At 33.4% G+C, this 115,712-nt stretch overlaps 4 protein-coding genes, 2 long non-coding RNA genes and 2 other non-coding genes across 18 annotated transcripts; 3 read left to right on the top strand and 5 right to left on the bottom strand.

Annotated features, from left to right (window-relative positions):
• The first annotated feature begins 3,841 nt into the window (after positions 1 to 3,841).
• Positions 3,842 to 17,617, top strand: LOC128156443 (uncharacterized). 2 transcript variants are annotated; one of them, XR_008239722.1, is made up of 4 exons: positions 3,842 to 4,080; positions 14,100 to 14,160; positions 15,822 to 15,944; positions 16,319 to 17,617. It is a non-coding gene; the product is annotated as an uncharacterized LOC128156443 (long non-coding RNA). The 2 variants fall into 2 exon arrangements; XR_008239721.1 differs by lacking the exon at positions 16,319 to 17,617 and having other exon boundaries at positions 15,822 to 16,309.
• A 275-nt stretch (positions 17,618 to 17,892) lies between these two features.
• On the bottom strand, positions 17,893 to 19,648 carry LOC128156513 (GS homeobox 1-like). Its single transcript, XM_052818684.1, has 2 exons — positions 19,116 to 19,648; positions 17,893 to 18,878 (listed from the first exon to the last, which is right to left on the bottom strand). Exons 1-2 carry the CDS (start codon positions 19,558 to 19,560, stop codon positions 18,490 to 18,492), a joined length of 834 nt encoding a protein of 277 aa, XP_052674644.1. The 5' UTR covers positions 19,561 to 19,648; the 3' UTR covers positions 17,893 to 18,489.
• Positions 19,649 to 31,041: 11,393 nt separating this feature from the next.
• On the bottom strand, positions 31,042 to 31,527 carry LOC128192162 (uncharacterized). The gene is made up of 2 exons (XR_008244517.1): positions 31,331 to 31,527; positions 31,042 to 31,209 (listed from the first exon to the last, which is right to left on the bottom strand). It is a non-coding gene; the product is annotated as an uncharacterized LOC128192162 (long non-coding RNA).
• A 7,183-nt stretch (positions 31,528 to 38,710) lies between these two features.
• Positions 38,711 to 65,907, top strand: LOC128155992 (glutamate receptor ionotropic, kainate 3-like). Of its 5 annotated transcripts, none has more exons than XM_052817936.1 (14): positions 38,711 to 39,386; positions 50,832 to 50,966; positions 54,160 to 54,405; positions 54,749 to 54,772; positions 56,561 to 56,739; positions 56,873 to 56,926; positions 57,774 to 57,992; positions 58,182 to 58,202; positions 58,744 to 58,848; positions 59,715 to 59,846; positions 60,290 to 60,508; positions 60,591 to 61,414; positions 63,052 to 63,241; positions 63,767 to 65,907. In XM_052817936.1, the coding sequence occupies exons 1-14, from the start codon at positions 39,311 to 39,313 to the stop codon at positions 63,929 to 63,931; spliced, it is 2,589 nt and encodes an 862-aa protein (XP_052673896.1). In that variant the 5' UTR covers positions 38,711 to 39,310; the 3' UTR covers positions 63,932 to 65,907. The 5 variants fall into 5 exon arrangements, with proteins under 5 accessions (XP_052673896.1, XP_052673894.1, XP_052673898.1 ...); XM_052817934.1 differs by having other exon boundaries at positions 59,700 to 59,846; XM_052817938.1 differs by lacking the exon at positions 54,749 to 54,772 and having other exon boundaries at positions 59,700 to 59,846.
• A 19,343-nt stretch (positions 65,908 to 85,250) lies between these two features.
• On the top strand, positions 85,251 to 96,609 carry LOC128155490 (glutamate receptor 4-like). 4 transcript variants are annotated; one of them, XM_052817210.1, is made up of 13 exons: positions 85,251 to 85,620; positions 86,585 to 86,710; positions 86,839 to 87,075; positions 88,280 to 88,470; positions 88,685 to 88,738; positions 88,897 to 89,130; positions 89,491 to 89,595; positions 89,872 to 89,925; positions 91,382 to 91,507; positions 91,710 to 91,913; positions 92,006 to 92,835; positions 93,052 to 93,229; positions 93,655 to 95,775. In XM_052817210.1, the coding sequence occupies exons 1-13, from the start codon at positions 85,533 to 85,535 to the stop codon at positions 93,742 to 93,744; spliced, it is 2,517 nt and encodes an 838-aa protein (XP_052673170.1). In that variant the 5' UTR covers positions 85,251 to 85,532; the 3' UTR covers positions 93,745 to 95,775. The 4 variants fall into 4 exon arrangements, with proteins under 4 accessions (XP_052673170.1, XP_052673172.1, XP_052673174.1 ...); XM_052817212.1 differs by lacking the exon at positions 89,872 to 89,925 and adding an exon at positions 90,575 to 90,598 and having other exon boundaries at positions 85,252 to 85,620; XM_052817213.1 differs by lacking the exon at positions 93,655 to 95,775 and adding an exon at positions 96,331 to 96,609 and having other exon boundaries at positions 85,255 to 85,620.
• A 3,133-nt stretch (positions 96,610 to 99,742) lies between these two features.
• On the bottom strand, positions 99,743 to 115,109 carry LOC128156593 (glutamate receptor ionotropic, kainate 2-like). 3 transcript variants are annotated; one of them, XM_052818780.1, is made up of 12 exons: positions 114,763 to 115,109; positions 114,024 to 114,609; positions 108,840 to 108,962; positions 108,433 to 108,684; positions 107,718 to 107,902; positions 107,561 to 107,614; positions 106,984 to 107,202; positions 106,690 to 106,794; positions 106,262 to 106,405; positions 105,620 to 105,823; positions 102,257 to 103,077; positions 99,743 to 101,382 (listed from the first exon to the last, which is right to left on the bottom strand). In XM_052818780.1, the coding sequence occupies exons 2-12, from the start codon at positions 114,097 to 114,099 to the stop codon at positions 101,181 to 101,183; spliced, it is 2,385 nt and encodes a 794-aa protein (XP_052674740.1). In that variant the 5' UTR covers positions 114,100 to 114,609; positions 114,763 to 115,109; the 3' UTR covers positions 99,743 to 101,180. The 3 variants fall into 3 exon arrangements, with proteins under 3 accessions (XP_052674740.1, XP_052674742.1, XP_052674741.1); XM_052818782.1 differs by having other exon boundaries at positions 114,024 to 114,550; XM_052818781.1 differs by having other exon boundaries at positions 114,767 to 115,109.
• Trnaq-uug (transfer RNA glutamine (anticodon UUG)) lies at positions 103,466 to 103,537 on the bottom strand. The gene has a single exon. It is a non-coding gene; the product is annotated as a tRNA-Gln (tRNA).
• Trnaq-uug (transfer RNA glutamine (anticodon UUG)) lies at positions 104,377 to 104,448 on the bottom strand. Its single transcript has one exon. It is a non-coding gene; the product is annotated as a tRNA-Gln (tRNA).
• Positions 115,110 to 115,712: the final 603 nt, after the last annotated feature.

Genomic DNA, 115,712 nt, shown 5'->3' with positions numbered 1-115,712 from the left:
AAAAAAAGTATAGGGGTTAAAGATATTATTATTATTTCGAAAAATTTCCACAATGATACCAGGATAAAATTAGTTTTCGTACAAAAATATCACTACTGAACAGACTAAAATTAAATGTAACTCCATCTAAGAAATAAAGCATTCATTTTCTCACTTGTAATAATGATAAATGTATTCTTCAAATGATTGTTTCTATCGCTCTTTCATTGCTCTTCAATCCGTGTCAAACTTGTGTCTTAGGGTCAGAAGCGGTTCTATTGCTTGAGTAATTACGGTTTCTTTTTTTTTTTTTTAACTCATCAGGCATGTTACAGTATTAAAAAAGAGCAATAGTAATGCAATTACCATCTATGAAATAATACGTGAAATGAAACAAAATCATACAATAATTTACTACACACTAATATGAAGGGTGATTAGCAACTGTTACATACAACCATCTTCCAAATTGACTTGTTTTAATTTGATTAACACAATTGATATTTTGGCAGATAAAAAATTACTTGCACTTGTCGAAGATACTGTTTTTATTGCACATTAATAATTAGAATTTATCAACTCTGAACTTTTATAAGGTATGAAAATAATATTAAGCGGCAACGATCACTTAGCATTTTTAATTATCGTTTTATATTTTTTTTAATGAAAAAATCGTTATGTACATGTGCTGTTGTTTAGTTTGGGAATAAATTATATATATAACTGCTGCCTTTGTAACAAGGCAAAACATTTTCAAGATTTAATATCGATGTCAACAACGCTTAGAGTGTAATTTGTGTTGGTCGTTGGGGCCCCTTAAGCTCCCGAAATCCTTCTGGCGACAAAATCATCCTTATGGACAGCTTCATTGACTAGCCTGGGACTCAAAGGATATACCAGTTGACAATTTTATTTAAAAGACACTTCAATAAATTATTTTCTCCTTAAAATTGTGGGTCTATCCTTTGCCCTCTTGGAGAGACATCGTCTCTCTCTCTCTCTCTCTCTCTCTCTCTCTCTCTCTCTCTCTCTCTCTCTCTCTCTACGTATTTTGGTGTATATGTATGTGTTGGTGTCAAAATAGCCAAGATAATGGTACAAACGACATGAGTCATTTATAACAAGGATTCCATACAGAGAAATGTTCACCTACCTAACCAATTATCTTATCGTCACGAACGGAGAAAGTACTCCTAAAAAACTTCCCATTACCGAACTATATATATATACCCACTGTATACACTCAAAGAACAAAGTCTGTATATTGGTTGATGTTTCAATTCGAGATCTTTCTTTGCAGAAAAGAATTTGAGTTCAACACTTTTTAAACTGTCAATAAAAATACGACATCGATCAAATCTTTAAATAATTACAAGGTGTATGCGAGAATTTAAAACGTTTCAAGATAAATGTGAGAATCCAAACCACAATGTGGTTTATAGCTACATAATGCCAAAAGAATAGACAACAAACCACAAATTTGTCTTTGCATGTTGACTTGATTTATGTATGTAATTACTGTTTTTTCAAGGAGTATCCAAATCTTGGATTTGGAAAATGTTTTATTGATATCACTGATGATGATATTTCTGAATACATCGACACGTATATATATACGTTCTTAAACTTTAATCACAGAATGGTTTAAATTGTCATAGACAACTAAAAGTTGCTATTAATTTATTGAGTTGATCTTGTGTGTAATCTTCAAATTTGTTACAAAAAAAAAAAAGAGCGTAGTTATTCAGCACGGATGTCTCAAAGAGGTCCTGTGAGCCTTAGGCTAATAGTATTATGCATCCGCTTATAAAAAAAGATATAGACCATATAAGAATATTTGGTTTTTATTCACCAGTCTGACATAAGATTTGTTTGAAATAAGGATTTATTACTTTATGCATTCTGGATTCAAAGTGTTTCAGCCTTCATTGAAATGAACTTTATAATACTTCTTTTAACCTTAGAATAGCATGTTACATGTAGGCGCTAGATGCACGACTTTATTGTTGATCTGAGGACAAACTGCATCAATTGCATGCAGCATACTTTGCACCGATATTAACTGTTCCTTGAATTAATAAAGAAACAGGGAATTTTCCCGATAATTTTCGCTTTGATTGTTAAACTTTGATTTACCAACTGTAATCAAATATTTATATATTCTCTCTGATAAAGAGACGATAACTACTTTTTTATAATGAGTGGAATTCATATCAAATTTAAATGAATAGACTATGTAAATAAATGAGCAAATTTAAAAAATGCATATACACGTAGTACATACTCTTTTCTGGTTGATTAATATGTGTCAAACATTTTTTATGAATGTTTAAAACAATATTATTATTATACTTTCATGTTAAATCCTGAAATCTGATTGGTCTAGACGCAGTCGATAATCCGTTCTTTTACCCTCAGCGTTAGCAACACTTGGCTTCGCGTCGGTTGACAATGGTTTTCTCTGGGTGTCAATTTCAACTGTTACCCTCCCAAACATGCACTATTTATATATTGATTATCATTCCTTTTTTCAGATAACTGTTTCATTGACATAAACCGATGACGTGTAAGAAATCGATTGGCTGTTACACGGTGTAGTGTTACTGTTGGCGGGGTTCTATTGGTCATCTTATGTTGCTGTTACATTACGTCATTTGTGGACAACCCTTCATTAGTTGTCACCCCACAGGTCTTTGATCGTGTTGTTCCATTCGGTGTCACCCCCACAGAGATATCGTTACACAGGCAATGTTGTGGTTTTGTCACCATTCAGTAACACCAAGTCGTTTTTTTTACCTTGAATGTTACCTCTACTTAGATCTATTTAAAGCAATGTAAGCTGAAATGTTCGTGTCGAAAATTTTTGTTGTAGAATTGTAACTTACTCCTTAAATAACCAACAAAATAGTTAACAAATTTTTTTAGTCATATTTTTTGGGCAAAGCTATTTAGAGGTTCTAATTGGAGCAAAAATTATATTTATTTTATTGTGGTCCTTTACAAAAATTTGTTTGCTAAATATTTTATCAGAAATCTTTGGGTCTTTATGATAGCCATCTTATTTAAAATAAAGTTACACAGATAATTATCCTATTACCATGTTTTGGTAGCAAAATAAAACTCTCAAAAATATAGCTTATATATTAAGTTAGCATGCAAAACAATTTGATGAAACAGTAATAGGCACATTATAATTAATCTTTTCATCTACGTACATTACTTATCTTCACAAGACACAAAAACTCAACACTCTTAGATTTAAATTTGATATACCTATCGATTGTTTGAAAGGTGATTTGACTTGCAACGAAGGACCCACCCGGAAGAAATCGAAAGCAATTTAGGACAAGGTTTTTAATTCTACAAATGTCTTATGATTACTTGTATCCTAATGTAATATCCACAGATATCATCCATTTTCTCTTAAATGAACATGATATTCTTTCAGTTCTCGAGGTATTTAATAAATTTTTATAATTACTGGATTTTTCCTTGACATCCCCTTAACTATCCCAGCCAATGTTATCATTGGATTAAGGGCCTTGCATGCGGAATGGAAAGTAAATGTGAAATTGATAGAGTTGTAAAAATATCACCAAGATTTATCTAAGGATAAAGAGAGAGACTTAGTCATATTTACAGCTTAGGATGCTAATCCAACAGTTTGTATAGTGTAACGTATAACTGGTAAACACACAAATCCCCGGGGATTTAGTTACCCCGATACACTAACGACCAAAAGAAAGTGAATTAGCACTAATTACATAATTTGTCTTCCCAAACACCGCACTGCAGACGGCGATCGCTTTTCCCGCCAAAATATCTCTTAAAATGTTTAGGTTTGATGTTTCCCTATATATAGGTGATTGTAGCAGTATTAGCTTTGAAGGGGTATAAACAAGGCAATGATTTTTCAAACAATTTAATGTAGATGTCCATACTTGAAAGAACATCTTAAGACTACGATGCATTTGTTTTTCTTTCACAAACCCCGCAGTCTCTCTACGCATCTGTCGTCTGCCACATGTAGATCAACCCCAGCAAAAGTGTTGTTCAGTAATATTTTCACTATAGGGAGAACGATGAATATTTGATGCAAAGGTATGTCTATTCTTTGTAATTTTGAACACGTTTTAAACAAGTAGTTTGTTATTTTTGCTTCATCATAACCCATTTTCCGCACAGTCCCAACAAATCGGGTCAACAGTCATCTAAAGGGGCCGCTGCTAAATGTTGGCCGAAGTCGAATATCGAATTCAATATATTTTCTACATGAAATAATTCTTATAAATATTACAATGGTAAGCAATTAATATACATTTTGTAATTTGATTGAACATATTTAATTATATTCATAAATACGTACTGATGTTTCGAAAGAGATAATGAGTTAGAGCAATATAACCGGTGAGCTTTTTTTATATTAACTTTTCTCCATTTTTTTTTTGGGGGGGGGGGGGGTTAGGGTTGGGAATGGGGTTACAGATCAACAACAGAATCCTCAAATAAGTATGCATTTTCCAAAACCCAAAATAATAAAGAACACATGTATCTAATCAAAATTATTGTGTTGGAACAACACACCAAAACTTAACTATTTTACATAATAAATTTTACGATAATAAAAAACGCTATATTATTTAGTCTTACAAGAACTATGATTAATGTAATATAATCATTTGGACGAAATTATTTTCAGAAGGTTAGATTTTTTTGTAAAACAGTAATTGATATCATTTCATTTCATGTATGAATTTAATTTTTTTTGTGTCATTACATGTATATAATACATTTGATTATGAATCATATCAGCTTACATATTTCCCTGAATAGTACGGTCTTTTGCTACAGTGTTGCTGATATTATTTGCTAAATGTGTATAACTGGAAAATTTTATATGCATTATTGATCACAACATCTTTGAGTTCTGTATTATTTTGTAAATAGTTTATTCTGTACTATACATGTACATTGTGTAGTTTGGTTAAAAATGATATCCATACAGGATGTCGTAAAACTTTTGCATTTTTTGTGAAGGAACCAACAATGAAATATTCCAACGCTAGTTGGCATTGGAAAAAAATCAATTAATTAATTAAATCTTTATATTTTGGCGAAAAATTGAACAGTTTAACAAACATGTTTCTGCGCCGATTGCTGTAGTAATGACATGTTTTATTGCACATATATCCTCTTTGGTTGTCTACTGATCACTTTCTCTGTTGCCATCGCAATCTGTTCTGTAGGAAACTGAAAGTATTCGAACTAGGATAGAACTGATTTGATTAAAATATCTTCAGAAAGTTTAAGGTACATGTTGCATGATGAAAATTCGTAGCTTCGTATGTCTCGATGCTATAGAAAGTTATGTATAAGAAAGACTTTATATAATGATTCATGTATATATTGTATCATGGTGACAAATTACTGTAATAGAATACCATGGTAGGTAAATGTACGAGAACGAAGCATACTTGGTCAAATCAACTGTGGATGATTCACAATTGTTAAATAAGAGACCTTGTTTGCAATTTCAAATTCATTTGACAATCGGACTTCTAACGTATTTAGCGTAAAAGTTGCAAGTTGTTTGCTGATTGATGCCACAACATACAAGTCAGCTGTTGATGTATGTCCGTGTATATTGCTTATTAATTAACCGTTATCGAGAAGTCACCTGATTGCAATGGACACAGTGTTTACTTATTGGAACTTATTTACAAGTCTCTCAAAGATACATAGTTAAGGCAAGCGCCACAGATGATAAAAGTCCTTTTGATTGTTGCCCGTGATGCAAATAAATGACCGTATACATTTTTAATATTTACGCGTGTTGACGTGTAAAAGCGTTTATTTCTAATCCTAGGTGGCGGTCATTTATAAAAGTGACGCATGAGCTTTTAAAAACAACTTTTTCATCTTTATCTTTAGAAAGGGTGTACCCTAAATACTTGTTTAATCAAATTCCTCTCTATCCCGTCAGGATGGAAAGTTGACATTCGGGGTTATCGCAATTTGTTCAAACCGCGTCGCAGAGCGTGTACCCCGTAGAGCGACGCGCTTGCTTTTTTCTTTAATTGGAAGTCTCCGGTGTGGATGTCACATCCTTAGTTTAGCACAGATTAGCAAAGAGCAAATTGACTTAGAGATTATCTTTAATCCTTAAGACAATGCTTAGTGTTAAAGTGAGGTACAAATCTCGGGGCATCACTTTCCAGACAGAGATAATCATATTTCATTCTTTGATATTGAAAATTAGATTCCCGCAAATCTCCATTTAATATCAATCATGTTTTTGCGGGTACGGTACCTCATTTAGCCGGCATCTCTTACATGGCATTAAGAAACACAGAAAAGCATTTCTTTTCTGATACCCCAAAAATAAATGATGTCGGATTCCTAAACCTTTCCATATGGTTGTGATTTAGTTTTCGAAATCTATCCGTAATTTTGGGTAGGTATGACTAAGAATATCATTCGAACGAGGGGATCAGAACCGCATGCCGTTCGCAGGGTAGCGCCGTGAGACGGTCGGAATTATCTCAGCGTTTGATCCCACCAGATCAACCCTTTTGTAGGGGAAGCTTCGGCAAGAAATAGATCGAAGGAACTCTTTTATTAGAAACGATCACGTAGATTGACATGGGATATGCCGGTCTATTTATCTTGCACCTGCTAATATTTCACGTCTTTTTAGCAGGGATTTATATCAAAATATTTTCCATCTAATATTTACTCTTGTTAGGTTTTTATTTGTGTTAGTTAATCTCTTAAACTTAAGATATGTCCAACATGAATCTTGGCGGTTTCTTTGTCATGTATATGGGAAACTTGGGATTTTTGGCAGGAAATAGAATCCCCTAATTGAGCTACGCAAGTGAAACAGTTTACTTTAGAAAAAAATCAATAATATGAAAAAATGGGTGCCTCTGTTTTCATATCAAATGATGCTGGTAGTTGAGAACGCATCCATTTACGATTTGTACCATAAAACTCTCTCTAAAATACTCAATCTTTAACCAATGTTAGTATTTTGTATACTAGTATTTTTTGTATTTCGACCTCATTTTCCCAGCATGATCATGTTTTTGCTTGTTATTTAAACTTCAATTATAGATCTAGACTTAATTTAATGAGATTTTTTGTAAACAGAAAAAACTGTCGCTTACAAACCTTTTCGCTTAACGATTCATTTTATTTTATATCATTAAAAAGGTATCAAAATTTTAGAGATTTTATCTCTAAGATTTTAAAAGAAAAAAAAATTTTTTTTAGTTTTGATAGTATTGATATGTCTATTTTATTTTGGTACTTTTTGTCTTATTAATCCAAAATCAAAGGTAAAATAAAATTAAAAGGATTCATATTAATTATAATTACATATACATACATGTATACGAGGAAATATTCTAATATCGTGTATTACCAAAGTGGGCCTATATATCCGATGATTGAGGCTTCATAAATGTTCAATCTACACATTATGTTTAAATTAGAGCTGTTATTTTCTTGCTTTGATCATGAGGTTTGTCGTTCTGCGCCACCTTTGTCAGTATACCGAGATGGATACCTAGTCAATATATATGTTGGATTAATGAAATCAAATAATTATTTTGTAATATAGTTTTGTTCTTGAAAAATGAACTTCAATTCAATTCAATTCATTTACTTTAATCTCAACACCATTGCACAATGGTACACAGAGATTATAATGATACAATATGTGGTATTTCTTACAAATTAACAATGCATGCGTAAGCGAGAGAGAGAGAGAAAAAAAAACATATACAACTCTGACTCGTTAATACAAATGTGAAATATGGGGGTTCTAACCTAATAGATAACAAGAAATGTGTTTGTAATTGATTCCAACAGATGTAGGAGTAATTAGTGAAGTGATTTAAAAGGAATATTTCGTTATTTAGAATTATAGAAAACTCTTTTTTGACTTAGGATTGGTTAGGAATATAAATACCAGTATATATTAAAAAATCGAAATTCATTTTTTTCTAGTTAAACCTTTAAAGCAAGAACATCTTCAATATATCCAAATTACGTATATACATTTTAAAACAGTATTTAAACAATCTCGAGAGCGAGATTAACATAAGCCTTTTGGCTTGTTTCTCAATCTTCTGTGTACTGTTATTATAATATGTATGATGAAATTCACTAAATAAATATTGTTTAAACTAAACTAAAACAGTATTTTTAATCTGTGTAAATGAATTATTCTGACCCATCAACCCAAGTATAAAAAGTAAAACTAGTTTATAATACACATCTTCTTATACTGATTTTATTTTTTGTACTTATCTATCATTTTATTCTCGAGCATTTGTTTGATATATATTTTAAAAAATAAACAACAGTAAATTTGAAGGTAATCTGAATTGAAAAATACTGCATTCTAGGCGAGAGCTGTTGTGAAGTTTTTACACAAAGAAAGACTACTCGTATTGTACCTGACAATTTTTGTTAAAGTAAAACGCATAGCCCCTATGGTCAGTTTGGTAAAAAAAAAAATTTCAAAAAAGTTTTATATTAAATGCGGTGTTAAGAATTTTAATTTTAATGAAAAATAGTGAATACCGGGTGACAATAATTAAATTCTTTTTAGCTTAAAATGGTGATATCATCAACAATTCTGTCGGGTTAATATCCATGCTTCTTAGTTCTGATTAGAACACTTACTTGAAAACTCAATAACACGCTAAAAACCCACTGGGTTTTTTTAACCTCGGTAGTACTATGACAAAAATATATATCAAAATCTGACTGTCACACATTGTAGCTTGAGTGATTTTACAAAATCACAAAAAATTGTAACGATTGCTTTTTAAAAAATGCAGTTAACACTTATAATTCTGTTTAAAATGTTCCATAACTGCAAATTAATGTACTTTAATATACGAAAAAAAAATTATGATTTTACTTCGTGTAACACAATTGTGTATATCCGACAAACTAAATTAGTAATCTTACTTTAATATATCAATTAAGGTCACTCTTCATTGGAATATTATTCACAACTTTATTCCGATAAAGTCAACGCTTGCAAAACTCCATTAAAAATTTAACTCCAAAAATACTTACCCATATTACTAAAGGTATCAATAATAAAGTCGAACGCGTTTGTATTTCCTTGATTTCTGGAATCAGTATTAAAAAACGCAACCTTATCCTATCCTTTTCTCATAACTCAATAATAAACTTAGATTAACAATAATTACATGATCATAATATTCCTCGTAAATAAAGAAAATTCAAAGAACAAGCAAATATCCATGCGGGTTCTTGACAAATTTTAATGTTATTTAATGTTAGGATAAAACCTTTTCAATGAGACCCGTTAAAGGTCGCCATTAGAAAAAAGCGACTTTGCAGTTGACACGCATAATAAAACAAGCCCGGCACCTAATTTAGAACCAGTCATTTTTTCCCTCGGTCAAATTATCTTTCTTATCAATTAATAACATGTTATGATGCCGTATTCTCCGTTGGCACGCGCATGAATATTTGATTATAAATCAGGGTCTTCCCTGCGTTTGATTTGCCCTTTTAACCTGGTAGTTAACATTGTCAAAAGTCATGTTTTCGCCGTTTTATTTTCTTTTGTTGTGCAGATGAGGTACAGGGGGAGGGGCCTTAGTCGCGTGACCAGGTCCTGTTTTTTGTAAGGAATTTGATGATCCCCTTGTTGGTTTTCGTCGCGGGCTAAGCGACCTGGTGCTGGTAGAACTCTGAGGAGATGGCTATTTGATTGTACCTTCTTAGAAGGAGATGACTTCTTTTTCTAAACATTCCTATTTATCATTCTGGAATCTGCCCTATTATTGCTACAAATAAGAGCACATTTAAAAGACATATTTCTTCATTTTTTATTCGCAAATATTAATCAGAGGACATTCTAAAGATACTGGTGCCTCCATGATGTGCCAAACGGTACTTTAACTACGATTCTATTTTTTTCTTTTTTATAACTCTTGATTGATTTACGTCGATGTCATTATTTTTGTTATCAACAAAGATTAATGTGAGAATTAATCTATCAACTTGAATAAATATTAATTTTTTTAATATAAACTAGGATTTTCGTACCACATACATTTACTAGTTTAACTTTTTGATCCGTCAAATGGTGTACGTGTAGATGTAAGTTTGAACCAAAACAAAGTAACTTGTGAAAAATGTCAATTATTGAGAGAGAGAGAGAGAGAGAGAGAGAGAGAGAGAGAGAGAGAGAGAGAGAGAGAGAGAGAGAGAGAGAGAGAGAGAGAGAGATATCATCATCATCACTGTATGCTTCCGAATTTCGATTCACTTATTATTACACTAAAATAACCCTCAAAAGAAATATTACAGATTTACATTATTACTATTTTTTTTATTATGGATGAAAAATCTTTATGAACTTAGGTATTTTTTGGACCGAGGCAGTAATATGCATAATGCATTAACACGTACTAAGTTCACGTATTCTACTAAGTTAACCTATTCTGAAAACCCTGACAAATGGTATCGTTAACCTTGATCCTCTCAAAGAAAAGTGTCCTTCAAATCAAATTACCTCTCGATAAAAAGAAGAAAGAGAGATAGATGCACACTGTGTTGACAGGTAGAACCAGGTATGTTAATCAAGGTAAAATGAGTTCATGAAACCCGATATGATTGGAGGATCAATTTCACATCTATTTGTAACAAGTGCCCCTTTGTAAATAAAGAACCCGAGAGTATCCAACGCGTCTCAAATTAAATAATGGGGCCCAGCGTCGACTAACTCTGACGCTAAAGGGGCGTGGCTGTGGGTGTCTGCAACTGGGGGATATTAAAATGATCACATCCCCAATAGGGGATCCATGCAGGTGTGAGCTCGGGGGGACAATAGAACATGACAGGAGAAGTATGCAAGAGACCTCTCTACTTCAAAGGTTTTCAAAAATGTCCATGAATTTTATATTTCATGTACAAACAAACATTAATTTTTTTATGAGTGGTACACGAATTCAATGTAAATTAAACTTTCTTTAAATCTTATTATCTTTTTGGGTTTTTTTTTCAATTTTTTAAAATTTGAATTTTTGAGGTTTTTTTTAGATTTTGCTATTATATTGAATTGAATTTTATTTTCTCCTTTTTATTTGTGATTTCTGTGTGAAATTTTATTTAAAGTTGATAATAAATACAAAACCGTTATATTTAGAAATATTTATCCACACGATTTAAAAATACCAAACATTGCAATAAAAAATAACAGTTCAGCAGATGCTGGCAGGTCTTTATCAAAGCGGCAAAAAACACGATTTAAAAACATTGACATCGTAACCCCAAATCAAATATTCACAAATCAAATGGGTTAAAATGGAATTCAATTTTTAAAAGGCTTCCATTTCTCTTGCGAAACCTTGACGAGATAGAATAGAAATGTAATGAATGTATAAGCAGTAAATAACCTTCAATTGATGAGGGGTGACTTTTGAGCGGGTACAAATACCAGGATTGTTCGTAATAAATTCACCGAAATGAGCTAATCTTGTAGATTTCCCCTTACAAATGAGCACCCAGAAATAAAATTTATGTCGACGCGTCTTTATCTGGTGCCATTTTGTGAGAGATTGTTACTCCTCCGACTGATTTTAAAATAGGTATAAAGATTAATTCGAGTAATGAAATCTCTTTCCGATCGACATCTCTTAATTTCTGTCATCCCTAAAATTTCTGAGGAAGAAAAAAAAAAACCGAGCGTGTCACTGTAAATGCCATGTCTTGCTGCGCATGTCTTTACCGTAGTCCAAAAACATAAAATTCTATTGAGTTTTTCTGAAACGAAATAACATTTATTTGTATGTATGAAAAAAAGAATGCATTTTTATTTCGATATAATTATTAAGACAAGTGTCACTATGGTCTCAAGAAAATTAGTTTGGTTCTTGGTTTGTTTAAAACTTATTGAAGACGCATGCTAGAGGGTTTACGATTTTATGTACAAGTCTTAAGATGAAAAGGATTTTATTAAGACACGGTTGTTTAACCTAATCTAATTTTATCATCCCGTTTTTATTTTCCTTGAGTTTTGTAGAATTGCTTATTTCAGTTAACAAGATATCTGATTGAATATTCTCCATGAAATTAAACAATGATGTTTGAAAAATGTTACTCTACTAAAAATGATAAATTAATTCATGCCATTAACATGTTACTTTAATTTCAAGATATTCTGATCGTTCACACAAAGGAGAAAAGAGAAAGTACTGTTTTTTAGTTTTATAACCGATAAAATTTGTTTAAAAAAACGTGCAAAAATACATGTACTAGTTCCATTTGTTCAGGATTGATAAAGGATGCTCAAATTTTAGTTTTTAATATTCAGCTCAAGTAGCTGTTTATAATATGTGATAATATTCATAATGATTTATCGTCAACATTTAAAAAAAGTACGAGATATTGAAACATGTATATTGTCTTTTCAAGTGTTACTTTATCGCCATTGTCAACCCTTATTTCCATATGAATGGGGAAGAAATGCATGCTGTGACGTTTTGCAGGGAAAAGCTTATCCGAAAAAAAGAAGCCTTGAATTTTTTTTACTGTGCATTACTTACAAATATTACATAGGTTGTGGTTTTATTTGATGCGCATATGAATGTATTAGGTCATATTCATCATTGGAATTCTCTATTGATAAATATTTAGAAAGAATTGTTGGTCTTTTAATGCAAGAAAAAACGGAAAATGTTCACAGACCTTATATTTATTTGATGCAAAAACTATTCAAAATATATTCATCAAATGTTTGTAATTATTTATAGCGAAAATATGAATACTTAAAATGCTTGAAAATTATTAATTACATAATTAAGAAAAAACAAATAAATCTTATTTATAAATCTTATTATGAAAACAAATCACACCAATTATCTTATTTAAAATCAAATTTTTGCGCACAAGAATAATTTCTTTTTGTTTCCTTTATTATATATTTAATTATTTAGTAAGATGGTTTGTGAAAATAGTCTTCCTAATTTTTGATTTCTGCTTTTCTGAGATTGAGAATACGTAACATGGTGACATGCTTCTTTCATATTTCCTTTGAACACCAAAGCACGCAGGAGCTCGCATTCATTGCAGATAGTGTATGAATAAACACAAAGCCTAATTTCAATGATAATGGAAGGACCCTACCGGCGGATGTTTACATAGTGCTGCACGGAAGCTTGGGAGTAGAAAAAAATTTGAAATTTTGCCGCCAAAGAAATGCACATCGGTGCATATTATGATATAAAGTCAGAGTTCAGACTATTTGGTCACTTCATTTCCAAAACCTTTTGGGGGGAATTTCATCATTACCTAAGCTTTTCATCGACCCAGAGTAAGGCAGGTGGGCATGCGATTGAATAGGAAAGATTTGGTTTCGTTTCAAGGTGTTGTTAATCGAAAACTTTTTTTAAAAATTTCAAAGTATCAAAAGTTTTTCATTCCATTAGGAAAAGTTACTGACCTTATTTATTTAACATTAACATGCCCACTTGCTACTGTAAGTGAGAAAATAGTTCATTGGAGACTCTATTTTGGTCCCTTTTACCGGGTAGAATAAAACCGGCTTTTTCCAATAACGGGCATTTGCGACCGTAATCTTTTGCAATTAATTAGGGGGGTCTTTGGAGTAATATCCCAGTTTCTGACATGTATCGTACGACCCCAAAAACACAATCATAACTGAAAATCATTGGCATTTGAACACCGACATCTGTTTTATTAAACGAGGGCCTGACAATGGCGCCAAATTGATGACATGAAGCGCTTAAAACATTATAATAATCATAACGTATTTTACGCAATGTTGTTAGACCTCTTCCTCGATTGAGTTAGGAAGCAGGTTGCTGGTAATGAGGATATGAATAATTCATTCTGATAAACTATCGCAGTTTCAACAGGAAAGTCTTTTGAAAGCGAAGAGCGTTGGTCTGCAAAAACAGGCCGACGTGCACAAGTTTATGAAAAGGCTACGAATGGTGCAACATTTGGAGGTGAATTTGGAACACTTGCGCAATCTTACCACGTAATTAAATTATATGTGGGTGCGAGGTGCTGATTTTTAATCTTTTTGATATTTCTTTCAGGGGTTGAGTTGCAGTTATCGAAAGTGAGAGTGTTAGGAACATCTGGTCTTCCTGAAGAACTGTAAGTAGCACTGCAGGTGATTTTTTTGATCTGCAATAAAAGTGAATACAACTGCAGAGGAAAAAATAGCATAGTTTGGTATACACACTTTACTGGTTCTGTAGTCCAATAATGCATGTCAAAATCTAGAACACGTCTTTGAAAATAAAGTATACTAGCCTACAGAACAAGAAGGGGGGATCATTCTGGAGACTACAATTGATCATAATTGACAAACACACCTAATGACATTCGAACGTCGCTACACGTGCTAAAATTCACAAACACAATTCTCCCCTCACGTGTCCTGAAGACAGGTCCCAATTTACACGTAGTATCGTGACTAGGATTCCGTGTACTCTATTTCCAGGGTTCTATAATAGAAAAAAATCAAGAATAATGATAGACACACGGTTACGTCAACTTAATTAAAACACAGTTTAATTGTTGTGCATAGTCGCAAAGATTCTAAGAAATGAAATCAAGATCAAGTTTACCTCCTTTTTTGGGGGATGAAGTTGTATGTGTTACTAATAAGGCGCCATCTGCCGTTGGCTGTTGGAAAATAACATGTTTATTGTTCTTTGTGCAGAGAAAATGTTAAGGTTTCTTTTAAAATTTTTACAAAGACCTTTTCAGTTTGAAATTTGGCGAAAGCATGTTGGTCTTCTTGACATCGGAGAGAAGAAAACAGTTCCCGCCTTCGCAAATGTCCTTGTAATTATTGCGCAACAGCAATTAAATTTTCTGCAAAGGAGAGGAATATATGGTCATAAATTTGATAACGTTCTACATTTCATGCTGCAAGAGATACAGGGGATGTCTTTCATCTTCCTCTGGAAATTGAAATCTGAAACAAACACATGTCTTGATATTTCCCAGGGAAAATGCGCAATTGAAATTGATAATGGCATCTTTTATAACTTTGAGACACAAATTACACCAACATCATTACATCTGCACACTTAAGAAATAATAATTATCTGAGAACAATGCTTTAATATTATCTTTCTCAATTAATTTGTTTTGAAATTTTAGTTTCTCGGCAACCTGTCCATGTGATAAAAGCACGTGCTGTCTTGGAAATGTCGTAAATTCAAAAGTTCCTGCAAGTTTTCTCAACAGAAATTATACCCGCAAAAGGCCCGAAACAAAATGACAAATTTGAGTTTTACACCCTATGAGTAATCGACGAAAATATCCACTTTCCACCGAGGTTTCATTTCAGTGAAAATTCCCTTTGGCTATACCTTCAGAGAGCGCAACACAACCTTTTTTGCAAATTTAAAGCGTTTCCAATTTACAAAGAAACAAACGTCAAGCTAACAAATAAGGGTTTACCCTTTTTAGCAAAAAAAAAGTTGAAAATTGATTTGATTTTCACAATCAAACCATTTTTCTCAAGAAAAATATTTTGACTATGTTTGTTTCCAAATTTTGATTCAAGAAAGTTTTACATGTACATGATCTTTTACAAATGGAAAACCAATTGGTTGCAAAGAACAACTTATGCTGTTAAAAAGGTTATCATTGCATAAAAAATGTGAACAGTTATTGTGTTTTTAAGTAAAATTTAAAAACATAAGATTCGTTATTTGACATATATGATTCATACTACAATGTACCATTGAAATACTTGTTCTCCCACGGTTAGTACTACTTAGCCTTTGCTTCTCTTACAGGAAGCCTAAAGGATTCGGACCATGAATTCAGTGTTAAAGAGTCCGTTCCTCGGTTTAGAGTTTTAAAGTTGTTGCAGATACTATAAGCAACTGCTCAGAAATGCATCTAACTCATGTTTTGCTGTACGTTCTCGAGTGAGGAAAAAATCCAAATGTTTAGAAAAAAATCATGTGTTCAGCGGAAATTACGCGTAGAAAAATTGATATCATATTAGCTCTTATTCAGTTTTCTGTATATTATTGTGCTGCTTTATCATAATATTTTTTTTGTATATTTTTAAAAAAAATCAAACTATTATGAATTATATGGAAAGCTGTCGAAGACAATTTGATATATCGATATAATAAAAGCTTTTTCCCAGTCTGTGGTATATAAATCATTTGCATCATGATACCTTTCTAGTGTTATTTTTCGATTTGAGGCTATCCTACTATAAATCAACCATTTGCAAATTTGCAAAAGAGCATTATTATTTTTTTAAAAATGTATATTTCAGACGATCATAGAACTCTATATAAAGGAGTCATTTGTGGGCAGATATATAATACAGGGACATCTTTATCCAAGAATGCATTTTGAGGTTGAACCAAGTGAACTCTTGACAATACCAAGATGCTTCAATATGGAAATCAAGTCTGGATCAAATAAGCATCCGAAGACCACCATACTGCAGATGAAAATATTAAAGTTAAAAAAGATCTGTTTTTAATATACAAAGAGGTGATCTTTTGTGTCCGTTTAGTGCATTTTTCTGGCAAATTAGCTCCATTTTAATCGTTTCAGGATGATCGACAAGTTCAATATCGATGACCAGCGATGCATTATGGGATTGTGTTGTGATGGACAACGGCCTTTTTGTTGATATGACACCGTCTAATCGCCCAGTGCACAAGGCTAACCGCATGGGGGCACGCTTGAAAACCCATATTATTCAAAACAGTTAACTGGTCAATTTCTTCATTTCTGAGTTATGAAGACACTATGAATAGGGCTTATGGACATTTGAATAACATCAGTTTATTTCATACCTGCATCTCATTATAAACACACGGAACATGGGCTTATTTATGATTGAGCTTAGAGGTTTCAATTGGTTAACAGCTAAAGAACCGATGGACAATCCATCCTTAGCAACAACAAAAAGCTACAGCGGGCATCTTGGAATATAAACCCCCAGTGACCAAATTATATTTTTTTGCACCCTGCAGGAAAGCTCTAATTTTTCAGCTTGACAGATGTTGTATTTTTGTTTTATTTGGAGATCACTGCTTGGTTTCGGTTTGTACGAAACTGCCTTAATGAAGAGATTTCAGAAAAAGGCTGATACTGTCCGCGGTCCAGTTCATATAACTATAAACAGCGGGTCAATTCAAACAGAATAATAAACATTTAATGGCAGTTTATTTGGTTTAATGATGAAGGAAGTTTTTATTTGACGGAGGTTAAAACGACTCCATTTGGCTCTATAGAAAGCTGAAGGCTTGTCGGATTTCATGAAACTCCTTTAAGTACCCTTAACGTAGTTTTGGGGGTCAAGAGAGCAAAACGATAAGAATGGAAACCGAGCGTTGACACCCAGGATAGAAAACGGACCTAAGAAATAAATTTCAATGTTTAACTGTTTTCTCTGTCCCGTCTGTGTTAATTTATTAATTGAACGAAAGAAAACTCTATGCAATGAATTATTTTATTTTTATTTTCTTGTCGACGTTTCTCCATCGGTCTTTTAAAATGTACTCTTAATTAAAACCATACAAGGAAAAAAAATATTAAATAATTTATTGAGCTTTCTAGACTCCCGAAAAATGTATTTTACAGATAATGAAATTATTGTATCATGATTGCAATTGTAAAAAAAAAGGATTTGAAATATGACTTCAAATAAAAATTTGATCAAAAGATAGCATTAAAGAATAAAGAAAATATAGCAAAGTAACAATGATTCTTTTATTTCAATTTCTTGCTTTCTTTTTTAAAATAAATTATAGGAATCAAATTCATGGCAAATTAAAAGGAAAGTATAAATTTCGAAGTTGTTATTTTTTCTTTAAAAATAAAGACAAATAAGGTAATTAAATAGATAAAATTCAGTTTTGTTCGTTGAACTTTTTTTCAATGGAAATTAATTCGAAGTTGACTTAAATGATATGCTAATTTTTCTGACATTTTTGCTATTTCTTTTTTAATGATAAATCTTCATATCTCCAAGGCATACAGCATTGGAATATATATAAAAGCCTTTACGTCGTATTTTCGGAGATTATTCTTAACTTTTGATTAATGTTGACAGATTAGAATTTAGAATTCCACATATGGCCAATCGAAGCCAATCAAATATTTGTAATAAGTTTGATTCATAATTTAGTGTTTTAACATTAAGAATAAATTTTGCATCAATAATTTTTTTTTTACTATTTCATAATCAGAGTAGAATGCGTTTCACCAATTTGGTCTTTTTGCAATTAGTAGTTTTGTGAAGATTATTTACGTTTTCATATTTTACAAACGTTTTTGTTTAACAAAAAAATATATATCAACAATTACATGTAAGTCAAGTTTTAATACGTAATTGAATGAAATATTGCACCCCCTCTACAAATGTTAAATTGCACCGTTTTGAGAACACATAATTTAAGGCTTTTATTGCACATCCTTTAACCAGCTAACCTAAGTGTCGATGTTGAGTTCCGAGTCCTCGGATAGTTCACAGTCCAAATCTTCTTCCGTGACATCACAGTCATGAGTATGTGTGGTTTCAGAGTCTTCAGAATGTTTGTTTAAGCGGCGCTTGTCCAGTTTCGGAGCACACGTTCGGAGACACCGACATTTTTCGTTGGTTTCGTCATGACCTTCTTTCTTAAACTTAACACGGCGGTTCTGGAACCATATTTTGACTTGTTTTTCTGACAAATTCAAGTACGTGGCGATTTCAATCCGTCGGAGTCTAGAGAGGTACATATTGGAGTTGAATTCTCGCTCGAGCTCCAGTAGTTGGGTACTTGTAAACGCCGTCCGGATTCTTTTACTGCTGAGATCTTCGGTAGAGCTACTCACCCCTGAAACACAGAAAAGTGGAAATTACATTTAAAAAAATTTCTCACCAGCCGTTACAAATATAGCAAGGAGATAACTTCACTTATTTTTAATTCCATTTGATAAACTTTCAAGAGCAATCCATTAAATAAATTGTTAAAGTTCTTTTTTTCACGACATTTAAATTCTTTACCGTAAAAGAGTTGTATATCATACAGTTTCCAGTTTTTCCTTTGTGTCCTGCTCTTAACGTAACTTACCTGCAGGAGAAGCTTTAGGTTTTCTTTGCTCCTGTAATCCGGGACTTGTCACCCTGTCCTTGGGTCGTTTAATAGACTTCGTCGTCGTTGTAAGAACTGATATCTGGCTCCGATGGTAAGGATAGTCCACCATCGGCCGCGTCGTCGGACAACTCGTTGTAAAAGAAGGCACCATTCCAGGAACGGAAGCCACACTCTCGGGAACCACCGGGTGGGGAGTGTGGACACAGAGGGGGCAGCAGAAACTTAACATGTCTTGAGGATGCCGCGGGTAGCAGGGAAGGCTTTGAGAGACTTGTGGAAGACGTGCGGTGGAGGTGGGGTGCCTGTGCCCCACCGGTAAGGGCATTCCTAGGGAGTGGTTTGGCACACAGTCACTTTTGGATACCGCAGTGGTTGGGGCATCTTTTACTATCAGGGAATCGACGTAAAAAGACCGTGACATTATTGTCAATGAAATCAATTTGCCATGTAGAGGGGTTTCTATCCGTTAACACTTAAGATGCCATCTCAAGATAGGCGGGTACGCATGAGTGACGATCACGACTTTGGAATGAATAATAAATGCGGGACTCAATATTTATACCCAATCACGTCTTTTGTTACTTCGCTCACGTGGTCATTAACACAGAAATTTCTTCTCGATCAATCACATTTCGAGTTTTCTTCAATCCAATTCAGATGCAAAAAACCTGAGATGTCAATTATTTTTAAATATTAATTTTACGATTCACAAACTCAAAAAACTTTCTTAACGAGGCCTAATGCTTTTCGCTTTATGATTTTATGATGCACAGATAGCCCTCGGCGAGGTCCCTCCCCACGTGCATTGTGTCCGACCTTGGATGTCCGCGTACGCGCGTGCAATGCGCGCGTAATCACCTACCCATAAAATAAAATAAAAGATGAAAATGTCATAAGAAGAACAAGTTTGTGTCATTAATTATCGTTTTCAGTAGTGCAATATTTCTTTGCGATGCAAGTCGTCGTATTGTGCGAAATGACCCATGAAAAAGTAAATTCATTGGAAAGTAATTGGTTCGTTAATTGAAAGTGCAGGCCTCTTTTTGATGGATGAGTAGGAGCCCGTTCTTGCAAGTGATAGGCTGAAAAAAAGTTTTTGTTGTCGTTATTCGTTTGAAATTAAATCGAGTTATTGAATTTATTGAAGTGTGTAAGTAAGTGGGACGATTGCAGATAATCGTGCAATAGGAAGAGCTCTCTCTCTTTTCTTATAAGGGTATCACATAAAAGGGACATCACTCGACACAGGGAAAGGACGGACTTGAAAGGGAGTAATTATGACTATTAAAGATGTCAAAAAAATTTGAAAATTATTTTATGTTTAACAACATTAAAGTTCAAAGCTTGAAAGATGACAGAGGGGTCGTAGCACATGCTCTCTCTCTCTCTCTCTCTCTCTCTCTCTCTCTCTCTCTCTCTCTCTCTCTCTCTCTCTCTCTCGGGATTAAAGTTGTAGTTTACAAGATTATGTGGGTACTTTATGTCCAAACAGGGCATTGGACACGCGACCACCGGACAACTGGAAAATAATGGGACATAAAACTTGATAGAACACGTGCTTTTATGAGAATGCGATTGTTTCTGGATCATCCATTTACCCACTTACCATTGTTTCTCCGTTCTCTCTGCGGCAGTGCTAGGAACTGTCCACAATCGAATCATGATGACTGGCTCCTTGGACCGAGAAACGAAAACGGCAAAAGAAACCACTCCGATAACATTGTATGCTGTTGTTGTTATTTAATTCAAATCTATACGGGTTCATTATTTTCATTTATGTTGTATAATTAAGATGAATATCTGGAATTTCTCTACTATAAATAATTTTACTTATATCTATTTTCACAATGTGATCATTGAAAAATTCATTTTTTTCCACAAAATTAAAATGTCTCTATACAAGAACAATAAGATATTATTTAAGACGATCTATTAGAATCGCCAAACTTGATTTAATAACCCGTATTTACCGGCAATTTAAGTAATCTGCGCTTTGCGCATATTTTTTTTATGTTTCAAAACCACAATTAAATGCCAATAAAACTATTTGCTAAACCTCAAGTGAAAACATTTTATAGCCCTGTATAATATCTTTCAGCGATAAAGATTCAATATTCGCTGATATTATGCAAACTCCGTTTCTTTTTATTTCATTTTTGTTCATTTTTTTATTGCTTGATGTGTTATCATCAGCTTTTACCTTAATACCAGGCCTTACTCCATCAAATTATCAGTTCCGCATATCAAACTGTTTAACAATAAAAACAAGTTGCATGTCCGTATAATTACCTTTTGTAAAAATGGACAATGTATTGCAAGTGTAAATTGACATCTCTCTCGAACATGAAAATGGATTAGCCCTCAAGTCAATCTTTTGTCGCAAACTGCATTAGGATGACAATAAAAGTCCGACCGAAGACGGTCTAGGATTCTTGACTCGCGGACAGGTCAGCGGATAGGGGGATTAGGTCCCTGTATAATTTGCTTATCTATCGCAGGGGCACCGCGGGAGTGGCGATATTAACTTCCCAATTAATGCATAGATAGGGCGATAAGCATCGTCGAGAGGGGAGCAAATACGTTAAATTCCTCGTCCGGGTACAATGGATGCAGATGTCGGGACTAGATTTTATCGTGCGTCTCGGCCCGATCGCTGCGTGGTAAAGGGTCAACTGTTTCTGTATTGTTCCGCGTGATCCTTTACATTAGGGACTACATCGGATCAATCTAATTCAATTTATCGGCGTTTTATATGGCCACTTGATAACCATTCCCACGTTATGTCATAAAGTCGACTTATTTCGCATAAATCTTCATAAATATGAATACAATTTTAATTTTTGACAAAAGTGAACGCAGGAAAAAGCTGGTCCGAAATTTCCATACGTTTTAATGAAATTTCCACTCGGTTAAGGCCGTGTAACTTGTTATAAACGTCCAGATTTTGACAATAAGTTTGTCAGGAAGTGACGACAATGAGATGTAAAGAGGCCATTGTTGTCACATAACCATCTCAGATAGAGGCAGTCATTGGCTGGGCTTAGAAAGACAAGCATTGATAGAAATATGGCACACTAAAGATTTGGAAACCTATAAAGAACCATAAAATTAAAATTCAAAACCATGTGACTTTATCTCGTTACTCGTTAGTGAAGAAAGATAAGAAGGTGATAAATGAAATTATAATGAAGGCCAGAGTTACCAAAAAGGAAACAGATTGGGAAAATACATTAAAATTATATCACATATTCTGTCTCTTTGTGAATGATTTAATAATGTATTTTATATTCAAAATATGAACTGACCGTGAACATTAACACATGTTCAAAGAGAGATAACTCTAGAATTTGAAAGCGACCTGATTTTTGATCAATATCAATTTGTCAAATCCAGACTACTCATCAATTAATTTGCTTATAAAATTCATAAAAATTTATGATTTATTCATTAACAATCATAGCAACTTGATGCATCGAAATTACATGTTACTGTAACATTAATTATTTTATTTTAAGTTGACAATTATAACTATTGGACACTCGGGAGAATAGCTTTAACAGCTAACCAGTTTATTAACCGCACAATTTAATTTACGAAATTTTCTATATCTTGTATTAGGTTAACTTTTTTTAGGAAAATATATTTTAGATTTTAACTTGGATCATATGTATTTAGACTAAACGGGGACGTGATGAAAACCAATGCATAAGCTATCTTAACGTAAAACTTGACCCTTTTAACTCACTAACAATAAAAATAGATATTTTTCGTCTAGTAATGGTCATAGTATAACATGTTTGTGGATGTGGGTGTGGGCTTGTGAAAATATTACAATGGAGTTTTATTTGAAAGCATATCTTTCATTCATAAACTCAAAATCGTCCACGTTGTAAGGATAATGAATGATAAATAAAAGATAATGATAAAAAAGACAATGATTATATAATATATAAATAGTGCCTGTTTGGGACGGTAACTGTTAAAATTGACACCCCGAGAAAACTATTGTCAACCGACGCGAAGCGGAGGTTGACAATGGTTTTCTTGGGGTGTCAATTTCAACAGTTACCCTCCCAAACAGGCACTATTTATTTTATTATACCGAATGTCTTATTTTTAAAGAAAATTTTAAGGATTTTATATAGAAATGAAGTGAATTCTACGGCGAACTGTACGCACATAATTTACGCGCGTGTAACAATTCGTTGTGTTACCCGTTGCCAAGTGTGTTGCTAACGCTGAGGGTAATAGAACGGGTTACCAACTGCGTCTAAACCAATCAGATTTCAGTATCTAACATGAAAGTATAATAAATGTTAATATTTGACATCAGAGCATACAGTACCGATCAGACCCAACCTAACAGAAAGTTAACCCCAACTAAACCCTGGGTTTACTTTCTGGGTTTGCTCTGGGTTTACTAGAGTGGACCCAGAGTAAACCCAAAGTAAACCCAGGGTGGACACAGAGAGTAAACCCCAATCAGAAGTATACCCTGAAAGCAGACGCTACATGTGTATTCGGAATATACAAGGGGCAGGAATCACAGGCAGTAGGATTATAAGATAAAATACAGGTCTGCTTCACACTTCAGTGCGTATAGTTGACTCCAAAAGCAATTCTCGAGTAAACCCAAAGTAAACCCCGAGTGGACCCAAATTTTCAAAAACTATAAACCCAAAGTAAACCCGGGATTTAGTTGGCGTTTACTCTGGTGTTAGGTTGGGTCTGATCGGTACTATATATATCTTTTAATTGAAAGGGGAGGGGGGGGGGCACACACGCACACAAGTAATTATTATACGATTCACTCAATCTTTATTTTCTTGATTCAGTCATAATGATTATAAACACAACATTTTTTTTTATATATTTCAAAAAGACTTTCGAAAATGTTTGTCCGCTGTTAAAGAAAGTAATTCTAGCAAATGTCCATTTAAGGACGTTGTTTACTCAGGATTTGAGTTCTCAAATCAGGATTGTTAAAAAGTTCAATTTCATGAGTAAATTTTGTTCTAAACATAAAAAGTATTTATGAAATGAATTATTATTGACATAACATATGATATTTTTACTATACTGTGGAATTAGGCTTAAACAAAGTTGACTTTTAGCAAAACAGAGGAAATTCAAACTAATTTTTTCAGATTTTGTTTCCACTGAAATATTTTTCGTAGTACTATAATATCAAAAGTTAAGAATTTATTTGTTAGTCAACTTAATTTTGCATATTTTCTGTTGGTTTTATCTAGCTTTTTCGTTTAGATAATCGTATGGCATTAGTCAAAGAGTTTAGCAATTTGTATTAATTAACAATTAAGAAAATCTCAATCATAGTGCAAAATTTTTAGGGATTTTTCTTATTTCAAGAAATATTTAATGGTCATTGACCTACTTTTTTGAAAGTGAAGAACAACAATACCATGTAAGGTCTATAACTGTACACACAATAGATGGTTTTTCATTATCATCAGTGAATATTTTTTTCATTCTGAGTAAAGGTCATCCTTAAAGCACATAAAAAGATTAAGACATGTAATTATAATGTATGCAGCATATAACGCAAACCTATAATCATTGCTTGGACAATATTAAAACGCATTGCATTTTAATGCCACAGGTACATTCTATCAAGGCAAATTTCTTATTTATATGTACATGTAGATATATACAAAGAATTGTAGTGAAAAAAAAAACTTTAAAAAAAACAGGGGGAGTATATTGCTTTTCTAATACAGTATATGTTTAAAATTTTCGACTTCATCCAAAGCTCATAATTATCAGGTAAAATACAGCAAAGTCCCTTTGGCAAGAGAGATAACTCGCAGTGATATCACTTGATTCATTTATGATACTGTATAATGTGCTCCCAGCATCAATATGCCCATCCCGGACTGCCCCCCCCCCCTCCCCCGCCCCATTACCCCCATATCGCCCAGCGTAGCATAACAGAAATGTTTGTAAGGTAACTGTAGTTACTCTTGAAAATTGATAAGTCTAAGGCAAAGATTTAAAAAAAATAACAGTAAATAGTAAACAAATCTATAACAAAAGTAAACACAAGAAAAATATATGTATAACTTTTAAAGAGTCTCCAATCGTTGCTAATACTAAATCGTTACAAAAAGATGAACACGTGCAGTAATAAATGATAAACTGACTGTTTCAATTTCATTTGCAACGAGTTGCGCCTTCCATTTCAATATTCCCAATCAAATCGACCCAGGGTTCAACAAATCAGATTGGTTCATTCGATTTCTCAGCCCAGGCAATTTTCTGACGCTTATATTTGTACGGTGGGATTAGCCACTAATAAAACAGTCTTACGGTCGTTTACCAGATAAACAAGGTCGATATGGAGTTTGTCCGGGATTTCCCCCGCAAGATTACATTCGATTTCTTCATATTAATTTGAAATTTCATCAATATTTAACATTGTATGTAGCAAATCGGGCATGGAAGAACATGTTGATGTAATTGATACACAATTTGAGTTTATTTTAAGAAAAAATATGAGTAAAATAAATAATTTACATGCATCTAAGTACATGTAAATGCTTTTTTCAAAGAGAGAGAGAGAGAGAGAGAGAGAGAGAGAGAGAGAGAGAGAGAGAGATATTCTATTTGTTTTTATACTCAGTTATAATAATAATCTCAACTTTATAAATATATAATCATTTAGTGGAATGTCAGTAGTCCATGTGGGAAGCTCAAAGGAAATTATATATATCTAAATAAAATTGTAAGAATGTAGAACAAACAGGCTAGGACGAATACATCTAATGTATATAAAAAATACCAGGGCATCATTAATGCTTAAGTAAGGAGGTGGGTTTTCCTATTCCCGTGACGTAATTACTTCAATCATTATAGAGCACAGTAAAAAGCACGAACAGAGTCCTTTGTGCAGCCATGTTGTTGGATTTTTTTTTTTTTTTAGTTTTTTTTTTCCATGAACCTAATTGCAGAGTTTCCGGGAACTCTTCATTTTATTGCAGTCGCAGACGTTCCCATAGCGAGTACAAAGTTGAATACTTTCAATCCCCATGCATGCAAGTCTCGTTTTATGAAATTTCAACGTGCACTTGGATTGATGTCTTTTAACAAATATAATGAAACACTTAAAGTTCAGTCATTTACACAACGAGTTTACAAGCATACTTGTTTTTTTTTTACATTCAGACCAATTTGGTGTCGTTTAAAGTACAAATAAAATCAATTATCATGGAGGACATTCGGGTTACACTTAATAAAAGTCGTAAAATGATTTTGCACACCTTTCCCCAGAGTTCTTGGATTGAAAGTGCACTTATAGCTTAGGTTATTCGAGCGTTTGCCTCTGTAACAGTACATTGCATCTTCTGATCTTTATGCTACTTTTATACCAATGAAGTTGCTTTGACAGTGGCGTCGGAAGCAAATTGAAAGTGGAGGGGGGGGGGGGCGGGGTGGGGCTAGACAAATCCTCAGAAATCTTGACAAGCAAAAAAAACAACTAATTCCCAAAATCATGAAAATCCTAATTTGGGGGGGGGGGGGGGGGGGAAGTATACCGATAGTTCCAAAAAAAAATTCTTACCAACCAAAATTTTTTTCTTCCCCAAAATCATGAAATTCCTGACTTCAACTTCTCAATATTTCACGGAAAATTGAGGAACAATTATCTTTGCCGCGAGAAAAAGTGGGGGGAGGGCTGAACCCTTTATGATGTTATGTGCCTAATGGTTAGGTCTAACTTTGCAAAACAAAGTGTGGGAGGCTAAGCCCCCCCCCCCCCCCCATCGGTCCCGACGCCTATGTATGAAGGGGAAAGACCCATGTCTGTGGCCGTATGCATACTGAGCGCGTCTTTGTTTTATGGCTCAAAAACTTTTTAAAATAAACGGTGCCGGGTACCGGCAAAGAACAGCTTAAATCAAAGTACTGAAGTACTGTCGGGAGTTGATTTTATTGATTATTATCAATTTTAAAATTAACGATATGTTTTATTTCCTGGCAAGTAGTTTTTAATCTGTATTTGAATTTCGCACATTTTTATAATATGAATTCTCGAACTTTTCCGACAAGAATTTCGAGAAAACCCCGTATGATACACGTTGTGTAATATTTAAAGATAGAATTAATTCCATCAAACTGTTTATCAGTAATCAAAATGTTTCTAATAATTGTACACGTCTGGATCCAAGCAATATTGAACTCTAGTCTCGTTCAACCAGACGCTCGGCTGTCTCCGTTAATATCCGACAACCAAGAGAGGCTCTCTGCTTCTCCGAGATTTACGGAGACAGCCGAGCGTCTGGTTGAACGAGACTATAATTATTTAACTATGGCGTAGGAATACATGCAGCTACAAAAAAACAATTAAATTGTTCGCACCATATAAAATCTGACTATTTTCAAGGTATTTATAAATACGTTTCTTTTGAGAAACAATGGTACAGCATACAGTACACCGAATTTATCTATTATTTTCAAGATCTACGTCTTGTCAGCGGTGATGATTTGTGCTTAGGTCCAAACACTGTTTCACTTTCGGTTTGCCAGAGTAACTGCATAGAAGAGTTGATTAAAATCAACTCCCAAAAACTGCTGTGGTGTTGCTTCGGTCGAGCAGTATAAATTAAACCACTGCGCTGAACCGCTGTACATGGTGATGTACAGGTATGAAGGTGCATACAAAATCCAAAAAAAAAAAAAAAAAACCCACAAAACTGCCGTCCCGATGTTACTTTAGTGCCGATCGGGAAATGTTCGTAAAGGGTAAAGGATTTGAAACCAGTTCATGAAATATATTGAACTTTTTTTTTTAATTTTATAGCGAACATTCGACTTCCTAAATCACATGTTCTCTTGAATAAAAGTTTCCATTTCCATTCCAGTACACCTGCAGTAGGTGTTGGGCGCAATGAAGAGCCCTTAGACACTGCTTAGAGGTATTGACCGCCGCCGATAAATAAGCCTAAATTTGATTCCTCAATTAAAAGAAAAAAGATTCTAGAGAGACGGTAAATGATAAATCAATCGATCGCCGGATATCCACTGCCCACTCCAGCTCTGATTTTCATTTAGTTGCAGATCTGGACCTGTCCATCTTCCCAACTCTGCTGATGGACGGTGATTTGATAAGATGCACTTTGAAAGAATTTTTGGGAACATTATTGAAATATTTTCTACATCTACAATATCCTTTTCTATAAAAAAGAAGTCACGCACTATAAACGAAATACAAAACACCTTTGGAATATCTAATTTAATAATTAAGCATGTGTTTTATCTTGTATCAGACTGGTCTTGTAGTCTTTGCTGTACAGTTCCTGTTAGGTATTTTTTTCTTCATTTTTAGACGGACCCCGTCTATTAGTTTACTGTCAGCCGAAGTCTCAAACCGGAAGGCACGCGTAGAACACATGAATTGAATCTACGCGCAAGAAAATAGTGCAGAAACTTTTCATGCATTTCAGTAAATATATACTATAAAAACACGCACTAAATCGTTCTTAAGTCCTCTATGTATAAATTGAATTCTATAAAGAAAATAAACAAATAGCTTTATTGATCAAAATATTCTTGCTCGGGTTCAATAGTTGTAGCGATTTGTGGAATGAGTTACGTAACTGAATGCACAACGCCGTCGACGATTCAGTTGGTGGACCAGCTCATTAATCAATAGAAGAGGTTAAAGGTTGAATCGAAAGTAAAGTTGCCAAACGCAATGTGACATTTTTGAAAAGTTGTGAATTCTATTTTAACAACCTATCACCTGAAAAATACCGAACGTCATGCGCGAGCCGAGGTTAAAATCTGGATGGGTTATACACAGATGTCTTACATATTAAATAAGTGTTTCATTGGCTTCGAGTCTACTTGGGGTATGACTGCTGTTCATCTCTAATTTTGTACATAGAAAATAAAAACAAGTCTAAATTTGCCTTCTCGTTCATTGACTCTTTAGTTAATTAAACTGAATTTAAATTTTGAACAATGCATTTTAAGCAAAATCTATAAAGATTACGCATTTTGTGTGACCAATAGATCAAATAATATATACAATCTTATCGATTGAAGAACCAAGTTAAATGTTACTGTTCATGTTGTCCGGCGGTTAATTTGGAATATATTATCTTTTTTTAATGTTATGAGACATAAGTTGACACTTTTTCCTACACTCAATAACGGACAAAACCAGTCATATTCACGATTAAAACGAATTCTTCATCAATATCTTAATGTCTCTCATCAGAAACTCAGCTGATCTTTCTCCCATCGGTAAATATCTCGCACCAATATATTTCTAACGTCAGGTACCTGTGTTTGTAATCGGTATGAATGAGAGTTTTCGGAGTTTTCATAAATCTTGTATAACAGATTTGTGGACTTGTGGATTTTTCCTTAGATCACAAAATTAAATAAATCTAATGGTTTAAATTATCTACCAAAATATAGTTGTTTTAATTTTCCCGGTTAGTTGTAGTTTTTAAATTTTCCCCTTGGGGTCTTATTTTACATAAAATACCGTTGTGTCAATTTTCTACATTTATGAAAAACAGTCCCGGCCGGGAATAAGTAAAAGAACCATATATGATAAGGTCCTAAAATGGCCCCCTAAAATGAACATCATCATTTTACTATCATTCTTTGTTTTCTTAGTACAGATATGTATGTGATGTGTTTACATAATATTCATTTTGGTTCAAGTGCCCACAATTTAGAAATATGACACTGTAAAGACAACCTTTTGCCGTCATTTTTGCATTTTTAGCGTAAAACAGATTGTTTTTCAGCAGTTTTTCCTTCCGAAAACATAGAGCGCATTCTTGAACAAATAAAATATTTTAATCAGAGATGTATCTAGCCAAGACTAATAAGTGACCAAAAAAATTCCTTGTTCAAGCATGCGCTCTATATTTCCCATTCGTAAATAGATAAGAAAAATGTCAATTTTTGGCTGATTTTGATTAAATTATAGATATGGCGTCACTTCTGACGTCATATACTGCCAGTGAGTGCAAGTAAATCAAATAAATAGATGAAAAATATATTTTATATCAAATCCTCTAAGAAATTAGATAACATTTTATTGTACCCGAAACACTTAAAAAATGGCGAATTATGGGGGCCAAATTTAACTCTTATCATATATAGTTCTTTAGACAAAGTATCAGGCAATTGCAAAAAGCCGAATTTTAACATACTTGATTGAAACAACTAATTCAAACTCATAATTTTTGAAACATATTCGAGGAAAACGTGGACACGTTCAAGTCCCTGTCTTTCAGTACTCTCAGTACTTTGATTTTTTTTTTATCAGTTTTCTACTCAAAATGGTAAAACGTTAACGTTATGATTATGAATGAAATCACTTGTTAATACCTGTCGCGAATCCCTGTGTAAGAAACTGTCTCACACTATTGACGTCTTGACGATAAAATTATTGTTTTATTCATTCGTTTGATATAATATCTTGTAGGAAAAAGAAAATGGTAGTCTTCATCATGTTTAACACAAGAACAAGATGTAATATATATAATCTATGAAAGTGTTGCTTTGTTGTTCATAAGGATTTGTACATGGGTGTCATTAATATATTATCACTTCCGGATATTATTGGCATCATTCTCTGAAATAATAAACATTTTTAACTATATTGTACTACCCCATTTTTTTTTATCTTAAGATTCTTGATTTTTGTGGGTTGTTTTTTTTTTTTGGGGGGGGGGGGTTGGGGGTTAGGGGGGATTGTATAATGAAATTAATATTCAGTTATATAAACTGATTGGCTTTACAGCCACTTGTACTTTCTAAATATTTACATAAACTGGCTCCTAACGATATACCAGCTCTGTTCATATACAACAAAAGGGATTCTAGTCCTTTGATTCACGACAAATGTAACTTCAAATAGTTCGACATTTCAAAGACATTGTTTATGTACATGTAATTACTTATGAATAATTTAAAGGTGGATATTCGTTAATATTTTCACCGTGTTGTATCATTGTTCAATCGCGGTATCACACTGTATTGACTCGACTTCTGGAAGTTATCTGGAAACCGCTCACAAATCTTGATGCTAGGAAAATAAAAGTGTTGTGAGACGTCTTAAAGCTATTGGATTATTGCGTAAATCACTGTGCATTAATATTCTACAAGATATGATGGCTATGAGAAATAAAAATGTTACAGAAGCTTACCGGAAAAAATCAGAGGGAAATGTCGTCTGCGTAACTGGTTTTTCGCGGGATATAATTGATAATCAAATTTTGCGCCTCGATCCCGAATGAATCTGTTTATACTGAAAGGAAAAGCAAGGGTAAAATGTTCGTCGTTTCTCTATTTTTTCTTAATTCTTCTTTGGAAATGATTTACGATAGATTTCAATCCATCTGACAGTTAGGATTCCGTGATGCAATGTGGGCGAGTTTGGTAAACAACGGAACAAAGAAAATAGGGAAGCAGCCAAACCCTCCTTCCCAAAAATTATTATAAAAAAAAGTTGTCTTCATGCGAAAGCTATATAACTGCAACACAAAAGTGAAGTACACTGCTAAGTTCATTTGTGCTGTATAACATTCGTGGCTAAGAGATATGCGTCATTTTCTAACAAGTCTGAAGTGTTTTCACGCACTTTGAACCAATTCTTAGGGACGCTGGATGATGTATATATTTCTGCTTGGAACTTAAATCAATATTTCCGAGAAGAAAGGTGACAAATGCTTTTAAAAGACAAAATTCTGCCCCTGAAATCGGTTATTCAATTGTATTTGTCTTTTCTTTCTAGAATGAATGTAAAATTGTAACAAAAAAATGTGTTTGGTCGTAGATGTAAAGACATGGTGACTGAACTCTATATCTCTCAACAACAGTGTGCAAATTTTGATTTTGAAACTTGAATCTTAATGTATTTTTTTTCTTTGCTTTCTACAAATCTATTATAATATACAATAAATAATGTTATATCGGATATATAAGTTAAAAGATAACAATATTTAAAGTACATATATAGTACGCACTTTTCATTAGCTATATGGATCCTTGACATTTTAGAAGTAGGTTCATCCATCAGCATTACTTTGTCCATTACAGATAGTGAGATAAACTTTCGCTTAATCAAAGAGATTGCTTTTCTAAAAGAAATAAACTGCTCTCAATTTTTTGTATAAAGATTTAGGTAAAATCGTGTCTATCCAATGTACTGAATAAAAAACATATGTCACATGTGAATACAGTATTCCATCTTTTAATACTAAAATACAGGGGTTTGCTTCTCTTGGCGTTAAGGTACAATAATGTATACCGGTAGTTGCAAATGCATCTATTCTAATCCACTAGGCAAGTCTCACGTCATCATTGTTATTTGGTTTCAGTTTATATTGAAAAACTAATTCTTTTAAAGCATGCATAATTATTGTTCAAGATTCCAAAATTTTAGTAGCTTTCAAATTATCTTTTCAACACAAAATTGACAAGTGTAAATTCATTTTCATTATAATTTTGAACAAATCCAGCCGTTACACTGGAACCCGTGATACAGGGTTCATGATTGCATGCTTTTGATTTTATAAGTTAATCAGGTTAATCATTCGCTTTGATTGCTAGATTTCAAGGAATATGGGGAAATTTTTAAATAATAAATTCATTCTTTTCATTCTTGGGTTGACAGAGCCGCTCATAGCCCCGAACAAACCTTGTTACAGAGGCCAAGTCGGATTGCAGATAGGAAAAGTTTGCTGTGTGTATCATGATACTATTTTTTTCGCAGATATTTCGCTTTTTGTGAATATTTTTCACATATTTTCCATATGTTGATTTTAACAATGTTGGATAATTTTTATACCATCAGGGCATAGAGGAAGATTGGTCCCTCAACCACCCCTTCCCTTTTCTCCAATCGCCCCCCCCCCCTTTCAACATTCAAATTAGGTCACCATTTTGCGATTCGATAGATATTAACTCATTAACAACGTACTTGTTTGCTTTGAGACATGCTTAATTGTGTCTCTAGGGGATTCGAGAACAGTTATTATTAACCAACGCTTTGCCCATACAATACAAACGTCTTGCGATACTTTGAAATGGTCCTTGGTGCCTCTGGTTAAGGTGAGCTAATGATAAATATAATTACTGAACATGCTGGGTACAATTCTACCTGCCATACAATTATATACGTATAAAATCATTCCACAGGAATATTACACTGCTGTGGTTTCGGGCATGACAGTTGATAGTACCCATTTATTGGTTTTTCTTCCGCTTTTGACATTACAAGAAAGACGAACCAAAATAAGCCTCCAGGAAAAATAAAATAGCCCGAACCTGGAGAGAAAAGACAGTTATTGCAACAAGAGATGACACGGCACGTAAATCAAGGAAGGTCCATTCTAGTTTATAAGTCGGGAACGTTTAATGGGGGACAAGGATCGATATGGATTCCGCAAAAAAAAAAACAAACAAAGGACGGCTGCCTTTTTCTTATTTTTTTTTTTTTGCACAACGTGTAAAACAATAGGAAAGAGCTGCGTAAATACATGGACCACCACGCCATGTCAAGCAACTGTGGGGAGTACGTTCACAACTTGTTGTTTTGATCTAACGAGCTGTTTCCCGCAGGGAAGGAAATGGATTTCTCTGTTGGCCTTTTATTCATACATTGTCAAAATTAATGCGCATTCTCGTATTTCCCTGAATGTCAAAACTTGCAATCATTGCGCATTTGAAAGATGTGTTCAAGCCAAATGGTCCAGGCAGTAACCCGAATTTTCTATCTGGATTTATTTATGATAATAATTCGATTTATTATGAAGTTATCAGATGCATCATTATATATATTTATATAAATAGTGCCTGTTTGGGAGGGTAACAGTTGAAACTTACACCCCCGAGAAAACCATTGCAAACCGACGCAAAGCGTAACTTAAATAGTTTCCGAGGGGTGTCAATTTCAACTGTTACCTTCCCAAACAGGTACAATTTATTTTATTATACTGAATGTCTTAATTCTAAAGAAAACTTACTGCTGGTGTGAATTTTACAGCGAACCGTATGCGCAAAATTTACGCATATGTAACAATTCGTTTTATTAAACTTTCATGAAATCTGATTGGTTTAGACGCAGTTGGTAATCCGTTCTATTACCCTCAGCGTTAGCAACACACTTGGCAACGGGTAACACAACGAATTGTTACATGCGCGTAAATTATGCGCGTACTGTTCGCCGTAGAATTCACTTCATTTCTATATAAAGCAGTAAAATTTTCTCTAAAAAGAAGACATTCGGTATAATAAAATAAATAGTGCCTGTTTGGGAGGGTAACTGTTGAAATTGACACCCTTCGCGTCGGTTGACAATGGTTTTCTCGGGCTGTCAATTTCAACAGTTACCCTCTCAAACAGGCACTATTTATATAGTGTTACCCGTTATCAAATGTTATGCTAACACTGAGGGTAATAGTGCGAATTGTAAACTGGGTCTAAACAATTATAATTCAGTATTTAACATGAAAGTATAATGAAAGTAAATATGGCATATTTCATGTTATTTTTACAATTTTATTGTACTAAACTAAGAAAGACGTAGGCTATTTTACAATATGTTTCTTTTGTAATTTATACGGTAATCTCACTGTCTAATTGATGAAATGTAATACATGAACCAATGGCCATTCTAAGACATAAACACTGTACATACGTCAAAAGATATTTCTTTTCGCAAGAGTTGTTATAAGTATATTTTGTTCATAAACGTTTTAGAAATGAATAGTAATAATGAGCAATTAAAAAGGAGTTGATTAACATAAAAATGTTAATCAGTCTTTAAAAGAATTACAGGCATTAAATCAGAGGTTTTTTCTGTTTTTCAACGTATATTCTCATAAAATATACCTTAAAATTTAACATTTAACTTTTGTCAAAGTCTTTTAATTTAGCCATATCCAAAATTTGAAATGATCGAGATCGTATACTAGTACCATTGTTGACCATGTAACTATGCGCCTATGCGGATATATAAATTCAACGCAGTGAATGAAGAAAGTGATACAATACACTTTCAGCGTGCCGGAACAGGCTCTCTTCGGATAAATCTTGAATTCTGAGACCTTATATATGTAATATTGATAATCCCTTCTTCTGCGGAGTTGCTCGTTCTCTAAATGGCGTCAGATTCGACAGTCTAACAGGAGAAAGTAGACAAAGAAATGCATAATGGGACAAAAAGATTTCGCCATAAATAAGAAGCTGACACACGAGCCGTCAAAGAAGAACATTTCCAAGAGGTTTTGATCAAGTTACATCGATTGCAGAACAGAAACTGTATAGGTCTATGTCTCGAGACAACGAGATGAAGTCTGTTTGTCACTTGATGATTGAGAGGGTGCCAATTTATTTGAATGATTCCACTTTTCAAAAACAATTTTTAAGTATGCTCTTACATTTACTTGCGTAAATCTAAAATTACCAGTAATTACGGAACAAAACGGGTTAAAGATATTTTTTTTTCGTTTTTAAAAGAAATCTTAAAGACATGTACGTTAGAGAGAGAGGCAGACAGACAGACAGACAGATGAACAGACAGAAGGTCAGACGGACGGTCAGACAGACAGAAGAGAGAGAGAGAATTTTAGTGTGATGCATGAATACAAGATTTTAACACTTTCATTAAAAAAAGAATCCATCAAGTTTTTAACGAACCAGCCATCTCCAATTCTTCACAATTCAACCTGATCTGGAAACAATTCTTTAAAAAACCGTACGACAACTAGAGCGTCTTTTTTTTTCTTCCAACAGCTTCGCGTTCAAAATTCCAATTGATCTCAAGTGGTCATTTGGCGTTTAGAGCCTTGCAATCAATGGGGGTGATTAGAAGCAGACAGGCGTTCGACAGATCAGCTTGATCTATGATATAGTTCATTGATAATATCCGTAAGTCGTTATCATTTTCACAAGTTTGTTGTTTTATGCATTAGGCAGTGTAAGAATGGAAGTGTCAGTCCATTACAACTGTTAAACATAACACAACGTCAAGGCATCAATTATTGGAGGAGGCTACAATAAAAATAATAACACGGCACATATTTCATGCATTTTCGTTGTTTGAGATTTCTACTGCTCTAGAAATTTTAAAAATTCATATCTATATTGGGTTTTCTTTTATCTCCCAAGAGGTGGGAAGATTCAAAGAAATTCTATCACAATTGCTAAATTAGAATTGATGGGCATCACAGAAATTGCCGAAAGGGTTAGTGATTGTATAATGTTAGGGGATTACGTATATAGTGGTCCGAGGGCACAGAAATCCGGAATTTGTTTCATGAAAATATAATGTTTTTTTCACATTGTATTGACTTAATTCATTAAGATGTTTGAGAATATGACAATCATATTTTTTACAAAATTATTCACTCACCATTACAATGGCAATCGTGAATTTATAACTTCAGGCCAAATTAATATAAATACCTAATATTGTAAATTTCTTTATGCATTCCTGTTTCAATTCAAAAAATTTGAAAATTACAAAACATTTGAAATAACGACACAATGTAATTTTAATGCGTTGAAATTACATGTAATATATTGAAATTCGCCGCGTGTCAGTTGTTCTTTTGTACATGCAAAACGAAGCCATGGATAATAACAAGATCTCATATATCAAAGTGTGAACGTTAAAACCAAAAAATATACATATATAAAAAAAAAATAAAGAATCAAAACAAAATTTTAAAAAAAACTAAGTTATTCGATGTCGCTCGAAACACTTCTGTGAGTGACAAATGTTTTCATTGTAATGTGTTATCAAATATAAATAAGTAAAATGAGACCGACTGTCGCTGACGACATTGCAATAAGTTAATCATTAATTAGTAAGATTTTATTTCCTACCACCAAACGATTTGACTTTTAATAATTAACCCAGTAATCAAACATCTGTATAAGCCCTGATTTTCAATTGCACACTCTAGTTGTTCTTCACTTCAAAAACTCTTTTTTTCTACTGTCGATCGATTCCAAGGTCAAATGCAAGATACATGCAGGAAGGACATGTAACTAATTTACAACTTCTAAAGGATCTTGATTCCGGAAAATAAGACGGGTTTGATGTGCTAGTCCAATATGGATGAAATGGTGACCCAATACAGGCACACAAAGTCTCTTTGACGCGACGAATGTTCGCACATTAGAAGTTGCGTTACACTGAAGAATTCGTTTTCATTTTTTGCAGCCTAGGAGTCGAATTTCAAGTGAAAATTGTTGTCTCTATTACTCAAAATGCAATAAACAAAATAATAACAGCAGTCAATGTTTTGTTGTTGGTGTTGTTCCAGGGATAAATAGCAAAAGACATCATGTACTTTTGCGTATATTTTGAAAAATTTCCATGAAATATACTTCCATTAGCCCTGGGGATCGCGGATTGCCCACTATTTTCTCTGCTCACTCTAAGAAGTTCCTCTGATTTCGACGCTCATTGTTGCAGTGATGAGAACCCATCCATCAGAAGGATCTGGTCGCTGACTAGAGAACTAATCCGTAATGTGCTTTTTGCATGACATCTTTGTTGCCTTAAAACGCCTTGGAATGCGATTTTTTGCCACAAAGAAACGACTGTGATGTATTCCGCCGTGAACACACACATAGTGATTCCACAATGAAAGGATATTAATGGTAGCAATAAAAAAAGTCCAACTCTATGAGGGCTCATCTGTTGATTTTTCCTTACCTTCAGAAAATCGTAAACCAATGTACGTAACGTCACACTTTTTTTCTTATACACTTCCTCTAGAAACCATATGATATGTATTAAAATAACTGGTGATTTATTCAAATGGTTGATGCTTACTTCAAACAATTTATTTAGATATATGTCACCATATTTTTTTGTTTCTTTGAGGACAACTTTATCATCAGTTTCATACCATGGCTTTGTATTTACATGTAGCAAATTATTTTCATATTTATCGAGGACATTATTACGTACATATACATGTAATAAAAGTATTTGACTTATAGTTCTTACAATGTTTAACCATAGTTCTTAGAAATAATTGAAATGTATATCCGTCTCTTACATACACAGACATAAATAAATTCCCGTTCCTAGAAGATGTTGATAGATGGAACTGTCATAGGATAACAACCGATTTCCTGATATGTCGCGGATTGGTCTTATAATCATAGAGATATCCCCCTAAGTAAACAATAATAACTACTCCCTTTCCTGCAGGCGAGCATCTTTATCGTGGACATGAGTAAACACTCCCCAGCAAAAGTCTGATTATAATTAGTAAATTTGAACAGCAATGTATTTACAGTCCCTAGTTTTGCAGGATGTTAGCTCTCGGCCCTCGCAGATTGATCCGCGTCCACAGGAAAAATGCAAATACAGTAATCTGTTGAAACTTTTTTTTAAACAAAGATTGCTATAGATTTTTGTTACTTAAGGTTTTTTTCTTCAAATTATGATAACTTGTGTCGTATTTACATTTCACGATTTACGGGCCAACGGGGGAGAAATCCCGTGTATGCATCACGTAACAGGGTTATGAATATTAAATGTTAATGTCCATTAGCAAAGTAGAAGTAAATATAAGCGGTCGGAATAAATTACTGATAATTAATACACCCGACATCTGTGAATGGAATCTTCGGAACTGATCGGACCTTTCCGATATCGATCAAGCAACACGAAGGGAACTTTAAGGTTTCTTTATTTACTTCAACGACATATGGTGGTAGCCGCGCTGTACGTATAGCTAGAAACGTCGCCATTACAAATTTATAACAGAGCTACAAGGTGCGCGAAAAATCTGCTCCTCTTCATGGATTGATTTGATGTATTCGGATGGATTTTTGCAAAGCGGATTACTCTCCGTTGCGTACGATTTTTAACCAGATAAAAATGTTTATTCTTTTCTACACTAATCAATTAAACAAAGGGCGAGAGGGAGCATAATTACACAGAACAAATGATTATGTCGTTTGGATAATCTTCAGTGGTTGTTTAGTTCTTGAGTGAGATGGTTTTTTCACTGGACCGTCTGTTTGCCCGATTTTCCTGAAACAACAAGAGAATTTTTTTTTCATGCGGCGCCGGTGCTATTCCCCGGATCCGATGAAATGACTAAGAACCAAGAGTTGCTTCCCTTTGGTTCATTGAACGGTGTCTATATTCAGTGATGTGGATCCGAGGCCTGGTTTTTATTTTCCTTCTGTCACATTTGTCATTGTGCATGAAAACTCAACACAAAGTCGGTAAGTTAGTCCTTTTTTTTCAGTTATAGCAATTTTCAGTGCGATTTTTATGAGACAGTGATCTTGAACTGTGATATTATTTTAGTAATTGCCGGGTTATTTTAATAAATTGCAATATTTGTACACGTCCCTTTGTTGACAATAACGTAAAAGTTGCAGTAATTTATCTTTTGATCTTTTGTTTTAAACCTTATTACGTCTCATTTAGACTACTTATTCGTAATTTCATTCCGATATTTTTCTCTATTTTGCTGACCTACCGCAGGTTATTAAAAGTCATTTTGCGTACCCAAATACGATTAATGATTCAATGTGGTTCACTTGGTCATGATCCATTAAAATGGCACCTGTTGGCTTTAGATTTCGGTTCTTTTTCGGAAAAAGTTAATTTGTAGATCATTTGCCTGTTTTGCATCTCCCTAAACCCCTTCCACCCCAGAAAATGATCTCAAATTTTATTCCATACGACAATTTTTGTTGTCGTGTTGTAAATTTTGTATTTAATGCTACTCGGTGAATTCAGAATTTACAACTTGACTAAACAATCGATTAATTCGAATCCATATTGATTTCAAATTGATGTGCTTAACTAACTGCACGTATTATTTGGCCTACGTTCTTAGCACGATACTTTACCTCCATCCATATTTCAAAATCTTTAATTATCTTTGTATTCTTCACATCATGTTTTCTTTAATAGCTTTATCAGACATATTTTTTGGTAAAACATATGTACTTGCAATAGTTTTAAAAGCATATTTAGTTGCAATTACTATGTACTGAAATATCTTTATAGGATATGCTTGGTTTATTTTTCGTCAATCGGTGGTTAGATTGAAGCTTTCATGTTATTCTCTGTGTGAAATATTAATGATTATAACGTCAGAATGCCTCCCCGTGAGAACAAACTCGTTCTATTGTTATACAATTCTACGAAATATTAAAATCATTCCGATAGGTGTCTTTTTATGGACTATAGAACATGTTTTATTATATATTTAAAATATAACTTTTTAATAAGAGTTATTTTGTTTTTATGAGTGATAAAAATGCAGCAGATTTTTAATATGTCGATTAAGAATATATTACCTTAAACTACGGAAATATTAAAGTATGGAAGTCATTTTGTTTAATTTTTTTTAAAAGCCTGCTGTTTGTTAATTCCTTGTATAGATATTGCAAGGCTTTATGAGAGAGAGAGAGAGAGAGAGAGAGAGAGAGAGAGAGAGAGAGAGAGAGAGAGAGAGAGAGAGCTATGCTATGCTAATAAGCCACTTAACGTTGTTTGCACAGATATTGCTTGAGAATAGATTAAAATTTGTGTCATAAAAAATCCCCAACAGATTACTTATTAAGAGGCACTCTAAAACTCATTTAATCACCTGATGATGTCCCTAACAACGTAACAACGGGACTCGGTTTTCGACCTTAATATTCTTTGATAACTGTTTTACAACTAAAAACTGCGGTTGCTTTCTGCATAGTCCAATAGACTGGTCTAATCAGCGAGCATCAAGCGTTTACTGCTAGCTGCGCAGGGAATCATCGCCGTGGATTTGTTATATGAAACAAGAAAGAATCGACGTCTGTGTAGAGAATGTTCAATCTCCTGGTCTCGAATACTCATCATGTGTTCATTACTTCGTCTTTGAACTCATGCAAGCTTCTATTATCTTTAATTTGGTTTTTCATTACCACACACTTGTGTCTAGTGTGGTAGCCAGTTATGAAACTCGAACTAGATTTGAAAAACAAGCATTTTTATGTCGGTTGACCCCGTGTCTTTAAAATTATTTGATATTTAACATTCATGTGTATTATACCTTTATCACTCAGATAACTTATTTATTTATTTACTAATAATTAGGCAATATGCAAGAAGTTTATAGACTAAATCAACATTTATCGTTTCAACATAGTAAGCCTCTTTTCAGCTTTGATGTTCTTCATCCAAACAAACGATTCTTAAGTGTCCACGCACCTGTATGAACCGAGACAAAATGGTCGTTTGTTTACTTCCGCTGTATTCCGGATCAGATCAAGCTGCTTCCTAAAGCGGCTTTTGTGTTAAAGTGATCCGATATATTGGATGATATCTTTTGTTACAAATCAGTGATGAATTATGATACTTATCCATTTGATTGTTTGTTTAAACGATTAAAATTTTCTGCAGCGTTTTCATCCTCAGTAACTGTTCTTTTCACAATTTGCGGCCCTACTTCAGACTACTTCATTTTACAGCCCAAAATCTTGTATAAATAAACACATGTTCAACTATTGAACGTACAAAAATGAAGTTGTCTTTAAAAAATTGTGATCAATCAATAAAAATATTCATATATCACAAATTGCGTGAATATTAACAGCCTGCACACGTTGCACATAAAGTATTGAATACAATTTTTTTTTTTAGATACGTCTCATGCATATTCTTCTGTTTTGATACATCTAAATGAAACACTTTTGTATTGAAAACTCTATTTGTGATTATATAAATTGATAATTTAAAACAATCCAAGAACATTTTTTGGTCTCTTGATGTCCAATCTTGAGAGGACAAATGTAGGTGAAATGGATTCTGAAGCATTATCCATTGAACTATCGACTGTCATTTCGAGACGATACCTTTGAATTATTAAACGTATTTGTACTATTAGAAAGACCCTCAATCCATCCCCCAGGAAGCATTCTCGATTAATTTCTTGGTAACATCATCCATCCATATTGAACACAAGCAAATAGTGAAGGCATCCTACAGAGAAATATTTGTTTGAGTGTTAAGAATAAATTCATAACTGGGGAGATGGATAAATGAGAGTGGGTATTTTGACAGTCATACCTTTAAGGCCACATGTTGTTAGCTGAAATCCGTAGGTTTCCTGTATTATTGGGGTCAATAGTTTCTGTAGTATTTCAAAATTGACAACACCCCCCCCCCCCCGCCCCCGAAAAAAAATATCTGAAAAAGCTACATGTAATCTATCTTTTTTATCCCAGAGTTGCTCTCAGCATTATTCTTCCGTAAAGACAAGCTTTTTAAGATTTTACTTGATATATAAACTGGGTAGCTTTTTAATTCTCTTGATTCAATTTTCTCTCATTGTGTGCGTAAGTGAGACGATTTATTTTCATAAATAACGACACTTTGTTAAAAATTTAGAGGGACGAACGTCATGCAATTTTTATTACAGTTCTGGCAAGTCATACTCTGACGTAATCAAAAAAGTTGAAACAAGTTTAAAATTAATTTTAGTCAATCAAATATTAAAATGAAACTGAATTATTTTAAAACATGAAAATCCCCCAAGTCTCTTTAATTTAATGACAACGACATCACAAAAGGAGAACTATAGTCATGAGACATGTTGGAAAAATGCAATTTGTTAAGAGATAAATTTTTAGTTGCATGCATGTGCCAAATTTTTTCATATCTTAGGATAATTAAATTTCAATTAAAGTCCGAACAGTAAGTTTCGAGAAAGCTTTCACAAGGCAATAGAATGATAATATATTTGTGTAAAATTTCAGGATGGAATCTCCTATTATTTTCATAGGTGCTTGAGGACAGGACCGACCCCCCCCCCCCCCTTCCATCCCTCCCCTGTCCTCAAGCACCTGTGATTATTTTCCAATTGAAGATAAAATATTATGACACGTACCTTCAATTAAAGTACTGAAGTACTGACGGGAGTTAATTTTATTAGTACATTGTATTTATTCTAAAATCAACGATATATAATTTCGCATAACAAATAGTTTCTTATATAGCCGTATTTGAATAATTAGGTACATTTTTTCTAAAGCTAAAGTGAATTGTCGGGCTTTTCCACAAATCTCCATATAAATTATTTTGTGTAATATTTAAAGATATTCAAACTTTACAATATTGATTTTCCCTTCCGTTCCGCGATCACGCAAGCGCAAAGGGCATCATACATGTATATGTATATTGCAACATGGCATTTAGAATAAGCAAGATCGCTATCTATTCCTTCACACACACACATTGTATGTTTTTCTCTTAAGATACACCCTACCTAATGGTTCGTTACGGTTTGTCAAAATTGTGTAAGGTCAGAGAGTAAAACCCCCTGTATTATGACCTACTATTTTGTTCTCATAATCCAAAGAGGAAATACTTTTTAAAGTTACCATGTCTTTTATCTTAACACATACACTCTTTTTTTTATATCAAAGATAAGCGTTGTTACACCAAAAATATAGTCAAGGCTGGATTGTATACTCAGTTATAATAACATACTTCGCTAAATTTTTACATTTTTTATCAGAAAAATGCGATTTGTTAAAATCTAACGAAACGAACATTACCCCAACAAATTTTGTTGACAAAGATTTTAGCCAGCTTGGATTTCCGGTGAAAAAATAAAAGCTTAAGGATATATAGCGTGACGTACGTTTAGAACAATGCTATGATATGATAATGTATACATTCAGTAACAGTATTTACCCTGGAGACACAGAAGCTGTCACTAGACACTTACAGTCACGGACAGAGTTACACAGGGCAAAACGTCCGGTCAGGCATGCTTCATCATCTGTCGAGGCTTTCGACGGTCAATGATTTTTTTTCCTTTAAGAGGCCATTTACATAATTCCCGTTGTCTAGTAATGAATAAATCGAGAACTAATGTCCGCAGGCCTTGGTGCTGTACGTAGTGGTCAGCTTTTCAGGTTTGGAGTCTGTATGTTCACAGTGCAAAGTGATGAAAAATTATCATCAATATTCATAAGCACTTTAATGAGGCAAGACAGTGGTATTATGCCTTATTCTAAGGAAACCTTTCTTGGCTAAATGGTCATCGAAAGAGGGATAGATTATATTGATATCGACCCCACGTGGAAGGGAGAGATGCACGACAGCTTGGTTTTCTGTTCCCGATTCCCCAACGCCCCCCGTTTCCACTGTGATTATAGTATATTGGATGTTGATGTATCGCAGAGAGCAGAAAATCCTAGAGTCTGTCTATGCCAATATGTTCATCATTTCTGCTGTTGTAAATTGAATCGACAGGGAAGTGGAATAAACGGCGGTAGATTCAATAAAATGTGAGCTATGGATTGCTGGGAATTAATGGCGACATGTTTATTGACATCGAAGAGCTTGTAAAATCTCTCGTATCACAATGGTTGGGGAGAGATACTCTAAATTATTGTATATTGAATGCAAGTGGTTTCTGAAGAATCAAGAGCCCAGTAAATGGAAAAAATTCGTAAATCGTGATTTTACACCCGTACATCTAAATTTTACGATCGATTTTTTATACAAATGTAACAAAACGAAATCTTCTGCAGAATAAATCATTCTTCTGTTTCTTCTAATGTTTTATATACATGTCTGTATCTATTAATGTGCTTCTAAAAGATCAGAAGTAGACATCTTATCTCTTCCATATCCAAAGGATCTCCCCAAGGCCTAGGGTTATCAAGAAAGTCAAACGACATTGTATGCAAGAAAAAAGGGTGTCTTAAGCTTGTTGAATCAACACACTGAAACATTAATATGTATAACAAAATCCCCCTACATATATTGTATCAAAAGTTTATACGAAAACAATAATATGGACAACTATTTGTCATTTTTCAACCACTTGCAAACGCATTTAATTTGATGTAAGTTTGCCACGTGACAAGTCAACAGACACAAGGCTATCATGTGACTGAATAAGGGATATTATAGTTTTACAGCGTTGCTGATTTAAAATACAACTATAAGATTAATGAGTAGAGAGGACCTTCATCGAAATCTCTCCTTTTCATTAGTACACCAGAGCTGGTAATAAGAACAATTTGATATATGATTTAAGAAGTCACATGGAAATACATAAAAGGTTTTTTTTTCATCCTTTATCCATCCATTTTTTTCTGTATGGTTATGAACTCCAATAAAGATGGCTTTTGAGTAGTTGATATACACTTTCCATCTCAGATCAAACTTGGATTATTGGTTCATTAAGATAATCCCCTCTGATGTCTGATAGATGCACAGACGCTGGTCGATAACGACGATTAACTCTTGTGCACTGAGTATGCAAAACTTTACGACTTTAATTCTTTCTGCAAAATAAGAACTTTGAAGCTTGAAGAATAAGCATGATACTTTTTGTACGTTTTTTCTATTGTGAACGCAAAATTGGTGTTATAATGCCGATCTTTTAATATAGCTGTGAAGAATCTTATTATGACAACAAAATATTATGACATTTTTTAAGTTTACTTCTTTCATAATAATGCTACTTCAAGGTATAAGTTTGTCACCCCACCCCCCAAAAAATGCTATACAGTCCACAGAATTATAAAAATTACTGTTGGAACTTGATAATTTATCTAATTATTAGTCCCCTACCGGTTTCACCGGAGGGGACTATAGCTTTGCTCTGCGTCCGTCTGTCCGTCCGTCCGTCTGTCTGTCCCACTTCAGTTTTCCACGCTTTTTTTCTTTATGCATTTGAGGAATAATATGGAACTTGCTGAACAGCTTCAAAATGTCAAACTACAGATCAAGTTTACACTTTTGTAGCGTCTGATTGACATATTTTCGAGAAAATTAATTTTTTATATTCCAATTTTAATGTTCGGGTTCGTTATCGGGTTCGGTGTGTATTGAATAAACGAGGCCAGTATGTAGTCAGTAATAATATCGCAGGTACGTAGCATCGTTTTTGAAAGTGGGGGGGCCAGACCCATCCAAAAAATCTTGACAAGCCAAAAAAAAAAAAGAAAAAAAAAAAAGGTAAATTTAAAGTTACCAAAATTCTTCAAAATCCTAATCCGGGGGGGGGGGGGGGGGGGGGGTAGACTCAACTATGCTTCCAAAAAAATTCTTCCGTACCATAATTTTTTTTCCTCCAAATCATGACATTCCTAATCCGTGGGGGCGGGGGGGGGGGGGTGCGGTTACTTCCATTTCACTACTCATTTCCTTATTTTCATATCAATTTTTTACTAACTTCCAAAAAAGTGGGTGGGCCAACTCCATTATAATTCATTTTTTTATATGTAAATTTTAAAAAATTTGTTGCTGCGAGAAAAAGTGGGGGGGGGGGGGGGGCCAGGCCATGCTACGTGCCTGTATCGTGCGTTACTTGTACCATTCCTTTTCCTGTACCATTTCTTTTATCATTTCTAACAAACAAATAAATTCTGTAAAATAGTGTTAAGCATTGTGTTGTAAATTTAATCGGCATGGTTTTTTTGTATTATTATTACAATCGGGTTCGTTGTCGGGTTGGGCTGTTTAACTGTTTGGTTTGATTCGGGGTACAGAAGACGGTAAGAAATGATATTGTGCATAGCAGTGCATTGTTTTCACAAATTTTTACCAGCGAATACAGAATAGACTTGGCGAAATTACAGGAGATGAAATAAAGAGTATTATTTTACTTATTTTGTATTTAATTTCTATATCAACTTTATAGTTTTTATTTCCTCTGTTCTTTTATCTCTGATTAAAGCATGACATCTCGTTTACAATAGCTCTGAAATAGTTGTGTGCTTGGGAGCTTTCATAGAATAACACAAACCGGTAGGGGACGTGTATTGCTTATGCAATACTCTCAGAAAGCTTGTTATATACAGTTATCACATTATATGCAGTTGAATTTGGGTATCCAAAACATCAATAACTTTAAGGCAAGTTAAAGTTCTTATCACTGTGTCTATGTATTCAAGAATTTTTTTTCTAGAAAACACTGACTTCGAGAGAATGAGGTTTGATTGTATGTGCATATATACAACTTGTCCTGTTATATATTATTGATATGTATCATCGACCCTCTTCTCACACAAACATGTATTTAGAGAACAGAGAACGGGAAAGACTAAAGCGTGTACATGAGAATCATCATTAGTATACCCCACTTGTATTGACGCTTTCTTTCTTTTGTGCAAAAATCGACCTGTTTATTTTGAGAACCACATGCATTACTTCGTAAATAAATAATTCAGGCCTGCTTAATTCAATGGTAACTGTATTGGCGGTTATGACTTGTATACCTCGGTTAACATTATACTCACAGGGATGGGACCGGATACTCGCTGAAGCTTATTGACTTCCGCTATAAACAGACGGGGTATTGTAGCGAAAGACTGTCGAATTTTTACAGATCCACTGCAAATTGCAATGAGTTGTAAACTGAAACAGACGAGGAATTCTCTTGTTGACAATATGGCCTTACCTATTGCAAAAATCTCACGCGAATCCTCTCTGATATATATTTTTATGCATTGAACTAGGTTTTTCTTATGGTAAATAGGCTTCAAAGTAAATCTAATTATCACGTTAAAATGTCATCCATTACTAACGTTTCGTATTTTATAAAATTGAGTTTAATATACCGTAAACAAAGACAATGCTTAATGAATTTTTCATGTTGACAACTTCTGAATCTTTTTAACTTTCTAATAGAACCATGTACTTGATACTTGATCAGAAGTTTTTTTGGCACATTAATTTTGTTTAATGGCGTATAATCACCATGAGAACATTGTTTGCATACCGAACCCGATTCGATATTAAGTAATCTTATGAAGAGGGCCATTAATCAAATCCTGACACAGAGAGTATGTAATTAACATTTAAACCCCTTTTATGGTTACACATGGTCTAGAAATTCGTCGTATTACAAAAAAATATCACTCACTTATCTAAATTAAGATTTTATTTCTGCCATTTAATTGATTAATGACTGCAATGCAACTGGACCCATATCGCTTCAAGATAAGTCTATTTTTAGGCTTTCATCATCTAAGTAGCCTAACTTGCTTTGCGTTTTAATGGATTTAGATCACATTTCCTAACTCTGTGAGGGCGTTGATATAAACTATTGAACACAAATCTTATTACAGCTAAAGTTACCTTTCGTATATGTAATTTAGACTGTTTGATATTAAGACCTTTGACGCCCTCCCCCAAGCTACAAAGACAATAAAATTCATATTTATTTGATTTTGCTCTTTTCTTAAAATGATATTTTAATTAGACCCGTTACTATTCTCTGTTTTTCTCACGAACAAAATCGGTTATCATGAAGCATCGGAGTTAATTGTCAGGAATGACAAAGAGAAACACTAAAATGATATTTTAATGTTGCCACTCATTGTTAGAGAGTCCATTGTTGTTTATTTGACATGGGAAAATTTGGAGATGTCAAAAGATTCAATATTGCATAGTGAAACCATCCTTGCAAAAGAGGCGTGGGTCATAATCTGGAATGAAACTTTATTTACTGAAATATCGATAGAACAATTGTTACAAGTATGTACATTGTAGTACCGAAAATAGTTTTAGACGGTGATTATACTAGCTTTACAGATAAAATTACAATTATTTGGTAATAATATGTTTTACGGTGCTACCGTTCTGGCGAGCGCAGCAAGAATTACACATACCTTGCATCATTGTCAACTTATAGTTTTATTTAGGTATCAACGAACGTCGAAATTTTTTTGAGAGTATTGCTCTACAATGAGTATGCCAAAGGTACTTATTTCAATGGTCATGATACATACAGCGCAACGCCCTACCCAGAGAGAGAGAGAGAGAGAGAGAGAGAGAGAGAGAGAGAGAGAGAGAGAGAGAGCCCGTTACCTGTTTGTAGGTGTGTAATTTCCCACTTTTAAATTTAATGGTCTGACTATATGCAATATCTACATAATTTTTTTACCTGTTTATTGTTTCATTTTATTCCTTTTTATTTAGTTCAAAATGTCCTATTGTTAATTTCCTCCCTACTCACATACTTACCTGCCTACTGTACATGCATGCACAATTAGCTTAAAAATGGATCGATATGACAGTAAATTATGGCTCTTGCTAGTATATATATATAAAATCTCTATATTAAAAAAGATTAAAAACAAATCATATGTCAAGGAGGCAGGTATCGCATACTATACTGAAATAGCCAGTACACGCATTACAGATGCTTGATCCACCTCTAAATTTATCGCGGGAAATATGGCGCGAGTGCACTGTGACGTCATCCATGACTTTGTTCGTCTTTGTTTACGTTTCTCGACTCAATACGAAGGTATGGAACCATGTAACAAATCTTTTGAGTCTCGCCAAAGCATATGCGGTACTCAAAACGTGTCTTCAAACTTTAAGTCACCGTAAATTACGAGTTAAAAGTCGGCCATTTTTGGCATAGCACCACGGGTGAAAACATTAGAGAGCATTATGGGACGTAGACAAAAAAATTTGTTTGATGAACTGTAGGTTTAGCTCGTTCTTTTTCCCGCGCACACTGGTTCTTAGAGCTCGCTTCGCTAGCCGGCGCTGCGCGCCGGCGAGCTGCGCTCGCTATTACATTGAGCAAAAGCTTAAAGCGATGCAAATTATCAAATTCGTGTGTTGGTATATTTACCAATATGAAAAAAATTGGTTGACAAAAAAATAATATTTTGTAAAAAAAAAAAAAAAAATAAATAAATAAAATTTTGAAAAATGAATACCTATAAAGAGAATTCTGTTGAGGATGTTTAAACGTCAAACTTCTATTTGTAAATGTAGAATTTATACATGTATGTATTTTAAGTTAATTTTAAGTATGGGCAAAATATAAGAAATTTTTTGCAACAGTAACGAAAATAATTACTTTTGATAAAACCTAAATATATGTTTAACACAATTATAATCGTCTTGCATTTGAAATTTGACATATTAAGTTGATAAATTTAAAAAGAGAGACACCAAGGTTTTCGAATTAAGTTGGCTAGTTAAGTAAAGAAAGGAAAGTATTTGTTTAGACTTAAAGAAAAAAAATTCCCAAGTTGAATAAAGAGACGACGTTTTGCGTGATCTGAAAATAATCCTAAATCAGTGTAGCGACTAGGGAAAGGTTTTAAGTAGGTGTAATTACTAGCAAGAATCACGCCTAATTGGGAAGAGGCTTAGAAGACTTTTCTTGCTGAGAGCCAAAATTGGTCCATAATCCTCTAAAATGTTTCATAAAGTAAGGAAGATAGTCGTGCTTAAGATAAATTGCAACAGTGCAACAATAAAAACCTGACTCGCTTAAATTATTTTGTTTTCACTTTCTATAACTTTTAAAAAAAATTTGCTGGTAGGTTCCTTTTACTCGATAACCAATAATTGATGTAAGATGGGGCGGGTGCTTGAGACTGAAAATTAATTTCTACAATAGGATTTGGAAACGGAATACGTTTCGCTCTAGGTTAAAAATGTACCTTTATAAATAAAAACGGTTAAATATGAATATAAACCTGATTCAAAGTATTGCGTTGTTTTTGTGTGTTTTCTAATCAATTATTTTTACTTCAGACATTAAAATAAGACGTAATGTAATGTTTGAATTTATATGGAGTGTAGCAGCTTTTTCATCAAATACTGCCAGGAATTCGTTCAGTACTCCATGAACTAACCATCTGAACACAGATCAAATTAATACATTTTGTCAATTGCAGGTATTTTGGAGCAGCAAGACATATCATTAAAAGATATCCAATCCTTTCTCGTTAAACTTGATCCTTATCACGAAGTTGATCTTCTGCGCATTCCAGTTACGCAACCGGAAATGACTTTTGACAACATAGAAAATGGTAAGGTACTACTGCTTAAACATTTGTTTTTGGTTTACTGAACTGTTTGCTTATATCATTTATTATAGTATAATAGTTATCCACTTGACAAGTTTCTAAAACAACAAAACACATAATATTGCATCTTTCTGCTAATCCTCCACCAACTAAAACCAAAAACATATTTTCACTCTTCTTCAATTCGTTTAGAAAAAACTCTATGGAACAATTTAGCTTCTTCCAGAAATCGTTAGTTTCAATTAAACGGCTTGCTATTCTGTCCATGGGTCAGATCGTACATTAGTTCAAGTATGTGACATGGAGCCAAAGGATCGGCTACCTAATTACAATGCAAATAAGTTCCCAGAGATTTGATTGTCTCGAAGAAACTGATAACCACTTGGTCTACAAATTAAACGTCTACGTTGCACGTCGCTAGATTAAGCTGGTTAGAGGAGAGAATCCTCATATACTTTCTCCAAATTCTTTTGATAAAATGATTGCATCGGAGCCCAGCTGAGATGCGATACTGTCTTTTGGGGCTCTCTTTGAATTGCTTTCAGAAGAATGAGAATGAGTTGTTTTATTGATAATTATAGAATATTAATAATGTTCGTGTAAAGCAAATTTCTTTGTCCATAAGATATGTCTGTTTTGCGATGTTTTGCATATCAAGCATTAATTTTATATGGTTTTAGTTTCTGTAAACCAACTTTTATTCCCGACATTATTTCACGATTTACTGGTAATAAACTGGTTTTCAACGACTAAATTTTGCGAATAAGATTCGTGTTAGTTTTACAACCGTACGGTAAAGACTACGGCGATGAATTTTTACGACGAACCGCGTGTAATTTTCTCTCTCGCGAATAAAAGTTAGTTTGTAGGAGCCATAGACCAGAGTATTTCGGAATAAAAATCGTCAAAACCAAACTCTCATCGATTCACCAGTCTTATAATTGAGTATGACATTGAATTTCTTCCAGGAAAAAACCCACTTCAATCTTCAAATAGAATATATGTACAATGTCACTGATTCATAATTTAACAATTAAGAACAATATAACGAAAATAACCTGTCCAAACATTTCAAGTAAAGCATAAAATAACACACTCTGATGAGTAACGTCATTTTATGATGTACCAATTATTTTCATATCGATGAGTTCCTATTTAAAATACAAAAAGGAAAATGACGCATTCTCTTTATATTCACCTGCCAGGTTTTTTGTTCAGAAAAAAAACTCCATAATGTCATAGGTTTCCCATGAGAAACGTCTCTACATCGCTGTTTTGAGCTGCATTGATTTCTATTGTGTGATGGGATATTTTTTGTGATGAATGACTTTCCAAAATGATTTGCAGTAGAGATTTCTATTTCCTTTTTATTGTCCACACGAAAGAGCTTCAAATGCTCGAAACAGTCACAAATTTGTTGAGCAAACAGTATGGATAAAGTCTCTCATATCTTTTTAATGTGCTAATATGTTGTTTCGACTGATCCAGAGATTCGGCTGCGGACTTTATTTGATTATGTCCGAGCTTTTCCTCCAAGAAATAAAGAGAGATAGAGAAGATATTTGGCAAAATCAATAGAGAATAACAATGATATTGGCTGAAATTTGTTTAGTTTAATTAATTCATCATAAAAATCCACATCTGATGCTAAAAAAAATCAAAATAGAATATTACGCAAAAAAGGGGTTAAAAGAATGAAAATTATTAAGAAAACGTCTTCAAATGAACCAAAAAAAAAAATAAACTGTTTTATTAAGAGGGTTCAATGGCCGTGGCTAATCCTATTATGTTAAATTTACCTCCTTATGAAAAAGAGCTCTATATAAAGTTTTAGCTAAAAAATGTCCAAATTTTATAGAGCTAACATATTTGGGTTTTTCCTTTATTAAATGTTAATTTGTGGCCAAAAATATCTTATGTCAAAGTTTAAGGCAGATCTGATGGTGAATGTGTTTACCACACAACCTCCTTAATGTCAATTTTAAGTAGAACCATTTTAACAAGAGCTTGGACTTTGGGCAGTTGTTTTAAACAGCATTATGACGTAGGCCTATCTATTTCATTGCTAGCCACACAGCCACGGTTCTCTGAAATCAAAAAGATTTGTCTGGCGTTTGAGCTAAGACTACGCAATCGGTGCATATTTCGCTTGAAACCGCGTCGTTTTTAACTTGTTTTGACGAAAGAAATAGCAACGTCCTGAAAGTCTAAGGTCTTGTTAAAATGGTTCTATTTCCACCTAAAGGAGTGCACTGTGTCGTTATTGATTGTAATCTGTATTTGTCCGCAATGACTTAAAATGCAGAAAAATGTCGTGTTAATAATAAAACTTTTTCACGTAATGATCATTGCATTATTCTTTTTAGAAAAAAGGCAGCTTTATCCCACGCTGTCCACTTTAAGTGTCTTTACAGTGTATACGATTACTGAGTACTTTACACAATGTAACGTAATGTGATTTGCATTTTTTTGTCTTTATATTGTTCTGGTCCAAAATCAGAATAATTTCATTTGAAGTTTTGCGGTCTATAAAGACTGATTAAATGAACAGTAATGTCGTTCTTTTGATGTGCTGTGATGCACTATTTATTTTGTATTCTTGATATTGAAGAGGATAGTCTATGCACGCAAAATAAAAGTAATATAAGTACATGCAATTAAGATTCAATTTCAAAGTAAATATGAACCACGTGGTAGTACATGTATATTGAAAAATATTAACTGATGAATCCTAGAGCACCGAGAAAATCATCTGGCATCATTAATGATGTACATTTAATTGTGTCTTTAAACACGTTATAATATTTAAGTGAAAATCATATGAGAAGATCACTTGCATAAATATCATAAGGAAATTATTAAGTAAGTTTTTGTATGCTAGAACGTTTTGATATGAATGCTCTTTTAACTCGATTGTTTATGAGATACAATTGGCTAAGTCAAATCTGAAACTCATATGTGCCATAATAATAGTTTCTTTATTTCTTTTTATCCAATATGCTCAATAAAGAAATAAATATATCAAATATATATATTGATAGTCAAAAACTTATAGTTTTACTCGATTCTGCAAGACTTGGTTTAAGTTTTTTAAAGCCAATATCTTGCAGGTTTAAAAATACACAACATGTTTGGAAACACTTTAGAATATTTTACAGAATCAATCTTTAATCAGTTTTTTCTTCTTCTTTTCTAGCTTCTAACTTTCTTAACAAAAATAATATAACAGCTGTCATTGGGGCGTATAGTGAAACTTACGTGCAGGCCGCCTGTTTTCAAAGAGTTCCTTACATCGTCACTTCCGGTGTCCCTCATGACGTAGTAGAAAGTCCCTTTTTACTGAATATTCAACCTGGGATACCCACCTTCGCTTTGGCAATTAATGACATTGTGACCTATTTTGGATGGAAAAGGGTCGCTGTTGTTTATGATTGGGAAGAAGGTATGATCGATATTACAGTATATTTCTAGTTTCATTAATTATTAAGCAACATAGCCCTTTGGGCAATAGCCATAAAGGGTATTGAGGACAGTTGCCAAAAATGCTATGATAACACATCTGGAGAAACAGACCGGTAATATATATAATTCAGTGTGAACATTAACAGAAAGCATTACTAGAAAACACTTGGAAACATGTCATTGCATGATATTTCATGTTTTCGTGTTCTACCCTTATGAAAAGTGGGAGTGATAAAGAATAATTATTGAATCCTGTAATAAATTATTGATCTACATTTTGCTTATAGTTTTCCGCTTGACAATGACTAGTTTTTATTTTGCAGATATATTGCCTCTTCACATGTTTCGTGAGTGAAGTCGAAATTCTATCAGATTGCATTGGCATGCCCATTTACTAAATCATTCCATTTGTTTTCAAATTTTCAGAAAAAAATTTCAACATTATGGAATTGAATTTTTACATGTCATTTCGTCCCTTGCATGTTCTTTGAAAAACCTAGCATTGACCTATTTCTTCACCCTTAAACAAGTGATTAGAAGGTCTTTATTTGCCATGTTGGTTGTCTGCAGTCCATGTTTAAAGTTTGCTCACCCATTGTCATGAATCAAAAACTTTCGTGAAAATAAACATTGCTCTCACGGTTTGACCTTCAGAGCACATAAAAATATTAATTTCACTCATTGTATGCGCCTTTTGATTCAGTGAGTGTGCATTTTTCCCATTGAAACCCACTACTTTCTATGGCTAGTTGGCATGATGGTTTTCTTTTACCCTTTCCCACATTTTTCGTTTTCGTTATCATTTAACGTTTACAATCACAATGAAATTACATTCAATAATGAAAATTCAGTCAAGTATGGATGTTAGAACTCTTTGTAATGATGTTAGACAGTAGTTATTGTGTTAATGCAGTCGTAATGATGATAGCTGTTCGTGTTATATGCAGTATTTTTGTCCAACGTTTAGTCGTCTGGTTATTTGAACTAACATTTCATTAAATGTTTTATGATAGTACATTGTATTACACAAATGCGAAATTTGACACGTCATTTTTGGTTGTTCGACCCAATTTTTGATAAATTGGGCAGTACATGTATTATGAAAGTATTACACAAATAAGATATCTGACACGTCATTTTTGGTTGTTCGACCCATTTTTTGGATAAATTTGACAGAAGAAATTACTTGACTTTACAACTAATAGAGTTCTTAGACAAAGATTTTAAGGAGGCTGGATGGTCAACAAACTATCCATCATGTCTGCCTTTAGAGATTTTAAATATTTTGGCAATAAACAAAGTAAAAATCCAAATATTTAGCTTTATAAATTGAATTGTTTCCTATATATTTTTATCATTTAAAGATAAATTTCGCAATCGGTCTGAACCATCCAACCGAAATGACCTTATTCGTGGATATAAGTAATTTTAGTAATTCATTTGTTGTAATAAAAAGACAAACAGCAATTTTTTTTTATTTCAAGTAGTAGTTCAGGTGATCTCTCGAAGTTGCTTACCACAAGCAATTGACGTTTTAAACATTTCTTTACATTCATTGTAAATAATCTCCCCTGTACTTTATTATCAACAAGTGTCGTTAGGGTCATTTAGACTTATATGTATAATCCCCCACAATATTTCTAGCTGAATAAATGAAGAAAATAGGTAGACTTACTTTTTACATGTTCTTGTGAATTATTCATTACAATTGTTGAAACAGCCATCATTTACATTGTCAATTTGATGAAAAATATTATTGAAACGATTGTGTCATCAATTTGAATGAATGGTGCACAAGTTTGCACATATTTTATTAGAAAATGGCAAAAAGAGACATTTTAGCTATTCGATTTGCTCGAAATAAGTACTGAAAACCACGAAAGATACGAGTCGCTCAAAGTTCAATACAACGAACGTTACGAACCTGTTGTAATCATTTAGTAAGAGGAATCGTCAACCTATAAAAGAAATAGCCTTTTAACGTCAATTGCTTGTGTGACATCCATATATTAACCAAATTTGTCTATTCTTTTTCACATACTTATTATTCTCCATCCAATATTCATGAATATTCATTGTTTACTTCCTTTAACAGTCTTCATGAATATTCATACATGCTTACCTTTTTCCCGCAGGTCCTCCAATGATGTCTTTGCTGATAGATAGGCACCCGACTGACCTTAAGGCATACAACATACGTCATAACACGTCAGATTCCTACGTCAGGGGAATACTTAAAGATCTTCGAAATAGATACATTGACCGAATAATACTTCTATGTTCATCAACTAATACAAACATTGTTTTAACCCAGGTAGAGCAAATTTTTTTGTACGCACATGAATAAAAAAACGGCTTAAAGATATATTGACACCAATTTAGAGTTTGATTAGAGACTACCTTGGAGCATAAATTAATTTTTTTTTTGTATATTTGTGTATTTACAGGCCTTATATCTAAGCCTGCTTTCCCGTCCATATGCTTGGCTAGTTGCAAATGTTGTAAGTAAAACACTTCTCTTTATATTCTTTACAACATAATTGGCAATTAAAAATAAAGTTGACAGTACAAAATTAATACTGTTCCGAAGGGCGAACTATCATTGACTCATTTTCATGTGTATTTCGATCGCTTTCAAAATCTGGCTATAGTTTTGTTCAGTTTGAAATAAGTATGAAAGCGTTTCAGTGATAAAAAAAAATATGATTATTTCTGCAAACTTTTAATGTTTACATTAATGTGAGAAAAGCAAAAATTCAATGTTAATCTTACTCATAGATATTATAGTCACTCCCACACTGGTTTTCATTTGGTTGATATAAAGTGCCCCACGCTATCTAATATAATATTAACAATTTGAAGGAAATCAAGTAAATGCTGTCCAACAATATCATAGTTTTTATTGTGAAGTACTCTACCAACACTAATCATCTATGCCTGTGGGTATTCCTATAAATATTCATCCTTTTGTCTCTATTAACAGTCGAGCAAGGATAATAATTCATTTGAAATGTGTTCACCAGATCCCAGTGAACTGAATTGTTGTTGAGGCTGATTTTTATCAGCTTATATATCCTACAACTTGAACCATATTTTCCGAAGCCATGGTTTATCAACCCAAATCCAATCTTCATTTATGTTGTTGGAAAAACATTCATCCATTAGTTCGATGGTCGATTGTTTGATCAAATTGCACCAAGTACACAGTTCGTTACCTTGTTCGTGGATGAATCGGCTGATTTTTAAAATAAACCATTTTATTTTTCAAATCAATGTAGCGAAGAAATACTCCCAGTTTTAGCGTATTTTGTAATTAAGTAATGGGAACTTTATGTTTTGATTCAAAAGGGGACAGACGTGGCTGCCTTAGACGATTATTTGGATTCCCGTGCAAACCTGACGTCACTTCTAATCATGACGAACGGTAGCCCGGATGATTGTGCCTTGGAGAAGAAGAAGGAGTCTCTGTCCAATGCCGTCCTTCACGACGCTTTTAAAGTTTACATGAATATAATAGACCACCACGCTAATCAAAGCAGACTTCAAATGAGAAAAGCTCTAAGAAAAGTAAGAAGCTTTATCCTCAGATTTTGAGATTGCTCGCCAAAATATGTTGGGTTTTTTCGGGTTTTGTTATATGCAAAATAATAATCCATTAGAATCCATGTCTTTCCAGTTTAAGTTACATAATAATCGAAACTAGGATCCCCTTCGTTTCCTTATTAACGATTTTTTTATTTTTTTGTTCTTTTCCAGAACGAATTAGACATGACAAATGTGAGCAATATATATGTATTTCTTTAAAATGTCAAAGCACAAGTAAATGTCGTTCTTTGTCAATTATCCTTCTTGTACTGACACATTTTCCAGGCTCCAATTTCTTTTACTCAGAGATCACATTGCACGATAATTGCATGAGCAATGAATGCTCAAAAGCATGCACCTTTGTAATTATCTCCAATGGATACATCTGTATTCGTGTGGTGGAGGAAAAATTATTTTCAACTTCAAAAACGTTATTTTGTAAAAAAAAAAATAAAATTCTTTTTCATTGCTTTAATTTACTGTTCTTTCTTTACCATATTTATATATGAGATTAAATGAGGTTAATAACATACATATGTACAAACTTAATGTTTACAATATTTTAAAAATCTGGGATTCAACGTTAATTTGTAAAACATCAGTTTGATTCATCTCCATTTATTTCAAATCACCGTTTTACCTTGCAAAACTGAAGTATGTAATTACCTTAAGAAAAGTAATGTAATTTAAATCATATTGAAGATATCTTATAAAACTTTCATTTTATTTCCAGATTCAAGTTCACGGTTGTACTGGACAGCTTTCTTTCTCAAAAATGGGCGTCAGAAACGAGACATATTTACAATTAAAATCTTTAGGAACGAGTAGAAATGGAACGGTGCGTATTTTGACACATCAATTTTTTTTTAAATTGTGATTTTCCGCATGAAAAGTCATATTTTAAAGTGTGCATTAATATATTGTACTTTTATAAAGCATGTTAGAAGAAAAATTGTGAATGACTTTTAACAGTATTTGATTGTTGTTTGTTTTTATTGATTTGCAAAGCACGGTGAGACTCGGATCAAATGTTTAATTTATATTTATTCATATCATTAGTTATTAAATGGATCACTTTTCTACATACCCCTTGAAAGTAATAAAAAAAAAATAACAACAATATTTTACATTTAAAGATTATTTCTTAGAAACAGCTTAATTCCATGATACATGTATGAAGTACATGTATTTCTATATTTACGTGTATGTGATACCGAAGAAAATGGATTCCGAAGCAAGGAATTTAATGCGTTTGTATCAGCACAAACTTTTGATGTTGTCAGTACTTAATGAACGTATATGGTGAAAAACTAACAAATACTTCACTAATCTTTCATATACTTTGCCCACTCCGACCCGATGTTGTTCAAGGCTGGGTAGTCAATACTATTTAGACCCTTCTAATCTCCTAAAAAGTGCTCTTTATCAAATAGAAAACATCTTGAAATACTAGGTACTTTTTGATCTAAATAAAACGTCATGGTCGAAAATGATATTTAGAATGTTTGGTAGATTTTGATTAACAATTTAACGACACTACCCAGCCTTTTTGAAGTTTCTGTACATTGGTTATTATTTCATATTTTTTTGACAAGGTGCATGATGTATGTTAACACGCACCTGCTGCTTCATTTCTGCTTCTTTTCTTGATGCACAATAACACCAGTCTTTCTTCTGTCGATTTGACAGACAAATCTATTTCAGTACGGAACTTGGAGAAGCGGCAAGGAGAGGCTGTATGAACGCATCAAACCCTCGCAAACATATAGGTCAATGATGAAAAAAGACGAGGAAGATGTGTTCGGAGATGATCGTGTTCGAGTCACAACAATCCTGGTTTGTTCACTATTTCCAATACGACATACTGTAACTTTATCTAAATAGTTATAAAAAGACATGCTAAAGACTAAAGAATAGGTAATAAATGCATATTGTTAATTGATATTTACCCAGGTTTTTTTTCATGTTTCCTTCATGTATTATGATATTTGAAACTTAGGAATCATACAATCAACCAATTAGACAGGATATCACAGAAAAAAACCCTGAAAGAACAAACTCGAGGAAAATGCTAGCTTTGAACTTTGAATTTATATGGAATAATAACAATGAAATATCAAAATCATGATATTCTTTGTAATATGATAAATTAATCTCGAAAAAAAGATTTGTGCATAATTGTTGATCCAGATAATAATCCCTATTTGTAGATTAATCAAGTAATTTGTATCTGTTTCATCATGGCAGGTACCTTCACATCCTTTTCTTATCATTTACAGGAAGCGCCCTTTGTTCAATGGAAGAATGATTCCGGATGTGGAAACAAAACTACAGATATTGGAGATCAACTTGAGGGGTTTCTTATTAGTATATTTGAGAAGCTTGCTGAGGACCTAGGCTTCTCATACAACATAAGTCTGGTTCCGGACGGGAAGTACGGAAGTGACAAAGGACCGCCACGTGGATGGACCGGAATGGTCCGGCAACTTTTGGATGACGTAAGTCAGCACTCAATGACGTTAAATCAAAGTGTACTTTGAAATTTGAATATAAAAAAACGTATTCATCTTCCTTTTTTAGAAAGCTGATCTTGCTCTGGCACCCTTTCAAATCACACCTTCACGATCCAGAGTTGTGGACTTTCCCAAACCATTCATGACTAAAGGAACAAGTCTAGTTGTGCGAAAACCGGAAAGAAGTGTGTCCCCGTTTCAGTTTCTCATGCCCCTGTCCCATGTAGTATGGATTACTATATTTGTGGCATACGTATTCACTGCTTTGATGCTTTTTGGAGTAAGTCGGATAAATTGTGATAAACATGACCGATGCTTGAACAACTTCAATGAGAGTTTCTGGTATATATGGGGTACGTTGTTACGTGGAAATCTTCAACGGTCCCCAACCGGAATTTCAAGTAGAATAGTCAGCAGTACATGGTGGTTCTTTTCATTGATAGTGATTTCTGTGTACACGGCCAACTTGGCGGCTTTTCTTACCATTTCTAATGCTCACATGCCTATAACGTCTGCCGCCGATCTTCCAAAACAGAGTGATTATAATTATGGTACAGTTGAAGGAAGCCAGATAGAGAACTTCTTCAGCCAAACAAACATAAGTCACTACCAGCAAATGTATGCTCATATGAAAATAACAGAAGGAGCTATTGTGAGGCGAGTGGAAGACGGTTTCAGAAAAGTACGCGACGAAAAGTACGCTTTTCTTTGGGATTCTCCAATAATTCGCCATGCAATTTCTAGTGATTGTAGTTTAATGGAAATAGGAAGTCCGTTTGACCTAAAGGGGTATGGAATGGCAGCACAAAAACATTCACCTTTCACAGAGAAACTTTCCCTTGGAATATTGAAATTGAACGATAATGGAGTGTTGTATAAGCTGGAGGGGAAGTAAGTCTTGCTTTCTACGTTACAATTACAAATGTTTTGCATATTTCAATTGTATGCGGTAATCGTCTGCTTAAATGGAGAACATTTAGAGTTGTTTAATTTTCTAATACATCACAATTGCGTTGCTGGAAGATTTACATAGAATTGCAATTATCTCAGTTTTAAAGAAGTTTTTTAAGAAGTCATCTAAAACTACTAGATAGGGCATAGCTCAATTCCTTGTTATGAGATACTGTGTTAACTTTCCATTTGAGTGGGCAGTGTCTCGTGAAATGTCAGAATTTTAAAAAGTTTTTTTAGGATGCTCTGCATATATGTATTATGAGTAATAACATTCCTCAATTTATTGGAGATGCTAATTCTTGGGAGAGATTCACTAAAGCTGGGCTCTTCGAATTCCTAGGAAAGCACTGTACATGTTAATTTACCTGTAATTCAAATAATAATCCAAGCTACACTGTATGTTTAAATTTATAAACAGGTATGCATTACTTAGTTCTCATATCGAAAATCAATAAATATATGTCTATAAGGTTAAGAATTATTCACATTTTAAGGGTCAGGCATCTAGATGGAAAGTGTTAGAAATCCCTATATATATCGTATTTATCAATTATGCATTAACATTTGTATTTTGACTTTCATACATAGCGTGTGTTACAGTTACATTATTTTATTGGCTTTAGCTGATCTGAGTCAATGCAATAAAAAGTCATCCGGAGGTGGATTCCATTTTTATTTCACACTATCAGTGAAACTTTTTCCCGTACGTCTAGATCTAATGATGCAGAAACGACCTTTAGCAGTTTTCCTTGAACACAATAGCAAAATAATTCCAACAAAAAATGTCATATATTTCCCCCACGATGATCTTTCTTCAAAAAGATCATTTCAGGGTCTCCTGAGAGTGGTTATCCGCCAGTTTCCATGATCAGCAATTTTCTTGGACGTGTAACTACAATAACATCGAATTACTGCCTTCTTTCTCCAGGAATGTGTTACAAAAATATCATTCAATAGTCTTTCTCTGAATCTACTATTGGGTTACTGGTGGTGCTTTGTCTTCTCGTTTGGCGCTTATTCGGCGGTACCTCATTATTCAAAAGAACTCATTGAAATCTATAATATTCTTTTCTGTTCGCCGCCAGTTGATGAACCCTTTTGGCTTCTTAAAATGGTCTCGTTGTGAGACGGGTGACAGAATTGGTAATGTAATTTTGACACTTTTCAGCGAGCTTTCCCCAGAGACCCCACGTTGCCGGGGATTATAGAGAGACATTTTCTGCTTGTTTGTCATTTATTTATCACTCTGCCTCGCTCTCGCTTGATGAAGAAATGGAGACTGTACTAGTAGTCAGTCCGCTGTTAAATGTTAAATCAAGCATTAAATTCTATTTATCGAAGAAAAATTATAAACAATCGAAGATATTATACACACAACATATGCATTCATTCTCATTTTCAGTTTCATAATTCAAAATCTAAGCAGATTTTAGGAATGTTATGCAGTGTAACTTTGACTGCAACTAGCAACAATAACAAAACTTCTACATTATTAGGTACTACATGTTATGCTTTAACTAGTAAAGCAACTTAAAACTAATATGCTTACAATATCTAACCTTTTCGTCACTCAGATGGTTTGGGATTCCTACCTGTCCCGACCCACGATCCAGCGCCAAGAGCCAGGAAATAAAGATGGGAGTGGCCTCTGGAATGTTCTATGTACTCGCGGGAGGGTTGGTTCTAGCCCTCACTGTGTTTGTCATTCAGTGGGTGTATTATAGACGTTCAAAAAACGAGGAGGTTCGTGGGAAGAAGCACGAGGTGAGATTAACATTGTGATGTAGTTTACATTCGGTTAGTTTTATGGATATTGCTCCAGTGTAATATTTTTTTAATATCTTTGAAAATGTATTCTGATTGATTCATGCACAATAATTTTGGAAATGAATTTATCTAAGAGGGTCGGGTTGCGGTGGCCATTTATAAACTACATTAATGTATATCAATGACTACAGCCTTAAAGATTTAGGACTTTTTCTTTGTTAAGAAATAGCAAATAGAAATTTTATGGTAGTCCAAATGGGAAATAAATTACATATGTAGTTGTTAACAATCTACTTTCCCCTCCTTAACTTTGATTGTTATTGAGTGATATCTTAAGAAGAATTTATCATAATATATTAACCTACCAAAGTCAAATTAAATCAGTATTTCATTATCGAAATTGAAATTTGCCTCGGCATTTCCAGAATTACTATGCTTCGACAAATTTCAAAAATTAACTTAAATATTCTTTTATTTTTCGAAACTTGCTATTATACCTTGTTTGGCTCTTTGCCATTTTAGCAAAATAATAAGACAGAAGAAAATAATCTACATAATCATGTGGACAGAAATACCTCGTCCGATCTCGGCAAAGACCGGGACGATGAACTTATCACTGTGTTGACTAGGACGTTAAGTATTGGAGAAAATTCGAGCCACAGCAGATGGCAAGGGGAACATCTCTAAGAACAACAAAGAAAACCATCACGAACACCATCACAGTGTCTTCCACGCACAGGGTTCTCCTTAAAATTGTGATTTAAGTGCACCGTTGTTGTCATCATCGCATTGTTTGGTACAGATTTAACATGATCATTGTGGGTTTAAACGTGTACGAGTCCATTTTGTCAAATAATATCATTCTCATATTGCACTCTTTGAGGAGTAAACTTGGGTAACAAGGAAGTGAAGCTGACTGGGAACATACGACAAATATGCAAATTTAACTTGTTGTAGTTTTTTTGATGTACATGTATATATATATATATATATATATATATATATATATATATATGTGAGTACATGTGTGTGCAAAACTTTAACTCATTTTATCATCTCTCTCAGGAATTTTTCATTTATTGTTTTCGTAAACTTCATTGGCTTTTGATTTTTGTTCATGATTTTCCAGTTCTTGTAAACCAATGTATAGAATTATGCATTTAAGGTTTGAACTGTTTTTCATATCATGCTGAATATGATGAAATTTTATTGACAGGTTCAAAATAATCATTTACATGTAACGTCAGAATTTTTATACATTAACTAATATTTCATTTATTGTTGATTTGCATCAAATCTGTTTATCATTATTAAGTAAGGCACGGTCAGTAAACTGCAACATACAAAATGCACATGTTACTCTTACGCAATTAAATGCAATTTGATTATTAAATTTCCTAAGTTTACTATCTTCAGCATTTTTTTCAAAGGGGACATTTATTGAAATGTAACTGATGTTTCTAAGTCGTCTTACAATTGGGTTTATTAACGTTCTTTAGTTAATTACTAGTTCTTCTGAGCAATAGTAAAGCATTTACCACGAACCTCCTTCTCTCTCTCTCTCTCTCTCTCTTTGTCTCTCTCTCTCTCTTTCTCTCTCTCTCATCATTTGTCAATAATTTTGTATTATATGTACCTATTTATCCGGTGTATTTATATCATTGGAATTTAAACTAAGTGTTTTATGTATAACATAGTGTCAAATAAGCAATACATGAACAATTTCTTTTTTGTGTCAAGAATTACGAAATGGGCATAGCATAACTATAATTACAAAATGTATCCTTTTTCTATTATGTTACATTTGTTTTGGCAAAACGATTTGATATGATATAAGGCAGTTAACACACAGTAAAAAAACGATATGCAGAGAACAAAAATGTAATAAAAAGAAAGTTAGGAATTTTATTGGAATTCACGTTTTTTTTTAGAAATGCAGTATCTTGAATTTTATTCTCCATTGTTTAGATTAAAAATAAAACGCAATTCGTTAACAGATCATCTATGAACAGATCATCAGAAATTGTATGACACAAAAGCGAAATTTCGATTTCCATGCTTAAAATGAAAATACGTTGTGGTCTTAAGTGTGATAATTGTTTACCCGGCAAACTGCGAGACTGTTTAAAATTTTAAGGTAATGAACTGTTCCTCTATCATAACGAGAAGTTTTAAGAAGGCTCGATGGTCTTGGCCATATTAGACTGCATTGATCTCCTTTTCAAGAAGAGTTCTATATAAAAATATAGGAAAATATCTAAATATAAAAATTTAATTTTACGGATTTTTTCTTTTGTTAAGTAGTGTATAGGTAATCACATTATATCCTAAAATTTTATAAAAAATATGATAGTTCATTTGTTGACAAGCGAGCCTCCTTAAATCTCTGACCTTCGTGTTTGGTATTCTTAAACAATGCTGTATGGTTATAGTTATTTATAACGCTGGGTATTTTTTAAAAACTCGATTTGAACTTGCAAATATAAGCATAAACTTTAAGATTTTTTATTTCTATTCTATCTTCTTTTTTCATTTGTCACTTTATATTTACTTAGTTTAATGACATCACCTTAGGTTTCATATTTGTTATATAGTAGGTGATAAAATTACGAAATTTGAACTTTGATAAATTTATGTGCCTTAATAAAATGTTTTTACTTACACTTGTATCTTGATTTTATTTTTAATTCAAGGACGGGTATGAAAATCATATCCCGGACCATTCCTTTAAGAAAACATTGTATTTAGCAACTTTTGGTTTCATTCAGTGTTTCGGGGGGGGGGGGGGGGGCGAAGGCTTAAAAATAATGTTTTTTGCATTCGAAAAGGAAGAAAATATTACTTTGTGAATTTTATCTCCTATGGGAATTAAAGTCAGAAGGGTTGTTATTCTTTGTTTAAACCCTCCGAAATTTATAGGTCCATACATGTGTGCCGTTTAATTTTAAAGGAATTTCTAAAGATCCAATAGAGCATTGTTTCCATATGGAAATTATTATTTACCCTCTGAATATTCGTTTGTTTAGGAAAATATCTAACATTGCGGGTAAAAAATATCAATAAAAATGGTATATCTAATGATATACTTGAATTTATTTTAAAACTGGACCTTTGACGGATGCAAAAATGCTAGCCGTAAAAGTGTTTATATTAAGTGTAGATTGACAGTCACCAAAAAAGTTTGAATATCAACACTACCACAATTTACTTTGTTTGGCGAAGGTCTGTAAAAGTAACAACATCAGTAGGAAAGTGATTTAAGAATATTAAGCATCAATACTGTAGAATTTCCTACATATATATATTTAAAAATTAGGGTATTTCCAGTAATCAATCCAAACCTATATGTATGCAGCTAACGTTTTTATTTACCAAAAATTGTATGTATTTGTAATTAAGAAACTGTAGAAGTACAGTTTGTCAACCCGAATTTTCTCGAAGAACTATCGTTTTGCAGCTACATAAAATGTCACCATTTATCTGAAACTTTGCTATTTCTACAAAATGAAGTAAATAACAGAGGGATGCTTATTTTTCATTAATTCTTATTAAAAGAAAAAGAATGCGCTTGACAATGGGCAGAATGGAGAAAAATATAGCCATTTATTATTCACCTTCTCTCCACATTTGCTGAACGCCTCTCCAAAGAAATATCCATCAGACGCCGAAGTAAGCATTTGTCTGTAGCAGTACAGATGCTGTGTTAGCAGGTGATGAAGTTTTGCTTCCAAGGAAGCCAGAGGAATGTCATATTTTTTGTAGGAGGAGATGAAGACAAAGGGTTTCCCATCAGCATCTAACGGACTTCCTGTTTGGGAGTTGGATAATCACTATCAATTTAACGCTTTGAATGAAATGGACCCTTCTGCTCTAAGTCATAGTTTACATCACCTATCCAGGCGGCCAGACGAAGCAATATTTTTGTTATCATTTAATCCCTATTTTTTATCAGCTTAATCCGAGAAAAAAAGTAGCTGTAGAGCATGGAGGTCAACTTCTGTCGATTAGCAAGGCAACAACATAAATCATCGCATTATTTTGTCTGCCATCCATCATGCTTCCTGGAGAGGTTGATCAATATTCTTCTCCAGCGAGTAGAGGTTTTTAAAACTATTTTATGATGGGACTAATAGTAGCTAATATGTACAGCCAAATGATTTATGAATGATAAAACGTTTTCATGTTGTAAATGTTTCATTCATATGTCATGTTGTAAATTTTGAATTTACTGGGAGTTGTCATGTTGTAAATTTTGTATTTACACCCACCCAGTAAATTCAAAATTACTGTCGCATAATTAGGTAGGGGTAAATAACACTTCGACAGATCCTGTTTCTTTGCCAAACAAAAGTTTGGCAAATAGTGTTAAGTTATTATGAGTTTCTTATTTGGTAAACAAATCTTTATTCACCATTACATTGAATTACTTCTATAGATACTTGGTATCAGAGTCGCCTTCACAAGCACAAATAATAACGGTTAATTGCAGGTAAATTCAGGCAGATGATAAAATTTCCCAAAGTAACACAGCAGCAAATTTGGACACTTGACAAAAAACTTACGTTTCTAACCTCGGTCTTTTTGAAATGGCATAAAATGGTATATTTTAAGACTCGTTGTGCAGGAAATCAGGATAATATTTCCAAGAAAATAGACACTTTTATTGTACAATGTTAAATATATACTAGTATACTATTTATATTCAAACATTTCTTCCAGCACAATTAGCTATATATAGCTCAATATGTTTGCCCCTTGCAATATGTTAGCAGTCACTGTATTTCTTAACATACTTCTACTTGTTACAAATAGGTAATAAAAGTTTACCTCTACCGGTATCAATAAAATGCTGTGAAAAAGATCAGAGCTGCTACATGTACGTGACCAAAATTCAAAGTCAATGCCTAAATTTTTATTGTATTCATTTTTTACATATACGTAATGTGTGAGTGATTGACGAGTTGTTCGATTCTGATATAATTACCATGTTCATGAACTATGAGAAAATCTTTACAAGAAACCAAAATAGAAGACTGAATGTGTTATCGGTTTCTATATCTAAGTCTGGCGACTACTGAACACATTTGGACCATTATGAGAAGTGTCAACTTCTGACCTTTGGAATGTACAAAATATCAATCTTTCCGACGCAAAATTTGCCTTGATAGGCCAATAATGTAGACATGACACTCTATTTCCTTTAGTTATACAGAGTATAGTAAGAGACTCTATAGCCACCAGCTGCAGTCGAATGCGTTAAAGATTCGAAGGTTCCATTACAGATCTTTACAAGACGAAATGAAGCTCATCATCACCTACGTAACGAGGTCTCCCGGCAACAGTCCTCATAGAAATGGCTATTTTATTTCTTTTCTTTGCTTGTTATTGCTTCTTCACTGGCGTACGAAAATGTCACGCAGAGCTAGCTCTGCATTAATGGTAAAAAGCTAGGATATACACATTTTTGACATTCCTTGCATACCAAGCTTATTTTTTTTATCTTAGTACACTGAAAAATGGCCAGAAAAACAGATTTGAAAATCACAGCAGATATGCCTGTAAGGGCTTTGTTTTTTCTGAATAATGTGGACTTAACAAGTTTACCATTTTCGAGAATGTTGACCTTTAAAGGTCTCTAGAGTACCATATCATCTATTTATCCGTGTTATGCTCTTTATAGGAGGTAATCAGATAATAATAAAGTGTTAGTTTAGCCAAAATATCAGTTTTATTTTCGATGTTTATTGGTACGGCGCAGGTCGTCAGGCACGCCAAAGAAGGAATAAATCCTCAAAGGTTAATTCCCAATCTTGTGAGAGCCAAATCCGGTATGGCACTATATCTGTATATATTATGCATGTACAAAATCAACCTATTCGTACATGTACCTTGCTTAATTGTAGCCTTGTTGTTTTTTTCTTAACCTTCAAGTTACGAAAAGAACTGAATCACACCAATTCAATAAATTTAAATACTCGCAATGTTTCAGTACTCTAGATCTGGTTCTAGGTCTTATAATGCATCAGCAAAAACCTTTATAAGTTCCTGACGGGAAAAGGTTTGGTTTGCGCAACAATTTATTCGACGGTCGGTGGAAATGATGCTCTCGCATGAGTATGGCGGGATCTACAGGTTTATGGTCCAAAGTACCCTATATACGTCCTGAAATCCTCTCCACGCACGGAATGGACTGTACAGGAAGCAAGATCAATTCCTGTTTAATTACTAAAGAGGGGTGATATTCTCCATAGACCTTTCACATTTGTCGGTTAACGTGACGTAAATTATGCATCAAGTTTGCACATTAAACAGCATCAGTTTTCAGCCCTTTACGATCTATCATGCGATATATATTCACCCTGTCCATTTCTGATTATTTTTGCCACATTTTATAAGAAATTCTCATTCAAAGATGTATGTACAAGATTCACGTTTTTGACCAGTGCTTCATTTTTTTTAGAAGTGAATGCCCAAAATCTCGAGGAATTTTCCAGCACTCAAAAATCTTTAATAAAAAGAAGTTTGGGATTCCTTTGTTAATTTTCTTTTCAAACTATAGCTCTATCAAATATAAACTGGTACAATCATGTGTATTTGACAGATACATGTACACATGCATAAATTATTCATGTATATTGTTACATGTACGTATATGGAACGTTAGGCGCCATTTTTAAGTTTCATTTTGTCGCTACAGACAGAATTTAAAGAGGCCGAGTAAAGAACGAGTACACACGCTTACGCGCAGCGTTTCATTTGTATTGTGACGTCATCTTTTTTGCTTTGTTGACGCCATGGCGTGATAGTTTCAACTGCAGATATTCAGCGAAATTTGTTGAAAATGGCTCGTTTGATGCGTAAAATTGATATTATATTGTGGAATAAACATAAATGTCTCAAAGTATAAGCTATATTTAGGCTCGAGTCGAAAACGTGAAGAGGGTTCAGCAAGCCTAGCCCTCTGTCACGTTTTCTTAACCCGCCTAAATATCGCTTAATTCATTTATTTCAAGACATTAATCATGTATTTTATATTTATTAACCCTTAATATGTGATGTTATATATTTATTTATTGCTTAAATATGTCTGAATGTTTTAATAATACAATAAAGATCACCATTTCCGTCTTTGTCGAATAAAAAATAGTCATTATCTGACAAACTGGGAAATTGGGCATACAAATAATAACTTTGATAAGACCCCTGGAACAAACCAGGAGGTAAAATGTTTTTTTTTATTTGACCATTTGATGCCTTTTAGCAATAACTTTAATATATAGAACAGAAAAAGAAATCCCTAGGGCAGAAGTTTAAAAAATGTGCAAAATTGGTACATTTCAAGCAAAATCCCATAGGGTCCTATGTTAAAAATTAACAAACTTTGAGATGGCCCCTTAAACAAACGGTGTGGTAAATGTCTTTTTTTTTTTTTATCTTAAAATAATAATTATATCAGTAGAAATTCTTGTCAAAAATTTCATTCAAAAATCTAGGGCAGAAAAAATTAGACCCGGCCTCGTTAATTGTCAGCAAACCATTACCTTCGTATTAACAGTCAAAAGCCTTTAATCACTGCAAAGTGACACATATATAATTGCTATTTTAGAATATGGATTCAAAAGGTGTTTCACGATGACTTTGCTATTTCAAAGTGCCCGCAGTAACTCTGCGATTTGGTGAACTGTTGATATTTTCCCAGAAAGTAAAAAGACAGTAAAGAAGCGGGTGTTCCCCTTTAATGGCCAATAAACAAAATCTCATTGGCCCTGATTTAGATGATTTTGTGGCACTTTAATGTGATTTTCAAACAATAACTTCTGATCGATACAATTGTTTATAGTTCAAAAAGTGTTCAGAACGCCTTGTTGAGTAAATTTTCTAGAAATGCAACCTTATCTCAATCGGTTGCAGTTGTGTAGTTATTAAATTGGTCGCTATTTGTACGAATCCATCAAAATATTTCATATCTTTTATCTTTGTGTCATCCCACATCCCGAAACAAATCACACTATTCATCAGCTTTCTCTAATCCATTTATTATTCATAAGGCTTTTTGTGATTACCACGCTGTTTGATAATTAGTTATTAAGTATAATATTTTGACAGCTAACACAACCCTCTTCATGTAACTCAGAAAGACTGCGGACTGATAAACATCATTCATCCCTTAAAATGAAAAACAACAAATCCATTACTTAAATCCCGTATGATCTTTTGAATATAGTTGCTTGAACTACGAATGATGTTGTTGACATAGAATGATTGGATTGGATATAATCAATTATTCAGTGAAATGATTTTAATCATGATTCTGGCGGCGATAATATCACAGGTACAATACTTAATTCTCATAATGATTCTACAAATATAGGAATATAGGTACAGTATACGTGTTCTCCTTTGTATCCATTCAATACTTTCCAAATTAAAGCTGAATACTATAATACTAGTAAATAACAGCAAACTGTGTGGAATTAGCAACGACACGCTGCAGCTATTTAATATTTGGCAAACTAAATGTACAAATACATAAATATAACATAAAGTTTTATTTACTTTAATAAAACATTTCTTAAATTTAAACTTGGCACTATAAGTGTCGCCCTAAACTGGTATTTAACGCATATGCAATTATTTATATAGCCTTGCTAATAAACCGGTTCTTAATAACCACGTGACACAAGCAGGTATTCGATTGAAAACCTTTTATTTCCGGAAAATTAATTCATTATTACACCAAGTAGAAATAATTTGATTTCTGTCTAATTTGTCCCTCGAACGAAAGAAATCAAATTACTTTCCAGGACAATTTACCGACTGCAGTATGCAAAGTGCGCTTACTGATATGTCTTTCTATAATTTAATGTTTTATAAAATGAATTATATGTACAATTGAACTGATGTAATTTTTATCAAAATAATTCGGAAAAATTTAGCCGGGTGAAATGAAAAAAAAAACCGCCAATTTCAACGTTACCGAAATGAAAAGGTCTGTCTATAGATAAAATTGCAAAATTCGATCAAATTGTTGGATAAAGGTCTTAGTAGATGCTGGTGATAATACTTTTTCAGTGGCATATACATATTCAAAACCTTGTTTTCTTCCTATATATCCTATGTACATGTACGACCCATAAATATCAAATGAAGAGCAACGAGAGAGGACAGGACCGGACGGAATCAAGGGAAGTCGATGCGTATTTCCATTGAAGAGAAACAGATATAGGGAAGCAGATGGTCGCATACACAGCAGTTTGGGTTCCGGCTTCACCACAGATTGTAGATATCTATATGTAGGCAGTGCGGGGGATAAAGCAACGCCTGGTTGTAAATCATTTTCTGTTATATGTCCTGTTTGTATTTTAAGGTTGTAAATTGCAAACATTTGTAGATTAACATTCATAATTTACATGAATTTGATTTGGGTTTTTTTTGGCAATATGATTAATAGGGATTGATTATGGTACAGCGAGGCGTACGCGTTTTGTTAACGTACGATAAGAAATGATCTTCTATTTAAACAAGATACATATACAGAATATAATTGCACAATACTAAGTACACCCTTTGTTCATCAGTGAGATTAGAAAATAAAATGTTCACACACTAATTGTGTTTCCAGTTTGATTTTACAAGTAGGACCCGAATGATAAAATGATTTCGTGATTTTGGAACCCATCTCTTGGGGAAAGAAGTCTCGACTATTTTAACCCATTAATCGTTCCAGATTTTATCAACTCAGTTGCACACCTTGCAAACGTTGCAGTTTTTGTGCCGTTTGTGATTTCGTTTCTTCATTTTTATAGTCATTCGGTAAAAGTTCAGACGGTTCCTTTTACTTAATTCCAAAAATTAATTAGATAAATTAGAATAGGTTCCTTTTGATCTTACAACACTTAAAATGATTTTTGATGTTCTTGTGCGCTCCGCTCCGGAGGCAATACTAGGTGTTTGCAATTTTATTCCAAGACTTTAGAAAAAATAGCCGATAATTTATCAATTTTGGAGTGAGTGATAGTGGCGGTTGCATTGTTATTGGCATCCAGCCGTGATACATTACGGTTTTAATGTATCATGACAGTTTATATAGAGAAATGGAGCCAGTACACATAAACTGGCTATGGCTTTGTTTCGTCCTGTTTTATTCATTCATTTTTACTGTATAGAAAGAAAAAAACATAGCTTCACATCACCTCTGATATCGGGTGCATTAAAATTGGATCAATTATTTATTTGTTTTAAATGTTTCGTTCATGTTTGGAAGTCATGCTACATCAATTTAAAACTAACACCTTTTGGGTGTAATTCGTACTTTCCTGTAGATTTATATAATTTGGTTTTGGATGGCATAGAAAGATTATCTTATTGTTTTACATAGTATAATGTTTCTTACTGGGAGAAATAAATAATTTCACACAATCATTAAACGCCAAAACGAATAATTATACACTTATTTGCGTGCTTTACTTAAAAACTTGAAGACTCTTAAACTTTTGTGATTGAAGATTTGATTGTTTTCAGCAGTATAATTCTGATATCGTGGTATTGTAAGTCTGCACGCACACGATCTTGACAAAAGAAGCAGACTTTGTTTTAGGTTTAATGTGATTTAACCCTAGTCACGTTTCTCTCGTATTTGGTTCTTAGAATTGACATTCAAATATTCTCTGTTAGCTCATAGATTATTGAAAGACATTCTGTTGACTAATAATTTTTTTTTATTCGAAGATAAAACTTAATGGCGAACTTTACAGCATGATAACGAGTACAGACGTTTGATATACATGTATTTTTCGCCGCAAATGAACAAACATTGGATTTGTGGAGAGAGAGAGAGAGAGAGAGAGAGAGAGAGAGAGAGAGAGAGAGAGAGAGAGAGAGAGAGAGAGAGAGAGAGAGAGACAGACAGACAGACAGACAGACAGACAGACAGACAGAGAGACAAATAGAGAGACAGAGACAGATTGGCGGTATATATCATCTTTTTTTAGATCGTGTTTTTTTTCAACAAATGGTTTTATTCTCTAAAGCTTAATTAAGAACAATGTATGAAAATAATGAAAACTGCTCAACAAGAATCTAGTATTAATTTAATGTCAACAATGAAAGTTTCATCATGTTCATGTTCTTGTAACTTCATCATTTAAAATTATTTGATTTACATTGTAGCAGACCTAGAAGTATCTCATTTATTTTATGAATAGATTATTGCTCTTGAGTTAAATAACCTGCACTGCATGTATGTTGACAAAAGAAAATAGGTTGAGACTTTATTTATGTGCACGCAGATTAAATAATTGTACAGGGATTCAAGTGGGTTTGACATTCATGTATATAACGTTCAGCAATATTACGGTCGATCAGTATAAGAAAGAAGAAATTATTAAATACAGCGTTTATTTATGGTTACAGAGACAATTATATTAATAAGTAGCATTGTTTCAGTTCTTAGACTAGCTAAGCATGGTTTGAAAAAAAGTAAAGTTAAATATTACGTATGAGTTTTTGCATTGTTTTATATATAGAAACAATTATAGTTCATAATTTAGTTTACTTTATTATATTTTCTGGATTTTTTTTTCACATTAAAACAATTTTAGCTAATGATTTAGTTTCCTTTCTAAAAATTTTCCATTAAAAAGTATATATTTGCTTACTGAAGAAATTTTACTATAATTACGTGCCCGCTACATATAATTATATGCATTAAGTTACTAGTTAAAAGAAGATGGATGGATAATGCGAGTAAAATGCCCATACACAGTCGGACAGGGTACTGAAAAATTAAAGTATCAATAAATCTGATATTTTTTTTTTAAATCATTTAAAACAATATATATTTAACAAATCATTGATTTTTAACCTATAGATATGTTCAATACTTGGAATATGTTGACTCAAACAGGCGTATACGTATCAAAACCTGCAAATACTGTCATTTTTTAGAACTTCAAGGCATTTTCTTTTATAGAGTGGGTCTGTGCTTCATATTTTTCTCATAATCTAAATAAGGTGTATTGGAAAGCAAACCGATTTCAATCAACAAAAACGTGGAGAGACGACCCATAATACATTAAAAATATCATTTTGTATCCCAACAATTGAACGTTTTGAAAAAATAATACAAGTCCAGTAGTTCGTGGCCAAAGTCACACATAATATTTAAAAAGCCCAATTTGTCGTGTCTGTAATGGCTCAGTGGTTAAAGTACCTGATATAAGCTAACCTTATATATCTAGGGTTTTTATGTTATGGGTTCGATACCACCAAAATATCCAACAATATTTATTTTTCTTATTTTTTGTTAGATATATTAAAAACTGACTATAGTTAGAAATTTTGCTTTCGCAAACTTGTATTATATAATATATTTGAATAGATTTAATTGGGGAAAAATAAATTCAAAATTGTATTTCACTACTAAACCGAATGGGCATTACATTTGCGCCATCTTATTCCCCCATCTTCTTTTGTATTCATTGATTTCTATCTTTTTAAAATACCAAAGTCAGGAAAGGCCTCTGTATAAATACTTAAATTATTTTAAAAATTTCGTGACAAGACTAAACTGACCCACACTTAGTACATGTACTTCTCTCTCTCTCTCTTTCTCTCTTTCTCTCTCTCTCTCTCTCTCTCTCTCTCTTAGAGTACAAGTTTGTATTTGTAAATCAAGTGAACACTTAATACTCTTCGATTATGATTCAAACTCCCGTTTCTTATTTGGTTTCCAAACTAAGTAGGTGGTCTTTACATATAGTGATCCATTGCTTTGGTTTGTTTTGGTTTTGTTTGGGGGGTTGTATCACTTTTTTGCGTAAAAAAGATAACTTGTTTCAAAAAGGGCAACATTCTTGTTAATACATTACATGTTTGATGACAGTTTCAGACATATCATCATCTTCAACGTAAAGTAAGCACTAAAACAATACCACATAGTTGATAACGCGCTCTTATATATAAATATGCATTTCAAATTATAAAACATACAGACGATCCAGACATCGCCTCTTCACCGTAACCGAGAAAATCATGGATTTCTGTGGACGTGAATTGTCTGATAATCTCAGTCAGATAGGATAAGAAGATGAGTCTTCCATGAGCTATTGGCAGATTATATCATTTTGTTTGTGTCTAGATATTCATCTCTTTTGCTTGCTCTGATCCATTTATCAAAGGTTGCTCGCACTTTTGCTTTTGTCAAGCTTTCAAGGGTGTTCCATATGTTTCACCGCAAAAGCTGTTAGATTTAGACGTTGAATTAGAATAACACAATATCCATCGTGGGCTCAGTGTTAGACAAATTGTGGATTATGAAATAATCGTTCAGCAACTTTTAAACGAATTTTGAAGAAACTACATTTTCGTAGAAGGGTAATATATCATCTCTCATATGAAAAAACCTTTTTTCTTTTTATTTACCACAAGTATGGGAAAGTAAAATTTTACAAAAGGGACAACATTCATCATTCCACACGATCACATGAGGGTAATGATTGCTTGAGGGTTTTTTCTGATTTTGTTTGTTGTTTTGTTTTATTTTTTGGGGTTTTTTTTGGGGGGGGGGTGGGGGGGGGGGGAGTGCATTATTTTACTGTAGAATATATATGATTGATATATCAACACCATTATGACATCATATCAATCCTTTATTTTGATTCGTGCTTTAATCTTAAAACCGTTATTGCGAAGACCATACCTAAAATGATTGCATACAATATGAGTAAACTTGGAAAATATATTTTCATATATAATATTCATTTTCTTATTTTCAATGCATAAAAAACATACCCTTTAATATGTTCCAAAATATTTTACTTTTAGTTTTGGTCCACCCATTTCCGCAAGATATATTTACACATTGCGCAAATCAAGAATGAACATTCAACATTTTCTTTAAACGTAAGCTAAATTTCAATCACCTAAGCAAAAGAGATACATAGTACTGTTCGACATACATAACCGTTAGCATTGCAATTTACATGTATAAATATACAGTGTAAAAGACAGAAATATCGCTTTGAACTCTTACACCAGACAACCCTATTTAACTGTAAACACAAGTGGTTATGCAAGAAAATTGTTGTTCATAATTTGTAAAATCTTCGTTAATTAATCACACATAGCTACGTTAGTAAATCGACTGAATTTTCGTAAATGATACTTAAAGTTACTGATAAATAAACACAAAAAGTCATTATTTAAAGCTCTGAAACAAGCATCATCCTTGATACACCTAAACGGCTGGTCTTTGATGATTTCCAGTAACAGCAACCATAGCTATATATCGTGAAGGGGGTTCATAGAAAATTCCTTCATGATTTATTTATTAACTTTATCTACAATAAAGTACAGAGTCCAACTCTTTATGATCTTCTCCTATCACGGAATGGTTCATTATAGCTCTTGGCCTAATGCTTTATTTTCTTATAACTCTGTTAATAATTATAGTAATGACGAGCCCGACATTTTTTACACCACTGGCATGCAATGATTTATATAAAATAAAAATAAAATAAATGACCATAAAGGCAGACGTGATGCATGGCTTAACAACATTAACATAAACATGTCTTTTTTATTTATCGTGACTTGTTCATGTAATACGTATACTATATATATTGTCTGATCTAGTTCTGCTGATAATTTCTGGAATTTTTATAATTCAGTATATTCAATAAACAATAAATTATTCTGGCTCTAATCACTAAATGTATTTAACTTGTAAAAAGATCATGCCCAACTGCAATTTTCATAAGAGTCATCTATTTACATGATTTGATTTTCGATGAAACATGAAAATATTAATCTTTGAAGTGGTTAAATTGGCCACATGTTCTTCCGTAATTGCGTTACGCTGAATATCAATTTCTGTTATAATATCAGAAAATTTTGATACATCCCATGCACTTAACTGTGTTTATTAGGCAGCGATTTCCCGATAGAAATATATATGTCAATAAGTTTGATTACTTTTTCAAGTCTTTGGTGGCTGGACCTAGAAACAAAGTAATTTTCTGCTTAAGACCCTTCTGAGCCTTCCCCTGGACTAGATCGCTACGAAGTTAATACGAAGACTCCCGAGAGGAGGTTTAGTTTCTCCTGTAACTCTGACAAATCTGCCTCTAAGTTGCAACGAATATTCCAAAAGACTTCTCTTATTCGATATACATTTATCTGTCATATCGAGACACTGTCCCGGAGAAGGGGTAAGGGCGCAAGCGATTATTGCATACTAGCAGTATATCTAATTTATTTTGCATGAGAGAGCTATAATGAAAGAAACTGTTATTGCGTGGACCCTGAGGTCCACGCAGAAAATATATAAGCGAGGTTAAACCGGATGCTATGGGGAAAATTTAGCCTGCACATGAGCTAGCCTGGTTCCTGTGCGTAATGGGTAGCACAGGGAACCAGGCTAGCACACGTTTATCTGAATCGGGATCGGGATTCCGTGCCATATGCACACATAAGTTCAAAGGCGCTGTAATGTAAAGTTGTCGATAAACAGTACAGAAACAAAGTATTCCTTTTAAAGAAATGATTGGCATGTGATATAAACTATCAGTATTATGAAATAAGTTTGTGTTATGCTGAAACTACAACATGCATCAAATAGCATAATTTGCAATGTTTTGTTGTTTTCCGAATACACATGTAACTTTACTTTACTTTTATAGTAGGCAAGGCTAGAGAACTTCCCGATTAAATTTTTTTAAGCATTTAAATATGATTGAATAATTATGTCACTGTATAAAAGTTTAAATCTCAAGCAAAATGCATCAAAATATGAAATTTTTAATTTACACAAAGCTGTCACTGCATAACGTTAGTTAACAAAGTAGTGCGAATCGTAATGTGTGCGCAAATAGTAGAATTCCCCGAATGCCGTATACTATACATGCAAACTTCAATCATAGATCGATCATAATTATTTTAGAAGTATGAACCCTTTAAATTCTGAGATAAAAAATCAGGGCTATACATACATGTATACGTAATACGACGTACAAATTTAGTGGATAAAAGGAGAGGGCTAGAGTCGGTGGAATCTCTGATAATCTTAAGGCTTTCACGTTTTCGTTGGAAACACATGCATATGGTCCACGTATTGTAGTCCGTTTTTAAAGGACAGCAACTTGTAATACTTTATTAGGCAGTTGAGTTGCAATTTTTTTTAAGTTTTAAACATATATTTCTATTCATAGTCCTTTATCATTCGATACAGGCAATCAGATATCAATATTTTCACTTTTCTTAAAGACTAATGGTATAAAGATATGTACGATGCATGATTTCTTTTATAATTTTTATTTCAAACAGGTTTACCTTGCTACATGCATGTTTCTGATGTAATTGTGATAGAGCGATTTTATATAGCCCCCCCCCCCCCCTCTAAAAAAGGGACAACGTTTTTGAAATAAGAGTTACTTTTCTTCGTTCAGACTGGTAGACATTTTATCGATGGCTTTCACTGAATGTTGATGTATTGTTTCATGAAATTGTTAATTAAGAAATCAACACATTCGAAGATAAGATAATGAGAATATAAGAATTTGTATTTTACGACCAATCATTAACAAAAACCACCCCACACACACACACACACACACACACGCACACAAAACACGCCCCTTACATCTCTTTTATAACAAAACAAATAGGAAACAAACAAAAATGATCGAAACTATGTAAGTGTAATGCAATAAATCAAACGTGGTTCCAAGAATCAAACGGTACATTTAGGTTGTTTTTGTGAATGATTGATTATCATTTGAGTTTTATTATAGATAAATCGATCCATTTTTATAGATAAAAAATGTACTGCTGAATTTGTCGAGGTTATATATAAAACCACTGATTCTCTTTATTTCATACCTTTTTAAGTGGAAGCCAGACATTAAATTAATGTTTTACAAGTGTCTGTAGCGATAAAAACGACATTATGACGTGATACTGGTGAGAAGCGCGGCAGGACAGCCTCGCCTGTTAGAGCAATGAATCATTACTTTCTGCTCCCAATAGTAATACCGGTATATGTACAGGCTGATTCCTCCATCAAAGTTTTTTTCTCATTATTTTGACATTACAGTTTCCAATTATAAATAGTTGCATAGAGTTGCCATGGAAGACCTAGATTTTCTGTAACCTGCTAAACAATTTTCTGTTGTATCCCAGTTTAATGAAACTTTATAGTATTTTAATTATTTATTGTCTGACTTGCTGAAATAGAATTGTAGACTTTGAAAAACTCTTTTAATACTTTGATAATTTGTATGCGTCCTCTCAGATTTGATTTCTATCCTGTAGTAAAAAAAAACACAGAAGTTTTCTAGTACAGGGCCCTCTCTAAATTTGATTTTGATCATATGGATTTCATTTTTACAACCAAGAAAAAAAACATCCTTTATTGACATATTTCTGATTAAACTTATACTACTTATCCTAAAACATTAACCATAAACACCCCCCCCCCCAAAAGAAAATAATAATCATAATCAAGCAAACATTATTCTACAATAGGATTACTCCTCAAGGGTCAATATCAATGCAAAAGGCGAAATTGTTTGGGGTTGACAGTAGACTAAAAATCCACTGAAACACGATCAATAAGCAACCTACATGTACATGTAGATAAGTTCATGTAAGTTATGATTAAAGTCAATAAAAACCTTAGAAAATGCTGTCTTACATATGCATGTTGTATTATATGATAATCACATAGGATCGTTTCACTCAACGTCGTTTCTGATTCTAATATTCTTAAAGATTCTCAATCGCTTTAAATGTCACAGGTACACACCATATTTTCGTCATTGTAATCAGGGACGTATATACTACTTAGTACATGTATATACGTCTCTGGTGTTATTTTTGAAAATTCGTACATCGCTTAATGATTTCATAAAATGAGAAAGAACACAGTACCATTGTGGCCAGTGTTTGGCTATTTGGAATTAACCTCTTGGCAGATAATATCAAACAAATGTCCGATCGTTAATATTTCATAGAATGCCACCCAGTCAAATCAAAATTTATAACAGCTTCATCCACTTTCTCACAGCTTCATCTACTTCTTGAATCAAGGTAGATTTAGCGCTTTATTTACATTCAATATATTTTTTTCTCACTTATTTCATTCTTGACTTTATTGCCTACCGTATGGTTTTTGTTGAAGCGTAATTAATATTTACTACGAAGAGAGCTGTGGTTTGCCCTTAAACAATAAACAATAAAATGATGGTTTAGTAACTTCTGTATATTGGGATATGTTTACGAACAAACGATGTTTGAGTCGGTTGAATTGACATAGAATACGAACTGGGTCAGACAGACATTTGGAATTGTCTCTTAGGTGGCAGGGGACAGTTTTTTTTATCCAATTCATTGTAGCCAAGGGATGCGTGTCTTCGGAACTCTGTAACTAGAATTTCCTCAGTTCCCATTCAGCACAAATACCTTTAATTCACTCTTTATAAGGCCAATCACCAATTTCTGAAGAAAATTGCTAATCAAAACCTGTAAAATTCTCTACATACTGGTTTTTATGAGATTTTGACCCTTTCATATTTTGCTAATTTTTCATGATTTTTCAGCTTTTTAGACCTCCCCCAGCTAATTCCCTGCAGAGGGTTGACCTTCCGTACCGCGTGCATGCTGCACTATCACATGTCAGAAACTTACCGGTGTATAGTTTACAATGTCCCATCCACCTACTTTTCGTGTTATTTTACCTCCCGTCTGTAACTTGCAATTTCACTGTGTAAAGTCAGCACAACAGTCAAAGCCGCAGGTTTCGCATTTTACTTCTGATTCTCATGTACCTAACATAAGGGGCCTACATATTGCATATCAATTTCAACAAGAGACACCCCTCTAACTAATGATAATCATTAAAAATCATTTCATGAATTTTAGCAACACTCATAAGCCTTCAAGTACAGCAACTCTCAATTTTACAAAAATATTGACGGGTACTTTATTCGAAACTGTCCCTTGCTACCTTAAACATACACTCACATTCTCTGAAAAGTCATCTTGTCTTAAAATTACAAAGCTTATGCTATTCTGAAAAAAAGTACACCACATTTTGCCAATTCCATTGAGGTTTAAGAAAAATATGGCCATTTAAGTGAACCCACCATTTCCACTTTCCTCTATTTAACACAGATTCACAGGGCTCTCCATAAATAAAGCATCTTTACCTAATCTTTTAGAGGTCAACTGTTGTTCAACCTCCTTAAATAAGAAACCTTATTGAATACTACATGCATCTGCTTGATATTATCATGATAAAAGCATCACATCACTTAGAAATCCCTTCACATGTATACCCTCCCCCTATCTTTTGATTTTCACAAGAAGCATTAGTTTGAACACTTTAACCTAATATTATGAAACTTGTGGCAGTTTCCTTGAGTCATTTCTTACACATAATTGAAAACAACCATCACTGATATTTAAAATTGATCTTTTTTGGTAAATGGATGATTTGTAGCATTTTTATTCACAAAAAGTCATGTCGCCCTACATGTGATTTCTTGCTTTCATGAAAAACTAAGCCTATAATCATATTTAGTGGATAACTTATATATTCTGGTTTCTAGTCTCCTTTCAACTTTGCTAAATTAGTAAGACCTACAAGTGTGACATGTGCGTTTAATTAAAATGAAATTCAAACACACCAGGGTACCTGGGGACGGATGAGAATTCCATGAAAAAGGTTCAAATTTTACATGTTTTTCTACATTTTTGATGCATATATACAATAAAAGGGTAAAAATGTGTTGTTTTTTGTTCATTTCAAGAGTAATTATCATAGCAGATGTTATTTCAAGGTCAAATGTACAGTTACATATTCTACATGTAATGGTAATGGAGTCCATTGGAAAGAGGGGGTGGCTTTTTCAATTCTGTAAATACATCTAAAATACCATTTTTTGATAGGAAGGAGCAAAAACTTGAGTTTTTTGACATATTGTATACTTTGATAACTGCATTTGTCTCCATGTAAAGTTCATTTGAAATAAAAATATGCTGTTTTAAAAAAATTAGGTGATATAAGTCTGGTGGATTAATGTTATTTCATAAAATCAGACAGCAAAATGGCTGCAAATTCATAAATTTAATGATTTAATTGATAAAAACTGTTTTAAAGTATTTATTCTTATCTCAGTAATTAACTTAAGCCTATTAATTGTCATCAGGATAGGAAATGCCTACTCTCTAAGCCAATTTACTCTAGTGGGGGTCATTCTACACATTTAAGAGGGAGTTACTCCCCTTGAATATTTTAGCTAATAAATGATGTCATGACATCTATAGCCAAGAAAATCATCCATTTTCACAAAATGTATTACTTATGGTACAAAATCCACTCAAAATTACACTTAAAGGAGAAATATGAAAATACCATATAGTCTTGAAGGTGGCAGGGGACAGTTTTTTTTATCCAATTCATTGTAGCCAAGGGATGCGTGTCTTCGGAACTCTGTAACTAGAATTTCCTCAGTTCCCATTCAGCACAAATACCTTTAATTCACTCTTTATAAGGCCAATCACCAATTTCTGAAGAAAATTGCTAATCAAAACCTGTAAAATTCTCTACATACTGGTTTTTATGAGATTTTGACCCTTTCATATTTTGCTAATTTTTCATGATTTTTCAGCTTTTTAGACCTCCCCCAGCTAATTCCCTGCAGAGGGTTGACCTTCCGTACCGCGTGCATGCTGCACTATCACATGTCAGAAACTTACCGGTGTATAGTTTACAATGTCCCATCCACCTACTTTTCGTGTTATTTTACCTCCCGTCTGTAACTTGCAATTTCACTGTGTAAAGTCAGCACAACAGTCAAAGCCGCAGGTTTCGCATTTTACTTCTGATTCTCATGTACCTAACATAAGGGGCCTACATATTGCATATCAATTTCAACAAGAGACACCCCTCTAACTAATGATAATCATTAAAAATCATTTCATGAATTTTAGCAACACTCATAAGCCTTCAAGTACAGCAACTCTCAATTTTACAAAAATATTGACGGGTACTTTATTCGAAACTGTCCCTTGCTACCTTAGTTGGCGAGCTAGAATGATCTGATGAAGCGAAATGAGCAGTGACCATGTACTTAATTCTGCTAAGAACAAATGACTGGTATTGATTAGTTGTTGTAATAACAATACAGTAAGATTGGAGGAATAATACGCGACGATTGATATTTGATTTTTGTGTAAATACAATTTCTTTTTCTTTAATGAATGACAATGCTGTGGATTTTAAGATGATTTTTAATTTATAGCCAACATAAAGTTAAATATAAATCTAGATATTCAAAATATTTCAGTTTGCATATAAATAATTTTTGGAACTCGAATCTTCTAGCAATTTTAAAAACGCCTGACACACAAGAAAGACGAGAAAGAGGAACTCCTACGTGAAATATTACAGAATTTTACTTTGAAAATTGAACAGTTCTTAGAATTTTGATCAGACCGATTTACAGAACTCTTTCCCATTTTTTAGCTATTTCAAAAGATAATGTCAAAACTTTGCGTCAATAAAAAAGACTGTCTAGATTTTTCCCCCTATAATTTTCATGAATTTATATGGGGGATCGTAAATCGGTTAATTTTTTATTTCATTTCAAAGCGTTCTCTCTGTCAAAAAGTAAACTGTAACAATCAAGCATCTGCATTTTATTGTTTGTTTCGAAATGCATTATTTGTATTTGCGCGCATGTCTTCTGACCAGAGAGGAAACACATGTTTGTAATCGCTACAGGTTCCCGATGATATATTGCCCCAAACTGACAACCAACCTTACCCTTTCCGACACTGACCAAATAAACAAAGAGGGGGAAAAATCTAAACTTAAAACTGAATCGTAAACACAAACATAGTGACTAGATACACGTATATTCTTTTGTTTGTATGTTTTCCTCAAACCCCTACTAATTGTACTGTTGTTAATGATCCGGGATTCATTAGATAAGAAACCTCCCCCAAACATCGATTTTCAGTCGTTTTTGCTGCTGTTTTAATAGGTTATATACAACTATCGATCTACAACGCTTGTGGTGAAGGCTTCCACTGTGGTTTGACGATCCAGCGATGGCTGAACACATCTGAAGTCACGGCACACGACATCCTTCGATACTTCCTAGCGTATTTCGACATCAAAACAGTGTTAAGTATGAGTGATTAAATTTTCATCATGTCGGAAAGTCCTGGAGGCATGAGTGCCGTTCTTTTGAAAAGTGTCGGCTGACGGAGAACGCCATCAAATATGGAACACCGGATCTTCTTCTTGATGCTCGGCGTCATTGTCACTTTTTGTGACGTCACCTCCGAGGAAACGTTCCGTCTTAAAATAGGTATAGTAGAATATAATATCGTTTCTTTACAAGGCAAAATAATGTAGGTAATTAAATGGCCGAATGCTTGCAATTCAGCAGTATAGCTATTGTAGATATGATAAAAAGCTTGAAATTTGTGAAATATACCTAGCTTTTTCCCGTAGGTGTTGGATATAGACGACTAACTTTGTTACTCTGGATTTGATCCTTTGTATTAGGTGTACATGTAGTAGTGATAATTCAAACAAGTACAGCTATTCATCAGCTCTTTAGATATTGAAGGCAAGCTATGAATTTCATTTGGTGTACATGTAGTAGTGATAATTCAAACAAGTACAGCTATTCATCAGCTCTTTAGATATTGAAGGCAAGCTATGAATTTCATTTGTACTCTTCGGGAGAATTCCACTTCCCTGCAATGTTGTAAAAGAAATTGTAAACTTGTTGAAGATAAGAAATTTCTTTAGAATTACACGAATGTACAGTAACACGAAATGTTGAAGGCAGTCTTCAAGTCGATAACAAATGAAACTTTAAAGCGAAAAGTGTTGCAATATGTAGAGATCCTTTATTTCATCTATCTCAGTCTTGTAAATTGTTGCACTTCCTCTATAAAAAAATCTTCACATGCTTTGATCATATGACTGAAAACTTACCAACATCTATTTCTGTATATAAAATAACTTTGTACATTTTGAAAAGTTTTAACTAGATTTGTTGACTTAAAAAGTATTATTACTGAGCGGTTAGACGAGAGTCCTAATTATACATGCAATTGCTCAATACGTGAATTTAAGCATTTGTTTCTTTGCTACACAGCATCTTGCATGATATCATTTCACTACAGTTTCATTGGTCGTGACATGTTTAGTAAACAAATCGTGAAAAACACGTTTAATTTAAAGCTAATTCTTTTTATCTGTTATCCAACTTCAATTCCCTAAAAAATCTGATCAGATAATACAGAGTTGAACATTTCCAGGGATCGTCGGTACTTGGACGCCAGTCTTTGACGAATTACTGAGAACAATTGGACTTTCACACCCATGGCAAATCTATAACATCACGACAGCCAAACCCAAATCGCAGTATGACAAAATGTTAAAGGGTAAGAGAAGTTGATGGTAATTCAACTTTTTACATAATGGCTTTGAAAGTTAATGATTTTGATATCATTGCGCCAAACTCGGCCTTTGTGGTTTACATTCTGAACGATTGTTTTGGTTTCTGTTGTAGTGAAAGACTTTCTTACCGATAACCAAATTGACGTCATTCTTGGTCCCTATGATGACGCCACGGGTATTGTTGCCGATAAGCTGAGAGTCCCGTACATATGCACCACTGGGTCCAAACGTAACCTAAACTACACATTCCAGATTCTTCCCCCGCTGGAAGATTTTAGTCAGGCCATATTTGACATGACGAAAAGCTACCAATGGGACAAAGTCAGCTTGTTCTATGATGATCTAAGAGGCAAGTTTCTTTTTAAGAAATAAACATTTGAGAGAGAGAGAGAGAGAGAGAGAGAGAGAGAGAGAGAGAGAGAGTATAAGAAGTCAGTTATAAATTTTAATCTAATAGCCGACTTTTTAATTTTCTATATCTTGACATGTTCTAGACATGATGTGCTTACAGTGTTTAGTGGTGTTTCAAACAGATGTTTATTGATAGATAGGAAGTGTAGATAAATAAACAAACATCATTTTGAGATAACAATAAAGTAAATAAAAGCAAATGGAAGCGTCTCTCTCATACTTATGCCTGCCATCAAATCGTATATTTTGTTGTCTCTTTTATCGTCCGACTTCTATCAATGTTAAACCACAAAAACAGATGGGATAAAGAAATTGTTTACGAGCTGAGAAAAAATGTTCCAAAGTACAATGTATATATCCCCCGTTAGGCTTTTAATTGCAAAATAAGCATCGATGTTACAGCACGAGTTTGTAAGATTAACATATGTAGGATTAATATCTACGTGCTCAGATGAAAGGGATGGTGAAGTTTTCATCTACTATGAGTAAAAAAATGAAGATAGGATGTAAAGAGGCTTCATTATTTTCGAGGTAGATAATCACCGAAATCACTATCTGTATTAGTTTTTGTCTGATATGCAGGTAGACAGAAAACAGATACCGTTACGCGCATTTGCAGTTGTAGATAGGGAACACGAAAAAAATAAGTCAGTAGCCACGTGCAGCCGCTACTTAAATTGTTTAATGAACATGACTGAATACAAAATAAAGTTTTGTATTGCGTCAATTCAATAAAATTTGACCACAATACGAGTTTTGTAGATGTTAGGGGTCTAAAAAGATATTTCGACAATTTTGTTTATGGCGTTTGCACCTGGCGACTTAAGACAGAATAAATGAAGCGTATTCTGGGTAAAAAAAAATGCTTATAAGATTGTAAATTTCTTATCTTCAATAAGTATACAAAATTTCTTAGAACATATTTTACTCGATTATAAGTAATTAATCTTGCTAGCTACTGGCAAAAGCACCCATTTTTGACAATAAATTGCTAAAATGCTATCAACACAGCTAAATAAATTGACAATTTTTTTAATTGACACGGCTCTTGATATGTATACATTTATATAGCTGTATCTTGATTACCTTAGTGCAATCACCAATACGGTACATAACCTTTGATTTCGTTTATAATTAACTAGGTGTGTATATCATGGAGCAGCTGTTGACCAACCATGACATGATGGTTAAATCGTGGCACGTGAAGGGTGGTTCTGATATAAAGGCGGTGGAGAAACAAGTGAGGGACCACCTTGTGCGGATGAGACAGGCTTTCGTCCAGAAAAGCATCATATTCTGTTCGAAAGAGCACACTGAAATCATTCTAGATCAGGTGTGCAATTAACAAAAAATTATTAATCTTTTCTGTCTTCTTTTTGATATGTTAACAATGTTAGCAATAATATTTAGCATTTTCTTCACCCATTGCAAGAGCTATTTTGACTAGATATGAATGCCTGATAAGCGTATTTAGCAGTTCTCAAATGTTAATCATTCTGGGATTATCGGTGAATAAATAATTCATGAGGTTGTTACGTCAATTTCAGGCCAGAAGTCTAGCAATGCTGTCTCAGCCTTCTGAATGGTTTTTCTACGACCCAGTGAGTCCTTCATTAACATTCTTAGCAGGTTACCTCGATATAAACTATGCCCAGGAATCTTAAAATTATTCTAACATATAGACAGTTACATACAAAATGACAAAAATAAAATACACAGTACGGTTCATTAAATTATTTCATATCAAATTATTTTCCAGGGGGATCAACTGGTTCCGGTGTTCAAAAATTTCCCTGACGTCTTTGTTAACTTCACCGTGTTTGGGTTGATGGAGTTCGATAGTAGAAACGAAATCACCTCGGTGGATGACTCGCGGCGACTGAACATCAGCCTGGCCGCAGATTCTTTGAGGCTGTTGAACGCGACTCTGCCCAAGGCCGTGGAAGTCCAGAGAAACGAAGCCGCATTTACAATTGCAGAGGAGCTCAGAAAGGTTTACTACGATCTGATGAATTTCAGAATTAAAACTTCCGGTTGAAAGAGCTAATAAAATTTGCTTCTCGCCTTAAGGAGGCTGGATGGTCAACAAACTACCGATCAGATGTGCCTTAAAATATTAGATATGATATTTTTGGCTATTTACTATTTATTATTAAGGCAAATATTCAAATTTATTAGAACGGAAATGTGATATTTTCCTAGTATATCTTTATAAAGAACTCTTCATCTAGAGAAGATTCATACAGTCTTGAAATAGCCCAAACCATCCATCCTTCTTAAAACACTAATCATACCAAAATCTCATGGATGATAATTCACTGCATATGTACAAGTATCGATCGTTTGTATGTAGATTAGAATTCCTGGTTACACTGGGGACATAGAGTTCGGTCCCAATGGGAGGCGGTACAATTACACGATCAAACTCTCAGAAATAGAAGGTCTGGACTCCCTTCAGGTATGGGCCTAAATAAAAATACATTAGTAGAATTTCCTTTTTAGACAATTATAACATACATGTACTAGTATATTGATATTGACATATATTTGAAATATTCGACCTTAGTTTCATTTATGATAGAAAAGTATCACCGTTTCAACGGGTATCATTTTACGGGTATTATGTATGAGTTACCAAACCTGAACACGTTATTTACGTATTTGATTTACATGTATTTGTTTTTAAAACTTAGTTGTCGGTGTTTATAAGATATGTGATTAACTATTTATGTAGATATTTGTTACCAGACATCATGACGTTTGGAAGAGAGGGTTTTTGTTGTATCATGTAAGATAAAAGTAGGCATTTGTATGCATTAAGTATACAGTAGATGACGTGGCTGAAATGATTACATCACCGCTTTCTGTGCCCACGCAATGAAGCCTTGTATAGTATTCACATCTGTTATATTATACATTGTATGTTACATATAGTTACATGTACCTATATAAATACATGTAACTTATATATAAATGCTTCGAATAAGTATCTTGTTAGATAATTGCATGAACCATATATACAGCCGCATATATACATGTATATAAAGAAAAACAGTTTCAAGCTTTAAAAATTTACAATTTTGGTATAGATATACAGCCATATATTAATACATGTGTATGAAAAAACAGTTTCATGCTTTAAAAAATTACAAATTTGGAATCAGTTTTAGTATATCACAAGGTTTTCTGTGGGAAAACAACCCAAATTAAATCTGAGCTTAAATGTTTGTATTGAAGATTCACCCCAATTTTATTTATTTATTATCAATTTATTTATTTGTTGATTTATTTATTTACTACATGTAGGTAGTGACGACTGAGAGCGAACGTGAATTAATTATTCATTAACACAATTATTTTATCCCATTTGCTAAATCGGGACATGTAAAGAGCTTTTATAATTAAAGTTTGCTTTGCTGTTTGCATTTCTGAAACAGGGCCAAGACATTTCCAGTACATCGGTATGTCTGTAGAATGGGTTTAACTGTTTAGCTAGCTTGCTTAGTAGAAGGTGTGGCTTTTCCCTGCTTAAAGATCTATTTCGAATCTTTGTAGAGTGTCCCAATGAGATCATTTTAATAACGTTAACCTGCTTATAAAATATGTGTTTCTTTCAAATATTTACAAGTTATCATAACAAAAAGACAAGAGAAAATTACAGCAATGTTTTATTTTTGTGTCTAAGAATCGTTAAGCATTCGATGTATGCTATAAATCAACATTTTATCAAAATGGTGTTTATTGAGCAAAATTTCGAAGATATTTTGAGAATGCATTTGCACCTTGCATATTACATAATTTTACGACTATGCATATTACATAACTTTACATTTAACACCCATTTCTTACTAATTCCTCGCTTTACGTGTTTCTAGTAGCCGCCATTGCTTCTCCTGTGTCAGATATACATGTACATGTACAAACTAAATCACAAATATCAGTGCAATTGCAACTTGTTTGCATCACAATGATAATTTTAATAAAAACAGACACCTTTTAGGATAACATTTAATAACTTCTTTCAATGATTTATTCATATGTGTTTTTTACTTTGTTATTTTTATTTGAACGATCAATACATTCAATATTGTATATAAACTCATTTTCTGTATTAATTAATTAACATTTATCTGATTGATAGAATATCATTTAACTAAATCAACTGATATTCAAAGGGGGTTATATCTATTTAAAAACTAGATCTTTCAGGAAAAGTGTGGATTTTATTATTTTTAATCCATTAGGTTGGAGTTTGGAGGTCGCATAGCAACTCGAAAGAGGACAAGATTCACTTTGAAGAAGTGAAACGCTTGAATAGAAACTACTCCTTTCCGCTGAAAGGAAGGACAGTGTCCGTTGTTATGATATTGGTAGGCATACAGTACGAAATTATAATTCAATCAAAAACTTATGATAAATCGATAAAGAAAATAACTTTTTAAATTATATTATATCTTGAGAAAATGATAAAATATGATTTTACATATATACCGTTTCATAAAAATTAAGTTATGAACAGATCAAAATTGCCATATTAGCAGTAGTATAAATATTAACACTCTTTATACATAGGAAAAACCGTTTACAATGCAAAAGAGAGACTACATGCAACGGTTAGGCAACGATAGATTTGAAGGGTTCGCCGTTGATCTAATTACCGAAGTGGCAAAAATGCTGGATTTCAACTTCGAAATATACCTTGTCCATGATGGAAAATTCGGTACCAAAAAAGAGAACGGCGAATGGAATGGGATGATTGGCGAACTCTTGGCAGGGGTAATATTCTTTGGGTTTTGAAAAAACTGTCACCTAACTTTTTCTTCATTCATGAATACGTTCATAAAAATGAATTTGTTTAACATTTCTAGAATGCCACCATGTTGGTTGCCCCTCTCAGCATCAATTCCCAGAGAGAGGAGGCGGTGGACTTTACCAAACCCTTTATGACTCGTTACATAAGTGTACTGATGAGAGTACCTAAGTCTGAACAATCTTACTTTGAATTCCTTAACCCCCTCCACCATAACGTATGGTACTGCACCTTTGGGGCTTTCATGATGGTCAGTGTCATCCTCTACTTTCTGGAACGGTTCGGAATTCGTCAAAACAAAGACTACCCCACTATATCTTTTCGAGAGAGTTTCTGGTTCGTGTTTGGGTCCCTTTTGCAAGGCAATACAGATTCGTCTCCGTCTACACTTCCGGGTCGAATTTTAACCAGCGCGTGGTGGTTTTTTGCTCTCATTTTGATCTCATCTTATACAGCAAATTTGGCTGCGTTTCTGACAGTCAAGAAAATCAACACTCCCATTAAATCAGTCACGGATCTTGCATCTCAGACCAAAATTAAATACGGCACCGTGAAGAGCAGTGGAATCATGTTTTTCTTCAAGAACACAAATATTGAACACTTTGCCAAAATGTGGGCTCAAATGTCGGAAGTGGACCCTTCTTCCATGGTGGACAGTACTGACGAAGGCTTTAAGAAGGTCAAGGACGGGAATTATGCTTTTTTCTGGGACACAACGGTCAATAAGTACAAGACAATAGAGGACTGTCAGTTCATGGAGATCGGACCTCACTTTGACCCTAAGGGATTTGGTATCGGAGTTCCTCCGGGGGCCATCTATAGAGAGGACCTCTCAATGGCTATATTAAAACTGAGCGACACCGGAATGCTCCATCAATTAGAAAACAAGTGCGTTACTCATTGTCTAATGTTTTACCATTATATGAATTATTTCACATTACATAATAAGAACGCAGTGATTCAATGGTCACCAAGAGTGACCATTAACTTAACTTTTACTCATAGACCCAAATAAATATGTGTTCCAACTCTTATGTTTTCATGACATTTTCACTGTTAGTGTACATTTTTTTTACGATGAATTATTTTTTTTATCGTGTATAGGTGGTGGCCAAGTAGATCCTGTCCAGATTTGTCCAAGCCTTCGGCGGACGAGACCTCGGAGCTCAGTATAGATAGTGTGGCAGGGGTGTTCTTTATCCTCCTCGGGGGCATCGCTCTGGCGGGAATCGTCTGCGGTTTTGAGCATTTTGCAAAGGTTGTTAAGAAAGCAGCAAAAACGGTAAGCTATTTTTACGTAAAGATGAAGTATTTTTCATCGGTCTTCTTATATTCATTTTATTCATCAGTTTAGCTGTGTATTTCAGTAGAACAAACTGTTTGAGAGGGAGGGGTCCGGGTTTTTACAGATGTATTATTTTTTTTTATGATATTACTATGTAGTAATTTGTGGTGTTTGATGTACATGTATTTGGTATACGGTAACATTCCCAAGCATTTCATGTAACAATTATTGTTTCAGTAAGCACAGTAGTTTTAATAGTTTTTGTTTGTTAGTAAAGTGGCATACATTTGTGTTTAACATTACGTGATTAAATATTTTATTTGTTTATTTACTTATTACGTTGAACTTATTTCTATAACGCACAAAATCATTGTTTCGATTATTCCATGCAATTTCAACTTGAGCAAAAATTTTTCTTTCAGAATAAAGTGGTAAACATTTTGCACACGTTAGTTTTAGTCAATAGACTGCTACATCAGAACTGTACGGATTTTATATTCTATGTAGAATAGTATAGTAATAGCAACTTATTGTCACGTGTTCGTCCCATAAATATTCAGATAGTCACATTAACGGTCCATTTTAGTACATTTGTATTAAAAAATCAAATTTGACTCTAATTAAACAACGTTTGTTTGTCTTTTGTTATCAAAACTAGTATTGTTCAACTGTTCATCAACTTTTTAAAAGTACAAAATTGATCACACAATACCGTTTTTTTTTTCTTGAATGAAATTCATTGTATAATTGGATTTAAATGTACCTTTTTTAAATCACGATAGTTCGATTGAGTATCACAAGCTTTGTGGTCTTTAAGTCTAAAACCGTGAATCGACAGTTCATTTATATGGCACATAAAATTCTGTACTGGTATCTGATTGAATTAAATAAAATTGTCGTATTCACTTTCATTGACGATATGTCAAATGAATCGGGGGAAGTTGATCAAGCAGACGGTCTCGTGAGAGGCCGCAGACGACAGGAATATTCACTAAAGCGGAATTGTTAATGTAATCAATCAAAACTATGTTTGCTATGTTTAATTTTTGATAATAATAAAAAGTGAGATAGTATTGTAATTTTCATCAAGAATTTTATTGACATTGTATTGACAATGACAAAAATCAAGACAGAAAATGTTTGGCGACCTTTGATTGTACTATTGCTTTCTGCTGCACCATGGGAACGGGGGAATGTGGGCCTGCCTATTGGGAAATTATCGGGAAATGCTAGGGTAATCACTCCCCTAAAATCGGCTTCTTTAAACAACAAAAAAATGTGCATGAGAAAATATAATTCGAATACATCTGTTTTTGTCTGGTTATTGCCAATTCTATTTAATTCATTTAAGGATTACGATGAGTCAGAAAAATTATAACAATAAACAACAACGAAAAATCCGTAAATATCCGAATTCCTATATACCTTCTCGCCATTTTTTTTCTTAACGCAAACACTGAAAGTTTCTCATTCATGATAGACAGACGAAACATTTACACCCGAATGCTAATCACGCTTCATCATTGGCTATACTGCATCGACATCGCTGCGATCATATCATCATTTTTGCTGCATGATCCTAAATATTGTGTGATGCACTCACCATTTAATTTTTCATATTGTTTACCTATTTTATTTCATAATTCATATATAACCAATCTTTTAATTCGCCATTTCCTTCTTTGCAGGAAAAAAGAGGTAAAACGTTGTTCCCTGCATGATTCGGCTTCTTTTCTTTCCAAATACAGCTTGAAATTTGAAAGAAAGAAAAATAAACCCTTGCTTTTGCTATTGATGTGTCTGTGCAAATAATCAGAGCGTGTAGATTTTGAAGAGTGATCATCCAACTACTTAACTGTGACTTCATTTACAGATATGCAACTTTAACAATATTTCAAAATCAGGAAAACCCTTTGATTTACGTGATAACCGATTTCACTCCTTATCATTAGAATTAGGGATGGAGTGTCAGTTTAAGCGAAAGGGAAATTCCGTCTTTTTAGAATTACATTTTGCTGCAACAATTTCTCAGTAGTTCTGTATCCGCGTCATGCTGCGTTTATCTTAATGATGGCTAGGTGGTAAGAGGAAGGGGGTGTACAACACATCTTTAATATTGAAATTTGAAATATATATATTTTTTTTTTTTTGTAAATAAAGAATGTATAAAAAGTTTTAAAGACATTTCCAACTTTATTCTTTCATGCGGTTTCATAAATGAATTCCATGGAATTATCAATAATGTTTATCCCGATTTTTTTCTCCAACAGAGAATTTAACAATACAGTTAGAATGCATCTTGATCATTTCACGTACGCCAAGTGCTTCTCTATTCTTCATCAGTTCTTATGATATTTTGGTAATTTTGAGTAAAATATATGGCAGCAAAAGTAACATTATATTTAACGTTCTTTAAAGCATGGAAAGTGACAGTGAAAAAAACCCGTAATTTTCATCCGTATTTAGAAGATACAGATACGATTAAAATATTTTAATATTGAGATGATTACTCTTTTACACTGATCAACATATATCGCATATATATATAAATATATATATATATATATATATATATATATATATATATATATATATATATATATATATATATATATATATATATATATATATATATATATATATATAAAACACACTTCTACTCTCTCTCTTCCTCTCTGTCTCTGCATGGTATATGGACGCCGCTTTTCACATCTATTCCTTTGGGGGGTTTCTGCTAATGAACTCCCCTGAAAGGTCATAAATGATTCACCTTTCATAGAACGTTTTCGATTATCTGAAAATTATTCGACAATTATTTTGCAATCATTTGTTTTGTTTTCTTTACATGATACACTCTATACGGAATATACATTTGTTGAAATTGAAATAAATTTTTATTTCTACATAATGTATCATTTTTTGAATTCTTTTTTATTCATATCACCATTGTAGATTTTCCGATTTTAACATTTTCACAGTTTCATTCTGCATGATTGCAAAAAAATCAATTATTTCATTGATATTTCACTCATATTCATATGAAATATTATCTTATGTTTTTTAATCATAATGGTCATATATTCTCTTTTTTTTTACAGGAGAAAAATGTGAATGGAAAAAATAGCGAAATCAAAGAAAGAGAGAGCTTTTTGTGATTATTAACAATATATGGAATAACTGGCAAGTCAATTCAATAAACATAAACATTTTATTAGAAAAAAATAGAAAAAGGTGAAGCATGGAAAAACTTCTTTGAAAGTATATACACTAATGGTAATAACACACTGTACTTGTATATATGCTTGATCATTTGATATTTCTAATTGGAAATATGTTTACATTATAATGATTTTTTAATAAATGATTACAAAATGAAATACAGACTTTATTAGTGATTTAAAATATCGTTTTATTTAAAAGTAGCCAAAATTGGTCTCTGATGTAGAACGCACCCCCCATGTGAACAAAGGTATTTAGATCAGCACTTGTTCGCCTGATTTTCCATCTGATGTCAAATAGATGGATGAATATTGACACCTGTCATTATTCTTAGTAATAGTTAATGCTTGTGGGAGTTTTTGCTCTCCTGATTTCCATTGAAAAGGTACCCCGATGATCCATTATTAACATGAGACTCATTAACAGGTGATGTTTAATTATCTTCTATGTTAGAAACAAATAAACATCGCCCATCGTAAGCTTTTGTTTAAGGTCACTATCTTTTTTCAAAGGAGGGCAAATTATTTTTAAAAATTTAAGTATATTTGTTTTACAAATGTAATGCGCGACAATTTACTTTTGGCTATACAGTAATTCCTATCGACTCTGTTTAAAACAATGCTAATTGTTCGGGTACCACAGGGTGAACGTATGTCATATTGTACATTTTTTATGAGTATCGATCCCTCATATTGATTATTGAATATTCAATACAACTCAAAACCAAGGATGAATCACATCGTTTAGGAACTCTGTCATTTTGCAATAACGTTAAAATACGTTATAATCTAGCTTCATTTGAACAACAGATACTAGAATGTTAATCTTAAATTTCCTTTCATGGGAAGACAATTACATTATACTGTTAAAATGTGAATTTTCTTGTATACTTGGTGGCTATAACAAGACATTTTACAATATGATTATCTATTTTTACATTTGCCCCAAAAATTAAATATTGACAATATGACAATTACTTGCATACGGGTTTTTTCTTCAGGAAAATGACAGTAAAGAAGCATGACCTATAACTAACACGTACTGTTTATGTACAAAACTAACCGTGCTTAGTTAATTTTCTATTTTGTTTGAACGATGATTCATAGATACTTTTCGAATAATAAAGGCGAATATAACAACCAATTTCATGTTTTATGTTTGTATAAATGATGTATTATGGCATGAAATCGGCTGAGCAGAAACTTTTGCTTTTGTATAGAATATTTGGAAATGCTGCATAATATCAAATGATCGTATTTCTCGTGTTGAAACCTTAAACTTCATCATTAATGTATCATGTTCGACGGTATTAAATGCATGTATAGATAATTGATCACAAAACAACGGTATTTTTCTGGAGCACAGATTATTAGCACTATTAAACCAAAGCTTCGGCTTGCCGGAAATATCCGGAGAAATGAGATTGACATTTCTTGAACCAAATCTCAACTATTTCATATACATCTCATTTGCACTGCAGTGGCTTTAAAGAAAACCAGGTCATCGTCAAATGAACAAATAATTCTTCATTTTGCACATTTCCACATATAAATTGCATAATCTTTCGGTGATTTTTTTTTTGGGGGGGGGGGGGGGCTGGATATTTAGGTACATGTACATCTGTAGATAAGTTGACAAATTAAACAAGCTTTCTGAGAGTATTGCATAAGCAATACACGTCCCCTACCGGTTTGTGGAAATTGTGAAAACAATGCACTGTTATGCAGAATATCGAACCCGAGCATTAAAAAATTGGAATATAAAAAATTAATTATCTCGAAAATATGTCAACTAGACGCTACAGAAGTGTAAACTTGATCTGTAGTTCGACATCTTGAAGCTGTTCAGCAAATTTCATATTATTCCTCAAACGCATAGAGAAAAAAAGTGTGGAAAACTGAAGTAGAAAAGACAGACGGACGGACATACGGACAGACTGACGGACGCAGAGGAAAGCTATAGTCCCCTCCGGTGAAAACCGGTAGGGGACTAATAAAACTGGCATGTTCTAAACGTAATTGAATTTAGCGGTGGCTGTAAAATTTGTACAGATTCTGTTTCCTTTATATAGTTATTGTTTGAACCAACATGTTGCTCTACTACGGTGCACTAAGATCAAAATGTACTTCTCCCGAGTGCGGAGAAGTACCAAATTGTTTTACAAGTTCAACGGATTTCCATAATATAGCAGGATTATAAAATTACAGATCTCTTGATGACATTTACTGTGCAAGCTCTGCAAAATGTCCACTTGATACGCAACTGTAATCCTTACAGATAATGGTTGAAATATATAGGCCACATAACCAATAACTGTTTTGCTTTGACGCTCTCACCATAGATAAAAATCACATGCATTTCGAAAATGGCGTAACAGATCACTGAAATTGTTTGCTGTAGTATTTATCAATCGAATGTTGATTCTATAAGGAGAAAATAGTACCGTGTTTTCAGCATTGGTACTGGTAATGCGAAACACAGATGCTATCTGCATTTGTAATCCGGTGATCCGTGTAACCACAGATTTAATCGACTCCAGATATGCCAGTAACTCTCACGAGAATAAAATCAATTTAACGACATTTAGCCTACAAACACTATGATTTCAAATTGCATTTCCTTGACATTTTATTCGGACTGCATGTACAGTAAATAATTCAAATGCGAGTAATGACAATAAAAAATGAACTTTTTAAAAAATCCATATTATATTAAATAGTCGAAATTTCATTGCTTTTTTCTTAAAAAATTGTTTGTCAAACTTTTTATAAACAATTTTAATGCTATGACTTTGTATAAATGTTTAGAAGCAATCGAAAATGTAAATTGCGAAAAAAAATTGCATGTATTAATAATAGGTCTTAATCAGGTGAGGTGTACCCTATCTAAACGTAAGCCTGGACTTACCTACATTCCATACATAATTAATTGACTCTTAAAGCACGTGTATCTTATCAGTAGTAGCAATTATCAAATGAATGCGAAATACTTAACTGTTATCCAACGGATTTCTCTAATTAACCTTCTACGCCAAAGATCAAAAGCTTGATTATATTACTTCTATGCATTCAAACCATAGAATAAATGTATATAGAACATATAAATAACCCTTAGTAACTAATGTTTCCACTGACCTGTATTTTAATCCAAGTATTAGTTTTATAATGCAGATGGTGTCGACCCTACGGTTAGAGTGTCTGAAAAATGTAATTCATACAAACACTACCCCCCCCCCCCCCCCCTTCAGCACTTTTAATACGTGTAACTATGTTAAATGTACTCTCACCCATATGAATTCAGAAATGACTGCTTGTTCGGAGATAATTACTACCCTTTCCAAAACAAGAAGGAAATTTTAAAAAAATGTTTTTATTTCTAACAGCACATATTAATTAGAGATACACACGCAATATCGACATTTATTCTGATACACATGTAAATGAATAAAGTAAATAAGTTTACAAATCTTTATCAATCAAAATAACTGCAAGAGAGCATTTACAAACTGAACTAGCAAATATTCCTACCAAAAGGGACGTTTTCACCCCGTATAAACCAGCTATTTCATAGTTCAATATGCCATTTAGACCAAAAACTTTGCTACAGATACCAGTCTAAAATAATATTCATCGAGATTACTTGAGTGGGCTTATGTAAACAACCTTTGGGCTTAACTATAAAGTAAACTCTATTAATCAAAGAAGAATGCTAGAAAATATGGTTCACATCAGCTTAATTGGCAGGAAAAAGCGAAGGCGTTAAAGGTGGGCAGTTTATTTGGCAAAGAATCCCATAATTCCACATCCGGTGTAAACGCCCAACAACCTGACCTTAGAGAGAATTTTGCGATGCATCTGATATTAGATATTTACTCAGTATCAACTATTTTAACATTTATTTTGATGATTTTTATATATGATGGTTGATGTTTATTCACAATCAAGGGCTCTGTAGGGAACAATAAAAATTCAAACAACATATCAAATATTAAAATGTAAAATCATGGAATTCACACCATATTTGGAATCTGGAGTTTTTTCCTCAAAGGGATCAAAACACACGTAGAAATATTTTAGATACATATGTATGTACAAAATTTTGAGATAGATGAGTACTATGCATGCATTTTTACAAAACAGACTATCACACCTGTCAACTACATAAACACAGAAAACACGATATGATTGATTTTACAATATTTACATTTGCAAATAATTTACAGGATTTGATCACGTGACCAACCACTCGGTGAACTTTTTAACATGCTGTTTATTTCTTAAATGTATACGTTCAAATTGCTGAACACATATATATATTGCACATCTTGACATTTCCATAATTCCATGGACATCAAAATTAAATCCTTTCAACCCAAACACACGCTTTCTACTAAATATTTACATACATGGCATTCGACAATGAAATATTTCTGAGGAAAAACTTAGTATGCTATCCATGTACTCACTATTCCTCCCTCATGTTCACTACAAAAATGTCACTGTGACCTTACAGCTAATGACGTAGAATCTTCTCTTGCGATATTCCAGAAAATGATATGTCCACTTATCCTTACTTGATATACAGACACAAATTTCATTCTTCTAGATAAACAACAACACCTCCAGGAATATTGTATTGCAGTTTTTATTTTGTTTTGCAACGAGGGAAAAACTGCGCTCAAATGAAATTCAATTTAATGCATTTCAAGAAAATAAAAACTGTTTCTTGACTATGTCACAGTTTCACTTTGACCCGTTATGATTTTGGGCCTTATGTTCCGTATAAACCCCTGGACTAACAGTACGAACACGGACAGGACAATTCCGGCCCCCAACACAAAGAACAACCCCGAGGCATTCTCCAATTTGAGTCCACTTGCGTTGTTCTCGTCTTCCTCCTTATCGCGAGAACATTTCCGCTCTCCCCACCACCTACAATGACGTCATAAGATATAATCAGATTTTGTTCTGTAAAATACAGCACTGACCTGCGATTTGTAAAAAAAATTTCAAAGATTTAAGACTAAATTCCTATTACATTCATTTTTCATTTGTTACCGAATAGTTTAACTAAATGTTAATTATAACATTGCAAAAATATACTAGTTATGAAGGAATGCTTTTGTAAATCTAAGACTTGCGCATTGATGACCATGCAACTTGACATTTATTTATAATTTGTTGTAAGTTCTTTTATTCAAATACAGCCCTGGATTTTATGAATTGACGATTTACTGAATACTTTAAAGGGGCATGATCACGATTTTGGTCAAATTTTATTTTTCTGTTTTTGTTATTTGCAATGCTTTAGAAAATATTTTATGCATTTCTAATGATCAAATGAAATTTGGGTGCCAGTCGTTGAGTTTTAAGCAAGATACAGGGCTCACAATTCTTCGTCATGTAAACAAGGCTCGTGCTCTGTTTTTGTTTACATAGGTTCAATAAATCAGTAAAAAATCTTCTTAAAGCTGGTTTGTCTATCTTGTTATTCATTTAAAGCATAAATAAACAGTTTCTAACGATTAACACATTGATTTTACGTCTAAAACTGGAAATTTCACTTCAACATTCGAAATGTAAACAAACGCTTTGTTTACATAGCGAAGAATTGTAAGCTCTGTAACACGCTTATAACTCATCAAATGACACTCAAATTTTGGCTGCCTATTAAAATGCCTTACTAAAGCATTGTAAACGTTAAAATCGAACAAATCATTTTTGACCAAAATCGTGACCATGCTCCTTTAAGATACTGATTTCCATTTTATATAAATATTTTAATAATATGAAAATAGATGCATACTTTTGTTGTAACTGGTCTAGAAAACCGCTGTCACCCAGTCGAAGAATGTTGATAGACAATTCATCAAGATACGTGGCCCCTGGAGGGAGCCCTATTCCGTACCCTCGCGGTGCAAAGTCAGGACCGATGGTCGTCAAAAGACACTCCCTGTTCGTTTTGAAAGCATTTACCGTGGAGTCCCAGAAAAACCCGTAGCCCCCTTCACTCACTCTTCGATATCCTTCTGTAGATGATCCTACGATGTTAGATTGATTGTTCATCATCTCGCTGCCTATCTTTCTGAAGGTTTCCACGTTGGAAGTTTGGAAAAAAGACAAAATGGCGCTGCTTTTGACTGTCCCGTATTGAATTTCTTTTTGTGAAGTTAAGTCGTAGATTGATTTCACTGGCGCTTTGAACTTTTTGACAGTTAAAAAAGCTGCCCAGTTTGCTGTGTATGAAGCGACCAAAATCAAAACGAAGAAGCACCATGTATACAAAAGAATTCGTCCGGAAGTCGTTGTTGGGACACCTTCCGTACCTCCTTCAAGAAGAGTTCCAAAGGTAAGCCACACGCAATCCTTGAAAGTAACTTTTTCTTGCTTTTCATACGCACTGTTCTTCTCAAAGAAATACAAGCTAAATGCGACGATGATGCATGCACTGAAGGTGCAGAGGTATATTGTGTGAGATAACGGGGAGATGAATTCAAAAATTCTCCGTGGTGTTTCCGGGATCTTCATAATCACTGTCACGTACCTCGTCATGAAAGGTTTGGTAAAGTCGATGGCTTCTTCGCGCCGGGCATTTATACTCAGTGAGGCGACCACCATTGTAGCGTTCTGAAAAACCAATTTGAAATAGAATCGTTTTAACAAGAGCTTGGACTTTGGACTTTGCGTCAAACAGCAATGTTACGTAGGCCTGTCTATTTCATTGCTAGCCACTCATCCATGGCTCTTTGAAATCAAACAGATTTGTCTGGCTTTTGAGCTAAGACTACGCAATCTGTATATATTTCGCCTGAAACCGAGTCATTTCCAGTTGTTTTTATGCAAGAAATAGTTACGTCCTTTTGAAAGTCCAAGCTCTTGATAAAATGGTTCTAAATTCCAACTCTACACATTTTGAATGAACAAAGGTGTCTTTTTTTCAAAGAATAAAATTTATCGTAAAATTCATCGATATCTTTATTATTCCCCCACCCTCTAAAGAGGAAGGTAAAAAGCAAGGTCCCACCGAGATTTGAACTCGGATCGCTGGATTCAAAGTCCAGAGTGCTAACCATTACACCATGGGACCTATGTGTATACGTTATTAAATGTTTGCAGGGATAAAGGATAACGATACTTTTAATTTGATATTTTCTTTTTAATTCATTATGCATTATAAATCAAATATAATTATTTTAGATTTTCTACACTTATCTAGATACAGTGTATATATATCTGTATAGTGAGCAATCATCAAATTAAATGATGGAGTCTTTAAAAAATCAATTAAAATGTATATCGGAGGATTCTAGGCCCTATAGTGTTTTTTTAATGAATTATTAAATATTTACATTGTTACTTTTTATACTTTTTAACGTTCTTTAGATTGTATTTTTTTTATAAAACCATGTTTGATCCAACAGGCTTTAAATAAATTTGTGGTAGTATGCGACATAGTAATTTTGGGATTTAAAATGCTTTATTTACAGTTGTACACAAACGTTGAACTTTTAATTAAATTTAAATAGTTCATTATTTACAAGAAACAAATTAATGATAACGCTTCAAACAAGTTGATTTTAGATTACAAGTTCATTTTCTTCTAATCAAGCAAACTATAGTACCGCTTTATAGGTTTTGTTCATCAGTTATTACGCTATCAAAAGTAAATTCTATACGTTTACTTAAAAATTCAAAACCCACTTTTTTTAATTCATAAAGTTATAAATGTTTTTTAAATATAGCGGATGTAGTTTTTAGATATTCATGGTAAACAAAGCCAAACATGATAATATTTAAACTTGTATTTTAGTTCTCCAAATGGTACGCCCTGGGTTGACATTAAATATAGAACTGGCTTTGGGTAGACAAATAAATAATTTCCTATGTAGAATTATCATTTCATTAAGTACAAAAAATATAATCCTCAGGTCCCACCGAGATTTGAACTCGGATCGCTGGATTCAAAGTCCAGAGTGCTAACCATTACACCATGGGACCTGTACGAAACAAAAATAGGTAAGTATAGTACGTATATATATAATGTATTTATCAGACCGCAGGTGCGTTATATCAAAGATGATCTTAGTCACGTGAGAGGGAGGATCCGTCAGTCTGAATATGATTGACAGGCGTGAAATCTACAGAACATCATATCTGTAGGGCTAAATCACACATCCTAATTAAAGCGTACTTGAAGAGATCAATTTAGTAAATATCTTTTAATATCTTTAAAAGTACATGTAATTGAAATTCATTTATAAGTTCCTTTATTTAATATGCACTTCATGCAATTACAAATGTAATATAAACAATGGGAAAAAAAACGTAGAATGATAAATTCAAAAATCTAACCAAAAAGAACCAAAATGAAAAATTTTTAAGCAGTGTTAAAATGAATGTTGTATAATAATCAAATATTGCTCTGGGATACTCAGTGCAAATAGAATAAGCTCTGACCAAAATGAATTTTTTAAAACTGCTATTAATGCATGTCATATACGCTTGTTAACTTATTGCGTAATCATGACAAGACATCTTTTAAATTCACGCGTAGCAGATGTTACTTTCTCTTATTTCTATAAAAAAAATTCTAAAAACAAATTGACAGACGTAGTTTTGCAATGGAGTCGAATTTTATTTTGCTCTCAGGATACATAACTTGTATTTGACTCAATTTACATAACGATGGAAGCTCGTTGAAAGCTTTTTGAATTAGGCATACGTATGAGATTACATCGTAAATTGCCACCCATTCTCTGAGCTTTCATAAACCGCGGACTATAAATTTTAATCATGACAACATTTTCCGATCCTATAGTTACAGACATGCCATAGTTACGATATGAATAATCTAAATTCTCTCGTATTTTCAATACATCATATTGAATACAGAACGTTACATCGTTCTATTAATAAACTCTCTTCAACACGACAAACATTGCTTAAATGACACATACATGAACACACATCGTAAAATTAAAATAATTACGAACTATAATTGTATTTGCAAGTGTTCTTGACCATTTTCCTACTATCTTATAAATTTCTCCCCATTTGTGAAATCTGTGAAAAATTCCTTTCACCTCTCTCCTTTCTTCTATTATTTTTCCAATACTGAAGATCAAACAGTAAAATACTAAGCAAAAAATACCGGTATTTTAAAACTCACCCCAGCTAGGACTTCTCCAACCATCCCATCCCAGTGGCCGTCCGGTCGTCTGGCCCCGAACCGGTTGTCATGGACAAGGTACAGTTCATATTTGAAATCCAGTATGGTGGACAGTTCCTGTATTAGGTCCACGCAGTAACCCTTAAAGCGGTCATTCCCGGTCAAATTCCCATGTCCTTTTTTGTACATCATAAAGGGTTCTTCCTGAAGATATGTTTAAATTTCTTCAAATTTATGTATAACGGGATGTAGAACGGAATGGTGAGTGTCACGTTTCTTTTGAAAGTTACATAATTTATGACAATCGTAACTGCAGCGAGATACATGTACAAAACAACATACAAAGTTACGTACAGTAACTTATACATGAATAAATCATATCACGTATTACAACATTTAATCACGAGATTCAACTTCAATCACGTTCATAATTATTCACGATTCACACGGTAATAATTAATTACAATAAAAATAAATTATGTTACAGCTAATCAGTTCAGTTCAGTTTATTTTCACTCAACACCATATAATGGTAACACTGAACAATTTATCATTATGCGTTCATTGTGATTCAACAAATATGTAATCATAGTTACAATCAAGTTGCAATTTACAATGACTATAGCAGCAAGAAAAGCTTACAATGATGGTTACAACTTTAATGGTCCTTCCCTTTAGAGGGAATGTATATGTCTGGTTTTGGTCCCTCCAGTGCTGAACTTCAGGGGTATTCTCCAACTGGATTGTTCTGGAACCGGGGGAATCCCCCGCCCACCAAGAACCCAACTGAAAAAATAACATGCAACTGAGGAAACCTTACACTTCGCCTGATCAGTTTTTCATAAGTTACCGTTTGGTTTAGGCCGTTTTGAATGCAATTTCGTGGTTTCGATAGAATCAAGTTTTTACATTTTGTCGGTGATGTAATTGTTGGTGTTAAATGTTCCAACGATTACGACCAAAATTAAACTGCCACGAATTTTCATGATCAAAAAGTTCATGTTTATACTTTACTGTAGTAAAAGATCGATTTATCCTAGAGCTAAGTTCAATTTTTATTTAAGAAGTACCTTGAAGTACTGTGATCCATTAAAATGGAACATATTGATACTGTAGTTCACACGCTGATGACTGGCATCAAAACTTATGTTTCCAGTGTAACCTCGAAAGGTTTTCTATATAAAAAAAAGAAAGAAAAATGAATCAATTATGATATCTATTTATTTTATACCAGCTTCACTTCAATCAAATAGTTCATTTTATTATTGATTGCAAATTCTAAGGCCTTTTCGACTATACAGCTTTACCTATACCGAAAAAGTCAGAGAAATTGCGATTGATCAATCATTGTGATTATTGCTTACATTTTGTAGAGCAGAAAGAAGCGATTCTCTATCGTTGTTGATGCTGGACACGCCACATATCATAGAGATTGTAGATAGGGTGTCCATCGTCAGCATCGCGTTAAGGTCAAGGTCACTGGGATACAAGGTCGCTTGCTCATAGCTCGGTATAAGAGTGAAAACCGTGAAGCTGTTAGCGAACCGGGGTAGGCTCTCCAGTATGTGTCGTAAGTGAAATGCCTGAAATTGATACAAACAAAATTGGGAAACAAATTTGTATTTGAATTTTTCGATTTAATTTCTTTGATTTCAATCATAATAATTGTAAGTTTTGTTTTTTGTTTTTTTGCTTTGTTTTAATTTGTATTTATTCATCTACTATTTTTGGGGCATGGCAAATGCATTCATCTAAAAATTAGATATATTGTACTCAATTTGAAAAAAAAATTATACATCATAGTTTTTAAACAATAAAACCAATGCTCCGAGAGCAATATTTACCACTTTTTAGACATTTCCACCCACATACTAGATAATGCTTTCTTAATATTAATTAATAATATTAATTAAATTAAATTGAGTTCAGAAGGCCACTTACTGGATCGTAGAAATACCATCTAAACGGCAGACTAAGCATGGCTAGTTCCCAAGCCTGAAACCAACGAAACGAAAATCTTATAAATACTTGATTGACCTCATTAGCAAATTATCTTAAAACATTTGACTTGATTTCAATTAACATATTAGACCGTTACCGTCTTTAACAACATTTCGACAGTCTTTGGGTCACATATAACGATAATGTCTCGAATAAGTTCTTTGCGCATGAGCATCAAGTAATGTGTGATCGTATGTTTTTTGGCCTCCATGTTTTCTTCATTCACGGCGTATAAACGGGTGGTCTTCCGGTGGTTCAAAATAGTGTCATCAAAGTGGAACCCTACGAGGAAATGACAGCAATGAATAATTAAAAACTGCCGCCGTTATTAATTTGATGAATTTCCTCGGAGAGAGGGTCAGACAGAGTTTAATGATTCCTTTGACTTTCAAAACATGCGTTTTTGACAGGGATCGTTAGCCTTATATGGGATTTAAACCCCGTTTGTCTACTTTATATATGGAAACATCGAGCATCAGATACTTAAGAAAAATTACCAATTTCTATCATATTCGAAAAAAAAGTTCTACGTGTATTTTATTGTTTAAGCTCAGGAACACAATTCTTAAGAAATAAAATATTACACATGAGCATTTAAGCAACAATTCACAATCAAAACGATTAAGGGTGTTTCTTTATTTTCAAATTTAAATAAATTTTGTTTAATTGGCTTTCCGTGTTGCAATCAAATGAACAAACGAGCTCGTTTCAATGTAAAAAAAAAAGAAGAATACTTTTGAAAAGATCAGTGAAACCAATTTGGCTCTTTAGAGTTGATATAACATTTCAATGAGTTGTTGAATGCTGTGTACCTTTGTTTCCTTCGTATATAATCGTCTTGTACTCCCCATCCCCGCCCCGTCGGTTCTGGCAGTAAACAAATTTTCTCATTGCTTCTATGAAATCGGACAAGGCCGGAAGTATCTGGAATTTGAAAACTTCCACTTCCGGGTCAAAGGTTGTACAAATGTATGGCATTCGTAACCCCTCGACCGCTATACTAATATCCCTTTTACACGGGCCGAATACCACATCTGAATGGCTTTCATTCAAGTAATTTATCACTGAAAATGAAAGAAAATAAAAGCAATTCTTTTGGCCATTAATAATTCAAAAAATTTTAACAGTACTGTGTATTTAATCAATTGAAATGCAATGGTTTCTTTTAGAAGTGTTTTGATGTTTGTTTCGGCTGAACGATAATTTTCACTTAGTTTACCTTCAATTATTTTGTCGTACTGAGTTTCGTTCGATTCTGATGTTAGATTGGTGAATTGCAGTGAAGACACCTTTTGTCTGGAGACAAACCTCGGAATATATTGCCACCAGTCTGGTAAAACGGCTGCCAAATAACAATTTGAAAATGTATAATTATAAGTAAATATAATTGATTATGGTCAGATCCTTCCTTTCCATTGCCCTCAACGAGAGCAGCAACTTGTTGTCATTAAACAATACATATACATGTATAAATGAAATTGTGGCGGAAGGAGCGCTTTTTCAGAAGAAAAACAGATTCTGTGGGATATTCTAAAAATTGATCTTTATAACCCCATGACAAATCACGCAAACGCTTACTGACTCTCAGACTGTAGCCAACCAAATCTCATCAAAATCTTTGATTTATATGCATGCACCTGTATGCATGATCAACTGCATGTTTTTATATCATGAATCTTTGTTTTCAAAGTTCCAAAAATTCAAATTTCACCTTTTTATTGGTTGAAAATACTGATGTATATGAAGAGGAGGAAAACTTAATCCACAGTCGGTATGCGTATAAATTTTCCTGACGCAGATGTGAATTTAAAACTTTCATTCTATGATACGTTCTGCCACGATGCATAAACCATGCTGCATTTAATTGAATAACGATGAGTGAAACAGAATCATTATATCCATACATCTTTACTTCATGAACTTTACTGAAGGAGGTTTGTGTGATAAAATATAAATACCAAAAACTACTAGATTAAATTCACAAAGCAAAATAGACGTATTAAATTGCATTCTTTAAATCATTTAAATCCACGTGTTTCAAAGTCATTCAGGCAATTTCTTTGGTACAGAGAATAAAGAGTACTTTCTAACTGGCAGTGCAACAAATATCTCCATTCAGCCCTCTTCACATATACATAAAACGGTCAGGTCAATTTTTTTTCTCTGCTTTTATACCATTGGTATATTCAAGAATGAAAGTCGTAATCTGGCACGTTAAATATTTCCCTTTATTTTTTTGGCGCAATAATCTTTTACTGATTAACCATTTTAAATTGTCAATGAGTCCATGACATTAATTAGTAAAAGACACAATGATCATTTACTGGCATTATTCTAAAACATTTTGATGCCAGTGATAGTCTATCGAAAAGACTACAAACAACAAAAATCGATCAGTCAATTATGTCCGGTGTAAAGTATGTCGATACAGTGGTTATACAATAGAAATTGTATTGTTACAATAGACAGAAAACTTATCAATTATAAAAATATCTTTATCTGCAATCTGGTTTGGGGCATGAACTCTCTAAATTTTTGAGTACAAACGTCATTGTCTTGATGGCATAATAAGTACTTTATAAAATTGTGATACATGCAACATAAACTTATCATAATAAGCATTTTGCAATGTTTTTGGTTCACCAACCTCAGTGAGCTTGAACAATGATATAGTTAATATTTCGCAATGTTTTTTTTTCCTACTATTATGAAATCAACAATCGTTTGTATCTGTTGATGCGAATGTACGACTAATGATACTATACATTACTAAGAGCCATCAGGGACTACACAGAGAATTAATGCAATTAGCTGCTTTAGAAGGTAACGTTCTCCTCTTTCTAAATGTGTCTAGAGATCTCGATCTTGAATCGTTTTGGTGTCTCTGGATTGACTGATAAGGATGAAGCGCCGAGTATAAACAAATATGGTTTGATATTTACTAACATGATGGAAAATCGATATCAGTTGTAGTAACTTTTTCCTTTGATTCTATATTACTCAAAGCAAACATAAATAGTATCATAAACGTTAGAAATGCTCTAGTCTCAGATTTTGTTTTAGTCTTATGTGATCATGTTTACTTATGATGGTTAAAATATCGTAGAACATTTATATTAGTATTTATATGTGATCATGTTTACTTATGATGGTTAAAATGTCGTAGAACATTTATATTAGTATTTATAATCAACAATAATTAATTTCTTTGCTCTCGAAGAAGCTTTCTTTCTGCTTTGAAAATTCCGATGATTATTTTTACAGCTAAGTATTCCCCCATTATTAGTTAATACATCTACAAAATATATATTTTCCACTTGATCTTATAAAAACGTGTTTTTGGTTGTATTGCAAGAATGTAATTGAAAATTTAATTTAACATACATTAATAGTAACTGGCTTCCCTTCCCGTTCTTCATAGATAGGTAAATGTATATGCAAAAAAAAGGACAAACAAGCATGTTCAAATTCAACCGTTTTCATCTTCTACACATAAACATGTTTTCCCTTTTGGTCCGTACTATATGTCAATTCGAAGCCGCCAAGTTTTCATCAGCATCTATTTCTGTTAATAAGATCATGATTGAGTATCATTGCGTCATCGCTTCAACTGCATGAAAGCATATGGTTGTGCAATGCAATTAACTGGGATATCCGAGCAATATCTAAGGAATTGGTATACCGACGCATGTGCAAAAATATCATTATGATGGATTTCCCATCACCGTCGCATCATCATCATCATCATCATCATCATCATCATCATCATCATCTATTTATGTATATTACCTTTATCATCTTTATGATCATCATTGCCTTATTTGTGGTTTTACATTTTAGACTTGTCACAATATTGTACGTCCATTTTTTTTTTCTGTAGGTCATATGCTGACTTTGAAAAATACATTTGACTCTAAACTTTCGAACTTATTCATATCTTCATTTATGCCGCTTATTTAGTTCTTATTTGAGATTTAGAACCACATTCTGATTATTAGGGAAACTATAACCTTTATATACATTTTGTTATGGAATAGAATATTCTGTGTACCGATATATATACATGTACATGTACCAGTATGCATTTAAGACTGGAATGCTGATTTACAGACTTATCAGTGGCCCAAAACCAATTTTCGCCAAGTACTATATTTCGCCATTGCAATGAAACGTCTCAATTTAACATGCAAACTATTTGGTGGCGAAGAAATTTAAAATAAACATTCTATTCAAATAAAATATTATATGATAATTATTACAACAATGGGAGCTTAACTAAAAGTGGTCTACGCAAAGGCTACGTCACAAAAAAGCAACCTAAATTGAGTAATTGCTGGCATACATCAAAATAAGGGGTTTTTTGGACAGCATTTCAAACTTAAGACAGTTCCATTTCTTCCAATGAGGCGTCCTCTATCATTATATACGGGACCTAGATGCGCCATTAATGCCCCTTTTATCAATAAAATTCTTTGATTATATATTTGTATGACGTATTGAACTCTTGGTTTCAGTAAAGAATCAAAGAGTTGTACGAGATTGCCACCGTATCAACTCTCCCTGGAGTTGTGTTTGGTATCGTTATGAATAAAGTTAAATGAAGGTCGTATGCATTTTCTACGACATAATGTTTGTTGCTGAAATCTTGAAGTTGTACTCTAGAGAACTTATATCATCATTAAGTCAAAGTCATCCAGAAAATGCAAAGACGATTGTGTTTCCAAAGAAAAGATTCGTATAATATTGAAAATATTTAAGAGATTGTAGCCAGACCAATCCTCTTTTTTGAACCAAAAGCCATTTGTTGTTATCAAATTTAGTTTTAGTTAAATCTCTATACACAAAATCTTAGAATTGCTCAGATTATGCGCCCATCAATGCAATCGATTCTCAAACTCTCTTGCATGGGTATCAGATCTTTTTTTTTTTCCTCGCTGAGAAACATTTACATACTTATTATTAAACTAGCGACTTTAGAATGGTAAAGTACATAATACTAGTTATGAAATGGATGGACACATCGAATTAATGACACACATCGTAATTCAGTAATTAGTATGTATGCCTTACGTTTTTATTTCTCTGGAGTTATATATTACATATGTAAATGGAATAGTGAGCGAATATTTGACCTAGCATGCATGAACATGCACGTCTTGTTCAATTCTCAGCTGATCCATGATGCCATTCAAGAAAGGAGACCGTCTTGACAAATTCTAAAGGAAACCTTAACAGCATAATGAAATTATTTACAGTTCCAGCCGAATCAGCATTCTGGCTGTAACGTGTATTCCGCCAATTGTGTTGATGCAACTATAACATGTACCTTAAAAGTACATGTACAAGAAAATATACTGTCGAAGTCACTTTTACATGCGAATGTAAAAATAATCTACTACAATGCTTTAAATGGCGTCTTTCAAGGTCATATCATTCGAAGGTCGATGTCATCATAACCCTCACATTAAATCTGTTACTAGTAATGAAATTAATTTAAATAATTCTCAAAATGATATTATATGTAATAATTATATGATTGCTGCCTCTCGATATATATAGGTATGGATAGGTAGTAACAGGTGTTTTTCGAATGATAATGATTTTAAAAATTCCTTCTGGCTACAGAAGGCAGGGTTGGGTTTTTGTGTGTGTAAATTATAAAGTTATGCAAGAGAAAGCTACAGTAATATAACTAGCTAAAACGAATTTTACATACAATAAACTGCATGTACATTCCGTTATCGTGCATGGATCAAGCTGTTCTAAAATGATGAGGAGTTTCGTCTGGTATTTCAAGATCAAGTCAGTAATCTATATAACCACCTTAAAAATAAACGCGTGTACGACCCTGCAGGGAATGCACAAATCTCAATTAGAACATCAAAAAAGTTATCCCTATCAAAGTGGGGCGAAGTGGTTGAGTTAATATTGAATTTTTATACCCTTCCACGCGTAAGAGTTCTACTACCAGGGGGGTCTAATTAGAACAGAATAAGAAATCCTGGAAACTCCGCCCGATTTCATCACGAATATTCCCATGACCTAATCACCGCATGAAGACTTGAAAGATAAACTATTTTGAAGAGTCTGCTATGCGAGTGTCTGTGCTGTGATGGTAAAATCATAGTGATGTAAAAATCAAGATCAAAAGGTTATTAATTTACAGCTAGATGTGATCAAGGAGACTTAATTTTTATTATAGTTATTAAGTAAGCCAAGATTCCATTCGGATGTTACGCATATTGAACTTTCTAAAAATCCTCTAAAAAGAAATCTCCACACAAGAAAGGTTAACATACAGACAGATAACTTTGGAGTCAACGAGTTTACGTGTCTCTTTACTTTAAAATTTCCTTATTTAATTGAAGATAAATAGGTTTTTGAAAGATTTAAAAGTGCTCACCAACTTTGATGTCACCAGCATGAGTTAGAACTCCATTACTCATTATCACTGAAAACAGAAATGTCACGTGCTTCATGGTGTCTTATAAGTACGATCCCCAGAATATAAAATCCAAAAACTTTCCCCCTCCTTTCTTTTACTCCAGGGAGTCAAGGGTATACCATCTGAAGCGCATCATTTAGTCCCGAGTACCGCCGCCGTCCTATGCAAATCGCTTATACCCTCTATCAGTATCGATGAACCGCCACGGGACTCGAGAGAGGGGAGAGTGATGGATCCCGGTACCAGGTGAGCCCCCGCCGATGGTGGTCAGCGTCCGTTGTTCATTGATTCCGATCCTTTAAACCGTGGTATAGTGAGAGGTGATTTCTCAAGGCTATTTATGAATTAGCGTCACATGAGTGCTTCAGATCCTCTGAGGTGTTCTTTTAATGACTGGCGGAAGCATACGTTGGTTTTGTTGTTTTATTCATCGTGGTTGGGTTGTTTTTTTCCCTTCTCCTATTTTACATCAAATTCTGGTATTTCTAGGAAAAAGAGAAGTCTCACGTTGCTTGCTTACGTATTACATCATCATCGTTGCGGTCTGAAATTTCAAAAAAATTTTGGCAATACCATTTGGTTACATGTTGATAGTGGAACAAATTGACCATAAATTACGCTAACATTACTTTCGAATTTTTTTTTATGCCTTGTAATTTCACTTTAAATTGTCAATTTACTATGTAAATACACTTACCCACCATAGACAGTCGGTTGGTTCATAGTCGATAATTCAGTGCACGGTAGTCCCCGCTGATAATACGTGGAATATTTCATGTCCAATGAATCATTACAGAGGGAGAGAAAATAAAATATCTCGCATTGTCACAGGTCTCTATGGATATTAGTAGGGTTGAAAACGTCAATTGAGTACTTATTTTGAATGCTTCATTGTTATCCATTCTTGCGCAAACAATTATACTTATTTATGCAATAAGAAATTCGAGAGATGTCATTGATTGGTTAGAAAATGTCGTTCTGTCGTCTGGTTTTTTATAATAGGAAATTTGATAAACTGAAATTTTATTTTTTTTGATATTTGGGAGATATATAAAAATTGTCTGGTCGATTCCAGACCATTCCAAATGGAGTTAAAATTAGCTTGCTCTCATGCTTTGGTTGCGAGTGGGTTCAGAAAGCGACAGCCAGTCTCGAATTATGGGACAAATTGGTCTAACGTTGTATTGCCATTGGAATATGGAATATCATGACACTGTGTCTACCAAGACTCGTCTTGTTGGCTTCTTGGGAAGAGAGAGAGAGAGAGAGAGAGAGAGAGAGAGAGAGAGAGAGAGAGCATATACATGTCCTGTTTATATATATATATATATATATATGAACTATCATTGTAACTCACTGTCGTTCTTTCTTCTTCTTCTTTTTTCTTTCATCAGTTCATGAACGTTAGTTAGTAAGTTAGCATGTCTGTAAGAAGTGTCTTCTGTCATTGTTTTGCTGGTGGACATTCGTCGGTTTCATCCGTTTAACATGAATGTGTATTATACTGTCTGTCTGTCTGTCTGTCTGTTTCTCATTCAATGTTTTGTACCCTGCCTTCTGTCTCCTTTTAGACTGAATAGTTCAACAAACCTTATGACCAATTTTTTTTTTTATTTTAAGGTACAAAATTGTTTGTTCCAGCTAACC

Source organism: Crassostrea angulata, chromosome 7, assembly GCF_025612915.1.
Source record: "Crassostrea angulata isolate pt1a10 chromosome 7, ASM2561291v2, whole genome shotgun sequence".
In the NCBI taxonomy this organism is placed as follows: domain Eukaryota; kingdom Metazoa; phylum Mollusca; class Bivalvia; order Ostreida; family Ostreidae; genus Magallana; species Magallana angulata.
Note: the sequence above shows the minus strand (reverse complement) of the source record. Positions and strands in the feature narration are given on the sequence as shown.

Bases quoted from the DNA above. Each gene is read 5' to 3' on its own strand.
- LOC128156593 (XM_052818780.1), bottom strand. From the start codon at position 114,099: ATGAAGCACGTGACATTTCTGTTTTCAGTGATAATGAGTAATGGAGTT. The intron at 108,685-108,839 runs GTAAACTAAGTG...TTTCATTTTCAG, and splicing joins GTACGACAAAATAATTGAAG to TGATAAATTACTTGAATGAA. The intron at 106,406-106,689 runs GTACTTCTTAAA...TTATTTTTTCAG, and splicing joins ATGGATCACAGTACTTCAAG to TTGGGTTCTTGGTGGGCGGG.
- LOC128156513 (XM_052818684.1), bottom strand. From the start codon at position 19,560: ATGTCACGGTCTTTTTACGTCGATTCCCTGATAGTAAAAGATGCCCCA. The intron at 18,879-19,115 runs GTAAGTTACGTT...TCTGTGTTTCAG, and splicing joins ACCTAAAGCTTCTCCTGCAG to GGGTGAGTAGCTCTACCGAA.
- LOC128155490 (XM_052817210.1), top strand. From the start codon at position 85,533: ATGGAACACCGGATCTTCTTCTTGATGCTCGGCGTCATTGTCACTTTT. The intron at 89,926-91,381 runs GTAAGATAAAAG...TTAATCCATTAG, and splicing joins GAGGGTTTTTGTTGTATCAT to GTTGGAGTTTGGAGGTCGCA. The intron at 91,914-92,005 runs GTAATATTCTTT...TAACATTTCTAG, and splicing joins TTGGCGAACTCTTGGCAGGG to AATGCCACCATGTTGGTTGC.
- LOC128155992 (XM_052817934.1), top strand. From the start codon at position 39,311: ATGTGGATCCGAGGCCTGGTTTTTATTTTCCTTCTGTCACATTTGTCA. The intron at 50,967-54,159 runs GTAAGGTACTAC...CTTCTTTTCTAG, and splicing joins TTTTGACAACATAGAAAATG to CTTCTAACTTTCTTAACAAA. The intron at 57,993-58,181 runs GTAAGAAGCTTT...GTTCTTTTCCAG, and splicing joins TGAGAAAAGCTCTAAGAAAA to AACGAATTAGACATGACAAA.